Source organism: Tauraco erythrolophus, chromosome 1 (genome assembly GCF_009769465.1).
Source record: "Tauraco erythrolophus isolate bTauEry1 chromosome 1, bTauEry1.pri, whole genome shotgun sequence".
NCBI lineage: Eukaryota > Metazoa > Chordata > Aves > Musophagiformes > Musophagidae > Tauraco > Tauraco erythrolophus.
The window spans coordinates 17,254,095-17,386,403 of record NC_141465.1 but is presented as its reverse complement, the minus strand read 5'-3'; the positions used below and the strand labels follow the sequence as shown (position 1 = coordinate 17,386,403).

At 50.1% G+C, this 132,309-nt stretch overlaps 2 protein-coding genes across 2 annotated transcripts; one reads left to right on the top strand and one right to left on the bottom strand.

Annotated features, from left to right (window-relative positions):
* The first annotated feature begins 18,571 nt into the window (after positions 1-18,571).
* On the top strand, positions 18,572-26,558 carry ADPRH (ADP-ribosylarginine hydrolase). Its single transcript, XM_086631138.1, has 3 exons — positions 18,572-18,911; positions 25,049-25,409; positions 26,171-26,558. Exons 1-3 carry the CDS (start codon positions 18,614-18,616, stop codon positions 26,556-26,558), a joined length of 1,047 nt encoding a protein of 348 aa, XP_086487264.1. The 5' UTR covers positions 18,572-18,613.
* Positions 26,559-30,408: 3,850 nt separating this feature from the next.
* On the bottom strand, positions 30,409-106,611 carry IGSF3 (immunoglobulin superfamily member 3). The gene is made up of 10 exons (XM_086631111.1): positions 106,572-106,611; positions 99,998-100,375; positions 64,045-64,455; positions 62,780-63,169; positions 60,739-61,140; positions 56,687-57,091; positions 37,448-37,858; positions 35,273-35,680; positions 31,435-31,869; positions 30,409-30,659 (listed from the first exon to the last, which is right to left on the bottom strand). The coding sequence occupies exons 1-10, from the start codon at positions 106,609-106,611 to the stop codon at positions 30,409-30,411; spliced, it is 3,531 nt and encodes a 1,176-aa protein (XP_086487237.1).
* Positions 106,612-132,309: the final 25,698 nt, after the last annotated feature.

Genomic DNA, 132,309 nt, shown 5'->3' with positions numbered 1-132,309 from the left:
TGCCAGGCTGCCGAGACTCTGGCTCCCCGCCGGGCGCAGGGGAAAGCCGGGCGGCGGAACGGTGCGCGGCCTCATAAGGCGCCCAACGCCCGCCCACGGCTTCCTCCCGGGGCATGCGCAGGGCTGCGGCGCCCGTCGCCCGGGACGGGGCACAGATGCCGCCCGCGCCCCTCGGTGCTGGTTTGGCTGCACCTGCGGCAAGAGGGCAGGAGGGTTTGGGGCTGGGGAGGCGGAAAAGGGATCTGCCGGTGACCAGCGAGCATCACGTGTAAGTGTCAGGGCACTCGCGGGGCTTCTCGAGTTGGAGTTTAAAACGCAACTAAGTTAAACACCTCGTGCTACTGTGGGAATAATCCTATGAAATTACATCTAGAATTACACCACCATTTCAGGCCCAGCTGGATGTCATCCATCAAGTTCAGTTACATAAAGAAAATTTAAGAAAGACCACTTGAGCTGCACGCGTTGGTCATCACAGGGAGCAACCGCCAGATGCACCACTGGGACCAAACAGGCTCTGCAGAGCATCCACTGGCCCTGGCAGGAGAGATGGAGGGAGCACTTGTCTTCGCAGTGTTGGGTCCTCCTCCTTCAGGAGGTACCCACCGCTCGCCCGTGGCCTGCCACCAGCCCCTTCCTCCCGTTCCCTGGCATTCAGCTCTGGAGTCTCCAACACAAGAAGGATGTGGAGTTGCTGAAGCGAGTCCAGAAGAGGGCCACGAAGACGATCCGAGGGCTGGAGCACCTCTCCTATGAAGACAGGCTGAGAGAGTTGGGGCTGTTCAGCCTGGAGAAGATTCCGGGGTGATCTTATTGCAGCCTTCCAGTACTTAAAGGGGGCCTACGGGAAAGCTGGAGAGGGACTTTTTACAAGGGCATGTAGTGATAGGACAAGGGGCAATGGCTTTAAACTGAAAGAGGGCAGATTTAGATTAGATATAAGGAAGAAATTTCTCACTCTGAGGGTGGCGAGGCACTGGAACAGGTTGCCCAGAGAAGTTGTGGATGCCCCATCCCTGGAAGTGTTCAAGGCCAGGTTGGATGAGGCTTTGAGCAACCTGGTGTAGTGGAGGGTTTCCCTGCCCATGGCAGGAGGGTTGGAACTAGATGATCTTTGAGGTCCCTTCCAACCCTAAGCATTCTATGATTCTATGATTCCCCCAGCTCCGGACAGGGCAGGAGAAAGGCATGGACTGTTCTTTCTCTAAAGCCTGGAAGGGCAGAGCCCTCACAAACCCAAGCAGCCAACCAAAACCAGTCTGAAGCAAATCCTAAGCAGAAAAACAAACCACGTAGCTAATAAGAGCCTGAGGGAGTAAATGTGTTAAGTGATGTAGATAGTGATGTAGATATTGCACACACTCTTGCAAAACAAAACAAACCCTGGTGTAGCGTAAGAGGTTATATTTAGCTGTAGTAATCACAGTGAGAGGGTTACACACCAATGAAAATCTGATTTTCTTCAAGGAAAAAAAATAAAGTGCATATGCAAACTAAGATTAAAATCATTTATTAAATGCAGATTTCTGGCTTGCTGATTTGAATTACTTTAGTTTAAAGTAAATGCACCCTTTTTATCAGAAATGATTTGCCAATATGCTGTTCTAGTTTTTCTTCAGTATAACTGCCTTGAATTAGATGGAGTTGATGTACAGATATAGAAGTGAATTAGGCTTATTGGATTGTAATACAAATCAGCGTTTTATTTGACATAACTAACCAGGTGGTACTCTACAGAGAAATCAAATGTCAGAATAAGAACAGGTTACAATTTTTTCGTAGAGAAAAAAGTTATTCTGTACGAAATGGCAGAGAGGAGTTTGCCATTGATTCAGACTAGGACTCTGTGTCTCTCCATTGCACCGTTTCTAGCACACGTTTGGTGGTTCGGGCTCTGATTTAAATCCTGTGCATTTGTACTCTACCCATGCATTTTCTAACAGGATCACCAGCATGGTTTGCAAATGCAGATGACACTAGGATCATGTGTTTACATATAAGTGTTTTCACAGTACTCAGAGAAGAAAAAAATACCATGATTGTAGTAATCCATCCATTGTTTACCCAAGTCACAGTCCCAGCTCTCAGGCTACCGACCCATCCTCTACTCGCTGCATATCCCATAGAGCTGTGCAGCATTTTGGGCAACAGGGACTGCATCTCTCTGCAAGTCAGGAGGGCCCATGCACTCACTACTCCTAGTCCAATCGTGTACTTGCATCATTACAGAGTTACTGGTAACCCTGTTATAGCTGTGTAGCTTACCCTTTCACTTTCAAGCTTTTTTTTTTTTTTAATATTTCTGCCATTAGCATATTATAACTAGAAAGAAACTCCAGCCTTTTGCATCTGCATTTCTTGCTTGAGGTTTAACCCTGCTCTTAGATGAACAGTCCCAGAGAAAGTGATTGAGTTCATCAGCTGCCAGTCTGTAGCAAGGAAGCATCACACCCCTTCTTATCCACAGAGAAATCCAGAGCAGCTATCGGTTCAGCAAGACTGCCTAGGTTTTAGATAGATGGCTGATCTCACGGATGCTATTCTCAGTCAGAGCTCCTTCTCTTTTTCTAGGTATCATGGCTCTTGGTATCTTCTCCTTCAGAGAGCTTCCTGATTGAAAGGAGGCTGCAATAACAGAGAGCGCGTAGCAGTCAAGTGCTCTGCTTTGATCAGAGGCAGAAGTCATAATTTTGCCATCACTTAAAGCTTCCCTAAGCACATATCCTTGATTCCTGGAAGCCATCTCTTCAAGGGAAGAGGTATTATACATCCTTAGGATGCTAACAAAGTTGAAGGACTCATACATATTGAAGTCACAGTTCAGAAGAGACTCCTTCATATGAGCACTGTAGCAGCTACTATAAGCCCACTAATTCACTGAGAAATTCCCATGGGAATAAGCTTTTTCACATACTTTACTAGGCTTTCAGCATTTCACCTATATGTGCTCCAGAAACAGGTTTAAATGGGTAGAAGCAGCATTGCAGCCTGAAAAGGGAAGCTCCAATTTAATAAGAAGGGAGCTTCAAATTCTGCTAAAAACAATTACTGTGGAAAAGGGGAAGATGTGAGAGCATCACATACCCCACATTTTTCCTTTGCTTTCACACAAAACCATTAGGAAAAAAGCAGAAAAGACAAGTGAAATTTTGCAGCGTATGCGCTATGTAGAGGAAATTAATTTCACTAATCAGCACTTGTGGTAGAAATCCCTCGCACTCAAAGGGAAGGCTGTTAAAATATATCACTGCTAGATTTTTCCTGTAGACCCACTGACGTGACCAAGTTTTTCCAAATGGCAGAGCGACCGCTGCAGAAATGCACTTCCAGTGCAGTCAAATATCACTATTTTGAACATTTAGTGATTGGTAAAAACAAAAAACCAATATTAATCTCTCCCTATTTCTCAGTCGACATCTCAAAGAAACATCAGAAAGGGCAGAACTGGGTAAATACTGAAAATCAAAACACAGCCAGTGTGGATTCATAACCACATTCCCTCCTACAGAACTAGGATCCCTTTTATTGATCTTAATGCAAACAGATGTTCACATCTGCATTAATCTGAACTAAAAGCACATCCACACGCTTTTAATACAAGAATGTCCAGGTCAAAATATACAAGATGTGTTTCCAGAGATGTACATCACCAAAAAATGTCTGTGCAAGTGCCATAAAAACATCTTAGTCTGATAAATGATCCCATTACAAAGCAGAGTATCATTTTCAGGAAGCTTTTTTCATAGAATCATAGAATCATTGGATTGTTTAGGTTGGAAAAGACCTTTAAGATCATGGAGTTCAACCATAAACCTAACACTGCCAAGTCCACCACTAAACCATGTCCCTAAGCACCACATTCACACATCTTTTAAATATGTCCAGGGATGGTGACTCAATCACTTCCCTGGGCAGCCTGTTCCAATTTCTTTCAGTGAAGAAATTTTCCCTAATATCCAATCTAAACTTCCCTTGGCACAACTTGATGCCATTTCTTCTTGTCCTGTCAGCATCTGATGGCTCCAATACAGCATGTGGAATACAATATATATGGAATAATAAACCAAATTCAGCTGACAACAGTTACGTGTTCACCAGTGGAAGTAAATGACACCTTTTTTTTTTTTTTTTTCTCCTGTAAGAGAAAGGCAGCAGGCAGCCTTACCAAAAACATTCGAGCATCCTGAAAAGTTAAGTCGCACACACAAAGATAGACTGTCTCCTATGCAATGTCAATAACAAAGGAAAAAATTTTGCAGGGAAAAAAGAAAATCCAACAGTTTCGGGTTACAGAATATTGCTTTCATCTTACTAAGGAAAATAACAATAACAAAAACCCCATAGCTCAAGAGTCTTTTTGTTCTTTTTTTCCCCCTAGCAGTCCCCAACCTTCAGACTGTAAAGCTGGCAAGATTTGAAGAAGTTAAATGCTTCATCTCAGCACAGATTAGAGCTCAAGTATGGTCTTGTTTACAGAAAAAAAAATAAGAGAAGACTTTCAGGAAACAAGGGCAGGTTTCACTTTTGCAACCTACTTTAAGCGTGGCAGGACAGATGGCACCAACCCCTCAGAGCATGGGAGGGAGACGGCCCCTCTGGTGCCCTAGACCCTTCTCTGAGAGGTCTCAAAACTACTTTATTCCAGAGATGCTACTGGGCGATGGCCCACTTTAAGGGGTTTGGTGCTTGATGTGCACTGGTGCTCAGGCCAACCGAAGGAGGAAACCTGGGGCAGTGTCCCCGTGCTGGTCTCAGTCCTCTCCCCATGTTCAGCAAAGCTTGCACATGTTTGCTGGGGATTCCTCCCCTGGCATCATCCCCTAGGTTCTGTGCTCCTCCACCACGCTGGGCCCAAGGAAGTCCTCACTGGACCTGTAAAAGCCATTTTAAGCCCGGGAGACGGGCTCAGAGCCAGTGTTTGCACCTTCCCCCTGTACAGTGTCCTGGGCTCCGTGCACCGTTGTTCTGCAGCTCATCCAGGGTGATGCATGCTCCAGAGATGGATGGTCCTCTGGCCTTCAAAAGTGGTTTGTATGCTGTGGCAGGCCTTTCAGAGGGCTAAGAGCTTTGCAACCAGGTAACATCCAAGCTAGCAGGCAGACTGCTTCCCATTATCACTCAGATGGTCAAATCCACAGATTCCTTAGCTCAGTAGTCTGAAGGGCCAAACTCCGCCCTCATAAGACCAAGGCAGAGAGTTACCGCTATCAAAGTGTGCTGAGGATGGGACAAGTATCACGAGAACAGTGCCCGGCTGGGACCAGAGTCCAGCAACACCCAGGGCATGTAGCACTGCTTGGCACTGGGCTACTGGACTGGCCGGGCACAGACGTTCAATGTGCTTTGGTGATGTGGTGCATTAGAAAGCACAGGTAGTATATCTGCTGTGCCACGGTAAGTCAGGAGTGACAAAATAGAAAAAAATCTTCTGAACTCAGAAACAGAGAGGGAGAAATGTGGGAAATCAATCCAAGTAAGGTAAATACAAAATGCACCCACACTGTTTGGCAAGTGTAACTTCATCCCAATTACCGCGCAGATATTTGATTTTTACTGCTCAAAGCACCAGGGCTTCTTGCCAAAACCAAAGTTGCCTTAATAATTTGAGATCAGCCTTATTCAGTTGCTCTCACAGCAAACTGCTCTATGGGACCCACTTGATCACTGTACACTGTTGTTGTGAGGCATCACTGTCTGCGTACCCACCATGCGGAAGCCCAGCATGCTCACATGGTCCACACAGGAAAGAGAGTGAGTGGGTCGATGCCCCACAGCATGCAAACTGGCACTCATAGCTGCCCTCACCACAACCCCCAGGCTACGTCCTGCAAGCTCTTCCCTTGCAGCAGAGGTGACTCATCTGCTTGTAAAGGAGAACTCCATCTCCCCCAGTTTCCACCCCAGTATGTGAAGACAAGAGCAGCAGATACACTGGTTCTTCCTCAACAAAGCAGCCTGCCATGGCTGTGCCAGCCCTCCCTGCCAGGAAGTCACAGCCCTCGGCAGCAGCAGCCTGCGAAGAAAACACGGACTGATTTTTTGTTCAACATTTGCGCCAGCTACTTCAGCACATAGGTGGCTCAAACTCTGTCACTGACTGCTGTGCTCTAAGTTGCTACTTGTGCTGGTTGCTTTGTAGGCTTCTGCTGGCTCATGAGGGGCTGAGAGCCTTGGTCCTGTTTTCACAAGCAGCTTAGGCTGCCAGGGCACAGCAGCTCTGCGGGTCGAGCGTGGTCGTGGCTGAGATGGCCTCATCCTGACTACCCTCACTGTGGACCCTGCGACAGAGATCGGGAACAACACGGCACCACATGCAGTAGCACTGGCTGTCCCACCAGGCGAGCGATAGGTAGACACCGCTGAAACACAGCACCGGGTAGTACATGCTAGGCTGTATTTTCCTTTTTTTGTGCTATTACACAGAGGAGATTTAAATGCAGAGATGAGCAAGAATTGAAAAGGGACCTGCCTGACCTCAGAGGGCTCCTGCTGCATGGTATGTATGCGTGTTCACAGCACATTCCCTGCCCTGTTCTCCTGCCTCAGAGGGCTGCTGGAGCCCTGCCTCTCCTGGCAGGGCCAGGCCACCTGTGCTCCCTGCTCTCAGTGTTAGCAGTGCCAGAGTGCAGCTGGGGACAGCCGGGTCCCTGGAAAGCCTGCCTAACCAGGCATTTTGCTATCTGGCACAAGAGACTGCATCCTGGCGAAGATGATTTTCAACCTGGTTCCTATCCAGACAGGACAGTGTTGCCCTGTGTTACCTGGGGAACAGAGCCTGCCCTTCCATTCACTGGGGAAAAAAGTGTAAGGCTCTGAGTCGGCTTCAGAGCAGACCATATGGAGGTGAGATCTGAGCACTCTGGTCCTAGAGGTTTTGCAGAGGTCCACAGGAGTTCAAGCTGTCCTAACCATAAAACCACAGTGACAATGAGAAACTGTCACAGCGCAAATGTAAGCAAGTAAATGTTTAGGCATGTCCGCCAACATGATGACGTGCGGATATGAAAATGTACGTGTAAAATGAATGAATCGAGGTATGAAGTAGCATGTTGGAGAAGTAGCTCTTTAGATCTGTCTTCTGCATGAGGTCTGCTGGGTGTTTGTCCTGCCAACTTGAAAAATTTGTCAATATAACTACAGGCTAACAACCTTTAAGTGGGTTTTTCTCATCAGAATATTGTTTTGATTTTAGTAATCCGCAGCTGATTCACATGGTTCTTGGTTTCTAAGATGCAGGCTTGCAAAAATCCCAAGAATTATTTCCATACAGTTGATCAGAGAGAGGGACAAATCTCACCCTGGAACATTTATCCCTCAGTGACTCCTTGGAACCTAGTTCAATACGCTAACACAGCAAAGAAAATAAATAAAATCAACTTGCTTTTCTTAGCCATCTTTGTGAGTTGCACCAATTTACTGGAATATGAGACAATCCCAAGAACCAGCATCAGCAGCAGTACCTGGCGGGCTGAGAGCAGAGAGAAGAGACAGCTCTTCAATCAGCTCTGACTATTGTATATAATTTCACCCAAACCATTGTGTTCGGATATCTCCCGTCCTTGAGAGTGGAGTAAGGCAAATCACGCTCCGTGCCTACTAAGAACATGTAAATGAGGAGTTAATGAGAATAAATGAGCATGCTGCTACCTCACAGCCCAGCTTCCTACCTGCCATTTCCCTGTGTGGACGAGCACAGTGTTTGCAAGTGCGAATACCATTCTGACACAGATTTGTGTACATATAATGCAACACTGATTTCAATAGGAGTCACGCCTGAAAAGCAGAATTACACCCTCTGTTAAAAGCAGAGCTGAAAGCTCTACCTGTAATCAGCACTGCTAGGCATTGTTATCCTCTGCTTCGGTTGCAGTTAGGCTTCATTTTAAAGGCATTAGCTCTGCTGGGATGAAATTATATACCAGATATGGCTTAGACTAATCTAGTAAAAAAATCCATAAAAAGAAAAGAAAAGAAACATCTATTTCTAAGACTAACAGTAAGAAAATAAGAAGCTTTTTTCCTTTGTGCTGAGGTTGTGCGTGTGTATCCTTACTGGGCTCTGGCTTGTTTCTGCATTGGAGTAAGAAATTAAACGATCAGAAGAGCATTGTCAGGGACCTTGTTTCTTCCGACCCTATGAAAAAATATGCCCATATGTGTGTTAAAAAGCATTAGGTGGTTTCAGTTTACATGTGCTCAGTAGAGGGATCAGTACAGAAAGCCTCCAAAACCTCCATCTGCAGCAAGGTTATGCTGGCAACCTGCGGGTCAGCCACTCCTCATGTTGGAGTAGTTTTCTTGCCAAACACAACATTTTTTGGCAGATTTGCTTATTTAGAGGCATCTATGAATCTGGCCTTGCTGATGCATCCACAGACATCGCTCGCTCTAGTGTATGCACAAATCAGATGGCAACACAGGAAGTGTAAATTCAGGGCTTTCAGGAAGCAAAGCTCAAAAGGACTCAATTCCAGAAACCTGCCAGGTTGACATTTGAAGGTGGGAGGGGGAGTTCAGGCGAAAACAAACAAAAGCAAAAGCCCCCAAAGCCTAAAACAAGAACCAAACCTGAAAACATTTGAACCTCAAACCTAAATGTGGTGTCCAGCTTTGGTTTGTTTCTTTTCCCTTTGAACCTAAAATATAGTGATTTTCTGTAAGCACGAGCCGTGGGACTTCCCCCTTCACAGGGCTATTACACTTTTTTGATGGAAATCCTTGGACCTCTGGGTCACAGGTACTTTCTACTTGGTTGTGTCTTCCTTCAGAGGAACCATCCACGCACTGTGAGCCTCAGGTGAGACCATCTGTTGAATTCAGCTCCTCCACCAATATAACTTGTCTTCCACTTATGGCACTGGGAGAGGACGAAAATCAAGGGGCAACCCAAGACCTAAACATGCTCACGAAAAGCCACGAGAAGAGACAAAGCGATCTCATGGCACAGGTGCTGTGTTTGGCCTGTTTGGCAGGTGTGCTGCCCGCGCCCATACACACACAGGTTCTCTCTCTGGCATCCCACAGCTAAGCCCTGATTTTCACAAGTTTTCAGGTTTCAGAAGAAGGCTTCATCATGGTGAGGACCTCCACAAGAATGTTGCAAGCACCACCAGCAACCCTAAGATTGCCTTTGGAAATAAGCCTGAAGGAAACAGGTCTGGAAGAGCTTTCCTATGCACCCAGCCCCGTCCCTACTACTGCAGGAAAGATCTACTTCAAAGTAAGGTGTCACACCAAGCAGTAGACACCCAGCATTGCCAGCCCCATTGGGTGAGTGAGGCTTTTTAGTGGGCTCGGGAGGAGATGCGGGCTCAGACTCGCTGCCCGATGCCCTGGTGAGATGCTGGCACTGTGCATTTTCCAGCATCAGCACCCTGCTGTCACTGTCATGGAGCTTCTCCCACCAGCAGCCATGCCCCTGCACACCTCTGGGCGCTGGCCATGCTGTTTTGATTTCTCCCCACACAGTGGGCTTTCCACCCAGTCTGGCCCTCTCTGCCCTGTCCTCTGTCAGCCTGCCAGGGCTGTCCAGAGACACGCTGCATGCCCACTGCAGAAGCCCTGCGCCTCCATAGCTACTCAAAGGTGCCTTTACACCAGCTGGAGAGATCTCATCTATGGTCACCTTCTTCTTTTTCTCGGCTACACTATGCTGATGACTCATCATCAATCAATCAGAATTCCCCTTCCTCTGTAATTTCCAAATGGCAGGGCATAAGCTGGGAGCAGAACATTTTACAGCTACTCTCTGCAGGCACAAGCTGGTGCTTTGTACTGCTGACTCTCATCCTCTTTCCCCTATCCCAGTCCTCAGTGCCATCAGCTCTTCTTGTGCTATAGCCTGAGTGATCTCTGCAGTGACTAGCCCTTCAAATCTGACCGAATATGATTAGAGCTTGTTTTCCTGCTGGGTAAACAAGATCACCCCTTTGATGACCATCATTAGTAACTCCTTTCCACCCTGCTTGCTTCCCTTGAGGCACAACCTCCTGACATCCTTTCTTTAGGTAAATCCTTACAATGCTCTTGTTAACCATGTTTCTCCAGTTGAATGGCTTTGCCTGTAGCACTGTAAGGACTGCCTTTCTGAAGTTCTCTGCCTACATAGTCAATTATCTTATCGAAATAAACCTACTACGATGGCTTGGCATGAGATAGCCTTGGTAAACTCATTTTGCACTTTATCTCATTTCCCATTTACCGAGGTTAGGCTAGTTGGCTGCTTGGAGATCCCAGCTCACGTACCTCTCCAGCCTTGGTTTCTCAATGATAGCAATGACCTCTGCTATGCTTCTCTCCACTGGTAGAAATTCTTACCACTGGACCGTGTTTTCACACGCCGGTTCCTGAACTTGGGGATTATGTTGTCCCTCATTTCCCCCTACCATGACACACACATACAACCGTCCCCTCAATCAGCTCTTCTGGTTTGCTTCCTCCTGGCCATGACACCAGGCACCTATGCGTTTCTCATGCCGGCCTCATTTATGGCTGGAGACATTTGTGTCAGTCCAAGTGTGGCCTCACAGGTTTCACTATCGCAGCCAAGACAACTTAAGCCACGCATGGGTAGGTTATATCAAAGCGCCTGGCATGTCAGGGATATTCAGTGGAAAAAACCAGAAGACTCTGGAGACCGAGTTGGGGATAAGCAACATTTCACTTCCCAAGCACCAGTCCCAGTGCAAGCAGATGACTGAACAGCACGCAAAAAGATCTCACACTCCTCTGCCTCTCACAGCCCCCAGCTACTCCAGCGCGACAGCTGCTTTGACAGACCGGAGACCAACATGTTTCCCACACCCAGCAAACCCCCACTCTGACACGAAGCCTGACCCCTGAGCTCATGCTCTTGTCATATCCGTGTCAAACAAGAAGCTGTCCTGAGCTCCCGCTGCTGAGGGTTTGGGGTGGAACACAGCAAAGGGGTCTTCGATACAGAAGGAAAGTGCAAGTGCTGTTTTCTCCTCTGCTCCAAACAGAAGTGACTGCTCGGAGGCGATGCAGAGCCACTATCATTACAGGGGTATAGACCACAGCAATTCCCACACCTCCCTCTGTCTCCTGGAGTTGTGATTTTCTTAATTTTCAACCGACTTTTGACGACACATGGTCTGACATACACCACCAATCAAATATGTTTGTTTTTTTCCCCAAACCAGATGCTCTTACACTGTCTCGCAGCTTTGTGCAGCCACACACCCGGCAGATCAGTGACAGACCATCTTCTCCCAGATCTCAAATGCTATCTCACATGCTATCTCACTTTAAAGAGCAAGAGCTTTCACAGTTAGCAGCTTCCTTTGCCTAGTGATTGCTGTCAAGAACTTGCCCATCCTCTCTGCCAGACCAGGGCCATCGTGGGAACACACTGGAGGGCTAACCACAGCACAGTGGTGTCTTTGGTGGCCTCCTCCCCTGCAAGTTTGGGTATGTGCACGGGTTGAGGGCGAAGCCGGAAGAGAGGACACCAGCAGTCAATCTCCTTGCAACACTTTCCTGCTCATCCTTCCAGGAGGACTTCTCCACGCATCGAGGCAATGTCACCGTTGAACTGCATCACACAAAGTGCGTAAGTACGGAAAGGAAGCAGGCAGATATTTTTAAGCCTTGTTAGACTAATGGATAAAACAGAGCATTCAGTTTATATGTTCCTCTTCTGTCACACACCATCACTTCCCAATTCTCTGAAATCCAATTCATGAAGAATGAAATGCAGAAGTAACCTTTCAAATGTCATGTTCTTCTGCGCCTAAGCCCTTTCCCACTAATTCTCATGCCCTTTGGTTCTTTTGGTATATGGCCAGAAGCACGTGTCATTCCCAGGAATGGCAGTATTTTAGAGGGAGCTAGTAAAGAAACAGCCAGAAGAGAAAGGCAGGAGAGAAGGCTCAGGTCACAACCTAACATCCGAGAAATCCCTGTGGTGGAAAATAACCACCCAAGCAAATAACTCAAAACCACTACAGGGCTTTTCCTAACCTATTATGCTTAGGACTTTGCCTAGTCTCAGTTTAAGTCATTCAAGCCAAGGAAAGTTATCCTTCAGCCTGGCAGGTCCTGGTGCTATACGCACTCCTCGATAAGCTAGCAGGAATTTCTGAGCACCATTCCCATCCGCCTGCTTCCGCAGGCCTCAGCTAACGCCTCCATCTCTTCCTCACTCAAGTTCAGCGCTCATGCCCGTACACAACCTGTGATTTCCTTAGACAACTTGAACATGCTTACTAATGCTGGCAGAAGAAAGAGGAGACCCTACTCCCCAGCCTTGTTCCTTTCCCACCCTTCTTTTTACACTCTCTCTCTCTCACCTTCACCTAACTCCATTTTGGCAGGATGGTGGGCCAAACGGGCTTTACACTGCAAGTGGATGACCCTCATAGCAGGAGGTGGATGCACGCAACTGGGAGGAGGGAAAGCCGGAGGGCAAGAGGAGGAGCAGTAGTTTTCGGAAGGGCACAGTAGTTCATTTGCCTCCGCTGTAGTGTGGAAGCACACGTTGCCTGTGCGAACCACACGTGCTTGGCCACATCTGCTGCCATCAGGACTGTGAGACGCCGCACTGCACGCTCTGTCCCAGAAGGCTGAACTCCCTCTCCTGGGGCTGTTCTTCATAATCCTCACACCTGAAACATCTTTTCCACAGTGTGGCCTGCAATTACGTTCCCCAGACTGTATGTTTTCATGCAGAAAGGAGAAACTTGCTCTCCAAGCGGAAAGCACCACATTTAACACTTTAAACATTGCCGCTTCCGCAATGCAGGAAGAGCATCATATTTCAAAACCTACAGCATGACGAAACCTCCTTCCCTCCCATTGCTAAGCAGCTGGCCATGTTTAACCCACCACATCCCATTAGGGCTTGCCTTCATTAGCAAGTGCCAAGAACCTCCAAATTTAGCTTGCTGGTGGCTGTGAGTTGAGCTGAAGGTGGCTGTAAGGCAGGCTTGATGGGCCGCTCTGCTTGCAGGCACGACACCACTCTGATGGGCTCCCCCTGGTCTCCCCTGATACACTCAGGAAGGAGATGGATTCAACTGCCAGCAGCTCACCGAAAGAAAGTGGCAGAAGGGACAGCAATGCAGGCCAACAGACGCCTTCATCCTGGAGGTGGGGAGCACAGTGCGAGCACTGGCACACAACCGAAAACAAAAATGCCGCTTGATTTACATCAAGGAGCAACTGGCCTGCCAGCTCTGGAGCCTCAAATCCACTGCTCAAGCCAAACTCCAGGTCCACAGGAGCTGGCCGGGATTGCTTCACTGATGTCCCCAGGCTCAAAAGCAGGATTTGCAGCCTGTTGGGGAGCTCCCTGTCCCTACACACTCCTGTTTACCAACAAGCCAACCATAAACCTAATGAGGGGCAGCAAAGATGAGTTTGCTGTTCCTTTTGCTAGATGTGGACATGGAAGAGGTGATCACAGCCCTCAGCCCACCCAGGAGATGTTCCCTGTGTCACTGACCTTGCTGGTTGTCCCAAGCTGACATTGCAGTGCCTCTCTCTCAGTAAAGAAATTATCCTGCTTATCTTCTACCCTGCAGAATTACAGTTATTCAAAACAGTTAGACTAGGTGGGGTTTTTTTATTATTATTTTTTTCTTTTAAAATTTGTGTTAAAGAGAGTTTTTGGAAGCATCCTGAGGAGAGTAGCAGGTGCCACAATGCACAGATCGTACTAATTTTCCACTGTTTCCTTTTTGCCCTGGGCAGTGACCCAGACCCTCTCTTGGACAGTTTGTGGAAGAAGGCAAGACTGGACAGAAAGTGGCAGATATTTCTGCAGCAAAGTCTGGTTTCTCGATTAAGAGGCTGAAGTCCTGTATTCCCTGAAACCAAGTTGGTCACCCAGAGGCAACTTCTCTACTGCCATCTCCAGAACTTGCTTCAGCCAAGACCTTCAAAACGTCTCTCGCCATTCCCCAAATATGCCCAAACATCATCCCATGTTCAGGCAAAAGCATCTTTACAACTGGCTTTCCCCAGGCACAGGCTGTGTTTGCAGCCAAGGCTCTCACCATCATTTTCATATGTGCTTCCCTGGACAGGATGGAGGCAGGCGACGGTCCCCCTTGTCATTACCATGGGAAGTCAGGTAAGAAGTGAGGGTCACCACCCCACTAGGGTTAGCTGGAGAAACCGAGGCAGAAATCGCCCTGCCAACCCGAGGGCAAAGGAAGCGCAGAGCCAGACGGACCCGCTGCTGCTGGGTGCCCGTCCCCTGCTGCAAACCTCCAGTGCAGCAGCCCCCGCACCCCGCAGCACCCACCCTATCCCCAGGTCCCCGGCACACCTCACATGGGGGTTTGCTGCCCCTGTTTTGAATGCTCCTGTTACGGTGTATTATTTACTATTCACCGGCCAGTGACAAAGACAGACACACACCTGGGCACTGAGAATTAGGGTAAGCCCAGAAATATTCCCCACTCAAAAAAACGCCTGCTGGTGTTACAGAGAAAAAAGTGTTACTGGAAGAACGAGAGACTCTTAAGAGGTTGGCGCTGGTCCAAAATGAACGTAGTTGAGGGCCCCAGAAGATCCTGTGGAAAATTACCTTTGAACCTGAGGGGCAAAGAAAAGATGAATAGGATGGGTGAAAAATAAGAATTCCAGATGTTCCCTTGCGGTCTCGTTTTGGTGACAGCTGTCGGGTCTACAACAGCGGCACTCCCTTGTTTAAGAGGGTGCACCATGCATTTTTAATGTTCACCTTCTTCAGCTCTCTGAAGGCCTCTTATGGTTCTGAGGAAACGTCCCACAGTGTCATGAGTACACAGCTCCAGCGCTGTGATGCCACCCTTCACAGCCCCTCCGAATAGGAGCCCTCAACCCTGCGCTCATCTAGAAAGGCAAAGTTTTTTTAGTCAGAAAGAATTACCCTTTTTTTCCAGATGAATATGAAGGAAAATTCTGAGTCTAAGTGAGTGCTAACCACAGTGTCCAACACATGTCAGGGGCATGTCAGCGAGCTGCTCCAAGGTGGTAGGTGGTACTTTCCAGAAGGCATATCCTGGCCATTGGTCCACCGCAGCCTAAAATTTAATTTAAAAAAAAAATACAACAAAAACCCCAGAAAGGTGCAACACGGTGAGTCTTTAACTCTTTGCATGGCTCAGCACCAGAAGGCCGTCCTTGCCAAGGGAGGATGGTGGTGCCTACCTCCCTGCACCATGAGGTGAGTCAGAGCAACGTTGCCCTGCATCATCATCTTGGAGCTGGAAGTGCTCCCTGACAGACAGCACTCTCCTTGCCCACCTCATGAGCATCCCGTGGGACTTGCACAAGGAGATCCCTTTGGGATCAATGTGTGCATTCGAGCCTGAAAACTGCCACCCTCCCCACCCCACGTTTGCAGGGTCCTGCTGATGGTTCCTGCTGCTGGCTCATCATCCGCAGTCTGTCAGGGAGGAGCCCTCGGACATTTTTCTGTGACACTTCTGAGATGTCACTTAACTCCAATGCGAGTCTTGGTTTTGGTTTTTAGGAAGCTGACAGAGTTCGGGAACCAGGAAACAATGACGAGATTCAAAGATCTCAGTGCTGCAGGCTATGGCATCCAATCATTATTAGCCAGCTGGACTGAGTTGAAGATAATGAATATAATGAAACTCATTAACTCAAGGTACAGACCCTGCCTACAAGAGGCAGGCCATTTCCTCCTGGCTGTGGAAGATGCAACTGTGTCCCTGGTGCTGCAGCCCAGGCTGGTGAGCAACAACTGGTGACCCCGATGTGATACATCCGAGACCCTGAGAAGCCCTGACTCCCTTGCTGGAGCCGAGAGCCCGAGCTGAAAGAGCTAGAGCCAGGAGCCCGAGCGAGAGTCCTTTGGTGAAGAAGGTAAAGCCGCAAGCCCCGATGTGGTATTTGCGGGAGGGAAGCGTGCTGGAGTTGGATGAATGGACCGGGTCTCTGCTCACCCTAAAGCCTTTGTGAAAAAACCTTTGAAAACAAAAACTGTAAAACAAAAAGGGGGAATTATGGCATCCAATCATTATTAGCCAGCTGGACTGAGTTGAAGATAATGAATATAATGAAACTAATTAACTCAAGGTACAGACCCTGCCTACAAGAGGCAGGCTGTTTCCTCCTGGATGCGGAAGATGCAACTGCGTCCCTGGTGCCGCAGCCCAGGCTGGTGAGCAACAGCAGGTGTCTTGTGCTGATGCAGAGGCGTTCTCCCATTTTCCTGTCCCTTTGGGGAACCCTGCAACTTTCCTCCCCGCTTCGCTGCCCTTGGGCTGCAGTAGAAGTCCTTCCTTGCAGAAAGCTAGCCAAAAGCGGGAGGGGTTTTCCCTCTCACAGGCCCAAACTTTAGGAGATAAAAATACCACTTTGCTTTTAAGCGCTGCACCAACCTGAGCAAATTCAGAGCCATTCTATATGAAACAGAACGAAGCAGAGAAGCAGAAAAGGTCAGCAGGCACTGCTGGCAGTGCTGAGACACTGGCAGCTTCTCTTCCCGCTTCCTTTTTTGTTAATATTCTCTCTGCCAGATGCTTCTCAAACTCCACGTTTGCAGCGGGGTGCGGAGGACCGGTAGATATGTGAACAGGCACTGCACACTGAACCGCTGCAACTACTGGGATGGATGCTGCCACATAGCCCTGTGCTCTCCGCTACCTGAAATCCCCCAGGGCCCTGCTCCAGCCCCTCGCTCTCACTTGCCCCCAAATTCCCCAGGGACTCTGCTCTGACTACATTCGCAGCACTACATTCGCGATTGCCCTGAAATCCCCCAGGGCTGCAGCTCAAAAACTACCACCGCTTTCTCTTATAGGCACAGGAGGAGGGGGATTTTTTTTTTCCCTTCGTATAACAGGCGCTGGTACCTTCTGGGGTGAACCAGAGCTCTGGACACCTGGTATGTGGCATATCAAGTGACCGCTGGCTGGTAAAAAGGTTTGGCCGCCACAAAACGCAGCCTGAGCCATGTTCAATCCTGTCTTTTGTTGCTGCCTTCTGCTGCTGTCCCTTCCCTGGCCACTCACTAGATGCCCTTAGCCACCGAACCACCACCATCATTAAAAATAAAGGATAAAGCAAGGCAACGGCTTCATCAAGAGCCTGAAGACGTCACGTAAAGCAGCACCACTGGCCACAGCAAAGACTAGCCCTGCTTTGGAGGAGGCTGGGGTCACCCGGGGGCTGAGCTGGGCCATGCTGGGAGCTGCAGGGAGAGCGCTGCCCCGAAACACTGAGGGGCAGGGCAGGCACACAGGCAAAGACTCCTGGGAATGGCTGGAGGCTCTGCTCAGGTTGCACAGAATGAATGCTGAAAAAGCCTGGGGAAAGAGAAACCAAGGCTGCGAAAAGACGGGGACCCCCCCCCCCCCCCAGGGTCTTCCCCCCCGTGCAGCCCCTGAGCGAGGCCTACGCACCAGCCGTGTTCCCGCACAGGAGGTGGCTGCCCCCCGCTGGGACTCAGCCGGGGGGATGGCTGCTCATGACAAGTGCTGAACGGTTTCAGTAGAAAAGGCAGGGGAAATGCTGAAAGTGCTTCTACTTTTTTTTTTTGTTTTTAATAAAATATTTCCTTTCCATGCGATGACTTCATTTCCATGTGGCTGCTCCATTTCCCAGCTGCCTGTTGCGCCTCTGAGGGTGAGAAGACCAGAGCTAACCCCGAGAATGACGGAAAACAGGGAACTCCTTCCCGAGCTCCCGGTCCTACGGCCGGGAACGCAACCCGCCGCCTGCGCAAGGGACGGCGCGACCGTACAAGGCAGTAGCGGGTGGGACAGAGCAAGGGCTTCCTGCGGGAGCGACACCCGGCTGCAGGCGCTCCGCCGGCGCCGGCTGGCGAGGAGGGGCCTCGTCCGCCGCAGGGCCGCGGAGTGGGCCACAACCGAGGCACCGGCCGCCGCGCCGGATGTGTCCGCGGAGCCGCCTGCTGCTGCCCAGGCGGGGCCGGCTCGGACGGCCCCTGCTCGCAGGGCTCGCTGCGTAAGTACCTGGGGAGAGGCGCGGCGCGGAGCCTCGGTCGGCCCCGCCGCCCTTCCCCGCCTCCGCTGCTCCCGAGCGAAAGGGCCGCGCCGTGTGGCGCAGCGAACCCCGAGGAGCGGCGTGTGTGTTTGCGGGGGCTTCGCGGAAAGTGCGCGCTGGGACAGCCGCCCCCGGCCGCTGCGAGCCCCGCTGCTGCCGCCGGGCTGCGGAGCAAGGCCGGGCGTCGCCCGGGCCCTGCGCTCGTCGCCTCTGCCGGGCAGCTCCGCGGGCTGCGCTCGGAAGAGCGGTCAACGTGGGTACGGGCACATCACCCGCGCCCGTTCCTGCAGCCCTGCCCTGGCTTTGAAGTCTCAGAGCCGTGCCGGGCCGCTCCTGCCGCCCCGGGAGGACACGGCCACTGCCCCTGGCCCAGGGCTGGGCTGCCCCGCAGCTGCTATGGGCTTACTGGTGGGTGCGTGTGGCCTGAGGTCCAAGGGGAAGTACATGCTTTGACGAATGTGTCCTCTGCGGGAGACGAAGGTGCTAGGCTGGGTATCCTCCCTCGAGCTTAGCAGTAGAGGCTCATATTGAACTGGGAAAAGTTTTATTTTTAATCTCCCCCCTTTTTTTTTTTAATAGTATTTTTTGCATTGAAGTGGTCCTGGGGCAAAAATTGTGTCCCAAGGCGATGGAAAACTATGTGGCGTCGATGGTGCTGAGCGCGGTTGGCGACGCTCTGGGCTATTACAACGGGAAATGGGAGTTCCTGCAGAGTGGCCCAGCCATTCACAAGGAGCTGGCGGAGATGGGGGGACTCGGCAACCTCAGCATCCAAGGTTGGAAAGTCAGCGATGATACGGTGATGCACTTGGCCACGGCCGAAGCCCTGGTAGCTGCCGGGAAGAACCCAAGTTTAGAGCATCTCTATTCCCTCATTGCAAAGAACTACAAGGAGTGTATGAATGACATGAAGGGCAGAGCTCCAGGTAACCCTTCTGTAATGCTGCCTGGGAAGGGCTGCCCTCTCACTGACATCTCTCCCTTTCCTGCAACTTGGAACTGAGGCTGGCCCTGTCTCTGCTTTTGGCTGTCCGTAGTGTTAATTGTATTTCATGTAAAGGCAAAAGTCTTCCACACTCAGTACATGTTTTAGAATAAGGCAGGCTGAAGTGGTTTGGGCTTTTCTGAACTAGAGGAAAAAGATACTGGTTTGCCCACGTTTACAAAATGTTCTTAGAGGCGTGTTTGAGGCCTGGCCTTGAACTCAGGAGAAGGATGGTGGCTTTTGTGCTCCGGATTTGTGTTTTCCTACGCTCAATGGATGAAAAGTGCAAATTCAACTATATATAACGCACACCCTGAGGTGCTGTGTTAAAGCAATGCATTTAAACAGAGAATTAATACGAAACTTCTCGTAATAAATGCAATAAATTACTCATAGAATATATTCAAAGGCACAAAGATCCTTTCTAGGAATAAGTAAGTTTATTAAACCCAAAGTCTGCTTTTGGCTAGCTCTGCATGTCTGCTTTCTGCGACAGGACAGTCAGGCCACCATCGTCTTTTCTGAACCCTGTACTTCCGTCATCTCTCTTTTCTCGACATAGACACAATAATAGTGCCGAGTTTGGGTCACAGGCAGTGGGGACTGGCAGTGTGTGGCAGTATTTGGGAATGGTGCCTTGACAGGCTGCAGTAGCCAAGCCGTATACAACATATTCCTGTAGTTCCTAGTTCATCCAGGCTCCTGTGGTTTCTCATTCACCCAGGCCTGCTGACCTGACTCTTCCCCAAGGAACCTGTCTGTCTCTGTGCTTATGGCACAGGCTCTTCTCGATGCTTGAATTAAACTTCAGTGAGAGCTACTGAGGCTGGGCCTCTAATTTGACTAGTGCAGGCAGCGTGAAGCATCCAGGAAACACTCAAATTCAGTAATCTTATGCAAACTTTATACATCTAAAAGAAATTGCCTAGATGTGCCTATTTGGAGTGGCCAGAATGTATCAAGAATGTTCTGATTTGACATGAAACCTGGGAAAGGCCAAATCCTGCATTGCTCTTGCAGGGTCACTGAGTGCAGTGTGACAGAGCTGTGCATTTCCAAGGTAAACTAGGTTGGAAACTCAAGCAGGAATTTATTCTGCTTACCGTTCTGCTGTGACCTTCTACTCTCATGTAGAGAGAAACTATCAGTATTCTTTAACACAGATAGTCTCAGTTGTTGGAGTAGCCTAATTAGTGAAATATTTAGGAAGGGGTAACAATGCTTGGCAGGATACCAGGAGTTGGCAGGTTGAACTTCCGAGAGACTATTGTTTTGGTAAAGGAGCATCTTGTAGTTCCCCCAGCTGATGGGGTCTGCCAAGGTGGACTCACCGCAGCTGGCAGTGAGACAGCACCTGGAAGCTATTTTTGCCTCTGCTATCTAAGCTTGGTGACTAAAACCTGAGAAGAAAAGGAGAAGAACCTAAAATTTAAGTGTTAGTAATTAACAGCTAAGGATAATAGCATACCTGCCACAGTCCTTCTGTGAGTAACTGAGCTGCAATATGCTCAAAAGCAGTTCTCATTTGGAAGTGAAGGATTTTAAAGTGAATTTGCTATGGACACTAACTGGAGTGACCAGGAAAGGTCAGGTTACCTAGCTGAACTTTTTTACTGGGTCCATAGACACCCAACCTCATAAAAGTTTGAGGGAGGTCGGGAAAGTAACATGCAAAAATAAGGAACACTCTTCCAACAGCATTCTGGGGTGCTTCTGCTGCAAACATGGGGAAAGGCACTCAGCTTTGAGAGCTTAAATCCTCACACTTAACAGTTTAATGCCCACTGATGTACTACCAGAGGGAACACCTAATCTATATCCCGAAAAGCTGTCTGCAGTCTGGAGTCTCCATGTGTATCGATAAATCCTAATGACAGGAGTTGCATGTCAGTAACTTCTTTCAGCAACTCAGAGTAAATGGGTTTTAACTGAGAACATAACCCAAGGCGATGCTCTTCTGGCCAAAGTAAGCGCTCACCAGGGAATTGCAGCCCTTAAGGCTGAGAATGGAAACTTGCTGCTGTAACTTTCACCCAACAGAGAAGAGATTCCCCCAGAACAGAGGGGGAAAGTCACATTGCTCACCCACACAGGGAGTCCAGACCTGAAAACCAAAACCTGCAGTAACAAAGGGATTCCCATAATGTTATGAGTCACCAGACTGCGAAGGCAGAGTCCCTCAAGAATGCAGCCCCAGGAGAGAACTCGCTCTCTTAATTCAGTGGCAACTTAATCCCTGCATTCGTTATTGCTCTTTGTGATGTGCCACAGCCCCAAATTCGTTGTTCTTCACAGATAACAAAGCGAATGAATTAAGTGGCACAATGAACATGGCTACGTTTTTTTTTTTTTTTTTTTTTTGTACACCTGCCTCCACAGCTCTCCAGGAAACTTTCTGCTTCAAAACAGTTGCCTCTCACTCGGTGTCTTTTGGTCCAAGTCCTCTCTCTGTGGAATTATTTACAACTATGTGGTTGTTTTAACTCACCTTTTTAATGTGTATTGACAGATCCCAAGCAAGTGTTAATGTCTGTGCTCATGAAGAGTCTACATAATTTGAATGGAAGCCTATTCCAGAAATAGCATCCAGTTGTACTTGAAAGTTTTTCAGGTTGACTTTCTTCACACACTGCTTTTTGCTTGTATTTCTTCTTTTTTTTAGAGCAGTACCCTCCTCAGGTTACTTTTTGTTTCCTATTGTTAGTACAAAGGATTCTTAACCAGGATTTGGTGGATTTCCAAAACAGTTTCCTCATTCAGAAACTCCTAGAGTATTTTTTTCTAAACCTGTTTTGAAAAAAAAAGGCCTGACAATGTGATTTCAGCTTAGTCTTCCTAAGTCAGCTTTCAGATGTTTTAATACTTCAACGGTTTAAATGCATGAGGATAATAGTTGTAATACTTCATAAATCACAAGTCTTAGCTGTTGTATACTGCTTTGGTTTACACCATTTTTTTTTAATTTTCAGGTTATCAGTAGTCATCTCCTAAAGTAATACACACAGGTTTAAAGCTGTAAGTAAATTGTTATTGCAAAATAACCAGTCTTTCCTTACAGTTTAAACCTTGTCATCTTCCTCATTTTCTTTTGACTATAAATGCAAGAACCATCAAGGACTGAATTGCTTGCTCTCAACCTGCCCAAACATGTCCTGAAGAAATCTTTCTCACAGTTTCAGCAGGATAACCGAGTTCATTTTGCTTTTGTTATGCAGATTTTGATTTTAAGCCACGCTAGTTCATTTGCTCTCTCCCCTTTCCCTTGTCTTCCCAGCAGAAGGTCTATTTTACCAGGAACATACGAATGAGGTAGTCGGCACAGCTTTCTTGGAACGTGGCTTTTTTTGGCAGGTTCTTTTTAATGTCCTATAATAGGTCGTAAGTGCAATGCTTAGTATAGTTAGATTTTTGAAAAAATGCCTCTATTTTCTGTTAATCATCATAAAGTTGGAAATTATACTGATATCCCTCTTAATGATTTTGATACATAGCAGCCAGCACTGAATTAACAAACTACATGAAAGGCAGATTTGGAGGCCTGAACACATTCCCACTTGGAGGCATCACAAAAACAAACTACCTGGCAGTTCAGTTACAGGTTGGTGGTGATCAGTCCCGGTCCAGCCCGGTGCTGCCCACAACAAATGCTAAATGCCTACCGCTTCTTCCAGCAGAGAAACACAGCCCTGCACTTCTCATTCAGTAAATCATCGGGAAGAAGGATGCATAAGGAACATCTGGACTGATCCAGGGGTTGGCTGGCCATGTGGCGCTGCAAAACCAGCAGGTCTCATCTGCTGGAAGGGTTGTGACGCTGGTGTCACGCGAGAGGCTGGTGTGGCGGCACAGTAGGCATGGATGAGGCTGGTGAAATAGCAGGTCTCGTTCCTGCCTGGGTCAGGCGGTGGGGAATACACAAGAGCTAAAGTGGCCTGATGTGGGCTGCGCTGATTTACGGCCTGTTTTTTCCTCTGGGGGAGACTTGCACAGGCCGTTTCCATTCTCAAAGTTGGTTTCAGTCGATAGGCTTGTGGGGCGAATAGCCTGACAGCCACAAGACTGAGCTGCTTTTTCAGTTTGAGACAACCATTCACGGGGAGCTGGTCCACGCCTTCACGCTGCAGAGGGCTGTAACCTGTGCTGATGTAATAAGCCTATAATGTAACAACAGTGTTGGAAAAGAAATACGCTGAAGACACTTAGACCAGAACTATAAAAGGATCCACGTGACCTTATGCCTGACAGCAGCCAGCCATTATTTACTTTTAGCACATGTCCAGAATCCAGTCTTAAAAGCTGTACTTGGATGTGGAGGTATTTTGGATACAAGGGTGCTGTAAATGCCGTGTGCAAGCAAAACAGGCTGCCATATACCGAATCCTACTGCCAGGCGTATACCATGAAAGTGCAGAAGTGAAGAGCTCTGCAGAGTACTTAGTGCACTACCTGGCTGAGATTAGCAAGCTCCCAGATCATGATGATCAAATTGTACCAAAGATAATTGAATTGTGGAATTCTGTGAAGTTTCTAGACCAGGCTTCTTCCTTGCTACTCTGTTCTACTTAGTTTGACTTTCAAAGTAACAGAGCACCTGCAAGTTTAACAGCTACCTGTCCTGGTTAGGCAGCAAAGTACAGGAGCAATGGTCTGATTTTGGGTGCATGAGCATGTCAACTGCTGCTGTTACCCTGTGTGTCTGAGAAAGGGCTGGGCACAGTGTGGTTAGAAGACTAGTCTTTGGAGTCCATTTTTGTCATTGTCCAACACATTAAAACTTAAATGAAGCTGCTTGAAACCTGCCCTTGATTTACCTTTCTGCTGGAAAAGAAGTATTTAAGATTTGGCCAGAAGAGAAGACTAGGAGAAAAAGGCAATGTAGAAGAGAATGAAAGCTAATTTAATGTTTCAAACCTGTTTCCTCTTCCTTGCACATGAACATTTGGGCTTAGCGCTCAAAACTTGTTTCCTGGTCTTGGCTGGGGCAACTGGCTGGGCTATGAAATTTGGATGTGTTTGTACAGATGGCTTTAACCTATGAATGTGCTGGACTAACAAGTGAGCTTCTGAAGAAGCAGCGCTGGAATAAGCAGAGTCATTTCTTTAAAAAGTGAATAGCAGAACTATGAAAGAGATGGAAGTGGACAAAGAGGAATTATGGTGTGGCTTCCTGCCAGAAGAGAGGCAAAATTGGACTAGGGTGTCAGCTTGGAGCGGGAGAAAACTCTATATGCAGTCTTGAGTAGCATGGAGCATGGAAAGTCGTTATTTCTTGTAAGAATTAGAGGGAAATTGTCAAATGGCAGTTTAAAACAAGGGCATACTTTGCATAACAAAATCGTGGCTCTGGTTACCATGGGATGTTAAAGGAGTCTGAAAGCATGCATGGGTTCAAGCGAAGGAGACCAGTTCATGGTGGCTAGGTCCACTGGGGGTCATTGAACACACCAGTTTGGATCCATCTTCTGACTCAAGTGTGTTGTGCTCCTCTGTCTGCTGCAAGCCAGGTGGGTCTTCTAGAGGAAACATTGTACTTGCCTCATTTTTTATAGTCTTTCCATAGTTATCTGTTAGTGGCTGTGTTTGGAGATGAGCTAGTGGGCTGGACAAGCCTTTGGTCTCACCTAGTACACTTGTTAGGGATCCTCCAAACCTCCTTTCTGTTTCTATTTTTATACATCTAGATATATGTGTAAATAATATACTTAATATATATAGTATATATGTTTTATAGGTAAGTTACTAAATAAATAACATGAAATATAATTACAAATAATGTATGTAAATCAGCAATGGAGTGTTTCTTACCCACCTAGACTTTTAAATTATTTTCACAAACAGGAATTATCAGGTCTGCTTGCAAGTACGCAGGATGCACCAGCAATTTAAGGCAGCACACATGATGTGAGCAGACAACTCATGTTTTTAAAGGGAAGCTCCAATCCCTTACACAGAGTAACACTTCCTTCCCCACTACCTTGCCTGTCTTCCCTCAGTTCCCAAGCTACGTGACCCTGTCTCGTACTGGTGCGTGTTTCTGTTTCTTTCTTTTCTTTCTTGGTCTCTGCTGCTCCCATCCAGGTACCATGTGTAAGGAAAACGCGCTGAAGCTGGATCCGGGGCGGCCGGACGGCTGGAGGATCCCGTTCAGCCCCCGCGCGGGAGGCTGTGGGGCTGCCATGCGCTCCATGTGCATCGGGCTGCGTTTCCGTCACCCTGCTGAACTGGACACCCTGGTGCGAGTCAGCATCGAGAGCGGCCGAATGACCCACCACCATCCTACCGGCTACTTGGGGTCCCTGGCTTCAGCCCTCTTCACGGCTTTCGCGGTGAACGGCGTGCCCCCGCTGGCCTGGGGCAAGGGGCTGCTGGAGGTGCTGCCGCGGGCCAAAGCCTACGTGCAGGACACCGGCTTCTTTGTGAAGGAGAACATGGGCCAATGGTGAGCTGCACTTCCAGCACTGGGTTTTGTTAAAATTAAAATGTCTCACGTACGAGAGGACGAGCTCTGTTTATACTTAAGCTTCAATGATTGCATTATGGTAAACTCCTAAAGCAGCACATCTGCTGTGGGATCAAATCTATTCAGAAAGTCTCTGAAGTCTCCCAGGGGAAAAATACCTCTAACTTATTAAAAAAAAAAGGAAGTCGGATTGTGTTTAGGTCATGTGGTTGTGGCATTTTTTGGATCCAGTATGAAGCAGCTAGACTTGTCATCTCAAGCAACCGTGATCTGATGAAAGATGGAAAGCAAGGCTGGGGAACAGCACCAGGCTTAGGGCTGAGCTCAGTTTGAAAGTTGTAACCAAATCTGGCTGCAGGTTCAGCGTGGCTCTGTGCGCAGGGGCACACGCAGGAGCCAAGGGCAGAGGTACTCTGAATCTGGGAGGATGACTCAGTTCTCGCTCTGAGCCTTTGAATCCTGCGCAGCGCGACAGCAGCAGGTGCTGGGCTGCCTTCTCCCATGTGGCTGGAGGGAGGGGAAATCTAACTCACTGAAACATGTCTTTGTGCTTCTTCCTGTAAATCATGGCCCTAGTTTGACAAACGGGGGGACGCCTACCATTTTGCAGAGCCATCGCTCCGGGCTCTTGACATGACACGTTTTCAGCTGGTGGCCGACAGGCCTGCGGGGAGCTCAGGTACATGCTTGTGCTGTGGGATGTCTCTTACAACCCCTCCATCCCATCTCCTGTTTTGCAGGCACTACTTTGAAGAGCAATGGGAAAAATACCTGGCGGAGAGAGGCATATCAGACGGGGTATCGCCGCCCACCTTCCCCCCCAAGTACGGCGTGGAAGAGAGAGACTTGTTCTACACCTCCCTCAGCTACGACGGCTGGGGGGGCAGCAGCGGGCACGACGCCCCCATGATCGCATACGATGCGCTGCTGGGTGCGGGGGACTCCTGGGCAGAGCTGGCTCACCGGGCTTTCTTCCACGGGGGCGACAGCGATTCCACCGCCGCCATCGCAGCCGGCTGGTGGGGGGCCGTGCATGGCTTCCGGGGGGTCAGCGCTTCCCTCTACACCCACCTGGAGTACAGGGACCGCTTGGAGCAGGTGGCCAAGGACTTGTATCGCATCACCTAGGCAGGAGGGGGTGGCAGGGCCCCCCAGGGGTGCGCTCACCCCACCTGCTGCCCCTCGCTCGCTCGAGGTGTTGCAGACTCGGTTTGCAAACCTGCTGGATTCAAGCACGTGAGCATAAGCCAGAGCCAGCCCTGCTTTTTCAGTGTGTGTGTGTCGGATTCAGTGAGGAGGCCGTTTTGGAGCTAGTGGCTTGGGGCTTGTGGGCAGCGGGTGGGGGAGAACAGTTACAAGGGGGTCTGATGGGAGCATCAACGGTGCGTCTGTCCCTCGAGCAGCCGGGCCCCGAGACATCCCTCCTCCTCCTCAGCATGCCAGCTGCACAGCTGCTAGCTGTGTCTGGGGACAGCAGAGTTTTTCCGTACAATTATTTTAGCAGAGGATAGTTTTTGTTTTAAATGAATGTGGGAAAAAAGCCAAAGCCAACCTTACAGCTGCGTCAGCAGTGCATTTTGCACAAGTTCACAGCGCTTTTGCTATATAGATAAGACTGTTATCATGCTATTTCTCTATTTCAGTTAATGTGGGAGTTCAAGACTACCGACCAAACCCTTATTCAAGGTAGAAGTCAGTAATGAGAAGTCAAAGGTTGCATTTTAAATCAACTTAAGCAACTTCTGTAGTGAATTACATTCTTTTGCTTACATCAAGGTTACTAAAGACTATTTGCTTAATGTTTGCTATGGATAATTCTATTAAAAAATATGTTTTTTTTTCTTCAAATCGAGACTATTACATAGCAAAGTACTTACTATTTTCAGAGCAATTTCAAAAACGGTGTTGCCCACCTAATAAATAGATGTGACATGCCTCTGTTAAATGTTGTATTCTGTTACGGGATGAATTAAGGGATAGGAGGGAGAAATATGAAGAGCTGGAGGGAGCAAGGTGTCTGCGAGCTCCAGCCTGCAAGAGAGGGGAGATGTGCTACCGAGGCAAGAGGACGCTTGGTGCATCAGGGAATAGAGGTGGTAGGAGAGGCTGCCTAAAACGGGGAGTGGGCTTAGCAGTTCAGCACACCTTTATGCAGGGAGTGCGCATAAAGGCATAATGAAAGCCCAAATCTGACAAAAACCAGCAGCAATAGGGATCACAATTTCAACACAGTTTACTACAGCTCTCAGGTGTGTTGTATAAAACATGTTTTAGTGCAACATAGTACAAAGTTTTTGTTGTTGTGGTTTTTTTTTTCTTTTTTTTTTTTTTAAAAAAAATCCCAAACATTTTTCCACATCATGCATGGATAGGGTACCTCTCTTTCATCTCGGGTTCAGTACAGAAAGTTACAGCAGAGAGAGTGGTTTGAAAAGCTTTGTGTTAAAACTCATTACAGGAAGAGTCTGCCTTATAAAAACAGAAGTTTGAGACTGGGCAAGACACTGCCAGAGCAACAGAGAAATGTCACCGGCCAGGTACATTCAGGGACCACTGTGGGAGCTGCTTCCCGGAAAAGCCTGGCCTCAGCGCAGGAACCACTGGGCTGGGAAGGGACCCGTTTCGGCCAGGGGGATGGGGCCACAGGACAGCCCTCCAGGAATGCCCTACTCGGAGGCAGACAGGCTGGCGAGGAGTGTGGCTCGGATGCAGCACGGTGCTCTCCCAGGAAAGAGCAGCTCCCGTCGACTTCATTTTCCTTTTTTCCTTTAAAGCTGAAATGCATTGCAGCTCCTGCCCAGGAGCAGTATGTACAGGAGATACTACATTTACGAAACAAGACCCACTGGCCGCAGTTGCTGCTGTTTTGTGCCTCAGTTCTTCATTTCCACTCACTTCTCATCCTGCTCCTCTCTATGCAGATGCCTCATCCGGAAAGGGAAGACAAGTGTGTGGGTGTTATGATACATATATATATATAGAGAGAGAGAGGAGTGGGATATGTATACGCTGGGGCCAGTAAGCAGTTATGTCTCAAGGAGGCAGACTTCACAGAGGGGTAAGTGAAATTCAGGCTTCCCAGCTGAAAAAGAAACCAATGCCATTCTGGTGGAGCAGCAGAGGTGGCTGACTTCGAATGCGCTGGCACAGGACAGTCCGAGGCCACGTGGGTCTTCTCCCAGCTGGGAGAGGGGATGCCCAGTGCAGGTCTCCCACCCGAGGCTTTGCCACCTCTGCAACATCAAGGCATCAGGGTCTAACCGGCTAGTGCTACAGAGCATCTGCTGAGGTCCCCTTCTCTTCACAGAGAGCAGTCCAACCCTCCTGAAGAGGACAGTGGCTGTGGGTATGGCACCTCTCGCACATGAGGCGGGGGTGGTCTTGTGGCTGCAGCCATCGGCCCCGGTTGGCTTCAGCCACGCTGAAAAAAACAAAATGGCCGGATTTGCCAGGAAGACATCAAGGAAGACAACAAAAGGCCATTTTTGGCAAACATTTTCTTCCGCCAGACGTAACGCTTTGGGCGTGGGGGGAGGAGGCAGTTTCCTCCACAGGATGGGACAGGGGTACTTGGCATTATGGGGTACGGGAGCTCAGGTGCCCCACGTGGCGAGAGCCCTGGTTTGGTTCGTGAGAGCCACATCTTTCACAGAAAGAACAGCATTTCCTGCCACGGTGACTGCCTACACCAAGAGCAGGTGACTTTGCCAGGAGGGGGGACTTACGGAGGAATGGTTTCTCCTCCTAAAGCCCCAGGAGCAAAAAACGGCAGATGCGCGCACACACGCAGGGGAACTTTTCTCTTGGCCCAAGGGGACAGGGAAGCCCCCAGGGTGCCGCTGCAGTGCAGGCTCCTTGCCTTGTCCAAGCTCACGCCGGGAAGTAGTGCAAGCTGTGGGGAAGTTCGTGGCACATGGTGGTTAATTGCATGTCCCTGCTGTGTGGCGTGGCTGCAAACTGGGCTGGGCTGCTTGGCTGAACCATCCAGGGGCCGTGAACCCAACTTGTGGAGCTTCCCCTTACCCCTTTTCTAGAGTCATTACTTTGGTCATGTTGAAGTCTTCAGAGACTGGATTCAGCCACCAGGCAACTGGGGCATGAGGGGACCCACCTTGTCAGAGGTGGCAGCACGGACACCAGGCAGGAGCACGACTCTGGTAAGCTGAACCATACGAGGACCATCTTTGCTACTGACAAAGTCAGGGCTTTCAGGTGTCCTCCTTCTATCCCCTCCTTCAGTTCCTGGAGACAAACCAAATTGCTTCTGTCTTGACTGCAAGTACGCTGAATATTCAGTCTCTCCAAGATGGAGCAACGCTCCCAAAAGGTGAACCGCCCCCTCCTGAGAAAACAGTAAGATGGAGGCAAGGAGATGCTGAGGCTATAGCCAGTCTTTGAGTTGGGCCTCCCAACAGCCCAGCTAACCCCTCCGGAGGTGGACCTGGCTTTGTCTGCTTTGGAAGAGGGAGGAGCTAGCTCAGCGCACCTTGGGAAAAGACCTTCACCGTGGCACCGTGTCTGAGGAGGAAAACCACAGTCTGTTTTGGAAAACATATACATTTACTTCCAAAGAGATTGTCCCACGACAAAAAGCCCCCTGGGAACTCGTCCCTGTGTGGAGGGCAGAGGAAGCCTATGGTACTTTGAGTGACTGAAAAAGAAATGACAACAAAAAAGTAATGGCCCAAAAGACAGCAACTGATGGAAGCAAAAGAAGTCCGAGAGGAACATCCACTATGTACAGAAAGCGCAGGGACCCTCCATCCATCGGAGTGATGAGGTGCATTCCCACAGGCGCTGGAGAAAGCCTTGAACCTTCCCGTCCCCGCTGGCTGGGTGCTCTGCAGAGCTCAGCCACCACGCCGGAGCAAGACACTGAAACAAATGAAACAAGAACGACAAAACCCACTCCGTTCCTTAGCGTTCCTGGTGTGTCTCTGCTTTCTCTCTGTGTGTCCTCCCGGGCGCCTTTGCTTCTTTAGTCTATGGTTCCCGGGTGGATGCTGAGGACTGGCGGCTCTAGGCAAGTGGGAGAGTAGTTGAGGTGAGGCTCTTTGATCCACAGTAAGGGGACCCCATTCTTGCCCTCCGAGTTCTTGCTGGAGTTTCGGCTCTTGAACCGCACCAGGAGGATGGTGATGATCAAGATGCCGAAGATAGGGAAGGGGTAGAAGAACACGAAGTAGAAGAGGGCGTCGTTGGAGCAGATGACAGACTGCAGGGTGGAGCCTGGAAAGAGACATAGGACGGTCATATTCCACAGCTTCTCTGCAACGCATGGCCTACAAACGTCTTCAGAAACATAAAAACCAGACGCTCATTAATCTGTGTCAATCCAGGAAGTGAGGCTCTATGAAAACCACCAATACTAGTAAACAGAGCAGCAGAAAAAAGCTATTGCAGGGTATGTTTTGGCTTTATTTCCCCCAAGAGTTTCTTGAATACTAGAGAGTCCTCCCTGGTGTGGATTTTCTTTATCTTATAAGGCAGGGAGACTTGCAAAGCATTGTTTCCCTCAGTGGTGGTACATAGAGGCAGCACCCCAGGGTATCTCCCTTAAGGGCCCCCAAAACGGTCATGACCTCAGCTGTCTGGGAAGTCTCTAGACCATCTGATGGCTTCAAGAGTTACTGGGAGAAGACCCTTGTGTCACAGCACGTAGCCTTGTGCAGAGCTACGCCAACTTCCAGGGTGTTTCCCAAAGGGAAAGGCTACACCCCAGTGGAGTCAATGTCTGCCCCCACTGGCCTGGGACACACCAGGCAGTGAGCACTGTGGGATGGGCAGCCCTAGCACAGAGCTAAGCGCAGCGCACATGTGCAAGCCCAGCCAAGAGCTGGGCTACAAGCCACCGAGCTGACTGGAAATGCACCGGCACTGCACACTTGGCTCGGTGCAGGCAAGACCCAGTCCCACTCACTCCTTGGCCTTTTTACCTTGGTTGAACCAAAGACGCAGGGGATGCCAGGGTCATGCCCCCAAGAGAGTCATCACCTCTTCTCACCTGCATCCTGCACATGAACGGCGACCGTCCCCGACTCCTCCTCTGCCAGCCGGTACCACACGCCATTGGGGTCTGCCAGCCACTCCTCCACACGGCACGAGTAGTTGCCTGTGTCGGCACCACCGGCTTGCAGCACCGTCAGCCGGAAGAGCACTGCCGAGAGCCTCTGGAAGCGCAGGCGGCCCTCCCAGCGACCGGCCTCGGCGCTGAAGACAGCGTCGGGGCCCACACTCAGCACTGCCTCCCTCTCTTCCTCCTCCTCCTCCTCCTCCTCCTCCGCGTGGCCACCTGCCTCTTTGGCCCGCAGGTTGTACCATGTCACCGCAAAGTGGGACTCCGGGCTGGAGCGGGACAGGATGCTGCAGTCCAGCGGGAAGGACTCCTTCTCCTGCACCGTGAGGTTGGCTGTGGCTGTGTCCACCTGCAAGGTGGGATCTGAGATGACAAAAGGGGAGAAATGAGCGCTGAGCAAAATGCTGTCGTCGAAGCCACCCTGCCCTGGCACAAACTGACTGTCGTGACGCTGGCGCTGGGCGCGATCCAAGCAAAACCCAAAGGTACCTCTGTGGTCAACCCCACAGGCGCAGCATCCTCGCCTCACCGCACGCTGCCTGGCACAGCGACAAACGGGAGCTTGGCTGAGAGCACCATGCTACCACCCTGCCCGCGTAGACCCTCGCACCAACTAATGGGTGGGTGCGCAAGAGGAGAAAGCTGTTGCAGCTCATCCAGACACACCGCAAGAACGCGTCAGGAAATACTGAGGTTTGGTGCGTTTGCTGAGGAGCAATGTACTACTACTCTCCAGCTACCAGTGCAAAGAGCATTGCGCTCCATGCTTTTTTTTTGTTTTCTTTGAGAGCATTCAAAGGACTTGAAAATCAGTATGACAGATGAGGAGAGGATTTTTTCCAGCAATTTGGAAAGTTACTTAGGTAAGAGGTTCCTCCACGGAGATGTCCTCAGCATAGGCACAGCAAGGACACTTAAGAAATCCTCCCTCGTTCTTTTTCTCTAGTGTTTTCTGCAAGGCTAAAGAGATGTTTTTACCCAACTGAGACACAGCAGCCAGAACCCAAGATGAGTTGATTAAAGGCCGACTTCAAGAGCAATTAACGTTTGGTTTAGTCATCTTGCCAGGGAACTCATACTCCAGGGATCACAATCAGCCCGGATCTAAGCCTTCATTTTAAGATTAAAAAGCCCTTTCGGATGCGGGAGCTGAGCAGGAAGGGCAAGCCGATAGCTCACGGAAGAGAGAGGTGCTTTCTCCCCCAGGGAAGACAGCTGGGCAAGCCCTCCCTGGCGCAGAGCCCGAGGCTGCTGCCCCCCAGCTCCCATCATCCGTGGGGCTGCTGTGCCCAGCGGGGCTTCTCATTACAGCACCTGCCCTACACTTTTTAAAATGGTCCCATAAGGAAAATCTTCATTAAGGCCAGAGCTCTTCAGGCTATAGGCAACACGACTGTTCTCAGTTCACATCCTCCCTGGGAAGACTCCTGAGCAGAAACAGCAATGAGGTTAAGTCCTGAGATTTCGAGGACTACCGAGGTAAAAAGGAGGAAGGGGAGGAAATGGCTTGTCAAAACCAACACAAAGCCTCAGCAGGCTAAGCAGAAAGAGGAGAACTGCTGTCTGAAGGTTCTGAGAGGGTTTTTTTCTTCCTTTGTTCATGATTATAGTCTTGAAAGATGAGGAGATTCTCACTAACCAGACATGAGTCACAAGCAAGTTTAGTCATTTTGTTAAGTACTGGCTGCTACGAAAAAGAAAAACAAACAACAACAAAGCTCTTTTAGAAAAAAATTATCTTGAATTAGTGCAGCCTCAACTCCCCCTCTTCTTCCCACTCTACATCCTTCCACAATTCAAAATAAGCCTCAAGAACTTCCCTGCCGTTTCTTCCCCCTCCATCAGGGCTGGCAATTCTTGGCCTGGATGAAGAGCTGCACTTAGAACCCTGTGGGTGTGCAGGGTACAGGCACTGCTTGGGGGTGGGGTGGTCTTTGCTCAAGCCATCTTGGCCAGTAAAGTTTGTCACGCAAGGATCTGGTGGATAAGGGCTGTGCTATCCCCCAAGAGAGTTCCTCCTTCGCAGCACAAATCTCCTCTGCCAGGAACGACCACTAAAACCTCTCCCAAATCGTACCCTTTCGCCAGCTCCGTTGCAGGGTTACGAGGCTAACACCTCGCTGGAATGGGCAGGCATAAAGCACTGCAGCAGCACTCGTGGAGCAGTTGCTTTACAGACTGGAAAGTACCCAGCAAATGAGGACCACAACTGTTATTTGATTTACAGCCTTTAAGACAGACATTTAATAATCTTGAGTCATATGCCTCAAAACTAGGGAATCTGTATTTTCCAAGGTAAATTGTCCTTATCTGTTGTTAAAATAGACGGAACTTTGAAGCGTACCCTGGGAATCTGCTTCTGAGGACTTAGCAGGACAGCAGGCTCCATGTGAGTCAACTGACGTGATTATCCTACTGTACTCAGCATTGGTACAGTCTCACCTGGAGTACTGTGTGCCATTCTGGGCCCCACAACTTAAGAAGGATATGAAGGTCCTTGAATGTGTCCAAAGGAGGGCAACAAAGCTGGTGAAAGCACTGGAAGGAATGTCCTGTGAGGAGTGCCTGAGGACTTTGGGCTTGTCTAGTTTGGAGAAAAGGAGGCTGAGGGGTGACCTTGTTGCTCTCTGCAACTTCCTGAGGAGTGGAAGTGGAGAGGGAGGAGCTGATCTCTTCTCCCTGGTATCCAGTGACAGGACACGTGGGAATGGTTCAAAGCTGCACCAGGGGAGGTTCAGACTGGACATTAGGAAGCATTTCTTTACCAAGAGGGTGGGCAAATACTGGAACAGGCTTCCTAGAGAGGTGGTCGATGCCTCAAGCATGTCAGTGTTAAAGAGGCATTTGAACAATGTTCTTAACATGCTTCAGCTTTTGGTCAGCCCTGAATTTGCCAGGCAGTTGGACTAGGTCCCTTCCAACTGAAACATTCCATTCCATTCCATTCCATTCCATTCCATTCCATTCCATTCCATTCCATTCCATTCCATTCTCAACCCTTTGAAACTGGAGTTTCCTCCCCGGTTTGAACTTCTGTAGCATTTTTTTTTTCCTACTAGATCCTGGAAAGCACAAGAAGCACCTGCGGCAATCCCTAATGCCTGCCCCTCTGTGTCTGGGCACAGCCAAAACAGTGGTGTTAGGCTGCAGGATCTGTCTGAACCACTATCACTGGCAAGAGGGTGGCCAGGAAACCTGTAAGTACCCTGTTGTCCATACAGAGGCAGGCTCCTCCTGCCCCATCAACGAGCCCGAGCTCTCATCCCAGACGACGGATGAACCCTTGAAGCTGCGCACCCCACATCTGCTTCTTCACCCACAGAATGGGGAGCAGCAGTGTGAGAAACTGCCTGGACACCAGCAAGGGTCTCGAATTCCTCTGCTGCCTTCTTTTCACGCAAGGACCCTGCCCCTGGGGCACACGCCTGGGGAGCACCGATAGCTTCTCCTGTCTAATTTTTAATCAAAATGTGAATAAAATCCGAAGCCTATCCTATTGAATCTGCCAAAAGCACTGCAAAAAAAAAAAACCTGCAAATATAGTGGTGACAAAATCCCAAGCCCATCTAGCTGCGTTTGCCGGGCTTGCTCCACGCTCCTTCCAGAAAAGCAAGAAGACATGCCAGAAAGCATCAGCATGGTCTGTAGCACAGCAGTCCTGCCCTCTGCCTGGACCCGCTGTCAATGACAGACAGACGGTGACTCACGCGTTTGGTCCAAAAGGGCAGATCACTGCTCGAAGCTGTTGGCATGAGATCTTCCTCACCTGGCTGCTTGACAGTGAGGGTGATGAGTCCAGAGAGGTCCTCTGCCCGCTTGTACCAGCGGTCGCTGGGGTCGAGGAGCCACTCCTCCACGCGGCAATTGTAGGCTCCGCTGTCCCGCACAGTGGCGTTTTGGATGGAGAGGAGGTAAAGACCTGGGGATGGGCTCTCCAGGTGCAGCCGGCTCCGCAGGTCGCCCAGTGCCGCCAGGTCCCCATAGCGCAGGGTGCTCTGCCGGCTCAGCCGGGCCACCACCTCCTTCTCTGGGTGGCCCGGCCGCCAGACATACCACTCCACTGAGAGCTGGGACGAGGGGCTGGTCCGGCTGCTGACCAGGCACTCCATGGTCACCCACTGGTTCTCCAGCACCGTGATGTTCTTGTGGGTCTGGTTCACCTGCAGGCGGTTATCTAGAAGAAAAGTCATCAGAAACGCAAGGTGATCGAGGGCTGCAAGGGTCCTTTGTCTCCCCACAAGCCCTTCCCGCATGGCCACAATCCATGATGTGATGAAAGAAATGGGGAAGGAGAGAGAAAAAAAGATGGGGGGGGGGGGGGGGGGGGCGGGAAGAAGAGGAGGTAAAGGAAATAGGACTTGTGGGGTTTTTTTGGGGTCTTCTGAAAAATCTCAGACTAGCCACCAACAATGCCCCATTCAGCATGGGGAACTGGAAACCCATAATCTCCCAGTAGGACCTGGTGGGTCCTAAGTACACAGACATCGTTGTGAAGGATGTCACACCTCAATCTTTTCTCATCCTACTCCTGGGGCAGGGCAGTAGGCCCACTCACACCCTGACCAGTAAGCCCTCCTGCAGCGGGAAAAGGAAAAAATCAAGGCAGAGATCGGACAGCTGATTATAGGGAACCACCACTGCAAAACGAGAAGTGTCACAAGGGCAGAGACACACATGGTGTTTTGCTGCCTTGGGAATGTCCCTAGTTTTTGCTCCACGACTTCATTGATACACAGCGAGGAGACTGCAATCAGCTCTTTTATGTGAAATGACGTGTCACGCACTCCTAACTCCTTCACGACTTCTTTCCAGGGGCACAGTCTGGACTTCCCTGGAGCGGCCGCTGCAGCAAGTGACAGGCACTGTACTTCCCAGAGAGAGGCGGGAGATGCAAAGGAGGGGGCAGATCACAGTTTCCCCCCTCCCTGATCATCCTACAGCCATCTCAGGACTTTGCAGACAGAAACGAGGAGCTGGGACAGGCAGTGAGCAGCATGCTCTGACCTGCTGCCCTCCCTGCATGATCAGGCAAAGCTGCACTGGGGACACCAGCTGGAGACCATACTCAATATCTCTCGCATACCCCCGTCCACAGAACCTGTGTCCAGCCAGCCAAATTCAGACAGAGAAAATGCATTAAGCATCCTCGTCCAGCCCTGCTATGCAGGTGTGTCCCTCCTGCCTGAGGGATTTTATCCTCCAGAAACAGGCATGCGGAGCGAGCAGGGACAAGGCAGGCCTCCTCGTGAAGTACCGATGCTCTGCCTCAGCAGCACACGTGAGGTCCAGGCTGCTCTCAGAGACGGTGCCTGCCTCCCCACTTTGCACAAAATGAAGGCTCTGTCCCCAGCTTGTGCAGGTCATCTTTAGCTCTTCCATCAGCTCATCTTCACCAGTGATGTCCACTGCTATGGAAACCAGCAACGGAGCAGACTTCTTTCCTGGCAGCCAGCTCCCTACCTCATTAAACTCATTACTTGCATCTCACGTGCACAGCACAGAGGGACAAGAGACAAGGCTCCCCGTGCCTGCCAGGATACAGGCACAGAGTAAAATTAAACTGTGTGCAAAACATAAAAAGTGCTTTCCCAGGCAGGCACACACCAGTTCTCTCTCAGTAGGTCGCTAGTTGACACTCTTGCTACATGATGCTCTTGAGGATAAAGAAATCTGGCTGGACATAGTAACCCTCTAGTTCTTGGGACAGACAACTTTCATGTGGGGACACTGAAACATAACCCAGTCTAAATGGGGGAGGGTCTCATCAAAGGTAGAAGACGTTCCTCTTCATGCAGGGACATGCAGGTATGAGGATGCGAGGAGGGGGTGACAAGGCTGTAGAGGAAAGAAGAGCAGAGGATCCCTGTTGCCCCAGAAAACCTCGTGGAGCTCACAAGCCATGCAGGAGAGCCAGCACTGAGAGGACTCTGGTACGTGGTACCTGGCTGCTTGACGGTCACCTCCGTCCGCCCTGACACCTCCTCTGCCAGCTTGTACCAGGCGTGGTTGGGGCTGAGCAGCCACTCCTCCACATGGCAGTAGTAGCTGCCGCTGTCTCGGACCTCTGCCCGCTGGACGGTCAGGCTGAAGAGCCCCCCTGACGCTGAGCGTTCAAACTGCAGCCGGCCCCGCAGCCCCTCCTCCTCCGCATAGGTGCCATACTCGAAGGCTGAGCTGTGGGTGGTCTTCAGGATGAGCTTGCCGTCGGCGTCGGAGGGCTTGTGGACGTACCACAGGACGGCGAAGTGCGAGTCGGGGCTGGTCTGGGATTTCACCGAGCAGTTGAGGGGGATGGGCCGGTTCTCCACCAGAGTGATGCTCCGCTTCGACTTGCTCACCTGCAGCTTGGTCACTGCGAGGGAGGAACGGAGAAGCATGAGAGGTGGGTCATTAACACAGAAAAGAAACTCACCCGGTTTAAGGAGGACCACAGAGTCCTCCCCCAACGGCAGGCATGGCTGTGCTTGCCTGGGTCCCACTTGCACTGAACCTTTAAGACAAAGGCATTTAGATGTTCTTCTACCAGATTTTCTCTCTTCTTTTACTCCCTGCTCTACTCCTAGATCCTCCCACCACGTCCCTCAGCAAGAGGCTGCTTTTTCACAGTTTGCCCTTTGAAAGCTTCCCTTTCTTAATTCACCGTGGTCTAAGGCACCAAACTTAGCAAGAAGGCTACACCCAAACTCAGTGGGTTTTTTAATGATGAAATCATACTGTTTGCACCTTAGGGCAATGAACTGTTGACCAGTTCCAGAAAAACCATTTCCAGGAAGAATGATTTAAATGAGATTCTACTGCTGTCACATGCCAGCCATCTCAGTGACACGTAACCCACAGACACGCAATAGCTAGGGGACCAAACATGGGCACGACTAGAAAAGAAAAAGAGCACCAGACTGGAAAGGATCAGCGGGAGCAAGCTCTGCTCCAGCATCCACGAGATCTGACTCCATGTCCATCACGGATTGCACAGCCTGGAGAAGCCACAGGCATGTCACCTCCCTCGGTTTCCCAAGCATGACCACAGCTCCCATGCGGGTAGCCAAGTGGTTACACAGCGCCAAGGGTGACATGGCAGCGTCATTAGCTCTTGTCCCAGCAGGGAGAGGCACACATGGATTTCCGATTCCTCTCTCCCTGCAGGAACAGGAGATAAAGCCTCCCCTGCCCGTGCTGAGGCTGAGCCTTCACCCAGGGCATTCCATCTGCAGGGGAGGACACCAAGCGCCCTCCTGTGACACTTGTGCTGGCTGTGCCCCGGAGCCCTGACACCTACGGAGCCCAGGAGAGGAGTGGCTCCCAGCCAGACACAGCACCGCAACCAGCAGCTCTGCCACCACATCCCCTCCTTCACCTCTCCTTGCCTGGCAGCTTCCCTCACAAAGGGGGCAGTGCCGTCTTGTCGCCAGGTGAAGGGATTCTGCTGACAACTGGTGTATCTCTTAAGAAAACTTAGTGAGTGTCCCGGGCACGGGTGGCACGACAGAAGTGTGGCACCACGGGCATGAACGACTGAGGGCTGCTGGGGAGCCATACCCATCCATGCCCTGGAAACCCGTCTCATGTAGCCCATGTTTGCGAGGAAGCGATGTTGTCTTCCCTCTCTCTCCGAGGCACGGACTCCTCGCTTTGCATCACGCTTTGCTTCCAGCCTCCCTTGGGCCCCAGGGCCTCGGATGGCTGTCGGCGCAAGCGATGATCCAGGGGCCAAGGGAGAGGATGGGCACAGGCCAACAACATCAAATGGGAGGGTGGAAGGGAGGGACCCCCACCACAGCGATGCTTCCTGCTCTAACACAGCATCTGAGAAAGGCATCCTGGTAACACATGAGACGTTTCCCTGGAGCCTGGATTGCTGTGGTTTTAATCAGTATGCTAATAAAGACTCCATGGCTGTGTTATGGGTATGACATGAAGGCAGGGAAGGGGGGAAATAGTCCCTTGTTTTTCCTCCCTGGGGACTTCAACCTAATGGAGAGATTTAGCATCACCCTGTTGTATTTCTGCCGTACCCCAGACACACTCCTTCCCCTTTGTTTCACTTCAGGATGGCAGCCTTAGCCACCCCACCCACGCTCGTCCCACCTTTTTGGCTCACCGTTGGTTAAGAAAGGTTATTTCAAGCATTAATCAATCTTTCGAGTCCCTGGGAGATGAACCAATAAAGGGGAAGGTGATTCTCAGCAGTTTCCTTTCTCCCCCAGCCCCCTTTCCAAACAGTTTATTTTTAATTGGGGCTGGATTATTTTCTGCAACCGTTACTAAGGAAACCTCTGTTACTATAGCAACCGTGTATGTTAAGTCAGTAGCTCTATATCTATTAAAATGCAGTTTATACACATGCTGCATGTGGCAGGGTTGCTCAACATCAACACACACACAGGGCAAGCCAGGGTATGCACAGAAAGGAGCTGCTGAGATCCACGCATCCCTCCTGGTGCTCTTCCCACATCCTGGCACCTCCAGGAGATGAAAATGAGGAGGACGGGCGTGGAGTAATTTTAAGCCTGGTGTTTGAGGCAACCGACCCGCACCTCGTACATGACAGATTTATCTCACTGAAGCAGTGTGGGCTTGTTCCTGGACCAAAATCACTCAGTTCTCACTGTGTACAAGCAGCACAGACCCCTGAGGTCATCCAAGGGGTGACCTCGCAGCACGACCTCTCAGACGGCCTCCGTGCAGCTCTCCCTGCTTCCACTTGACACTTGGGAAGACGTCTTCTTTTGTGGGGGTGAGGGTGATGGGGAAGAAATCTTATTAACTCTGGTAAAAATGAGATCTTAAATTCCAGCCACACCCCCCAGCGCTCGAAGCCCTCTTTGGCAGCCACCACAGCCAGCGTTCAGGAACTTGCCCATGCATGCACAGAGTCGCCCAAATCTTGATAAGATGATCGCTTCTACCGTTGCTACCAGTGGGAGCAGCATGCCCCAGCAGGGAATTACAGGTCTTTCCTTTGCTAGGCTGCAGGCGCTTGCACAGGTTCGTAACATCCTGCACAAAGTTTCACCTAGATTAGAGGTATCGGTGATATATAATGACACCCCTGCCAGTGCACTTCTCATCTAACACGACTTATTTTCCTAACAGAGACACACCACGGAAGATACAAGTGCAGGTTTTGTTTCCCTCCCACAGAATTAGAGAGGATATTCTCAGTCTTTGCCAATCTGCGAACACCAAATGCTTCCCCATCCAGGTGCTGGCTCCTGCATAGTAAATGTGCACCTACCTCTTCTTCGTTACCTTTTGCAGATCCTATAGAAATAATTTACGGCTTTTGCAGACCACAGGCTGAAAACTGCTGAGTTGGGAACTCTGTGGCACACAGGTTACCTTGGGGCAGCTTCACCTTTGGGCTGCAGGCTGGTTTGATCGCTCACGCAGGGGAGAGATCCTCTGCCCACAGTCTGGTTAAGACACAGGTAGCTTAGTGGGGTGGCTTGCACTTCTGCTCTCCCACAGGGATGGCCATCAGACACTGTTCACAGATAGGCAAACTAATCCAAAAGGCTCATTTTGCATTTGGGAAAAACAATTTAAAAGAGGGGGGTAAAAAAATAATCCTGAAGTTAGTGGTCCAGGGTGATGATGGTGATGGTACAATACAACACCAGGGAGTCCGTTTCTTTCCATCCAGGTGGCAAGTCTATTCCAGCGCAAAGTGAGTCTCTCTCTACACCCCGTGCAGCTTGCCAGGTCATGTTTAAAGATGCCTGCCATGACACAGAAATGATTGTAGCTGCTGGTGCACAAGTGAGACTGCAAGAAGACTGACACCCCAGGCACTGAGCCAGCCAAACCTCATCCTTCTGACATGAGGGAAACTCCCTTTCCTGGCTTGGGGATTTGCCTGGGCAGAGAGCCAGGGAAAGGGCTCAGCCTTCAAACACTGAGTTGATCGGATCTGCCCCAGGGGCTGGGGTTTCCGTGTGCCAGGGCAGGGCTGCTCCAGCCCTCTGTCAAGCAGCGGAGGCGGTGGGTGCAGCGGCGCGAACAGGCACGGTTACGTGGCATTTTCTGCTGCGCTGTCAAGAGGCTGATGTTCTCTTAACAGCCTCCCAAACATCTGCTTAGTGAGGGAAACAGGTGTGTGTGTCTAGGTGAAGTTATCATGCATATCATCTGCAAACCATAATCCTGTTGCCACAGTGTCTCCTGGCTCCCTGGGGGGTGCCAGTAAGGAGGATATCATACCTTGATGTACTGTAATTGGCCCTACATACACTATTAAGACTTTCAATTTACACTGGCAACAAGTCTCGGTTACGACCCTCATATTTTTTAAGCCAGCCTGGTCTCCCAGCCCCTATGAAGCCATGCAACCTGCGTGAAGAACATGTGCACGCGTTGAGCTCTGCGGTGGTGTTCGGGAAAGGGCCTTGCAGGCAGTGGCAGGACAGAAGACACCAGCTCTCCAACAGCACAGAGACACCAGCTCTCCCACACCACTGAGGGCATCCCGATGCACCTGCTGGAGGAGCTCTGGGAGGTTAAATGGGTGATGGCTCATGCTGGAGCCTGCCCAGGACACAGCGACATTACGTGCCTGTTAGGGCGGGGAGGCTGCCAAAGACACGAGGTGTCCAGAGCAAACCCATTATGCTTACTAGACACCTCGCTTCACAGACTGTCCTCCAGCATCACAGTCCTGTTGTGCTAATTCCCAGGCAGACGAAAATGTCCCCACTCATCTGCAGGGACATGCATCGTCTCAGGATACCTGTTGCAGCCTCTGGCCCCCAAAGCTTGTACCTCTGGGCTGGAGGATCAGGTCAGACACACCTTACAACCTCAGGAGGCTACGACATGGCTAGATGTTCTACAAGCTGATATAGATGGTAAGGGTTTTCTACACACCATCAAGCAAGCAATCAGTATCCTCAAGCTGGGCATGTGGTAAGCACAGTTATATAAATATTTTGGGGAAGGGAAAGCAGTTATCAGAGGAGGAGGACCGAGGTACTGATGTTATTCACAGCATTTCTGCTGACTTGCTGCCACAGTGAAGCCACTTGTCTCTCTCTCCTCTGTTTCCTAATCACCACACAGGGGTTACAACACTTATCTTTACCAATGCACTTTCCAATCTGTACCTAAAAATGCTGTGATAAAAAGATGCTCTGTCTCAGACTCCTTACATCATCTTCCCTTGTAGGCAGCAAGAAAATAGAACAGCAGGAGTTCACTTCCCACCTGGGAGCCACTATTACCAAGTCCCGGGAACGGTGATGTTTCATTGCAGCTGAAGATACCCTCTCCCCAAAAAAGCCCCATACATAACCCCAGCATGCTGCCCTGCAGCGATGGAGGAGGGGGCTGCTGACCAGGGAAGGAGCCAGCTCCGCACAAGCCAGCAGCCACAGCGCAGAGAGAGTGGGCAGGAGGACGGCCACCAGGAGCCCACAGAGTCCCCGTGGAGCCCTGTCACTGGAGCGGGGAGGCGGTGTTCCACTTTGGAGGCTGCTGCCCTCTGGGGAGAGCTCCTCTAGAATAGAGAGGAGTTCAGTTCTCTTGCCTGGAGAACTGATGAAGTGTTGCAAGAAGTTTTGCTGGGGAGTGTCCTACTTTGAAAAGCCTCTGTTGGGATTTCACTGTGCTGAGGTGTGTGTGTATGTGTGGGAGCAGAAACGAGGCCAGCCCGACCTGCACCCAGATGTGGTTTAACACCACACATGGGGTTTAACAGGCTGATCAGGAGAGACTCATTTCCAGGAGCATGGTCCCAAGGCAACCCTTCCTGCGAGGAACTCATCCCTCCCCGCACCCTTAGTGTACAACCCCGAAGGCTGAGCTTTTGGTGCAAACTCAGCTGACCTCTCAGGCCACGGTCACAACGTGCCTCATCGTTTCCCTTGCTAGGGCCCAAAAAGCACTCAGCCCCCAAATTCCTGCCTGGGGATGTTCGCCTGGGATTCAAGGGACTTGTGTGCAGGTCACTGCCCTGCCACAGGCTTAGACATGCACTAACGCTCAGCCCTCTGCCAGCCCTTCTCTATTCCACAAAGCAGGGCTGAAGAGCCTCCTCCACCTCCGCACGTGTTGCAAGGACACCCGTGTTAATGACTCTGGGAAAATGGGGCGACGGGAGTCAAGTAAGTACACGCCAGCCTTCTGTCTCGGCATGGTGAGTGGGGGTGACTCACATTTACTAGGTTAGCTGAAAGCAAACCAACGTTCAAAATGGAAAGATGCGCGAGCTCTTTCAGAGCAGAGGCATCAGAAGAGAGACATTTGCAGAAGGGAAGAAGATGAGATGCTCCTAGGAGGACCTTGCTCATTGGGCTTAACCGTGGCACAGAAATCACAGCAAAGTAAAGACAAAGACTTCCAGTGCTGGGGCAGCCTCCCCAGAGACGGCAGCAACACGGCAGCACAGCTCCCAACTCCTGTTATTCTTTTTTCACAGTACACAATTCCTCTTGAAACTGGATTAGCGAGGTTGCAAACTGCATTAGCCAACATGGGAGGCTGCTGGTGCAACAGGAGCAGGAGAATGGGAAATAGCATTAGACTTTGCCTGCCATTATTACTGCCATTATTAACTTGTCACTTTACAGTAGTGTTCCTATAACAATGAATTATTGCCTGCAAACAGGCTGACATGATTGAATTACTGGGAGAGCAGCTCCATAGGAAGGAGAGACAACGTTAACCCTTTCCTGTGGAAGGCTCTGCTGCTGTCCACTCCCAAGTGGGCAGATAAAAGAGACAAGACTTTGACTTTGACTACCAACCTGCCATCTTGACCTTCAGCAGTGCTGGTTTCAGAGCAATGCCAAAAATTCCTATGGTCCCCAAACCGCTCAGGTCCTGGTCGCAGGTGGGCAGCTCTGGGTTGGACGTGCAAACAAAAGCAGAACATATGTCTGTCTGCAGCAGTGATAAAGAGCCACAGCTGGAGCTCTCCCATCTTTGCAGGTCCTCCTGTAACCTCTCTAGCCTACTAATTTCATAAAATTAAGTCCTCGCTTTTGCATACTGCTTCTTCCTCATATAGACAAGACCAGGCCCCGGCCAAGCCACCAAGCTGACTGACTGCTAGTCTAGATGGATGTGGGTCACCTTTTTTCCCTCCTCCCCCCTCGCAGGGTCATACTGTCTGCTTGCAATCAGACAGGCTGTTAATCCGAGTCTGCTCTGTCCTGCCCGACTGCCCTGAGAGACGGTGGGATGGCTCTTCCACAGACGGCTGTGCCAGGGCGGAGCTCCTGCGCGGCGTGGGAAGGAGCGGCCATATGCCTTCACCCACCCAGGCTGTGCCCTGTGACATCACCCCAGGTGCCACCCAAATGCCAACCCCAACTGCCCTGGGGTTCGAGAGGCTTGAGTCTGCCTGCCTTTGGTCTCTTCCTCCCTACATGGACTGCTTCTGTTTTGCTAAAACATGACATTTCTCTCCCAAATTTACAGTTCCTTATACGAATGCTGCAAATAATGCCTCACACAGCATGGACTGATGGGTGCTCCCAGCCCCAGGAGCAGCCTAGGAGCTGGCTGTGACCCACCTTTGCTTGGGGACAGAAAGAGGTCAGAAATAAACCACCAAGCGATGCGCATTTCAACATGTTCACCAAGTTGCCGCAAAGTCCATGGCCCAGCAGGCGTAGACGTTCCCCGCCTCACAGCCTGCTGCTGCAGCAAGACAAGCTGGATTCTCAAGCAGCTGTGTACATTCACGCTGACCATCACCCGTTCCACCAGCCCCAGCCCAAACCTGGATCCCGAGCACAGGCACGTGCCCCAAAGCACACTGTCCCCTGTGACTTGGGGAAACGCAGCTCGACGCGCTCAAAATGCTGCTGGCAGGTGCAGTGGCAAAGCAGAACGGGCATCTCCCCTTGTACTGTGGTGGACCTGCCTGCATCAGGTGCTCTGCTCTATCCACACCAGCTTCATAGAATCATAGAACCAGAAAATGGTTAGAGCTGGAAGGGACCTCACAGATCATCTCGTTCCAACCCCCCTGCCATGGGCAGGGAAACCCTCCACCACACCAGGTTGCTCAAAGTCTCATCCAATCTGGCCTTGAACACTTCCAGGGGTGGGGCATCTACAACTTCTCTGGGCAACCTGTTCCAGTGCCTCACCACCCTCTGAGCGAAAAATTTCTTCCTTATATCTAATCTAAATCTGCCCTCTTTCAGTTTAAAGCCATTGCCCCTTGTCCTATCACTACACGCCCTTGGAAAAAGTCCCTCTCCAGCTTTCCCGTAGATCCCCTTTAAGTACTGGAAAGCTGCAATAAGATCACCCTGGAGCCTTCTCTTCTCCGGGCTGAACAGCCCCAACACTCTCAGCCTGTCTTCATAGCAGAGGTGCTCCAGCCCTCGGATCATCTTCATGGCCCTCCTCTGGACCCGCTCCAGTAGCTCCATGTCCTTCTTGTGCTGGGGACTCCAGAGCTGAATGCAGTATTCCAGGTGGGGTCTCACAGAGCAGAGTAGAGGGGCAGAATCACTTCCCTTGACCTGCTGGCCAAGCTCCTTTTGATGCAGCCCAGGACACGACGGTTGGCTTTCTGGGCTGCCAGTGCACATTGCCGGCTCATGTTGAGCTTCTCATCCACCAGCACTCCCAAGTCCTTTTCCTCAGGGCTGCTCTCAATCCATTCTCCGCCCAGCCTGTACTTGTGCTTGGGATTGCCCCGACCCACGTGCAGGACCTTGCACTTGGCCTTGTTGAACTTCACGAGGTTCTCACAGGCCCACCTCTCCAGCCTGTCAAGGTCCCTCTGGATGGCATCCCTTCCCTCCAGCGTGTCCACAACACCACACAACTTGGTGTCATCTGCAAACTTGCTGAGGGTGCACTCGATCCCACTGTCCATGTCACCAACAAAGATGTTAAATAGCACTGGTCGCAGTACTGACCCCTGAGGAACACCACTTGTCACTGGCCTCCACTTGGACATTGAACCATTGACCACAACTCTTTGAGTGCGACCATCCAGCCAATTCCTTATCCACCGAGTGGTCCATCCATCAAAACCATGTCTTTCCAGTTTAGAGACAAGGATGTCGTGTGGGACAGTATCAAATGCTTTGGATAAGTCCAGGTAGACAATGTCAGTTGCTCTTCCCCTATCCATCAATGCTGTAACCTCATCATAGAAGGCCACCAAATTAATCAGGCAGGATTTGCCCTTAGTGAAGTCATGCTGGTTGTCACCAATCACCTCCTTATTTTCTAAGTGCCTTAGCATAGTTGCCAGGAGGATCTGCTCCATGATCTTGCTGGGCACAGAGGTGAGACTGACTGGCCTGTAGTTCCCTGGATCTTCTTTTTTTCCCTTTTTAAAGATGGGGGCTATGTTTCCCCTATGTTTCAGCCTCACAGAAGGCGAGCACCGCACCAGCCAAACCCACTGATAAGTGGCCTGATGCTCCTCCCCACTCCCCCTCCAAAAGCAGTGCGGTCAGACTGCTGACCTACCCAACACATGGGTAACAGGTCAAGTCCATCACTGCACGCCTCATGCTGTGGCGTGAAGACTGCAGGAGGTGATGAGGACATCTGCTCAGCTAAGGGGCAGCCTGGAATTACCAGCCATGCCACACTGGAGCCTGGGGAGCAGCTAACAGACTAGCAGGTAACCAAGCACAGGCTTGGGGAAGCATGCATATGTGACCCAGAAAGTATCTTCAAAGCCCAGAAGCCATACATCTGTGAGCATATATGGAAGAGGCCATGTGTGTAGCTGCAGGGATGGAGAAAGCTGGGAAGCCCACAGCCTCCAAGGTCTGGTCATGGCAAAGCCAGAGACCACCGGCTGGGACATGCTGCTGGCCTGGGAAAAGCAAGAGCTTCCCCAAGAAGCAGAACCGCGTCTCTCTGAAGGACAGCAAAGACTCAAGGCCGATTTAAGAAATAAACGAAACTACCCCAAAGCAAAATGCCCCACAAACCTAAAACCAGAAACCTTCTTGCCAAACCCTGAAATGAATGTAAAAGTTCTGCAGGAGAGAGAGGAGGGGAGGGAGGAACAAAAGATTCCCAGCATGAGTTGTGCCTGCTGTCAGAAAACAATATACGGCTCACTGATCACTCGTAAATTAAAATATGGAGATAGGATCATTGGAAGATAAATTCAGTACCAAGCTACAGCCACCGAGGACAAAGAAAGAAAAAAATAACATACTGAGATATTTAATCAACCCCTCATCAGAAAGCTTTCAAACAAAGGAGCGCTCTGTCAGTTAGGGAAAAAAAGTAATTAAAGGTACCCGAAGAGCAAGTTATAACACATAGAGCAGCACCACACATAAACTCCCATGCTGTTCTGGAAGCTGGCCATTAACGGATGAATTTTCTAACAGGGTGTCAGAAAAATACTCGAGGAGTTTGTGTAGGTGCACGCTAAGACTACAACTGCACCCCGTACAGCATGGATGACTTTTGCACGCCCTATGTTTGACTTGAGCGCTTTCAGCAGCTACCGCTGAAAAGCTGGCTGCTACGCAGAGAGAGATGAGATGCTGAGGGTGGTATGAAATGCCATTTTCTTGCCATCCAGAGAGCAAGCTCTCCAGACAGACCTCAGACAGGATCACAAGGTCTTTTCGACGCTGCCCGCACCAGCCCTGCCAGCCCCAGGTTGTCAGTGCTGCTCTCCACGCAAAGATAAAGTCCCCTGAGATGGACCAAACTGAATCCATCCAAGTGCTAGTTCACTCCACTCACTTTTGACTATTCCTCTCCACTGGGTTACTTTTCTGCAGGTTTAGTAAACTGAGCTGGTGCACAGCTGGATCAATGCTGGCACATGGAACGGGACAGGACCATGCAGTCAGCAGCACACATCAGGGATGAGGATCACCTCCTTCTGTGCAACCAAGTACTAGATCGGCTCCACCCACACCCTAAATGCTCAGAATACTGCTGCCTTCATAAATTAACTGGCGAATCCATCTACTGTGTGAAAGAACAACCAAGTGAAATGAGCCATCCGTCGTTTCTCAAGACATTGTCTTACTGAACTTCTTAAGGATAGAGGAAGTATTACAGAAGGATGGGCTACAGATCCATCATTATCCAGACTCCCTGCTTCTCTATTATATGGGACACGGAAAAGTGTAGGAATTTTATTTTAACAGCATCTCAAAGTCCTATTTAAGCAAGTAAGATGGCCTTGTGAGCCAACTGTTATGTATGCACGCTAAAATAAAAGACCCTGAGCCATAGGTTCAGCATGTCCGGAGCCTGCTGTGTTGCTGTAAGGAAGCAGATTGCAGGTTCAGTGAACCTAGGAATTTAGTCTTTGACCAATGTGAGAACAGGTAGAAACCCCAAAACAGTCAGCCCCTAATGAACCAAGTCTGGAAAAGCATTCGGATAAAAATTGTCTTTGTTTATTCTGCTGACACAAAGGTATTAATCTCACAAGGTAAAATCACCATGGGAAGAAACGGCTGGGTTTATTTTACTGAAGTTGCTTCCTTTACGTGAGCATTGCTGCACCACCTGGCTACACAGGTCACTGCCACACTGAAGAGCAAAGCCATTGTGTCCAGCCAGTTGTGTCCCACCAAACAGAAGACACGTTCAGACCACCAGCTGAACCAATGCTTGTGAAGGCAAGAGGCAGGGGATTCACTGCAATTGGGGCTGGGCCATTTCTCTGCCTGGCTCATCTCAAAACAGGACACAGCCTGCCTGTGCAAAGGGCTGATGGGGAATATGTAGTTTCTCATTCCAGGAGAAGCATCCCACGTGATACAGAAGCAAGAAAAATGGTACTGGTCCCATGCACAAGGATGGACAGCCAAAGCTGCTGCTTGGGCATGTTGGGAGGGACACCTGGGCTGAGTACCACTCTGACTGGAGGGCTAAGAATGCAGCAAGAGAAAAATTATGCTGCTGCAGCACTGAGCCTGAGGGGCTGGGACTCCATGCCTGGACTGGGGAAGGATAACGCTGGTCAACACCTGGCTGGAAACCTGCTCATCACCAGTGCTCCCTCTCCCCCTCAGGTTGCTCCTGCTTTTGAAGGCTTCAAGGACATGAGGGATGCAGAAAGCTTTAAAGCTGGACAACGCCTAAGTACTGTTCACTGCAGAGTATTTTAGTCCAAGGAAAGCAAACAGGGAATCGATGAGACGCTAAAGTGTGCGGAGAGAAGACGTTCAAGACAACATCAAAGAGGTTGCATGTGCACAGACTGCAAACAGGCTGACACTGTGGTTCTGTATATGCATGCTGCAAATGGGAGTGCAAAACCACTCAGGAGATATCAAAGAGAGAAGCAGAAAGTGCTTTGAAATTGAAGTGAAAAAATTGCTCCTAAAAAAGTAACCGTGAAGAGAGTTAATTTGAACAGAGCAACATATTCCGAATACAGCCCAGGTGAGTGCCTGCAGTAAGATCAATGGGCACACACGGGGCAGGCTGAGCTGGGTCACGGTCCCAGTAGATGCACGGATGCATTCTTGCCCCCTTCACCCTTGTGAAATGCATCCGAGGTGCTTTATACATTTAAAATCTAACTTCTCAGGTTATGCCCTTGGGTGTGTTTTCCAGGCTGAAGCCCCAAGGGAAACCCTGAACATAACTGCAGTCAGCTGAGCACGCTTGGCTCCCACAGAAACATTTCATGGGCAAAATTCCAGAGGAGCCAAGTATCACTGCTGCCAGATGGGAAACCAAAAGCTGGGGGAGGCAAAACACAGCTTGGACCCCGCAAGGCCAGTATCAGCACCCCCAGCATGGGGTGAGGAACTCTGCAGCACATGCAGCATGAGCTCCCTTCCCTGCTGCTCATGCCGATAGGCTCTTTTCCACGTAGCAACGTTTTTATGGGATCAAGATGGCATTAGCTCTGGGAGCTTTGGCTCTGCTGACACTGACGTAACCCCACACCCCTGTGTGACCTGCATTAGGCCAGATTTGTCCAGCTGAGTGATGTGGCAGAGCACATCTCTGATACCCGTGAGCACAAAACCACAGTTGGCTTGACACGGTCAGCCAGAAAGTGCCCCACTGGGAGTGGGGCAGGAAAAGCATCCTCATGTGGATGCATGTCCACCTCTAATTTGTATCTACAAACCAATGCTCAGACAGTAGAGGGTATGCTATGCACCACAGCAGCAGCAAGAAGAGGGGGCTCTCGGGTGTGTGTGCCTGTGAGAGTACAGAGAGAAGATGGGGATAGGGATGCTGGGAGCAGGATTTGATTGCTAAGTACAGAGAAAAAGCACCCCAGGGTGCCAGCTGGGGATCAATAACTGTGCCAAGGAGGTGGCAGCAAGTTTAAGCGGGGAAGCTGTCCCAGGGGACCTGTAAAATATGGGCACAGAGCTCCCCAGGGCAAATGTGCATGGGTAGGACACTACCGGTGGTATGAGGTGGAGGAAGCAAACCCACCTGTGCCACCTGGAAAAGAGAAAGGGCTCCAGCTGGGTCACTAATGCAAGTCTATGCAAGGGGACAGCCCAGAGTCATGCAATGCTGAACCCCTTTGTTTTGACTGTTCAGCGTGCTGGACGCTGATAGGAAAGAGCAGCAGCTCTGAGGCAGGACACCAGGTCTTACCCTGGTAGCGCTGAAGGGAAAGGAGCAAATCCCTGTGCACCCAGGGGAGAGGAGTCTGCTCTGCGCCGCAGTCAACGGGTGCTGATGAGCAGCCTCCTGTCTCTTCTGAGCACTTCTTGAACTCCTTCATCACTTAAGCAAGAGTAACTATTTGCCAGATGGAGCAGGCAGCTGTAAAGCAGGGAAGCAGAGCTATTCTACAGAGCAAAACCACTCTGGGATCAAGCAAGCAGCAAACTTTGGCTTCCAGACTTCACTTCTGTAAGGAAGTTTCCAGCTCATTAGCCTTCCCTGTTTAACTTTATTGCTGGATGCTGCCAGCAGCAAAAAGTGTCAGGTTTTTATGTAGGCACTTTACGGCCCTTGAAAACCCTTGTTTGAGCCTCCATTCAAGAACCTGGGAGAGGTCAGTACACCACTGGACACCCATGGTAGAAAAGGCATCTTTTGCATCCATCCATGACAGGATTCCTTCCATGTAGATGTTACTAAGAAATGAGATGGAAGAAAGGCATTAAGAGTAATATCTGATTTTCATTTGTTAAGGAATGTCTCTCCTTATCCTATGCAAGCATCTTGGCGATTGTTTGAAAATCAGTCCTTCTTTCCTGCCGTTAACCGCGCCATAAAGCAGCCTGTTTTTCTGATTCTCCTCTGCCTCATCCCGTCCTCATCCTCCCAGTGTCCCCAGCCTGTGCAGTTACAGCCATCACAGAATCTTCAGAAGGAAGGAGCGGGATACTGAGCAGACTCTCTGCGGTTGCCAGGGGTGGGCTTGGACCAAGAGGTAAGGGTCCTCTGCTCCTCTCCTCTCCTTCTCCAGCCACTGCTATCCCAACGCTGCCAGCCTGCTGTCAGTGGTGGTTTCTCGTGGAGAGCGGCAGAGCGCTCTGCACCCACCCTGCTCCCAAAGTAAGGTTCAAGCATAAGCCTCCCCCTTCTCCAAGGCCAGCTGAGGAGCTTCCACTTCCCCCCTCCACGACAGTTTCAACTTGACAGCTCCTAATAAACCAAACTTTAGGAAGCAGCCCCTGGAGAGCCCCTGGAAGCTAATTAATGCTCTAATGAAGAGCCTGACTGCCTTGTTTGCTCGACGGCTCCCAGGTCAATCAATCTCTCATAGCCCGGCTTGCAAAAAAGCAGCCCAGCACCCCTGGCGACTGCTCGGTTATCATCCCCCGCCACCCCTCCCCGTCCCTCCTCCCACGTTCATTACTGTCAAAAACCCGGCAGCAAGAGGGCAGATTTATAGAGGTGATTGCAGCTTCTCCCTGTGTGCCTGCTCCAGGATTAGTCACGAAGGAACCAGCCGAGGGACGACGCAAGGATGGAGGGGTGGGAAGAGTGCAGAGGCACGGGGAGGTGGGTGCTCTGCAGATCAGGATGGGCAGGTCTGTGCCTGAGTATGAAAGGGGTAAGGGGGTGCTTGTGGGGGGTTTGCCACAACCTCCTGCTTGTGTGATAGCCCTGCTTTTTAATTCTGCTGTTGCCAGAAAGACTTCCCAGCACTCAGACCCCAGGCCCTCTCAGAGCTCTGCCGAATCACCCTCTCACTTGTGCTGCAGGGGAAAGATAAGTGAGGTAATGCATACGAGGACAATGACAATTTAATACACCAGCACAAATCTGCTCAAGCCTCCTTGCCAAAGGAGTCCTATCCAGACATCCTAGCCTGCCGAGATCACAGCAGAGTCCTCACCATGTGCAGGGCCGCCAGAGACTGTCTGCTGCCCTTGTCGGAGTCCCACAGATCGCACGGACACACACTGCTCCCAGACAGCACCTCCCATCTCAGCCACTCCATCCCTGAAAACCTGGCAGGGAGAAGCAAGATCCAACGAGGAGCCAGGAACAGAGCCCGCCTGGCCGTCCTCGGGTCTCCCTTTGACCCACATGCATCTATCTACCATCTTCCACTCTCAGGCAGGACCCAGAGCCTGGGCATGGCTCTCCCTCCATGCTCACTTGAGCAGCGAGGGGGTACTGCTCAGCCAGCATCCTCATGCTGAGAGCTCAGCCCAAATCCCAATGCTTTCAGAGTCACCTGGGTTCAAAAGGAACCACCTGCATTCTGCCTCCCCTAAACCTGGAGAGATTAGCAAGTGCTGGGGAGCCACCACACCTGTCCCCTCCAAGGACAGGACACATCTGTCCTGACTGATCTCTTGCAGGTCAGTCCAGTGAGGCTAGCATGGGGGACACTCTTCTACACCTGGAAAGGGGCAAGTGTGCAAAGGGAAAGGCAATGTCTCTAGAAGGGAAAGAGGCGGTGAGCCGTCAGGGCAAGCCCCAGCTTTTGGGGATGAAAGAACTGGGGTTTCAGAGGCAGGCCAGATACTGCAGCAGAAGGGGAGCCCCAAACACAAGGATGTGGGTGAGAAGAAATCTCCATCCCTGCACTTTGGGCTCACTCCAAGCTCAGCCCGCGGTCCTGTGCATGGTCTCCTGCCAGCTTTGGCTTCAGAGAAGTATCTGGCGTGAACCAAGCCGCACCTTTATTGTTCCTCCCCCTCTGCTGCAACATGAGCTCACCAAGAAAGAAAGAACAGGCAGCTTGAGAGATAGAAGTAAAAAGGAGAGCGCTGTGTCGTAAAGACACAAAATGGTCACAGGTGATTTAGCCAGTCTGGTCCACAACCCTGTCTGATGGACCCCACACCACCCTGGATTTCTGCCCCAGCCTTCAGAAGTTAAAACCCAGGACTCACCCTACAGTACTGCAGGTCCCTCTCCCTGCAAAGCACACACCATGCCCTCTTGATACCTACATTCTCTATAAGCTCTCACATATACAGCCAGCACCCTTTATAGGACTTTTCCTCACACTGGCAGTCCTTGTAACTGCTTCATGCCCAAGGGGCCAGGAATGTCACACTCAAAGGCCAAATCTGGCTCCAGATGCCATGCAGGACACTTGTGCCATCCCACCTACAGGGCTTGTATTCAGAACTGGGTTAATGCTGCCACTGCCTGCCTAATTCTCTCCCTCCTCTAGGAGCTACGCGTTTCATTTCTCAAACATGGTTCGCTTCTTCCCAGGAGTAGGAAGGGACCGGAGCATTTCAAGCTGCTGGTGTTTCCTCAACTTTACCTGTTGGTCACAAGACAGCAGCAGGTGAAATTACGTTGCAGTCACATTAATACATGCAATTCAGAACCAGTGCTGCCATGCCTGCAGCTACCACCGCAAGAGTGCCAAGGAGACAGCTTGAGCACTGAAAGAGCGAACGGACACACCAGGAGAAGCTCCAGCACTCTGTCTCTTGAGGATGTGGGATTTCACAAAACAAAGAGATTAATGGAGCAATCAGGCAGCCACTACTTCACCCTTCTCACCTGAACACACTTTAAAGGCTGACATATATCGATTGCCATGTCTGCACCTGGAATCTGTCAAATAGAAAGGTCATTCTGACAAACAGGGAGCAGGGGTTTAAGAGGAAACGAGAATCCCAGCAGTAACTTACAATCCAGAAACACATGCTAGCTCAATTTGCCAAAAGACCTCCAGACAAGCCTTCTTTACAATGTCCCTTAGTGGATCAGTAGTGGAGATAGCTCACCGCAAATTCACTCGCATATGGGTCAAGGCAGGAACCTGTGGCTAGTGGCAAGTGAAAGGAGAAAGCTAGGACTAAAACACCCAATAGCAACCTGAAGTTATCTCAGATCAAAGTGACTACAGAGACACAGAATTAGACTGACAGCGCTCTTAGATGTTCAATCATCCAGGGGTCCTGAAGGACCCCTTTCGGAGAAGCCCTGGCTATTAATCTGAAAACCAGCACCTGCTTCATCAGCACAGGTCTGAGGTGTCCAAGGACAGTGCCTCCTACATCATCCCGTATCCTCTCTGAAGACCCAGCAATGACACAACACAATCCTCTGCAGCCTGAAAAAACAGAGAGAACCACAGCAGTCACTGGTATGACTGCTGGCATTGCATTCATGGAGAACATCAACCATCTGCTCTCAGAGTTTGCCTGGGACATGGAAACAAAACACAGAGAGGGTGCGACCATGGTGCTGGGGATGCTCTGAGGAGTCCCTCTCTTCTCTTCCATTCTCCATTGTGACCCATAAACGCGCAAACATTATGCAAGGCTCATTGGACTGACAGCTAAGATTTGTGTAGTAGTTTGCTGAGCAGCAGAGACAGGGAGAAGTAAAAACCATGGAGACCTAGATGACTTGTTTTGTTAGGGCATCACTCGACGGTTACTACCTTGGTGAAGAAGAATCAGCTGCCAGAACATGGTTTGAATGTCCTTTAAATGTCCTCATTGCCACCCTGAGCTATGACACAGAGGCTCTGTTCTGGAAGCTGTTATCAAGGATTTCTCTTTCTCTCTCTGTCTCACACACATATGCGTGCACAGAGATGTGCCATGAAGAAGCATATTACTCCAGGGACCGTATCCAGTCAAAGCTGTTTCCTAGGGAAATAAGCTAAAATGATGAACATCACCAACCTGACCTTGTGAGCAGTAAAACACGTATTACAAGCCAGGATAATAAAGATAAATGGAGAAGATTAACCTGGAGATGAGGGCAAGGAAGGAGAGAGGGAAGAAAGATGGTGGAGAGCTCATGAGGCACCTGGAGCTCACAGCATCCCCTGACTTTTCTAAAGAGATGCTAAGAGTTGAGGAAGGAGAGTATGAAAAGGACACTGAGGGGAAAACCACAAAGCCCAAGCCAGAAGATAGACCGCAGAAAGGAGTCTCTCTGCACAGGAACACAAAAAGAGGACTACCATGTCGCAAGGACCTGAGCCGAGAGTCCTGAAGGTGCTAAAAGCCTCACTCCAAACATCAACTCCAGCCCTAAGGCTAACACAGCAATAAACTGTTCAGCTCAGCGATGGCCCAGAGCTGCCCTGGCCACACATCTTTGCACCCTTCATGGACAATAGAAGGCCCCACCAAAATATCAGTGCCAAGGCCTACAAAAGGCACCTAACTCTCCACTGGCTGTACAGGGAGTTTAAGCACCATATGGGTTTCCTGACTCTCTCTGCCAAGCCAGGTGTCTGTTGCCTAGCTATTGCACACTCTGTGTGGGCACCCATGGCCTTGGTGACTTCCAGCTGGAAAGGGCTCAGTTTCTGGTGGGGATGAAAGTCAGGCTCTTTGATCACTAGCTGCTTTTGAAGTTGCCTCCAGCAGCATGAGAGATGCAGCCAGTTACTAGTCAAGAGCTGCAGAACCTCATCTATGGCGCATGTGCACATGTAGGCTTTGGTGGGAGCACGTCTTTCTTCTTTGATCCTGTTTGCCCCATCCCTCTCCTCTCTTCTTCAGGTTAGTCTGTTCTGTTGAATGGAAGTAGCAATCTGAAAGCCACCTCCGTCTCAAAAGAACAGAGACCGGACCGAGCTTTGGTCACCTCGCTTCCCGGAAGAAAACCCCATTAACAGCATAAGAGGAGCAAAGAAAGGACCCAGTTCCCCAGAGGTGGATAACAAAGCTCCAACATATCCATGGCTGAAGAGCCGAGCAGTTCCACCTGAGCCACGAACAAGTGTGAGAGGTCAGTCGGAGCCGCGAGAGCAGTCCTCACTCTGGAGAGCGCTGCACCACAGCACTGGTACATACCCCATCCCCGCGACTCACCCCCCAGCCCCTCTCGCACTCTTGGCACTCACCCGGCCGCAGGACCCTGATTTCCAGCAGGTTGGAGGTCCTGTCTGCCAGCCGCGTCCAGCTGCTGTTGTAGTTCTTCCTCCAGAGCTCGGCCACGCATTGGTACTTGCCGGCCTCCGTGTCGCTCGCCCTGCTGATGCTCAGGCGCACGTTGTTGCTGGACTCTGCCTTCTCAATGGCAGTGCGGGTCCGGAAACCTGTGTACCTGTCGCCCCACTGGACCCCACCGTCGCGCGTGAAGGTGACCAGGTCGTGAAACTCGGTGCTGCCTGCTGGCTGGAAACGCCACGTCACCGACACCGGTACCCACGACGGGTAGTGGGGCTTGATGATGCACTGGAGGTCGAAGGACTCGTTGTAGGTCACCCCGGGGGTGCGGGAGATAGCTGTGACAGCAAAGCCGGCCTCTGCAGAAAGAGAGAAAAGGGCTTTGAGAGACACGTGCCTAACAAGGCCCTGCTGTTAGCATGCAAAAGCTAGAGCGTGGTCATCCAGTTGTGGGCCTGGAACAATCAGCTGCTCAGGTTGTGTCAGCTCCTTGCTTGCAATTGCAAGCAAAGTGGCACGAAAAGCAGCAGCAAAGACATGCTTAAGTGCCTGCGTAGCGGTGACTGCCTGTGTGAGCACTGGCTGCTGCAGCAGCAAGACTGTGCTCGATTTCTGCCCAGAGGAGCGAGATTCCTGAGACCCAGAGGGCGAGCAGCCAACTTCTGCAGGCTGACAAAGCCCCAGAGGGAGACGCAGCAGCACGGCAGCAAGGGAGCAGCACCAGGCAGAGAAGCTGCCCAGCACCAGCCCAACCACTTGCAGACCTCACCATTCACATCCACCTCTCGGGCAGGGGGTCCTCATCCTGTTACCCCCCCAGGTCTGTGGCTGCCGGTGAAGGGAAGATGAGGAAAGTGAGAGGTAGCAGCCTTTGTTCATGCATTGGAGAGGTGGCAGCAGTTACAAAACCCCAAGATGGAGGCAACAGAAAGAGAAGCTGGTTGCTCCTGTTCTTCACACAGCATGGCTTTTGTTCCCCAGATCACAGCTCCATGACGGCTTTATGCAGTTATCCTCGCACGTCCACCACTCTGCAAGCCAGTCAATACGTTTTGACTTGTCTACCCCCAGCACTTCGTTTAGGGGAGTTTAAAACCAGCAGTCTATTAATAATTTGAAGATAACATATTCCCAGTTGACTGGCTTACATTTTGAATCAGAGTATTTCCATTGCTCTTTTGTTCTGAGCTGCAGAGGGAAATATTTTCTTATCTTTCAATCACTTCAGTGTGGCCAGCAGATTTAGCAGGGACCTTGTCTTCTACTGGCAACATCCCCAAGAAGTGTTCCCTTCCCAGGAGGCTCCGTGGGGCATCCCACACCAGCTGGCAGCTCTTCTCCCTCCTGCAGTGCTAACCATCCTGGCATCTGGCACAGCCACCACTGCGGAGGGAGACCCCAGCCAGTGCCCAGTGGAAACAGGAACGTCTTCTGGATCAGCACGGAGCTTCAGCTCATCACCAGCTTGAAATTACAGTTCAGGAGATGAGCTGGGAGCTCACCGCGACCTGCAGAGCTGCTGCCGCGGGCCAGAGCGACCACAGCACGGACACCGCCGTATCTGCACACTTCCAGCAAGTGCCTCTGCAGCCCCACGGCGTCACCGTGCCAGAGCTCTGGGACGTGTAATTACTGAGAAAACAGGTCAATCTTTAGGATTAAAGCCTCTTGCAACATGTTCACTGATTACCCAGGAGGGGAGAGCAAGACCCAGGCTATCTGCCCTGCAGGACTGCTGCATCTCATCCCCATGTAAGCCTTCACCTTCAGGCCCTGCAGCAGCCCTCCTGTCCCAGCACGTGTGTTACTGGGCCCAGCTCAGAGCACTGCTGAGCCAGCGAGGGCCCCTAGAAAGCTAACTTAATTTCCGCAAGACCAGCTGACTTTGTAAAGTTTAATCTCCAGCTGCCTTGGGCAAGGAAGCTTCATGAAGAGACTTCTCTCGTCTGCTGTGAGAAAGCCAGGTGTGTTTCTGAGGTCCTCAACTCAACCAACACGCTCATGGCACTCTGATTAACACACAAAGGCCCTTCTTCCTTCGGGACTTGGTACAAAAGGAGAGAAGCCCCGTATAAAAGTGGGCAGGTTTTCTGCAAGACCTCCTTACAAGAATACAGTAGTACCCCCCCTTACCCTGCCTGCCCCCTCAGTCCCCAGCCAGCCAGGGACTGAAGTCCCTGCCAGGCACTCGAGATCCTAAGAAGTTCAGGGACATCTGGTCTCATCTGACAGCACATCTCTCTTCCGGCTATTGCTTCTGAAGCACCCTGTAGATAGATTTATGGGTTTGCACGTCATCTGTGCTGGTTCAGCTAAAGAGTTCCTTACCCTGGCAGACTGGCAAACGATTAGACCTTAACTTGAAATGTGAGTGTCACTAAATTCACCGCATTTTTTTTTTACTAGCAATTTCTGTAGCCATAAACCTCTCCTGCTCTTTCTTAGCACCTTCCATTTGAGTTTCTCAGGACACTTCAAAAACATGCTGAACAAAAAAATATCAGATTCAGCAGCAACGAAACAATACTCAATATTTTCTCCACTAAATTTTCATGATCTGCTTCAGCTTTGCTAGTTATAGGAAGAGGACCTAGGAATTTCTTAGGACTTGACAGAATGTGCTCAATAGCTGGTGATTTCTCTGGGACAAGGAGCAGAGGAGGAGGTCTAACTACCTTTCCATCACAGCTTCTGGAAATGCTGGGCAATTCTGAGCATCTTAAATTTTAACAAGAGAAAAAGTGATACATTTTAAAATCTCAACACTCCATCTCAACACTTCTACAAGTGGCAGAGCAAAGAGTAGGGCTGAAATGTGGACTTACAGCAGGCCAAATGCTGCTGACCTCCTGAGGAAGATGCCGTTGAGACCAGATGAGAATCTGCCTTTACTTCTTCACAAACTAATGTCCCTACCTGCTTCTGGAAGCCATATAGCAAAGATTTCTAGCTCCAGATAGAACAGCCTCTGAAAGAAGGTCAAAAGTGAAAGGGAGGAAAGGAGGAAAAAAGCAAGATTTTAATCAGAATATGATATGATTTTGAAGTCTGGTCTCTCACACATCTTGCCAAAGCTTAAGATTAACACTGCAGAGAACTAAAAAAACCCCAAAAATGGTTCCTATCTCGACCTTTCAATACAGCTCTCTGATTGTTTATCACCCTGGCATTCTGCAAATAAGTGGCCTCACAGTAGCAGTCATCCCTTCTTCAGTCTCCTGCAGAGCACTTTGGGAACTAGTCCAGGACTCAATATAGCAAGGCCTGAGTGGGACCAAAGTAATTCACAATCCATGCAAAATCCCAACGCCCAACCTGCCCTCTCCTAAACTGATGTGGTTTCACTGTGTTTGAAATGGAGGAGCTCTTTAGTAGAGCAGAGTACCAGCTGCAACGGTAACAGCTCCTAGTTCGGCTTGGTCATGTACAACATTGTGGTTCCAGGCCAGCAGCTCAGTGCCTCCTTGCAGAGGCAGTGAGGACCATTCCTGATCCACATCTTCTGCAGGGTTCTGATGCCGTCAGAGGTGCTCGCCATTCCTGGTGGCTGGGCCAACAGATGCCCAGCAGTTTGCTCTCCTGGTCTGGTGAGTGGAGGTAAGGTTTACTCAAGGCAGATAAGGAGGCTTCGGTGCCCGTGGGCTGCTGCTGGAGTACCACCACTGCACTGCCCATAGCCCGGCTCCAATGCTGGGGAACATGTCATGGGACTGGCAGCATCTCTCCTTGGAAGGGCACTGGAAGTGCTGCCCCTCTCCTTAGCCAGTCCCTGCTTTGCTCCTGCTGCAGCCACCCCTCAGACTTTGCCCCCACACACAACAGGGCACACAGGTGTTTTGCACCAACCCACTGGAAGCTGTGGGTGGGCTGCCGGGTACCTCTGTTTTGCCGGCAAGCAAGGGCGGGAGTGCCAAAAGCAGCCCCAGTCATTCGCGGGTGACCTCCTGGGGAGGACGGGGCACATGGGGAGCATGGCCCCATAGCCCCCCGTGCCTCGAATACTCACCCAGAGCAGTGATGGCCACCGGGGTGCCCGCATGCCGCTCCCCAACCATCTGCCACTCCCCATCCAAAGTCCGCGTCCACTCGGCCACCCGGCACTCGTAGTGGCCCTCGTCCGCCTTGACGCTGTTGAAGATCTCCAGGGTGAAGGAGCCGGGCCGGACCTGCTCCACCTGGATGCCCCCATAGCTGCTGCGCTCGGCGTACGAGGGGCCTGGCTGCAGAGTGCCCTCCCGATCCAGACGCACAATTTCGCTGCGCCGGTTCAGCTTGTCCACCAGCTGCCAGGCGATGGAGAGGCGGCTTTGGGGCCCGAAGCCTGAGCGCACGTTGCAGCCAAAGCGCAGGCTCTCCCCCTCCAAGACACTGCTGGCGTTGTTGATAATCTCCAAGGAGATGCTGGTCTCTAAGGAGAGAAACGCATACACACAGGGGAGATGACACACTCTCGCCACTTCTCGCTCTGCAAGACGGACGCTGCTGGCCAGAGAGGCTTTCTACCAGGTGCAGGAAACTGCCCACGCATTTGGGTCCAGGCATGTCTTAACCTCATGCGTGACCACATCCAAAAACAGCTTGTGGGCAGCGAGCTGCTCCTGGTGACTTGCTCACTCAAAGCAGGCGTAGGCCAAAGCTGGGAGAAATCTCTCTGCCTACGGCTCAGGAGACATTGCCGCGTCTTCTGGTCGCAGGTCTGGGATGGGATCTCAGCAAAACTTGAGGGAATTTGTGTAGTTACAACATGTACTGCATGCAACCAGCTCTGCCAAAAAAAGCTTCCAGCTCCCTGGGATTTTCAATTCACATCATCCTGATCACCGTCTTGCCACATCCATTCGTACACCTCCTTTTGGGAGAAGCTCTCCCAAACTCCCATCGCTAGCGAAACCATAACATCACAAAAACCTGGTATCCTGAGCTTCCCAGAGATGTAAGATTTTACAGCTGGTCTTTCTGAGATACTAAGTGCTGGTTACTCCTGCTGTCTTCCATCGGAGTTAGGGACACTTAGCACCCTTGCAAAATCATCACATTCGTTCCTAGAGCTGGTGATTTATCAAATGGCAAGAATGAAATCTGTCTGAAAGGTGGCTGTGCCTAGAAGTACTACATTTTAGACATTTGTATAGCACAATATTTCTAGCTAGAGTAATTTTCAAAGCCAAACAAATGAGACCAAATATTGGTAGGAGAGAAAAGAAATAGCGTTTCTTTTGAAGAAATGAGGAGGGGAAAAAAAGCTAGAGGAAAAGGCTGCATTGCCCTACAAACCTAAGAGATGGGAGACAAACATCACACAAAATCCTCTTGCAGCTACGGTCTGCTGGGTTAAAGCCCACTGCCAGGGTAGTGTGGGCAACACGTGCATGGTTCATCATGCCGCAGCTACCAGAGTTCCAGAAAGAAAAACCAGGAATGATCCAGTGGACCCTCTCCTCTCACCCTACCATTTCTGTATTTATCACGTTTGTCTGACAAACATAGAAGGCATTCAGGCAAGCCTCTGGCAGGCTTGTTTCCACCAGCGTTGGCAGATGCACAGTGACCATGACAGCTCCATGCTGAAGAGCAAACTGGTGCTCGAGGATCACATGAACCCTGGTTTCTCCCAGCACAGCCATCTTGCAAGACGGCTGAACAACGGGCACTGAGCAGCCTGCGGGAACCTTTGGATAAACCAGGGCCAAGCCAGTCTCCTCGTTACGCCTGCTGGGTACTTTAGAGCACCCAACTCCCTGCAGAGGAAGGCGAGGAGAGAGGTGTGAGGAGCAAGTGAGAGGCTGTCACATGCACCTTCAGCTCAAGGAGAAAACTGTCAAACTGGGGTCATCACCAAGGTGGGGGCACGTTTCCCCACCTACGGACCTGACACGTATCTCTCCTTCTCTATCATCCCCTTCCCATAAAACAGTTGGGATTTCAAGGCTCCGTAGCATGCAAACTCTTATCCTCCCTTTTCCCCACCACTGGAATCTGGGCACATCGTGGCCTCAGCAGCTGGCTGCCCAGCAGAGGCAGGAAGGGATAGGCAGGTCTCTACTTACTGAGTGGCAGGACAGTGATGGGGATGTTCTTTGGCCGCTTGCTCTCCTTGTCAATGAAGTCCCCGGTCACAGTCTTCTCCCGCTCAGTCACCCGGCAGTTGTATTTGCCACTGTCCTCGAGGCGGAGGCGGTAGATCTTGAGCACAAAAACGTTGTCACTTTCTTTGGCTACCTTGAGCTGGCCCAGGGCCTCGCGCTGGGCAAACTCATTGTTGAGCACTGGCACGGCGTTGGGTCCCAGGCTGGCGATGAGGGAGCTGTTGAAGGCCCAGGAGATGGAGAAGTAGCGGTCAGGGACGTTCTGCGCCTCCAGGATGCACCGAAACTCCACTGGCTCACCCACGATGTACATCCTCTTCTCCGTCTCCAGTCGGACGCTGAACTCTTTATCTGGGAAGAGACAGACCAACTCGCGTCAGCACGGCAAAGCCCACTGGGACAGCCAGCACACCTCGTGTGAAGTATTTACAGCTCATCACTCTGTGTAGTCAATGTCCCTCAGAGATGTGCATCCACAGGTGGAGGGGTTAGGGGCTTGCTTTTGCTGTGAGAGCCCTGATTGGCCGTGCTGCAGGAGAGGCAGCTTGCTGTCCAGCAGGCAAGAGCTGCAAGGCCTCCCCAGCCATAACCCTCCTCCCCAGCTGTTATTCCTGGCAGCAGCTCTGCTTTGACTCCAGCATCCAGTTGCACTGCAGGATGCAAGATGGACCCTAGTCCTACTCGCATCCTGCTCAACTGAGGTCAAGAGGCAGGGCCTTTGCGGACACTGGAGAGGAAGAAAGAGCTCAGTTGGGTCTTCAGAGCCTTAGCAGGAACCTGTGCTGTGAGCTGGCAGAAGGATTTTGACTTACAAATGGACCTTTTGCTTGTGCAACACAGAAGAGTTGCCGAAAGTTTTAATTTCATTTTCTGCTGTGTCACTCTTATCCCCTCGCTTACCAAAGTTTTCACTGCTTGTGGCTAGCACCAAGTGCTTAATATGTACATTTGAGCTCCTGTGCAAGCCCCCGATCACTGGCCACGTCAGGAGACAGGGGCTGTCACCCGAGCCCCCTTGCTGCCCTGGTGTCCCTCAGTTGCTATGTGCTGGCACATGCCCTGCCCGCAGGCAGTGCTCGGGCCCTCATTCACCCTACCAGCAGCCTCCTGAGTGGAACACATGGAAAAGGAGGGAGCCAAGCCCCAGCCACCAAACAAAGCACAGCCCCATTTTCCACCTCCTCCCACCACCCAGCTGAGCAAGAAAAGACAGATGAGACACTGACCGGTGGCTTGCACGTTGACGATGGCACCCTGGGAACGCTTGCGGGTCATGGCATACCAAGATTTGTCTGGGTCCTGGATCCACTCTGCAGCCTCACAGTAAAACTCGCCCTGATCCGATGGGTGGAGGTTGTAGATGGTGAGCTTTGAGGTGGTCTCCCCAACTTTGTCCAAGCGAATGTCCCCTGTGGCTTGTCGCTGGGCGTAGGCATTGCCGGCCCTTAGGACGAAGTCACGGCTGAGGGAGATGACCTCCACGGGCACCTCGCTGCCTCGCTGCCGGTACCAGGCGATGGAGACGTGGCTGTGCTGGGCTGTGCTCTTGGACACCTCGCACTTCAGCTCCAGGGAGTCGCGCTCCACTTTGTTCAGTGTCTGCGGGACCGCCGTCACTCGCAGCGAGTCGGGGATCACTGCACCAAAAGGGGACAGGGAAACACAGCCTGAGAGTTAGCACTCAGGCTCCGCCGAAACGCGGAGTCGCAAGCCCAGGCGTGTCAAAGGAGAGCTGAGGGAGTGGTTTCTTTTTATGGTTGCAATTAATTGCTAAGTATTAGCTAAGCCCTGTTAGCTCACATCTAGCCCCCAAAAAGAGGAGAATCGCCCTCAAAGCCAACGGACGGCAGCACATACTCCAGCGCTGTGCTTAAATTCCCACTCAATGGCACAGGGTTTTCCATCACGCTGCAGGGCAGCACAGCTTAATACACCCACTTCCCATCAAGGCATTTCATGACAGGTGGCCTCTCCTTCACCCTGTGCCCCCCAGCATGCTTTGTGACATCCCTCCTGCCCACATCCTTCAGCCACTCCTTAGCCCTGCACCATAGTCTTTGCCCCTCAGTCACTCGTGTGGCCAAGCTAAACATATTTAGTTCCTTTAATCTTCCCTCATAAAAAAGTCAGGAGATCCAATTCCCGTCTCCTTTGTTTATATCGTTTCATGTTTTAATGACCCCCTCAGGCCAAACGAAGGGGTTTCTCCATTTGGAGGGAAGTGGTTCCTGGGAGGGCAGCAATGCAATTGCAGCCTGCCCAGCGCCTGCTCCCGGGACACAGACGTGCCAAGGTGCTTGGGAATAAAACTGCTGGCTACTTTTCCAGTTGATTAACTAGAGGAAAGGAAGTACAGCCACTAAAATTAGGATGAAAAAAAACCTGCAGCTCCTCAACCTTTGTTTGACTTTAGCAAGCATCTAAATTTTAGCAAGAGGTTCTACCACCAGAAGGTAGACTTTCTTAAAAACACACCTTTACAGACTCTGTTGTCTCAAGAAAGCTCACGTGGAAAGAAGAATGCAAACCTTCTCCCCGGCTCTGCAGACAAGGCAGCGTTAGCAAGCCTGTTAATGCCCATGGTTTCGCCATGTATCGGTGGAATATAATTAACATATCTCAGTTCGGTTTCATTGACAGCACTGGAAGATTTGACGAAATTAGCTGAGCTGCCAAAAGCTGCATCTGTTTCATTCAAGCACAGCTACAGAAAGCAATGAGCTGCAGTGGAGACAACCGCTGGCGTTATTTATGGCAGAAAAGTCAAAAGCAGAAGAGGGGAAAGAAAACAGCCACGAGATGGAGTAAACGAGAGGGAAATCCTCCCGTGTCCAGCCCGGATGGGAGCATTTGCTTTTACCACACATCGTCTACCCAGGGAATTTCCTGCCCCTGACAGGGAAATCACCCGGTAAGGCCATTTACATTGCAGTCCATTGCCCCTGTCCCTGTAGGCACATCTCCAACTCCCTCCCTTCCCCTCATCTCCTTCGCCAGGGCTCCCATCCTCTGCTCACCAGCAATAGCCTCTGGCAGACCACGGCCAGGATCCCGCCTCACTTTGCCTTTCCCCCTAACCTCCAGCTCCCAAACCCGCAGTGACAGCAGCAACTAACCTTGCTGGTTCATGCCGCCTGCACGATAAGATTTAAATCTCTCATTTCAAACCTTTCTGAATAATTTCCAGAGCTGCGCAGCTCCTTTCTCTTTGCCCTGCAGCCACAGGCTCTTACAACTTTCCTTACGTTATTTGAATAAATTAAACCCGATTGCCATCTTGCTGGAGTTACTTTCCCGCGGAGCTGCTTCAAAGGCAGAGCTCCCTGCCCCACCACAGCCTCCGCAGAACAGCTTATGGGGAGAAAGCGGGTACCTGCGAAGAAAGCATGCCCGTCCTCCTTCCCCCAATTTGAGAGCCTGGCACACCCCACCAGCTGCCTGTGTGCCCCCCACCCCAGTCCTGCTCAGAAGCACAGCCACTCTCTGGCTAAGCACAAGGCAGAGCGCTACTTACTCGGGAGCCTATCCAGCTCCGTGGGACAAGCCAGCTCACACTTGAGCAGAGGGCAGGCGTTTGGCTTGCCAGACGCGGAGCTGCCCGATCTCCAAGCAGGTTAGAGGCTGGCACAGGCACCATTTTGCCACCTGGAACTGTGACTTTGTACTTCCAGGTCATAACCTGGCTGGAGGGTCAGTATCTTTTACACCATGTGGGCAAGCTATTGCAAAATGGGTTCCTGGAGAAAAATCAGGAGGCGGTGGTGGTGGTGGCGTGCTGTTGAAAGCTGTAATTTAACGGTGGTAACACCTGACATGCTGTGCTGCATTCCTCCTGCTCTTTTGGTTAAAAAAGTCAATGAGATCTTCCCAGTTAGAGGAACTGGTGGGACCTTTTGGGTTGCATGCAGCATTGAGGCCATCATCTTGAATCAGCCTGGCACAGGGATACGTTCAGTTGGTGCCACCTTCCTAACCAGGAGGACCAGAGACCCATTCACTAAACGAAAGCCCAGTTTTCAAAGGATCAGATGTCAGGGGGTCAGACAAGAACCCTGAGCTGGCCAGGCCAGGAGGAAGACTCTGTGCTTCGCACCACTGCTCTCGCGCTTGGCCAGCGAGGCATGAACGACTGTTTTAGTTATACGGTGAGATGCACCTCGGGTACCAGGTTTGGGGATGGGGGAAGCGGGTAGGAGAAAGGGGAAAACGCCGTTCTCAAGAGGCTGCTCAACGTGGCAGCAGGTCACAGCTCATTTCAGAAGCCCGATGAGCATTTCGTTCTGAGTACTGTGGGGCACCGGGGACTCCCACAGCGAGGCTGCAGGTCTGTCAGGGCTCACGCACCACCCCAAGGCACAGATCCCACCGGCCTGCGACAACAAGTGGGGATGGTTTAGCCCATCAGGCTGGAGCAGATCAGGCCTGGAAGTCATGGAGCGAAAAGTAAGCAGGGAACACCGCAAAGGCTCTCACCAGGGCACGACATCGCACATGCGGAGGTGTGTTATCAGAAGACCATGGCAGCGGGATTGGAACTAGATGATCTTTAAGGTCTCTTCCAACCCAAATCATTCTTTGATTCTGTGATTCTAAGAGAAGCTCCTCCCAAGCCAGTTGCCCTGCTCAGGCTTCAAGGACACCAGTTTGCATACCAGGACGCGAGTAACTCTTTGCATGGTGTTGACCAAGGAGCCCTGGCTCCGCTGCCAGCATCATGCTGCCAAGCTGCCCGCACTCATCCTGCAGCCACCCACCATGGGAAGCACCAGCGTTTCTGGGGGCACTCTGCAAGCTGAGCCTCACTTGAAAGCAAGGGTAAGCTTAGACGAGAGTCCTTGCTGTGCGAAGGGGAGCAGGGCCACATCTAAATTAGAGCTGAGATGGATGCTGCAGGACACATCCTGTTGCCCGCTCTTTCTCATCTCCTGCCTCCTTCTCCCCTCTTTTCAACGTGCTGCCCAGGCAGCCTGCCTTGCACTTCCCCCAGCATCCAGCCTTGCCTCCTCCTTGTCCCCCAACACAAGTGCACCCCTACGGCTGTCATGACCCTCTGGAGGTGTCAGCACAGCTTCCCCCTTTCCAGCATCAAGGCTAGGTTTGGCAGTGAGCAACTGGACAGGGAGATAAGCAGCTGAAAAGCACTTGCTGGGAGCAAACCTATTGCGCTACCGCCATCCCTGAGCCAGTCCGCTGAACGTGGTCACAGCTGACAGGACTGAGCTTCTACTTACAGCACCGAAAAAAAGAGCAAGAAATCCAGCATTTCCTACCTGTCCCCAAGCCACAGGTTACTGCAGAGAGAAGGCACTGGGACAGGTACTTGGCGGTGGGTGGGCTGCTAAGCACAGGGTGCTCAAGACCCCCACCAAGTTTTTAAAGCTCCTGAAATATTAAATGTAAATATTGCCACTAGAGGGTGTCAGGGACCCAGCGAGAGGGTCCCAGGGCCCGCTGCCTGGACGAGGAGGAGGAGAGAGCCTGGAGATGCTCCCCTCTCCCCAGGGTGGTGCCCACAGGCATCCCTCCTCCGGAAGCCTGCACACACCACTCCACTCAAATCCACCTCAAACGCATGCATCTCAACAACATGCAATCAGTGAGCACTCGGTGAGCTAATCAAGGTTAACTTTAGAAGAGGAACTGGCTTACAGTCTCCTAGAAAACGAGAGGGGAGCAGAGACTGGAATTCCTGGGTCTGGACTTGGTCCACACCTCAACACGCTTTCCTCTGAGCTCCTGGTGCCATGCTGAACTCTGTCTCACACAAAGACCATTCACCGTCTCCCTTTTCCCTAAGGTTGCTCTGGTTCATTCTTGGTTATCCAAAATCCCAACCACCTCCAAGGGGTAGGCTATCAAAGCTTTTACGGGCTGGGCACAAACCAGAGAGCTACCAAAATCTCATCTACTTGCAGGCAAGGCAGCAAACCTGCCTGAGATGCTGTTTCCTTGTTAAGTGATGCAGCAGGAGCGACAGGCTGGGAGCCAGAGGCTCCCTAGCTTGAGCTGGTAAAACAACACTGTGAAAATCATTTAGCACCATGGCAGCCTTACACTGGAGGCTCTTCAGGAGTAAAGCAAGTTACGCAGGCTGCCCAGCACTGTGGCACTATCTCAGGGCCACTGTAGGACAAGTGAAATCCAGCAGCCTCTTCTTCCCTTGGATTTCATATAGCTTTTACCACTTTAGAGGCACTGTATGGTGCTATCTTTTGTCGCCAGCTGCCCACTTCATACTATCTGGACAGAGCTAAGCTTGCCAAGTGTCAAGTGTGAACTATTTAGGAAGAACAAATAAGCGTACTCCCTACTCCTAGGAAGCTGCTTCTGGCTGAGAAATACTGCTTTGGATTTTACAGGGAATTAGTGCGAGAGTTATGTTTCCATCTGCCCCGCGACATCTTGTTGCCCCGCAGCGATCCCAGCTCAGCACCACGAACCTCCTTCCCCAACCCCTCTGGTTGTGCGTGCAAGACAGAAGCAAGCTGCTCAAGAGGAACTGCAGTGCCAGTGCCACCAGTCCAGAGGTGAGCGCCAGCAGGCACTGAATGGCACCACGAACGGCAACGCGGGTGGGAGCGCAACGTTTCATTATTACCCTCTGCAATCTGCTAACCCTCCTGCAGCCACTTGTGTCATCCCAGGGAAGGAGGGAGTGTCTGCCACCAGAGCCACCCTGATGCCACAAAAACAGCTGGAAGGGACACTGTTCCCTCCCAGCCGCTGCAAGCTCTCAGGGAGCCACACTCCTTACATCCCTCCCCCACACCGCTATTGATTTCCATTCCTCACAGGATCCAAATATGTGTGCGTGCGTGTGGCAGGAGGAAGGGGGTGGTGATACGGCAGGAAAGATATCTAGATTAGCAATGTAATCCTCTCAAGCCCTCATGCCTGGCAATTAGGCATGTACGTGCCGATCCATACCTGCTGCAGCACACCAGGCACCGCTCTTCCTCATCAATCAAAAGCTCACGTAAAGCCTTCAGCACGGAGGAAAACACATGCTGTGTGATGCTGCAAAACTGATGAAGACCCTCAGATGTCACCTTTGCAAGTGGACAAAATGGAGCAGATCATGCTGCTGGTAGCATCCTTTGCTTGCCTTATTTTTAAGTCCCAACTAGAAAACTCACAGGTGGCCTGGGGCGGGCAGAGGAAAACTTTGCTCCTACTGTTGCTGCTTATAAGTTTCCCTCGCTGCCCAAGGTCCGATCTGAGACCAGAATTTGAGGAGGCAAATCTACCATCCCAAGATGTACTTTCGCTCTGACTGAGGGTGTGAGGTCTCCATGCCAAAACTTTCCCTCTTTTCTTCCTCGCCTACCAACATATAGCAACAGGCTCCTGGTACCACAGGGAAAATGTAAAGCAAGTGTTAATAATCTGGTTGGTTTGGGGATTACTTTCCTTCAGTAAAGCCCCACCTGCACTGAGAAATAAGGACGATTAAAGACAGGTTTAATGAAAGTCAGCTAAAAGACTACTGTTTAACAAAATTAAAAAAGAAGTCATACACTTTTCTGAATTAGTCACTGAATTCACTTCAAGCTCCTGAAGGGTTGAGCTGAACTTGTGCTTTCGTCTAAAGAAAAGCAGTCAGAATATACTTTTAATCCTTCTGCAAATATTTAAGCCTTATTTAAATGAGAAGTTGAACTATGAAGTTACTTTTGGTTGCTGCACAATCAAGAAACACAGGGTGAAGCACTGCAGTCGCCTGCAACTATATCACTGCAACATTCTGCCTTAAGAGCAGGAAAATAAAATAAAATAAAATAAAATAAAATAAAATAAAATAAAATAAAATAAAATAAAATAAAATAAAATAACACATCCCCAGTTTGCACACTTGCAGCTTTTTAAAAGGACGGTTCACTACCGATTCAGCTGCTGGCAGAAGGCAAGAGGGGAGCCGAAGAGTTAAGTAAGACAGGATGATGGTTGTTTCACAGCAGTAGTAATAAATCCTCCGATTACAATAGTATCCTGGTTGGTACATTAACAACTGGCTGGAACAATTATGCTGATAGAAATGCATCTCCTGAAGCAACTAGATGAGTTCAAGCAGCCAGTGGGAAAGGGTGCAGGAGAAAAATAAAAGTAACTAATGTAGGAGAAAGGCGAAATGAGAACCAGACAGAAGACACAAAAAATGGAAATCAGGAGAGCTTTCAGACTCAGGACCTGAACTTCTCCTTGCTTGCTGCAGGCTCCGTTAGTTGCACACACAGCCCGCCTCACACAACCATTCAAGGCTGTCACTGTTGCACAACCTGCTCCTGCTCCGCAATGTGCCTTGCAAGAGGAGCTTCCTGGCCAAAGGCACACATCCAAGCCACGCAGGACCCCCCGGCCAGATGGTGCGGTCGCAGGCCAGTGCACCCACCCCACGCACATGGGTCAGTGATGCTCTCCCGCAGCTTGCCGAGCCCCATGAGAACCTACAGGGGTTGGCAGCAGGTGCCCCATGGCCCCACCGGCAACCCCTTCCCTGTGTGCCCAGGGCAGGTGTGCAAGGGGAGCAGGCATGCTCAGCCCCAGCTCTGTCTCATCCTTGATGAACCCAGGGGAGCTACAGCTTTCCCAGAGGCTCAGGAGTGCTTCAGGTCCAGAAGAAATGATGTTCACCCTCCCCTCTCCCCCTGGGCTTTACTCTGGGGCTCCAGTCCCGCCAGCACAATGCTGTTCAGAGCAGTTCTCTGAGCCTCCTCCTGGTGGTAAATTGCAGATATTCCTCCAAAATTGCTGGTCCCCTTCCTTCCACTGCTTCGGATGCAGTGCAGCAGGTGTTGGGAGTACATTCACGCCTGCTGCCCCTATCACCCCTCTGCCCTCAGCTAAAGCCTCTTTGGTGAGCAGGGGAAGGCAGGCTTCCGCTAATGAGCTCCTTCTTCTCTCTCCACCCACCCCGTCCCAAAGCACCCCGAGGAGCATGTGGTTATGAGGACAGCTAATTTAGATGAAGAGGTTCAAGAGACCTCATTAAAAGGAAAAAAAAAAAAAGAGAAGAAACCAGAGAGGGGTGGTAAAAGGACAAGGCAGCATCCAGTAGTGAGAGTCATCATTTCTTCATTAAGTAAAAATTAGCCAGAGCATTGGTGGAGCGAACCCTGACGAGAGGCAGCCCGAGAGGCAGAGGCACCCCAAGAGCACAGTGAGCTGGATGCGTGGTGGGGTAGAGAGCACAGGTCTCACGTCTGCCTCCATCTCCCAGATGTGGCAGGGTGGAAAACCTCTGCTCCCTTGCACATGCACGTGTTCTTCACAATCCTGCTCTGCCACGCAGATGCTCGCTGTAGGGAGGAGCGTGCAAACCAGACTGCCAGTAAAAAAAGGCACGAGGTGGTGGCAGAGAGGACATCCAAAGGGACAGGGGTTTTCCCTTTCCTGCAATGGGGAAATTCATGCTTTGTGACACCTTGGATGTCCCTGCTCTGCTACCCAACACCTGACAAGACACAGCTCCTCGGTGGGCTCTGTATTTGGGCTCTGCGCTCACAGCACACTCCATTCAGCAGGTGGGCACTCTGGGCAGACCCAGATGAGATTCGGGCACAGGGGCACTGCCTGCTCCTGCAGTTCTGCTGAGGGTGACGGTTGCACGCTGGCCTCTGCCTGGAGTGTCCCCAGCCGTAGGACCTCTCCGTGCCCCAGCTGCACTGCTCGGCGACAGCTGGCGGGGCTGCCAGTCCAGCCCAGCGCTGTTGAGCAGCCCACCGACCCTCTCCAAAACAGAGCCTGAGGGAGACATCCAGGGAGGGCAGCAGTGGGCTGCAGACCACTATGCACCAAACCAACTGCTCACCTGCGGAGGCAATAACCTCTGGCAGTAAGGAAGGCAAGGCGAGTCAGCTCAGAAACCCTTCCTTCTCCATCTCCCTTCTGCAATCTCACCTTTGGGAGGGTTTAGCTCTCCCGCTGATCCCCAGCACCACCAGCAAGCTACTGCAGCTTAAGGTAAGCCTAAGCCACCACAAACACAAGGGCACGGCCCATCAGCACGCAACTCTTCCACCGAGGGTTAAGCTGATGCGTTTTACTTAACAGCACTTGCGGGCTAAGAGCAAGGACACGGGAATTTGCCGTGGCTTAAACCAGCACAGGGCAACCTGCTAAGCCACAGCCTCCTGGAGCCTGCAGGACAGCCAGGGAAAGCAAAAAAATCCCAAAACAACCACCCCAGCACACATGGAGCTGAGGAGCTGACGCAGGCTGGGCTCCTCTGAAGCTGTGCATGCAATGCTGTCTTAATGTTTTACACCTCTGAAGCTGAAGTTAAGAAATGCTAGAAATAGGAAGCTTAGAAAATCCTCTTTTCTGCAATTTTTTAAAGCCTTATTTCATTCAACCTGGCGCGCTTAGGCAGACAGGCAGGCAATACAAACAGCTGAACAGGGAGAGTCGTGTAGTATCGTTTCAAAACAATCAAAACGCATCTCAGGCCATATTCCCCCTGGACTATAATAATGTTTGTGGTGCTTTAGAGTCAGGTGACTCGCTCTTCTCAAAAATCAATTTGCAAGGAGGATTCTCTTCTACTTCAACTATACAAGCAGACCAGGAGCAACACTGGAGATAAGAGCGCAAGAGCTGCTTTCAGAGATTAGCGCCCCTGCGCCAACAGCTCGGCGGAGATCACACAGGAGGTCAAGGCGTGCACGTGAGAGCTGTTTTTCCTTCCTTTATGCAATAATGAAGGTTTTGAAACCTTGTCAGCGCCTTTCTCCCACGTGCCTTTGGAGACCTGACCTGTCCAGAGAGCTGCAAAGCCCAGGACCAGTTTCCAACGACTGAAGTGGTTGGCCACTCACTCCTCAAGTTCAGCAGTAACAATTTATTTTTGCCTCTGGGGCAAGATGACACAGACCAAGACACATCTGGGAGAGGATTTTTGCGAGCAGCAGTTTTCAAACCAAGGACTCTAAAGGCTCCCAAACCCGAGAATCTGAGTCCATCCCCTCTAAAACCCATCTTCCTGCTGGACACACAAGAACAGAGCATTTCAGCCCTCACAAGCAAAGCACCGAAGGAAGCACAGGGTTAGGCTTTATTCTCTATTACAGCCCAAATTTCTGTTCAGCCCAGGTCTGGATCTTAAGTTCTTATGGAAAGACAAAGTGAAAATACTGGCATTCTGATGTACAGAGAGAAGAGAGATCAGAAACGCGTCTTCTTCACATGCAGATTACTGAGGACACAGGGTGGCTAATAAGAAGATGAGAAAAAGTTTTGAAATACAAGATCAAAAAGATCCCTCATACAAACTAAGATGGTGCAAATCTTTTCTTTCTCTAACAGTCTTGTTTAAAGCATGGAAATTGTTCATAACATATTATACAAGCATACAGCTTCACCAGATAACAACCATCTACTGAGCCACAAAGTCAGCATGAGCTGGAGGGACTTCTGGGAGCTAAAATGAAGGATACTGGTTCTTTTGGCTATTTCCAAGCTACTTTCCTCCAACAAGGTTTTGGCAGCTCAGAGCCATTATTCTAAAGCTGGCACTCCTGTGATGAATGAAAGGCACGGTCTGGCTCTTGAAGGATGGAGTCCAAGTTCTCCAACCATGAGGACCACCTGCTCTCCTCCAGCCCTAGAGACTGTGGAAGGCAGAATTAACAAGAGTAGTGCAAATTCAGCCAAACAGTTGACAGACTTTTGCCATCTGATCAAGGTATCATAGATAAAACCAGGTAACGTCACTTCTGCAAATCTATTTTCCTAATGAAGTGCTTTTTCTACTGTACTCCTGTAATTTTGCCTCTTATGCACATGGCTATGGTCATCTCTCCTCTTTAAGCTCTTCCTGCTCCACGCTTCTTCTAGTTCAGGTGGTGGTCATTTGAGGGACAGAGGATAAGAAGAGGGGAGGTGAAATGCTGTGCTTGGAAGGGCTTTTGAGACTGTGCAAAAAACGTGTTTGCTTGCTCCAGTGTAGCAATCAACTAGCCTGGAAAAGCTAGTCTGGCACACACAACCAGTTGACCTTCTGCATGAGAGTGCTTGGCATCTTTATATTGAAATCTTTTAATAAATGTATGTATTTTTATATTCATCGATTTGGGCATTTCGAAGCACACAGTGCCCTTCCTTTCTCCCTCTTCTCCCATTCCACGTTCTCAGATTTCTGTGAACCTCTCTGGTTATCACCCCAATGACAGATGGCCACCATCGAGATGCTCTCCCTGCAAAAGGGCACTGTCTGCAAGGCTTGGGTAGCATCCCCACACCCAGCTACAGAAGGGGACACGCTTTTCCCTACAAACTGTGTTATATTTGAAGGAGATGAGGAAGATGACAGCACATGTCAAGGCAGTGGGAAGAGCTGTGAACGATGATCAGTTGATGGAAATAACGACAGCTCTCCATCACGAAAGTGCTGCCTTGGCAAAGTGTGTGAAGGAAACCGTTTGTGCACCACCTCTAAGGCAGCAGCTCCTAAACCAGACAGACAAGCAGAAAGGATTCACTCAATAGTTAGTTCCTGCCATACAAATTGTATTCAAAATGGTTTTGGAATGGCCTTTGGACCCTTCTTGTGTGGAGGGGTGCAAGGACTATCCAGGGGAAGACTTGCTCTTTCCCAGCAGTGAGTGCTTCAAGCAGCCTCAATGAACTGACAGGAGAGTTAGCCACAGAGAAACTACCAGGTGGTCTTCCATGACACATGCTAAATGCTGAATGGGAGCATCATTTCAGAAAAAGATGGACACTTTCTCCAGCTTTGCAGCCACTGGTTGCTTGTCCAGCTTACCAAGTGACCCCCACAAGGTGAGCAGCCCCACAGGAAGATGGTTCGCTCAGAGCCAGCAGCACAGATGCACACCACTGACGGTTACAGTCAGAAGGGAAAGGTCTGAGTCTTGCAAAATACAGGTAGGTCTTCTAGGGCACAGTACTCCAAGTTTTCCAGAATACCCCAAATCCTTTGCAGAAGCCAAGTCAGCATTTAAACATAAGCATTCAGGAAATAAATTTCACATTAAAATAAGGAGAAGATGCTTCTCGTGTACCTATCATTAACCCAAAGGCACGCACTGCATCAAAGTAGTGCATTAAAAAACCCACTCAAGACAGTAAAGAAAATAAGTCACGAAATAAACTAGTAAATAGGAAGCTTCCATGATGTCTCCAGTGCAGGATCAATATCACCGACTCCAGCAGTACCCAGGATTTTATTTATAGCACTTCCAGGCTTCTACTGGTGAAGCCTCTGAGTGAGCCAAACACAGCTGACGCACTGCTGTCCCCAGGTCTCCAGGCAGCTCCAGTTTTCCCAGTTTCGCTGTTGCATCCAAGTGCAAAAGGCTCTGCAAGCTGTCAACTTCCCAGCTGCTATTCACTGCCCTGTAGGGTAAATGGCAAAATGACCAGACTGAAACGTTTCACTGGCGCTGGTGCTTCTCAGGGATGCCCTCAGCGGAGGTAGCCTCTGGAGTTTAACTGGCTGAGACACCAAGAGAGGCATGCCCAGGAACAGCAGCAGATACTCTGCTGGTTGCTGTCTGCTCAGTAGATTGAGGAAAGCACAGTGCAATGGAAATATCACCAACTCATATCAGCCTGAAGAGACTCTTAGGTAGAAGGAGAGGCAGAGGGAAGCTCTTCTCAGTAGTTAACAAGAACAGGGGATGTCTACATGTCCTGGACTCCTGTGAAAGAAAAATAAGAGCTCAAGACCCAAAGATAACACTTTTAGACTGTTGAAAGAGGAGATCGCAGGATGGGCTTCTCACCACAGCAGTGTTTTTGGACAGTATTTTCTTGCATCTCTACCTTTTCTATCAGCCTCTGGCCAGCAGGCATCCTCAGGTTAACCTCTTCCTACAGATACTTAAGGCTTCAAGAGGAGGCAACAATAGGAAAAGACTCTCCTTTAAAGCTTCAGCCACAAATGTTTCACATCCAGAAGTGCCACCAGCTCTGCCTGATCTATGCCTCAGGCTGAATCTCCTCAGCGCCTGTTTCACCTTCTCTTGCACAAAGACAAGGGCTTGTCTCACAAGCACCTGTAAAGTTTGAACGCACGAGATCTCGCAGGCAGATGAGCGATGGTATGCAAATAAAGAACATAAAGATACTTATTCTTGTCACTCTCGCTTGGTACCGTCTGTGTGGGGAACAAACTTCTGACCAAAGGGGCTTTTTTACAAGCAAGTAGAACTGGAAATAAAGACTGGTCAATCTGCAGAATTATGACCAATTAATCGACGTGAGTGATCATCACATTACCAAAAGTAGAGCACACCGATGGCAAATGGTCAGAGCAGATTAATTATTTAACTCACAGTAGGTGCATGGACCCGCAACCCATTTAGTAGCTTTTCTCCTGCCACACGAAAGCAGCCTGTGTGGGAGCCTGGCTGATCCCCTCGTAGCACCAACCGTGGGGACTGGGAGTCTGCTGAAACAGTCCCTGGGCACAGCCCACTATGCAGGCGATGAGGCTCACTGTTGATGCTGCACGCTCTGCAGAAGCACGACCCTTCTGCCTTAGCTGAAAGAAGAGCTGGATATGTTGCGTGTCCCCTCTGATGAAACCAGACTATGCAACTACAGTGCAAGTGTGCCTGCCTGTCTCTCACCCAACTTTAGCAAGTGGCTACTGCTTCGAGACTGGCTAAAGCTCTCACACAAATACTGAGAGATGGATAGCAGTCTCAGACTAAGTTTCACAGGTTTCATGAATTGCTGGAGGAGTTACCCACCATGTATTAATATCTGTCTGCGGAGAACAAGGCAATGTCTGGTCAACCCTTAGACACTGAAGAAGTCCTCTGAAGACAACCATGGGGATACCTCAATCAAGGAAAAGCAATGATTGCACTTTATTAGATAACTTGGAATTCAACCGTGAAGCAAAACCCACAGGAAACCAAGCTTCATTAGTTCTTCTGCTCACATTTATTCTTCCTTCTAAGAGAATTCTCATAACTCGGCACTGGTATCAGCACGCTATCCTGTCTAAAATGGGGAATCCACTCACACAAAAATTCCACCAAAGGTAGACTCAGGAGCCTTGTTTTGTGGCATACCTAGGACATGCCCTCCCTCCTTGCCTATCAGTGTTTTGTTCTCTGTAACCGAGACATAGAAAGCAGGACAGATAGTTTTAAAGGCTATCATATTTCAGATCACAGCTAAATTCCTGTAAACATGACCTTCAAAAAGGAAGAAGAAAAGAGCTTTGGCCTGTTCCTTTTTCTATTACATTCAAATAACAAGAAAGATTTTTTTCCCTTAATTATTCTGGGTTTTTTCCAAAACCCTTGCTCGAGCACATTAGGTATTCAGGTCTCCTGTGCCCTGGCAGACTCAAAGGTGACTAAAGAACTAGTGGAATCACGACAGCACAGAAGGGAGAGTGGGGAAATCAATAAGTGAAGGGAACTTCAGTTGAACTCTTAACAGCTCCCAGGTCCTGGCTTGTACCTATTAATAGGCACTCTCGGGAGAAAACCTCCTTGGGAAAGACTCGCTACCTGTGGCCCATTGGCAGAGATGGGGCAAGACTCTCTGCTCACACCTGAGACTCCAACAGCTCTTCTAGGCAGGTTCTTCCAAATGCCACCACTCTACAGCAAAATGAAGTACACAGCAACACTGCACACTACTCCTCCAAAATAAATAAGCAGGGAAGTGATTTAAAAAAGAAAAATCCAGACACCCTTGTTTAAGAAAAATGTTCATTCTTTTAGCCATCACTGAAAAAAAACCAACATAAAAGAGACAGAAAGCTATTTCCCCTTAAAATTCATTGCAAGTTTATTTGAGTACTCGATCATCCTCAGACATTCTGGATCTATTAAGGACTGGTTTACGCCAGAAAAATCCATGCAAAGTGATTTCAGTTAAACTAATGCAGCCTCTTATACTTGTCTGTTAAAATAGTTTTGCAGCAGATTTTAATCAATGCAGTTTACTTTGATAATTTAAGGAACTTAAGGATGTCCACATAGTGGGGGGTAATAAGATTGTGGAAAAGACACATAAGCCAAATGCAAAACTCACTACCTCACACGCTGCAAGTGAAAAGCCAACTCCTTTCATGCCACCAGTGCAAATTCAACCTCCAAGAGTACCAAAAAACAATATGAGAAAAATGTGAAGATTAAATTTCTAGGAGGCTGACAAATGCTCCTCCTTTACCCATAGAGCTTCTGAGGTGCACACCGCCACGTTGAGAACATTGAGAGCATGGCCCCCCATCAGCTTCAGTGCATTCTGACACAGGAGCTGTTTCCCATGGCCCAGGAGACAATCGCACCCTGGAAACACCGGCTGAGAGCAGGGAAGAGGCAGCCATGTCTCTTGTACATGTACCACGTTCACTCTAAGCACAGCAGTGGAGCTGGGGCAGATGGATGCACAGCCCAAGAGGAGTTAACAGCGATGACTGTTATCCCTGGCAGTGTTCAAGGCCAGGTTGGACGAGGCTTTGGGCTACCTGGTGTAGTGGAGGGTTTCCCTGCCCATGGCAGGGGGGTTGGAACTAGATGATCTTTAAGGTCCCTTCCAACCCTAACCATTCTATGATTCTATGATTGGCTTGCTGAGTTTCACCTCCACCAGCCTCCTACTTCCTTTTTTTTATTTTCAGCTGTGGTCAATTAAGTCCCTGTGATTTAACCTTTTTCCTTTAAGGAAGAGAGTCGTATATCTGCTTTCCACCTCTAGAGTTCATGGCGACTGCTGTGGTCCTACCCCAGGTGTTGACTCATACACTGTTCAGATCGGTTTTGAGACAGGACTTTCCACTAAACTATGCAGCACCGGCTCCCTCCTGAAAATGTCACCTCCGTGAAGGAACTGACACACACAGCCCCATTCATGCATGCATAGCGTGGGTCGCAGCGAGACCGTCCTTGCTGGGAGTCAGGCACACCATAAAGAAACTTCTTCATCGAGAGAGAAGGAATGACTAGGTCAGTGATCTCAGTCTTTCCCTATTGTTCTGTGCACAGCTACTCACAGAGTCAGTCAGTGCTGAAGAGCTTGGAGCAACCATACTCTTCTACCTGCCTGCCGATGGGTTAGACCCGACCACCCACAAACACCAGCAACGTCACACCTCCCCAGAGCAAACTCCGACATCTTCGTCTATCAGAGCCGTGTCCCACCAAGCCAAGTAACTCCCCACAGTGCTGAGGAACTAACCAGGGATAAAAGAGGTGACTGTTTTATAGATCCTTCCAGTAGCCCAGCAGGATGTCGGCTCCTTCTCAGCAAGCAGGGCACCACATTCCCTCTTTCCCCAAAACCCCAGCCACTTCCATTGGGACACAGCAAAACAGACCAAACCACGACAAAACCCCCCCCTGCAGCTCAACACTTTTGGGAGGAGAATGGCAGCGTTTTCCCAAGGTAAGACCAAGGTCCCTTTCCTTCGCTGCCTGGCGGGGAGCGCCTTGCTGGCTGTGAGATCCCAGGCAAGCGCTGAACCGCCGCCTCTCTGGCCTCCTCGCATCTGGAGCAAAAGCCGGCGGTGCCCCAGGAGAGGCTGTGCTTATTATCGGCAGCAGCAGCTCCTGGCATATAGTCCCCCGGGAAGGAAAGGCTGGATCGTAACCCGCAGCCGGGGAGACCTGCAAAAGGAGGACACCGTCAGCTTTACACACTCAGGAAACTTCACCTCACTGAAAAATAATTGCAAGGCTTGGGCTTTGTTTGTTTTTACAAAGCCCCCAGTACCTGTCACGTTATTAGAGGAGATTACGGTGCATCTCTGCTGACACGCTCAACAGCATACACCTGCAAAAACCTCTCATTTTCCTTTTAAATATTTCCCTTCTTCTTGTCTTCCACTTTTTTTTTTCATTTATTATTTTCATTGTTTCTTTGCAGGCTCCTCATTTATCTTTCGACTCAGCCATTTAAATTTTAATAAGAGGCTTCACTGTCTATCCCCTTTTTCTTCAAAGGCCCTGCTTTATTTTTCTGCCTCTTCTCAGTCCCCCCAGCCTAATTGTTGTTATTATTTTTAACCTTCAGTAGTTTCCTTTGCTTTCTTCTCCATTCTAATCTCTCCCTGCTCCCATTCTCCCCCTTCATCCTAAGTCCCTTTCATCCCTCACCTCCCTCTCGCCCCCGGCCAAGCATCCAAATACACGCAGAGCAAGCGTGACCAAGCATAAAAATGAAAGGGATCATCCAATTTCAGCAAAACGCTTGCCCCTACCTATTCAAATATTTGACTTGTAATGATTAAGTCCAAAAAGATCATAATTTTTTTTTTACAGAGCTCTGCAGGTCTTTAATAAACCTCAGCCTCCACCTTGATGGCAGCCAGGACTGCAGTTGCTGAGCTGTTTCCTATGCATTACAGCAGATTTGCTCCAAGGTAAGCGAGAGGAACGCCTGAGCCGGGAGCCTGAATTATAAGCGAGGAGATTTCATTCCCCAGTTGCTGGTTTATTGAAATTCAATGCCTCCCTCTCACCTACCGCTTTGTTATGCTAACCTCTTCTGGCTGGCCTAAAATTTTCAGTCCATGATGCAGGCAAGCAGCCGCGCTGCCATCCAAGCCGAGGAACTGCACCCTGCAGCAAGATCTGCTGGAGGAGGCATCTGCACAGCTTCTTGTGGGGCACATCTCTGTCCCATCGCCGAGCAGGGGGTAGACAAAGGGGTGACGCTAAAGTCTGGCCTCAGTGCCAGGGGACACCAGATGACAGTCACATCGCTCACCAGCTGATGAGAAGGGCTGTGGGGGGCTTCTCTTGCCTTATGGAGGGACGCACTTGGGTTTCAAATCCCTTGCACAGAGCGCTCACCAAGGTCTTGGTTATTGAGGCTATCCGCCAAACAGCATGAGCAACCGTTTCACCCCTGAGGGCAGGCAGGACGAGAGGAACCCGTCTCCTGCTGGCAAGGTACAGCTCCCACCAAACTTCCACCTCCTGAAACAGAGCATGGGCTTGCGAGTTGCACCTGAGAGCCTGCAGAGCGGCTGAGCTGGACGAGTTCAGGGCAGAGCAGCCAGGGATACCAGCTCTTCCTGGCCCCTCCCCAGGGCTCCGTGTTGCACGCTGACACCCAAGAAGAAAGGTTAAACCTGCACAAAGCTCATGGTGCCGTGGGATAAGCACGTGCAGGAGCCGCCAGCCCCTTTTGCTGCTCCTCCTGGCCAAAAATGCAGCGGTACAAGGAGGGCACGGCAAGGATGCAGAGAAGGAAACCACGGTTGGCATATAACAGAGCCCTTGCTGATGGAGAGTCATACTGCACTTTGCAAACCTTTCATTAAAAGTAAGCCCTCCTGAAGGGAAGAAAATAGCACCTTCCTTTTCCAAAACAGGGGAAAACACACAAAAACTGAATCGTATGTGCTCCTGGGTGAGGCAGTAAGACCGAGCCCATCCTATAAATGCTCATCAAAGAGTATGACAGTTTTGACATAGCACTGCCATGGTATTGGCAAAAATCCCGTATTTGCAGAGTGGAATAGGACTGGAGTACGAAGTAATCCCCTAATTCTCCATGCTATCTCCCCGTTTCTAGAAGAGACGGAAGGCTGCTGCACCTGAATAGTGAAGATTTCATTTCTTGCAAACCCCGGTGCACAAACCTGGCAGAAAAAGAAAACAGAATATATCTATTTTTGTTTCAACAAGACTGGCTGCTTACACCTGCCCTCAGCCACGGGGATGCCCTCAGTAACTCAGAAAGCCTTGGGTGAAGATCTGCTAGAGCAAGCCTACCACACCCTTCCAGATGCTGCTGCCCCGTGCCAGCGCTGGAAGGGGCCCTCACCTCGCCTGCCCAGCGCGCATCATGCACGAAGGTGCTCACATTTAGTGCCCTGCAGGAAAAGCAGGTCTCGCCGGCACAACCAGCCCCGCAGCAGCCCACTGTAAGCTCCACAGAGGGAAAGTTTCTGAGAACACCCCAAATTCCCCAGGATCCCCCCGGCTGCCTTCCCACAGGGCAGACCTCAAACCGGTCTCTTGCCAGGAGGAAATAAATAAATAAAATAAAATACACCCGTGTGTGGGCTCATGCAATTTTAATCAAACTAATGTCTGCAAAAAGGGGGGCACAGGGGCGGGGGCAGGGAGGGATTATGGTGCCGCTTGTTCAAAGCGCTCCCGTTTATTCCACATCTGCGATCCCTCCTGAGCTCCCAACAGCAGCGAGGAGCACGAGAGGTACAAAGCGAGCGTGTGGCGCGCGCTGAGCTGTCTCTTTGTTTTAGTCACTGTCTGCTGCTAATGTCAGCGAGGGAGCACTCCGGGGATCGACGCCTCGGTGCCGCGCCAGCTAATTACACACCAACAAAAGCACCCGGAGGGGAGAAAATGAAAAAGAGAGGAAAGTGAGCATCCTAAAAAACAATGGATAACTTACCAGGGAGCCAGGAGCTAGGGAGCCCAGACTTGCTTCCCACGGGGCTGGGGGAGAATGGGTAATGCATGGCAGGGACAAAGAACACCTTGAGCTCCACTGGGAAGGGTCTTGCCCTGTAGAGGCATGAGGGCGCTGGAAGAGGGGAAGGGGACAGTGTGACAGCCCTGCCCGGGCAGCAGTGCAATGGGGTGGCAGAGGAACTCCGAAAAGGCAATTGCAGGCATCTCCAGGGGTCTCAGCAGAAGGCGGTAGCACCATGGTGAACTGGCCTGAAAAGTTTTGGGGACCATTTGCTGCAGAAGCACTGGCAAAGAGCTGGAGCTGCAGGACGGGGAGAGGAGCCGAGGGCTTGCAGGGGTACAGCGATGTTTGTGTCAACCATGTCAACGCCTGGTGTGTTTTCGAGGCAGAAGAGCGGAGCTCACAGCAGGAGCAGAAGGAAGGGAGCTCTGTCCCTCGCCTGACCGCACAGCCCTGCAAGCCCCCGTCCCTGTCTCTCAGCTGCCCTGCTGCTAAGCCAGTGATTCTGATGCTCATCAGCCTCGCAGGGAACACAAAACACTTAATAACCATTTGGGAAGTGGTCCGTTCACTACAATACCTCCCTTGGAGCTACCTGAGAGCCACCAGCCCTGGGGAGAGGCAGAGGTGGCAGAGCGGCTCAGGAGTGGGTTCCTAGGGGGGTCTGGTATTAACCCACCCGGGGACCTGACCACAGCTCCCAGATGGGGATTAAAGCCAGCAAAATGAGAATTGCAAACACGCATCCGGCAAACCCATGTGCATTCCCTGCAGCAGCAAATAATCAGGTGCCAAGAAGGAGATTAACCCTGCGGGACTGAAGGAAACAAAGGCGTAAGAGCTCGTCTGTTTAAGAAGCTGCTGCTTCTCCCAGACGAACACAAATCTGACCAGCAGGAACGAGGGCAGCGCCTGTGTGAGAAATACTGATTGCTAGGAAATATAAGTCTCTGATTTTATGCAGCTCCACAACAAGCAGCACGAAGATCCCCGCAACAGCTATTACGGCAGAGGTGGTGAGCCAGGTAGGCTCCTACCCAGGTCACAGGACGTGATGCATTGCTTTGGAGTTGATTTTAGCTAGTGGTGAGTGGGCCACAGGGCCCCCTGCCACAGCCCCTGCTCCACCGACTGTCAGAGCTCCAGCAGGCAGCACGCTGAGCCCTCAGGCATCGGCTGCCGTGCCCCAACAAACAGGCAATGGCTCCTCGCTTGGGGTCACAGGCTACTAATGGAGCACAGGGGCTATGGAGAGGTCCTTCGCAGGTGGCAGAGCCTGATTATTTTGAGGATACACACCCACTAGCCAATCTGGAGAGGTCACAGTACCTGCAGAGGTGGAGGAGCTGCATCCTGGCCAGTGTTTGCTTGTTCAGAGGACCACACATTCAAAGCTGAGATGGGGCATCATCAAGTGCAGGATGAGAGGCTGCTCCTTGTTTGCAGGCAGATGCAGCCAGTGCCTCTTTTGGGAGGAGGTTCTTCCTGCTCTGCCACTGCTGGCAGGCTAATAACTGCAAAAGACTTTCACAGGCTCCCTACTCAATGGCTAGATTTGTGTCATGACAGGCTTCGAGTGACACAACCCTAACGCTCGTGCTGCTGCAGCAGAAACACGGTTCCCAGTGAAGCAGCCTCCAGCAATACCACCTTGGGCTGTGATCTTGTCAGGTTTCATAAGCTGAACCAGGCTCTGCTCCAGCTGGCATACAGGGGTTTCACCGGCAGGCTGGCTCTCCTGCCACTCCAGACAGCGGCTCTGAATGCTCGACAGCAGCGCTGTGTCCTGGCAGTCAACTAGAGGATCTGCATTTCAGTCTCGACAACTTCAACCAGCAGAAAATAAGGGACAGGACGGGTGGCCCTTCGGGCAACAGCTCAGCAGACCAGGAATAGGCCAGAGTCTGTGGTGGCTTGCTCAAACCCATTACACTTTAGCAGTGATGGAAAGCACCTTCTAGCTTTCTGGGGAGGGGTTCAAGGAGCAGAGGGTTCTGGGGAACACGTCATCTAAAATATCTTATTAGTGCAAACTGTCCACAGTCATCCAGCTGGACTTAACCCTGTCAGAACAGGCTGTGACCTGAACATGCCATAGACGACAAGTCCATCTGCCTGTACCAATGGTCTGTGTCAGGGCTGCCTGCAGAAACTCATCCCACTGCTGCCACGGGGCTGCTCAGCACGCATGCAGCACCCTGAACCAGCACTGTACCTCGCTACAGCAACACGCCCTGGCCAAGCGCAACCCCATGGACCCGATTTAAAGCCACTGCACTGCCACCCAGCTCATCCCACCTCTGATGTCCTGATTCCTCCTCTCCCCTTCCCTCCATCAACATCAGACGCTCAGCAGGAGCCTCTTGAAACAGATGAGATCTGAGGAGCCTGGCGTCTCTGAAGATGGCACGCAGCACCCACTGCTCTGGCCACAGACACAAGGGAGCTGAAACGATCCGAGAGAGCCGGGCGCCAGCATCTCACTCCCCACCGCTCACCAGCCCCTGTGACTTACAAAATCACTTCAAAAGGAGCTCCTCAAAGCATGCTGTCGCTGCCTCCGACTTCCCAGTCTCAAGGGGAGAGGAAGAAAGGGTAGGAAGCAGCAGCACAAAAGTAATTACTGCATCCCAACAACCCTGATGGAAGACAGCACCGAAACCCCCATTGTGGGTTCTGGGGTCAAGAGCCTGAAATGACATCTAGGGCACTTGAAGGACGCATGGAAAGGGTGGGGGAAGAGCCCTCGCAATGTCCCTGTAGAAGGAGGCCAGCTGGAGAGGCTAAGACCTGTGTGTCCGGCAGCTTTGAGGTCTCCTCTCATTGCAGGACAGAGCAGGCATGCTCTTCCCACCCCAGCCATGGTCCCTCACCAGTCACCCCCACGTACAGCTCTCCCTGCTCCAGCACTTCTGGGAAACCACTCTCCTACACACTCTGCAGCTCTTCATGGCACAAAAACTCCTGTCCAAAGTCTTCCCACCTGCCACATGACCCCTCCTCTTGCCTTCCCACTGCCGCTGTCCCTGCTTCCCTTCCTGCTCCCTTTTCAGCTCTCTTTTTCCCCACCTTTTGCTTGTTTTTAACATCCTCACCTTTGGTCTCCCCTCAGCCCTCTCACTCTCTACTTTGCACGCTTCCCCATTCACTCCCCTTCACGTTGCCCAGTCCAGCACTGGGATGACCACAACCCTCCCTTTCCCCAGCAAGGGCAGGAGCCCCCTCGATTCCCCCCGACCACAACACAGCCAAAGGGCTCCATCCTTGGCTCAGCTTACCCTGCAACCCTAGACCCAAGCTTGGAGGCAGAAGCCCCTCATGCAAAGGGATGCTTATCCCCCAGGGCCACCCGTGCCAGCCACTGCATCCTCCAGATATGCTCACATGTGGCTTCAGCTGCTGCACAGCTTGAGTGGAGCTTTTTGGATGATGGGCAGCGCTCCTAACCTTACTCATTAGATAAGCTCTGCAGTGCCAACACACAGGCGTGGCCTGAGCAGCATTACCTGTTGGTGACACATTGGCCCACGATATCACTGCAGAAGGTGAGAGGTTGGAAGCTCTCCTGTGGCCGTAACAAGTCTCCGTGCTGTCCCAAAGCCTCTGCCCCTCTCAGGGTGGCATTTCTGGCCACCATTCGCAGCCAGGGAGCTCTTCCGAAGCCCAGAGCCTCTTCAAATGAACAGCTCGTGCCCCTGGCAACCCCACCTGTCCACCAGCTTCCCCTTCCCTGTAGGTCACCAGCATTGCTGCACCAGCGCTCCCACCTTAGAACCATAGAATGGTTAGGGTTGGAAGGGACCTCAAAGATCATCTAGTTCCAACCCCAGTGCCATGTGCAGGGACACCCTCCACTACACCAGGTTGCTCAAAGCCCCACCTTCCAGCCACAGTGCCAGGTGGGCAGGTCATCGTGCACGACCGTCACCTGCAGATTTTGCAAGGAGTCCTATCTGCGGACAGGTGGCATCAGCACACCTGAGAGAGCTCAAAAGGTGACAACAGACTGCCAGAGCGCCTATGGTCATCCGTGGCATGCTGATGCAATTCTTCAGCTGACAAGGCTCAAGAGCCTCTCATTAACCCTCTCATAAGTAACCTGCTGCTTTGGGGTCTTCTCTTGGTTTCTATGCAGCAGCATGAAGCCATAGAAAAATTGGTCTCTCTAAATCTCCTCACCCTTACTTGGGCATTACAAGTAACAATCATGAAACCTGTTTGGTAAGGAATGGTTTTATAAAATTCTTGCTCTCTCAAATAGGCAGCTAAAAAATGAAGAATGACAGGGTCTGAGAAAGTTAAGCGCTCAGAGCACACCATGCCTTGGACAGAGGCATCCCCGTCCGGAAAACCCTGCCCATGGTGACACACTTCCCCAAGTCAGGCATCCCCAGCTACAACATTACTTTGCAGAGCCCTACGTTATTATTTTAACTAGTATGCAGTAAGGAATAAAGCCCTAAAGGGCGCAGTATGTTGAAACACAGTGTCAGGGAACCGGAGCAGGACAGAGCAGGGACACTGAAGGGCATCCATCCCATTAGTACCAAGTCAGCAAACGAAGATCCCTTAAGGCAGAGGCTCATTCAGATTTTAAACGGGGGGCAGAGCAGCCCCACCTCTTGCCTCTGTAAGGCCAGAGGGTAAAATTGTGCTTCTCTCTGTATTCAAAAGCACCTTTGTTCAAGTTCGCCTATTAGCTCTGGCTTTGCTCCTCTTTGTAGGCTCTCTAGAAACGTCTGTTGTCAATGGCAAGGGCAAGTGGGGCGGCTAATCCCATCCCATTAGCATCCTCTGAAATACTCCAAGGACTGCGGAGGCTGCCCGGGTGCGGGCAGCCAGAAGGCGGCTCTCACTAAACCAGCACGACTTCTGGATGCCTGTGCACAGCGCCAGAGCTGTCTGCCATCCATACAGCTTGCTGGAGGGAGGGAGAGGATAAAGAAATAGCCTGCACATGGTTTTAAAGGAGACTTTCCTCTTACAGGCACAGCTTTCCCAATGCCAAGGGTCACCACTTCTCTTCTTTTCTGAAGGTGGCATGAAAACCTTAAATTGGAGGGAACACATTAGTGTACAGCCAACTGAATGCCATCCCACAAGGGCTGGGGAGGGTGCATGGGGCACCACGAATGCAGCGGCCTCTGGTACCCACCTCAGGCAGATATGTGATTGATAGAAGCCACCCTCTCCTCAAATGATGAGCCAGTGCTGTCTGCAGTGCTCTCGCGTTCCCTGCAGCTCTCCTTCCCATTACATCTCCTATTTATAAACAGCTGTTTGGCAGTATTACTAATCAGTGCTGTGCGGAATAATGTTACATTTCCCCCAACATTACTATTTTATCTTCATTCCTCCCAACCTCCAGCTGCTGCTTTCCTTCCACCACCCCTAGCCTGGAAAGCAATACTACATTCCTTCATTTTATCCAGGCTCTACTTCTCTGATAATGTAAACAATTTACTTATTATCCATGCAAAAAAAAAAAAAATTAAAAATTAAATACTGTTAAACCCACTTAAAATAAATACTTGCCGAAGGAATATCAGCTGGAGACTGCTCTCTGACTTATAATAATCCCACTGCGCCCAGGGAAATCCTCTTAAACCTATATCAGATAAAGATTGTAAAACTGTTATAGGACTAAACTGACAGGGCAGTCACAGAATTAAGATGGAAAATTTCTCCTCCCAGCTTTTCCCTACCAAGGGGCAGCTCCGTTCCAGTGCAGGTCAGGCTTCCTTCTAAGTACATGAAGCAAAATTGCCTGGCAGGAGCTGGAGGGAGGGGGAAAGGCCAGTCCTGCCAGGGCTTCAGGCTGGAGGAGCAGGGGAGATAGGCTGGCTTGGGACCCAAAGCTCTGGAGCACCAAAGCATGGCTCTCTCTTTCCTGCACACCCACCGTCCCCCCACCCCCACTCCCACCCAGCAGGGAGCAGAAACAGAGCAGAGATCCTCTGATGCTTTAGACCAGAAGAAATCTCCCCCCTAGGACGCTCAATAGCAACTTTTCTAAATTAGAAGACAAGAAGCCCAAACCAGAGGGGACCCACTTATGCTCCCGAGCCCTCCCGAGGGTGGGATGGAAGCAGTAGGCTTTCAACTTCTATGCTATCCTATCTGGTAGGAAAAAAAAGATCCAATGTACGATCGGTAACGCTGTTAGGGGCTTTTGGGTTTGTTGCTGCTCTGCAGTTTGCCTGAGTGCTAGCCCTCAGTTTGACTTAATTCTGTTGGTTTTGTAATTCTTCAACAAAAAGATGTGCATCCACGCCACAATGAGCGCACAGCTTTGTGGCACAGCAGCAGACTGGCTCAGCACCAGGCACTGCGCTTTCCCTCCATTACACGGGGACTTGATCGTTCGCCACCAGACCTACTCGTTCTCCAAGATGACCCAAGAAAAGCATCAGCATCAATGGCAGAAACAGCTGCCCCTGCCTCAGACAGGGCAGCAGATCGACAGAAATGGTGAATGACCAAGTCTAAGGGGCTGGAACTATAGAACAAATACAGCAAATCCTCCAGGGGAAACAAATTTAAAAAAAAAAAAAAAAGAAAAAGAAAAAGAGGAGTGGGAAGAAGGAGTAAGCACAGCAAAAATCTCCCCAGGGAGGCAGCAGGAAAAATAGGCAACGTGGAATGTGAAATTTTCACTAGTAATCGAATAAGGGGCTGCTCCATTGTGGGATTTCTCAGTGCTGCAGCTGGCTGGAGCCACGGGGACCATATTCCACTTTCAGAGTTCACTGAGCAATTGCTAAGGCAGGGGACGGGTGCCATATGTTACCAGCTGCGCTCACAGTTATCGCTTTCCCTGTTTAACACTGAGTGACTATTTGGAGGCACAGAAGCAGAGAAACCTGCACGCTTCGTGCCTCTCCCCCATCACCCGGTATTCCGGCAAAGCTGCCACAAATGCCGACAGGCTCTGCTGGCGAGCCCGGGAGCAGGTCCCTGTGCCAGGGAATGGCCAGGCTGTGCTGGCCACTCAGCCCCACCGGGACCCATTGCAAGTGGGGAGGCCCAGGCAGAAGAGATGGGTGCCCCTCAGCTGTCCTCCAGCAAGGGTCTATATGGCCAGCCCCTGGAAAGCCGCCGAGCTCACAGCAGGCAGGTGCAGGCAGCTCGAGGCAGGTACCAGGCTCTGCCCATTGCACGTGACAGCCCGCTGGCTCCACCACCTGCTCGCCTGACCCAGCCCGTCTCCTCCTAGTTCTCCTTTTGTGCTCTTTATTTTTTTTTTCATCTTCCAGAGCTTCTCTCAGTTGTGCATGTAGTGAAAAAGTAATCTTTTTGGAGCAAAAAATAAAAAGAGGTTGGGGTCTGCCCAGAGCACGCTGGGAGGAAACGTTAAATTCAGGATGGGAGGTGGCACCAGACTGTTTCTAACACCAGATGACCTTTTTCTTCCCATGATTATCAAGCAGAGCCTGACCTGAAAGAGCTCCCTCACGTGTCGAGTTCACTTTCTTGGAAAGGACGGAGAGCCCAAGGTTTAAACCAGGGTCTTAAGTAATCCACCTGTGATAGAGCTGGCCTTCAAATGCACCAGGATCTCTGGCTAAAGATTTTTCTATCTTAGTTAAAAACCTTTGCATCCTTTCCTCCTGTCAGCACTTAACACCCAGACATTATGGCAATCTACACAAACAGCCCATACCACCCCTCGCTCTTCTCAGAGGAACAGACTGAGAGGCATCCTATAAATAAATAGGACATTTAGGACTATCCAATACCTTACTTCACTGGAAGCTAGCAAAGCTTACGAGAGAAGAGCCAGCAGGACAAGCAAAGGGGTGCATGGGCTGAGCAGAGCATTGCTTTCGCAGCAACTCTTTTCAGGGCAGGGCAGGACCCCAAATCTTGCAGCCTCCAGCCTCGCTGACACCGAAGAGGCAAAGGGCTCAGGAGGAGAGTGAGCGCCACGGTCCCATCAACCCGAGAGATGCCTGAGTGGAGCCAAGCATGGCTGCAGATGGCAAGAGAGCAGAGTAGACTCTGAGCCTTCAGAAAAGAGGCTTTTGCAGGAAAGACTGCTTTAGTTTTCAAAGATCGTTTTAACTGACTGGTCTGATTTTACTACTCAGGCTCAGCGCTGCACAGAAATCTACCCAAGCAAAACACTGCAGCTTTTTACAGTCTGAAGGCAAGTCAGTAGCTGGGCTTCTGCACCTCCCTTCCTGACAAGTAAGAGACAGCCTAAGTCTGGAAGCAAGAGGGCTCGTTTTAAAGACCAGCCTAGATTTATGAGCAGCGGGCTGTGCAATTGCCTGAGGCTGTATTCATTTACATTTTTAGAAATGCGTTTTAGAATACATTTTTTCTTACAATGCATAGCTACAAGTATACAGATATGCATAATAAAAGGACACGTATTCTTATTGTAAGCTTCTCCACACGCTAGCTAAATTTTAAAAAGCACCTCTACCTCAAAAGGGACAGTGCAGGAAAAAACATATGGAATACAGTGATGTGCCCCAAATGTGTCCAATGTCAGGTTTTTGAGAAACGGGTAGGTGGACAAGGGGGGAAAAAAAAAATTAAAAAAAAATTAATTCCACAATTGAGAGCTCTCCCTGACAAGCATGTCATGCCACCAAGTTGCCCAGTTTTGAGGGACAGGGCAGCGAGGTGAGAGAAGAAAAACACCAACAGCTAAGAAAGGAGAGAGTGGATACAATGGATCATCCAATTTTTTTATTTTTTTTTTTAGGTACGGTCTGTCTAAAATTTATTCCATTTCCACAGATAGAGGTGGAAAAGGGATGTCACATAATACAGCAATAAGAAAGTAAAAATCAGGCAAGCAACTCCAATGGGAAAGAATAGGAGACGGCATACTGCAACGAAACAGGAGCAATTGGAAGTGTTTACCAGGAAAATTTAATAACAGGGGACGAGATAAAGATACACAAAATAATGAGGGAGTCTTGTCTAGCAATGCGAGGAGACGTACAGAGATTTCTGTTACAAGCTTTCAGTTATAATCTGAATGGTACCTGAATGGTAAAGAAGCGTTTTAAAAAGCAGAAGGAAGAAGTAGCCCATGCAATTCATTGCCAGATTGTACACAACTAAAGTCAAAAAAGACTGGAAATTTAAACAGGTCTTCACGCCTTTCTCTTACCGGCAAGAGTTTTAGAACTGGAAGGGGCATAGAGCCTCTGGACTGGCTTCACGCATGCCCATGCTGCAGCTGGCTGGTAAGGAAGCTGCCCCTCCTGCCAGCTCCAGGGCTGCCAGCTGAGAGGTTGCCTCTGCCAGGCTCCCACTCACCTGCCCGTGGCACCACAGACCACCAGCTCCCTCAGTCCAGCAGTGCCTATTAGCCTCAAGGCTTCTGCAAGGCGAAAACTGGGTATTTTCAAGACTTCAGAAATGACTAAGCAGGACTGGAGATGAATCCTATTCAGCACCATTACCAGGCTGAGCTGAAATATAAGCCTTTGTTTCTAACTCCCGCTATCTAAGGAGCTCAAAGCACTTCACAATTATTTAGCTTAGACTTTGTGAAAGGCTTGTGTGCTATTATCCCTAATTTTACCAGCTGGAAAACGGTGAGGGAGATGGAGAGTGCTATACCCAGGGACATGCAGTGAGTCGGCAGCATTATAGGACCTGACGCTCGCAGCCCCCCAACTGCTCCGCAGCATCAGAAACCGGGTTACTCTGGTTTGCTGGTGCAAGTCCCCAGGCTGTGCCCACAGCAACTGCCAGAAGTAAATATGTTTACCCCTCCTTATTCCTCCCATTAACAGACAAACACTCCCTTTTCATTCATAGCAGAAACAGAAAGAAAAAGCAGAGCAGTATAGGTCAAATTTTTTTTCAAGGCTACTACGGAGAGATTTAGGCATGCAAAGGAGGACAGTAAGAATCAAATACCCTGTGTATAGCTGCAAAGGACCACCCAGGAGAAGGTTTTGGGTTGGTTGGGGTTTTTTTGGTCTGGGTTGTTTTGGTTTTTTTTAATGTCAGCTAAAGGGTAATTTGAAAGTGAAGGACATTCTACTCCTCTGGGGAGCTAATTACTGCAACAAGCACAGCCCAAACCGGCAAAGATGAATGTAACTCACAAGGCAGGAATTTCAACAACACCAATCCTAGAAACGACTTTGGTTAACTGACAGCTTTGCCAAATAAAGTGTACACATCCTTCATGGAGGTAGCAAAACCACTGAGATGGCCTCAGAGAGATTAGGACATCTGAGCTTAGGAGCTCCAAATTCTACCTTCGTACACCAGGGCAGAGCAATAGACAAACTCCTGCAACCTCTCTAAAGAAATAAGAAACATATGAAATACAAAAAATGCACCAAAAAAAAAGATTCGGGGATGTATAATAAGTCCTTGCTGTTCTCACTTGGTTGAGATCACCACTGTTATGCCACTACTTAGCACTGTTACCACCACAATATACATTTTACACCTTTCCTTAAACACTCTCCCCTCCAGACCACTGCCCAACAGTGGTTCCTACTGCACAGGAGCCTACAGCACAGCGGTTCATCATGGGATCACAGGGCAATTCAGGGTGGAAGGGACCTCAGGGGGTCTGTATTGCAACTACAGGGTCAAGCAGGGTCAGCTATAAGGTCAGATCAGGCTGCTCAGAGCTTGATCCTGTCAGGTCTTGAAACCCTCCAGAGATGGAGCCTGTGACTGCTCTTGTTTCAATTTTTGCCTGTTGTTGATCAGCTGCAAAAAGCCTGGCCTCCCCAGGACACAAGCTGCTTGCTCATGCACAGTGACAAACACCTTCCTTTGTCTCTCAGGAGAAGAAGAAGAAAAAGGCAGTATAGAAAGAAGAGCCCTCAAAGACTTCTATCAACACTGGTAGATCCTCGTCTGCAAGATTGCCATCTCTCTCTTCGACATCTCCCTCAAGCAAAGCCACCTTCAGCCCAGTTGACGGCTGGAATAAACTAGCAGCCACCGAGGTCCACATGAGTAGAAGTGACTGCCGTCGCCCCGAGTCCTCCAGGGTTAGGATCCGACGGTGCTCTCCCAAACACGGCAAACCTGTGACATGACACTCTCCCTCTGTGCGCAGACAGATCACGTATGGCGGCACTTGACAAAGAAGAGAGGAAGCTGCTGGCAACAAGCAGCAGCAGCTGGTACAGGCTAGTAAAAGTTCATTTTTTTTTCTTTTTTGCCTGCTACATCTCTCCACAGAGAGATTCTGGAGATTTTTGGTTGCAAGTTGAACAAGAGACCTGCTTTCTTCTCTTGAACGCTTGTCTGAGACACATGCAGCTCCTTCCCTTCCAGTGCTAAGCATCTGGCCTGTGTAAATCTTTCTTCCACCTCCTGTGCCACCAAAGCCTCTCTGACACACCTTACAGCTATCCTTCTCATTCCAGCCATGGGCTTGCAGCTGGCCACACAGTTACATGCCACAGTTCAAGGGCACAGAGAATTCCTACAAGCTACACTCCTAAAGCCATGGTCAAAGCACCCATGGACTGAGCTCTGGTCTGCGGAGACCTGCAAGTGACTCGGGCAGCTCAGCTTTTGGAGACGAGACCCCACCAAGCATAGCCACAGCTAGCATTGACCTCGCGCAGAGAGGTGGCTGGCTCTTCATCTCACCAGTGCCCTTGCCCATCACCACTCCCAAGCCTGGCACGATGCTGAAACTTCACCACAATGGGGCTGCCAGCCAAAAAAACACACCTGGCCCCTGGGAGCCGTCACAGCCAGGCAGGACCCAGGGGAACAGCGCAGAGATCAAGGCACCAGCCTGCCCAAGCAGGGCGAGACCAGTGAGAAACAGCAGAGAGCAGAAGTGTGGCTGAGGGGGTGGACAGGGGAGCTACTGAATAGCACCTAGCTAGCACAAATCCTCTCTGCCACCCTTTCACCTAAGCCTGGCAGGAGGGAGACGCCGGTAACCATCCCTGCAAGCACTACCAGCTCCACAGAAGCTCCTGCCCACTGCTGAGACAGCTGTGTCTGAGTGCCGCTTGTTTCTCAAGTCTGCACTAAAATCACTCCTTCTCACTCTGCGGTACCGTGGAGGTTGTGGTCTCTTCCCCCGTCCAAAACCCTTTCATTTTTCTGCTTTAACTCAGGATTGATGCTGTACAGCTGCTTCCCCCAAAATAAAGAGTACGAGAGTTGCCACCTCCTCAAGTGCTTTGAAACCCTTTCTCCTGCTCTGTCATTACCTGTGTAAGAAAAACCTCAAAGCTTGATTTCTTCCCTCAAATCACTTAACTCTGAAAAAGCTCAACGTTTTTGGGAGCACAGATGAAAAAACCACTGAGATAAAAGTCTGAAGCTTCTGAAGAGGTTAGACCTGGGCCTCTTCGCTGTTATCTAAGTAAGGGTACAGGCACACAAACAACTCGTTGCAGAGATATAGTGGAGTACAAATTTGCAGTGACTCACGCACTCTGAAGTAACTGCCATGTGCTCGCTTCTACCCCGCAGCAAAACACAAGTTTATTTACCCATCAACACAAGATGAGAAGCACAAAGCAGCATCTCGGATGCGCAGCACCCCTGGAGCTTTACCACCTAAATTATTGCACAGAAACCTACTCCTCCTGCCCATATTTCAAGAGTTATTAACATAAGGGATAATTCAAACGACAATCTGGAAAATACTGCTGTCCTGCCGGCGGTGCCACTTTTACAGGGATGCTGCTTTCTTTCACCTGCAAATTCTTTGCTGTCCTTAACTTCTTCAAAAAGCAAAGGAGGAGCCCATGTACTTCTCAGAGTCAGTAACAAGCAAGCCAGGACCCTGACACGATTGCCAGTTAGGTGTGTATGGTCCCCATATCCCTCATTTAATTGATCCAGTTTTCTAACTCCCCTCTTCAGTATGTCCAAGTGTCCTCCCAGTTCAACCATAAAGTCAAAATTTCCATCAGTTGCTTAGGGACTCCATGGGGGAAGTTTCCAAAAGCAGTCACGTCTTCAGCTACTCCTGGAAGAATTCATTTCACTCAACACCGGCTGCCTAACCCAAGTCTAACATCTAGGCTCTTTCTTTAGTGAACTTAGAGAAGGATGCATTTAATTTAAACAAAGATGGGCTGGTCTCCAGATTTGTCCCTCTCTGTCCTCTGAGCGCAGATATTGCCTCAACATCTACCTTAGGCAACGTGCCAGGTGTTAGATGAGCGGGAGGCCACTTGTGTGATCATCTAAAAATCTTTTCCCCCCACTTGAGTAAAAGAGCATGAACTAGTCTCCGCAATTCCGTGTCAGCCTCAGGGAACTGAACTCTGAAGGCAAACAATGGAGTTGCAGACTTTGTACGTGAGCTAATCCTTTCTCATAAATCAATCGCAAGGCCACGGTTCCACAACATCTTGAAGAGCTGCACCCATTTTTTTCTTTTTCACCACCTCCCTCAGCCCCTGCAACTCAGTCTGAGATGCCCTAAATTCTTTGTGCTAACACATCTCACAGTCGAGGTATAACTCCTTCTTCTCAACAATGTAGCTCAGGAGGAGGTGAGAAGAGGGGTAGCATGATACAGAAAGACTTATTTTTGAAGCAGGTGCAGTACACTGACAACTGGTGAAAAAGGTTAAGCCTTGATACACGTTTCCCCATGGCAGAAGGCCCTTGAACCACAGTACTGGCCTCATTCCTAGCTTCAGTGAGATTAGCACTTGAACCGCATGCCTAAATTCAGATAAGAGTCCCACACAGTGCCTGTGGAGCACTTCTTACTCCAGGCCATCAGAGACTTCAGGTCCTCTGAGTGGTACTACATCCTGGCCAAGGTCTCCATGAATGAAAGGAACCTCAAGTGGAGACACCAAAAATGGGAGAGGGACAAGCAACCATGTTTGCTGTGCATGAGGCGGACAGAAGTGCACTTTCAAGCCCAACCCGCACATCTTTGAAGCTGACAAGACTATTTTTTTAGCAGCTGCAGAGCCCTGGATACACAGCCCTCAATGCTGCTCAGATGGCAGGAGCAAAGATACATCCCAGCTGCTCTGCTGCAAGCTAAGATGTCCTGGTGCAGACAGCAGCCTCATATGCTGCTGCACCAGTGTCCCATCCAGCTGCCCCAAAACTCCCAGCTCCTCCATTACAGGGCTGTACTGCCTGGGTGACTCTTCCTGCAGCTCTTCCCTCAAATCACAGAACACAACAAGTCAAAGCTCCCAAAGCAGCAAGTCTAAAATCAACACTGCTCCAAACGCACCTATTTCATACAAAAATGGAGAGAATAGAAACGCTAACAAATCTGTCTCCCTCCAGGCTTTGCTGCTGCCAAAAAACGAGCCGCTCAATCTAATGAGTCAATTAAAAATTCATAACCAGATGAAAGTTTGGTTCTGTTTCTGAGAAAATGAGAACAATAACTCTCATTTAGCTCTCGTGTACCTCTTCTTGCATATCATCTGCAGCAACAGAGCTGGCCGGAAAACCCATGACCTGTAGCGGAGAGCTAAAATGACAGGAGAAAATAAGGGTGTGTGTTGTGTCCAGCCCTGCAGAGAGGAGTCCATTTCCCTGGCAGGTCCTCAGGGTCCAACAGGGCTGAAGTCAGCACCGGTTCACATGAACAGAAGCCAGAGGGGAGGATCTCCGTAAGGGCTTGTTGTCTACAGGTCATCACACTCCTGGGGGCACTCTGGAAAATTCAGTTTTTGTCAGAGTTTGGTTAAACCACAGAAAACACCACATTCAAAGAGCAAGTGACCCCAAGTCAGTTCTGAAGTGAATTTTCAGAAATGAATTAAGCTAAACCGTATTAGGGCCCAAAATTCTGAGCACAACCATCCATGAAGGGGCATAATGTGATTTAACTAATCCACTAAAAGTTAATTTAGATCAATTTTCTTGAGCATCTCAGACACACACGTAAGCCCCAAAGCCAATGTCCTCAAAACACTATTCACGGGTGTCTACGGAGTCCCAAATCTTATGTGCCTTGTACTAGTGGCAAGGGTGGGACAGAGCAAAAGCATCTCACCCAGCAAGTCCCAGGCTGGCCATCGAAGAAGCTGCTGAGCTACAGTTAAAACCTGGAGGGCACTGGATCTCCAGGGAAGAGCAGCAGAGGAGCTCCCCACTGCCCAGCCATCGGACGCACTGGCTGTGCTTATCCACATCCCTATCCCGTGCCGTGCTCCACGCCAGCAGCCAGCGCAGGTACTCTCACTTGCACTAACAGCTCTGCCCTAAGGACCCTCGCTCACGGGCTAATTCCCACCGGGTGCAGCTCCCCGGCAGGGGAACCCAGCTGCAAACCCGGACTACCCCAACCCCACCCTGCTCCCAGGCAGGTTTTTTTTTCTCACTGGGTGTTGGTTTTCAATGGGTTTCACTCCCTGACATGACTTTACAGCAGCAGCACTGACTCAGCCTTGTTTAAACTAAACAGAGAACCGCAAACCTGGACACCTGAAGAAAATCACGGAACGAAGAAAAATCAGAATAGATTATTCAGGTGTCTATGTCTCAATTGCTCACAGACATCAGACGGGAAAGCAGGCAACTAACAAAGCACTTGTACCCAGGCCGTGGGACGTGGCCTGGGCTGGCACCTCTGAAGGGAAGGAGCCACGGTGCACAGGAGCTGAAGGAAGGCCAGGAGCACAGCACCTAGGAGGGCTATTGTGATTTAGAATCACACCTCAGCTCCTTTCGCAAGGGGCATTGCACACAGGAAACCCAGACTGGCTAGCACAGTCTGGATAACGCCAAAATGGTTTCCAAACCAGGCTCACAAACATCTAGAAAACTAAGCATGCTGTCTGCTAGAGGGGTGTCTCTGCTGCGAAGGAGCTCTTTTAGAAGTCCTTCAGCCAACGAGTTTGATGGAAGCTATTTGACCGCTGTTAGCCGAGTTAGAGACTTCAAATCCAATCCCATTTTGAGATACAGAAAGCAAGCTGAAGCTTGAAAAGGTCAAATGAGCTAGTTAGAGAGGTGCTGTGGAAATACTCCAGATTTTAAAGAACCTGTTTTTTATTTTTCTAACACAGACAAAAAAAAACCCAAACCCAAACCAACTCCCCCGCATTAATCTACAGACAGCTCAATCTGAGCAGTGTGCTGGTTTCAGGACACGTTCAGCACTGCCCTCTGTTAAGAGCCTGAAGACGACCCTCTCTCCTGTTCCCTTTACGTGCTTCTCGTTATTGCTCCTCTCCTCCTCGTTCCGCTATTTTGCCACCTTTGGCACACAGCTCTCTCCTCTGCAGCTTGTGCCATCTGGAGCAGCCTCCGTACCCCTCTCTTTCTGTGTGAATCAGTTCATAGAATCATAGAATGGTTAGGGTTGGAAGAGACCTCAAAGATCATCTAGTTCCAACCACCCTGCCATGGGCAGGGACACCCTCCACTACACCAGGTTGCTCAAAGCCTCATCCAACCTGGCCTTGAACACTTCCAGGGATGGAGCATCCACAACTTCTCTAGGCAACCCGTTCCAGTGCCTCACCACCCTGAGTGAAGAATTTCTTCCTTATATCTAATCTAAATCTACCTTCTTCCAGTTTAAAGCCATTACCCCTTGTCTTATCACTACATGCTCTTGTAAAAAGTTCACGTCCCTCTTGCTTTCAGCAACAGCTTCACACGTTCCCCTCCTCAGCTATGCTGCCTGGTGAGTCTTCTTTATAAGGGCCTTAATACTAGAGAAAGCTTGGTGTCTCCTACATCTCTATACGGTGATTTCCTACAATTCACTGTGCCACATGCTCTCTGCTCCTGTTCTCCCTCACCCGTGTTTCTTCTGGCAGCTTATGAGGATTACATTTCACATGGAGGGTTCACGGGCCTCGTTGCCCCAGCCACGCCGTTAGCAAGACAGCTTACCCACAAGGTTCATCTTGGCGCTGTAACTCCCAAAGTACCTCTCGTCGGTGTTGGGCGTGTGGCACTCATACTCCCCGGCGTCCCGGTCCTGCAGCTCGGTGATGTGCAGCAGGACGGCGTCCCCCTGCACCCGCTCCACGTAGATGCCCCGGCTGCGCACACGCTGGGTGTAGATGGCGTAGGGGAAGGAGGGGTCGACGGTGCTGACGATCTGCACCTCTCGCTCAGGAGCCGAGGGCAGGTAGATGGACCACTGGAAGTTCTGCTCCGCCGGGCCCTGGTAGCCGCTCACCTTGCACCACAGTGTGACGTGGGAGCCCTCCGTGCGGTAGAGGGGTCCCTCCTGCACCGCCACTTGCCGCTGGGCCAAGGCCATGCCTGCAGGACGAGAGGAGCTCAGCATTACTTCCCAACAGGCAGCCCTGGAGCCTCCCTCCAACACGCACCCGTCCTACCCCTTCCATGGCCATGCTTGGCAAGACAAAAGCCCCAGCCACATTGCAGCTTTCTTGCTGACTCAAGGGAAGTGTTTTTTAAAGCACCCCATGAAAAAAGCAATGCTGAGATAATGTAAAATCCTTCTTTGGTAGCGATAAGAATCCAGGCACAAAAATGTACTGCACCGCACAGCAACAAAGCAGAAACTCAAGCTGACAGGGCTTTGTTTTCAGCACTACCCTTATTTTCCAACCCCATCACCCGCAATCCCAGGCACAAGTTGCTGCCAGAGAGCACTAGGAGGTGGCACGCAGCCGCTCTGCAGAACTCCAGCGCACACAGGCAGCCAAGGAGCCACTGCTGGGGCTCGCCAGTTCAGCAGCTACTCCCTTTTCTCCTGGTACAGCCCAACCGGGACTGTCTTTCACCAGGAGAGAGGCCCATGTGCAAGCCAAGAGGCTACACTCCCTCTAGTTGAGTTTCCAGGCCACCCAACTGCAATGACACAAGCACTTGTCCTCCATCAGCAAACCCTCCGGAGCCTTCAGCTGGTACAAAATCCCATCCTTTTTCCCGCCAAACCCAGCACGCCTTCTCCGGTCTCTCCGTTACACCTGTAAAGGCATAGGGGGAAATACCATGTTTCTGGCACTGCCTTCCCAAGTCTGTTCAAAAGGAGTATATTTAGTACATAACAAAAACAATTGAAGTTAATGGAGGGAGTGGGCATATTACACCTAGACTTACAGCCCCTGGCTGCTGGAAATCAAGACCCAGTACCGTGTGCTGTACACACCAAACTCTTGCAGCACAGAACAAAGACAATCCTGCAGCACGGTGACTGCGACCTGCTGTATTTTTACACAGATTACGGACGGCTGGCCCTTGGGCTCATGGCACATTACCAGCACAGCCCTCCAGGGACCAGATAAATTACAGCAATCTATCTTGTTTGTTGCTACATCAAAGGCTCGAGGTCTGGAGACCACGGTGGGTGTTCGTCGGTTATTGAGTTACCAGCAGCATGTGCACATGGTGAGGCCAATCACCCCGGCTTCTGTGACTGCTCGCTTGCCATCATAAAACGGCAATAAGCCGATTTAAAGCAGGTCCTGCATAATCACGTTTGCAAATTTCATCCTCTGTGTACGAGTGCATGTTGGAGTTTCCCCCCTCCCCTTCAATTTTTGACAACAATGTTCAAGTCCAGAGAAGAATTTAACCTTTCAAAAACTAGCAACTTGCAGGTGGAAGAGGTACCCTGGCATTCAGGGATGACTGACTCAATCCCGTCCTCCGGACATGGATGTCCCGATACAAAGTTTTTCTCCGCAGCCAGCCTGGACCGTAGCCAGGAGAGATGGTTCTTACCAGCTTAAAACAAATTGTGAAAAATGGGTTCAGCATATCCATCAGGCCACGCAGCTGAACAGATGGAACGCAATTCAAACTATTAACTTGGGCTCAGCTCGCTGCTGCTCCAAATCATGTTTCTTTTTACTCTTTATGAATTAATGTGATTTAAGGGGAGGACAGGGAAAGCTAGCATGTTTGAAACAAACAGGGAGAAAAAACATGTTTGAAACAACAGAGGAAAACACCCCCCCACCGTTTGCTGCACTGATCTCTTCATCCTGGGGAAAGATACTGCTAGAGACAACTAAGATCTAAGGTGCAGACAGACTCTACTCTCACCCCATAAAGGCCAAAGGACAAAGCAAATACTACAGCCTTTGAAGTGAAGAACTGTTTTTAAAGCAGCAGGAAGGACGAGATCTTTATTGCACAGCTAAAGGCAGCTCGTAACACAATTTCTGTAAGCACGTGCAGCCTCACTACAGCTTACAGCTAGCCCGCACGCAACGACACAACTGACATTGCGCCACAAGGCGAACGTGCAGCGGCAGGAATTAGAAGTTGCACACATAACGCTCATTCAGGTATCTCTCCGCTGAGTGCAGAGCCCTGTTTTGCAGACTTTTAACGCAGTGCTCTTGTTTTTACGTAGGAACTCTTTGAGGAGTTTTCCCAACTATCCAGTTAAAAAACACTGTTTCATCAGAGACATGTATTGGTCCTTCCAAAGCGCATTGGCAAGATCACGACCCCGGGGACCCACAGCACAGATCTCTGCACCCTGATACTTGCAGCCTTTTGTTAGATGTCAAAGCCCACTGCCCTCATGGCCAGCGCTAACGTGGGCTTCCTTTTTCCCTTGCCATTGGATTTTGGAGCCATGCCTATAACCCTGCAACCTGGAGTCCTAACCCAGGTTCGGAAAAGACCTGCTTTCTACATTCCTCCTCTCTTACTCCCTCTTGCACTGGATTGCTGCACCTTCCTGACCCAGCCAAAAGCGAGAGGAGTAAGAGCCAAAGAGCTCCCTGCTTCCCGTTCTGGCTCCAGGAGCCTAAGCAGCTGAAGGATAGGAGAAGCCGGTGCAGGAAAAGCTGGTGCAGGAAAAACCCTGCCCAGCTCCAGCGTGGAAGGAAGACAAAAGAGTCGAGGTTTTGCCACAACTTGCAGCACATTGCCGTTCAGCCTCGGAGAGGTGAGACACAAAGGCTCAGCAGTTGGTTCAACGGGGTGGATCTCCAGAGGGGCCAGGAGCGGCACATCTGCAGTGCTGTTCCTCCTGCCTAGCCCCAAACTCCTGCTCCAACACAAACGGGTGCAAATGCTTTTCAACACTTAGGAAAAAAACCCACACAGCAGAAGCAAAGATACTTCTCCAATAAATCATTTTAACTGAGAAAAGGAAGGAGAAAAACAATTAGCCTGAGACAGACATCCACAACTACAAGTCTGCTCCTCAAACAGTTAACTTTTGCACGGTGAAGAGTGTTTGGCAGCTTTCATGCTCTGGGAATTGCTGTATCCACGAATATGCAGCATCAAGAAAAGAACTGCATTTCTTAGTGAGCAAGTGTTCTGATTAACAAAAACAATGCGCCTGAGATCCCATTTTAAACTCTTATCTTTCCCTCTTGAAGTGAGAGAAGAGCTCACCGGAGGAGGAGCTGTGTGCTCCACACCTCCCCTAGGACACCCAAGAGACGGTTAGGGCGGCATTTGGCTGGTACTTCACTGGCACAGCTGGCTTTTAATTGCAGATCCAATATAATTTACTGACAATGCAAGGGCTGATACGAAGGAGGTAGCGAGCCAAGAGCTACTTTAAAATTAATAAGAAATGATAGGTTTGTGCATCTGTTTTTTTCTTCCAAAAGGCAGCAAATCCCCTGCGATAAGGAGGAAGTGTTCCTTGATCCTTATCCCCTACAGATGAGGGCTATTGTCACTGGCCTTTTGAGCTAAGAGCAAGGCAAACAACAGCCAGGCAGCTCTCCACGCTTCCACTGGCTTACCCATCTCCCAGGCCGTGTTTGGGAGACAGGAGGTGCGTGGGGGAAAGAGAAGGAGGCAAGGGCAAGATGGAATGGTGCAGTCGGGCCATTAGACTCAAGGTCATGTAGCAAAGGGACCGTGCGGGACCCAGGCAGCTGCAGATGCCCAGTTCCTGCACCTCCCTTACATCAGCCCACCCAGCAGGCTCCAGGGCCACAGCTGGTGACACGTAAAGTGGCTCTGAACATCAGGTGAAGGCAAGTGAGAAACGCTATGTCAGAGTCACCCGGCCATTTGCATCTCCCTCATCATATCACAGCCAGGACTTTAATGCCTCTCCATTCGATTTACCAGCAAGAAAGGAACGTTGAGCATCCCCGCCAGCCAGGCATCTCACCCAAAAGAACCATAGCTCACTTTGTCTTTGCAAAATCTGCACCCTCCCAGCAATGTCAGCTGACTATGGCAAGATCTGACCTTTCCATGGGGAGACAGGAAGAGCTCAGAGCTTGGGTTTTCCAGACACGACTGGTCATTTCAGGTGCCTCCTTTGAAATACTTTGAAGATGCCTCATTTCAGAAAGTGCCAAACTCTTACTCTTTGGGAAGGAGATGGACTTCACATCTCTTTCAGAAGAACAGGAGCACAGAATTGTATCTGAGAACATTGATTCAAGGCTCATTGCAAGGGATATGTACACATAATGAAAGAAGGGATGGCTGTGCACACAGAAACTCTGTCATAGCATTGACACACCAAAAGAATAAATAAAAATTAGGGGCAGGATGATGAGGAACCTCTTGCACAAACACTCTCCTCATCCCTGAGAACATGGATTATGCCTGCGCCACACCCAAAGGCACCACAGCAAGTTGCATCAAGGTATCTTAGATACCAATAATCACTGCCAGTAGACCTTTAATATAAAAGAGAAACTTGAGCTCTTAGAAGGAGTATTATCCTGGGTCTCTAATCATTAGAGAGCAATTAAAAAAGAAAAAAGTCTTTATATTTCCCATACCTTCCAGAAGCGTAGGGCTGACAGTGCTGAACACCAAATGGATTACGTAGCTTGAGGGGATATTTCTACCCCTGCAGCTTTACAGCAGTTTTCCTTCACTTAAAAGCTCTAAAGCAGTATTTGTCAATAACTGATAATGCTAATCCTAAATTTCCTTTAAAAATTACTTTCTGCTTTTGACCACAATTATTAGACAGAAAATATTTCCTCTATCCTCCTCTCCCCGTCCCTCGCGCAAATACACAGTGCACGTTTGGGGTTTTCTGTTGTCACTATTATTTGTTCGATTCATAAGTGCTCCTGAAAAGGTGCTAGAGAAGAGCAACAACAACGATAAACACTAGGGAATAGCTTCTACATAAGAAATAATGGAGCAGGCAAGGACTCTGGCCTGGAAGAAAGATGACTTTAAGATGGTCTGGTAAATGTCTATACAAATATGCATGCCATGGAGAGGACAGTCAAGAATTGAGCATTTACGATCTCTTCCAGTTTAAAACCAAGGGCTGTCAACCGAAACTGGTCAGATCCAGTTTTATAACAAGCAAAGCAGTTCTTGCAGCTGCATGTAGCAGATCTAGGGACACCCTTGCCGAAGGATGCTGTGGATATGGAAAGTTTACATGGGTCAAAACACGGGTGAGACAAGTACTTGAAAGAGGACTACTAAATAAGTAGATCTCATCAGGTATGGGAGGCTCCCAAAACAAGCTACAATTGCACAGCTGTCTGCCTACAGCTTTTTGAGACATGACACTGAGCTAGGTGGAGGACCCTTAGTCTGAACTGGTACAGCTGTCCTCATGCCCCTTCACAATCTATGTCATTGCAGCCTATACTCTTCAGCCATATGGGTCACATCTGGTCTGCAGACTATGCATTGGCTATACTACAGCTGAAGCTTAAAAAGGCACCATTTCAGCTTTTTTCTCTAGAACCGTGGCTATCTCTGCTCTGAATGTGGCCAACTGAACTGGTTCCCTCAGAACACCCTCAGAACTGAAGCAGGAGTCTGTGCCCATGTGCGGGGAAGGGAAGGGGAGCGTGCATAAATCCTATTTGGCTATGACAAACCAGCATCTGCAGCAGACCACAGGCCCTGGCAGAAAGTCCCCGGTAATGAAGACAGTTCAGACACAAGTGCTAAAGACCAGTTAGGCTAAAGCGTCTATTTCCCAGCTTGAGTGATGCTCTGGGCACGCACAATCGAAGAGCAGGTGCAAGCGCCAAGTGCATGGCAGTCACGGCAACTGCTGCCCTCCTGCCGGTCCGGGGCTCACTCAGGCCAGCGCGGCGCAGGAGCCCAGGCTCGCCACCCGGCCGGCCCTGGCTCTCCAACACGCACGGCACGCTGTGGTGTGAGGTGAGGCGAGCGCCAGCAGACTCTTCCTCCGGCTGTGCTCAGCGCCTTCAGCCCTGGCCCAATGCCACAGGAGGCAGCAGGCATACCTGCATCCCGCTCCGACCACAGGGCCAGGAGAGATGTCATGCCCACAACAAGGAGATGGTGTTTTCATCCAGTCCAAGGGCACCGTCACCTTATTAGCAGCATTGCTAATTTGTTGCTTGCCCCCCTGCCACAGCCTGCAGCTCACGGGTAGCACGGCACGGAGAACAGCAGGGTGGGCAGAAGCAGCCCTTTGTCTGCAGCAGTTTGTGCGTCGGCCGCTTTCACAAAGTAACGGGGTGCACACGGTTAACTGCAGCCCAGCAAGCAGGGCTCCCCTGCGACTTGCTCCTCCTCCTCAGTGTCTCCATTCCTCTACCCCAAACCAGGAGCATTGTGCCCTGCACAGGCCTTTGCATCCAGTGAGTTGCTCAGGGAGAGTTAACATCCTCCAATCTCATGTTCCGTCTTAATTCAAATTAATTTTTCAGGCTCCCTTAGGCATGATGCTTCCCAGGAGATGGCCCTTACTCTCTCCTTCTGTCCCCAAGGGAGGACACAGATGGCTCTTGCCAAGACCAGCCTCTTACTTAGCCCTGCTGCGGAGTCCAGAGAAAAACCAGGGAGTGACATCCACAAAACGGCGTTCCATTTCAAGAAGGCTCTTACGAGCCACGGAGAACACTTCCCCAAGCATCCGTCTTATTTTTCATCAGCTGAAGACTAACGTAATCTCTGTGGGAGACCCTGCCCCAACAGGCAACACCAAAACAGAGACAATCTTCTAGCAACATGTACCTGCTATTCTGTGAAGTCTCCTGTTAACGTGCACAAATAAAAATGAGGTTCAAGCTTAATTTTTGCATAAATGAGTCACAGCAGGGACAATCTCTGTAGGCTGCAACCTGCTGCCAGATGGAGAAAAAACACAATGCTATCAGAAGAAAACATGTGGTAACCCTCCCCTTATTACAGTAAATCCCCATTCTGGGAAAATACAGTATTTTGTTTGATGTATTTTTTGTCACGCCAAGAGAGTTCACTGTGTTGAAGGCTGGCTGGAGCCACCTGCAGAACAACTCTGTCCCCACCCTCCACCCTTTTGCTTTGATGTTTAAATCGTGCTACCAAGGGTGCCTGATCCCCAATCCTCTTCCACTCCTGCCACCATGCCACCACTCCCAGCACATGGATCGTCCTTCCTGAACTGACTCAAAAGCTATTCATTCCTCATTCAAATTCCTCCCACTGCTGAGCCAACTAAGGATGGCTAAGTAGAGAGGTCAGCCAGGAACAATTTATACAATAATTGGTATGGAAATATCACAATCAGTGGGGAAATATCAAAGCACGGGCAAACGAGACAGGAGCCGCCAATGAAGCTCTTTGTTCTTCCAACACAACTGCTTTCACTCATCTCTGCTACTGCTCCGTCTCGCAGCCGCTCACTTCCACAGCAGATGTTTACTGTCTTTTAAGAAAAATGTTTTCAATAAATATGAAAGAGGTGACATTTCTTTTAATCACCATAGATTGTTCTGGCCTGTGACTAGCTTCCCAAGCTCTGACTGCAAAAGAGGTCTTGTACCTCTGTTATAATTATGCATCCAGTCAGACATCCAACCCCCTCGCCAAGATCAGAGCCATTTTTCATCCTTCGTTTCTTCTCAGATCTGGTCCTTATATTGACAGATGACTTCCTTAACTTTCCCCAGTACAGCATTGGTATTCTACAGCTGCACAGTGTTAAATGTGATGGGCCCTTGTGATTCTTTTCCTTTTTTTTTTTTTTTAGCAAACCTCATACTATATGGATGTCACAGGATTCCTCTCACTGCTCCTTCTCCCGGTCTACAATTACGCATGTTAAAATACACTAGTTTTAACACCGCCTTAGAATGGCATATTCTTGAGACACAGATCACCTCTATTACTACAACCTTTAAACTTCTCAAAAAACTGGAAGGAGGAAGGAATAATTCGTTATCTACGTTGGACACCAGAAGACAAGAAACAATAGGCTTGGACTTGAACAGCAGAGATTCAGGTTGGACGTGGGGGCTAGGTATATTTTTAACTTCCCAGCAGCAAGGAAAGTGAGGCACCAGAGAGACTACTTTGTGAGACTGAAGTCTCTCACGCTACAGCTCCCTCTGACAGACATTTACCTTCTTCAGAGATACCACAGGTGGAGATGAACCTGCCCCAGGGGATGCACGACACGAGATCTCCCTGCTCTTACAGTAAGTTCTATCATTCTCGCTCATCCCAACAGAAAGTAGCCTTAAAGTTACTTGACTGCACTAAATTCTGAAACTACTCTTTAATCTAGTATAGCTTTACTTGGAAAATTCACAGAGCCAAGTGTCCAGAAGCCAACCAGTCATGCTTATGGTCGGAGAAGAGAGCAATACCCCATAGTAACAAAAGGAAGGAGGATGGCAGGGCAACTGTTCTGCACACCAGTCCCTAAGCTCAGCAGCTCACGATGCTCAGCCTCCTTACTTCACATGGGCTTTGAAGCCGGTGGATCAAGGTGTACCTGATGTAAAAGGTGAGTAACAACACGTGCCGTCGTACGAGGGAAAGACTGAGCTGACTGTCCTGCTGGTTCAGATTCATAATGGTAAATGACTGTTGGGGATTCAAATATCTTTGTGCAACACACTCACTGCTTATTATAGTTTGACTATTTTCCGGCAAAGATACTGAGAAAGAGAGTCCCTTATAATCTGCAATCCTTGCACTCCCCAAAGGAGATACCAGTTTTGACTAAACTCACAGAACGGCAGAGAGCTCCAGCATATAGGCTCTTTTCTGTACTTAACGTAGAGCCTGTCCTGTGAATCTATTTAATCAACTATTTCTCTTCCTCCAAGGTCAGAACAGAACCTTCCCAGCCTCTTTCCAACTCTCAGATCAGCATGTTCTTCACATACTATACCACCACTACCCTTATCATTATAGGAAAAATACGCAAGCAGAAGTTCTCTGGCAGATTATACTTATATTTGGAATATGCAGGCAGGAAGCGTTGGTTTGCCCACGCACTGCTTCTAACTTGCACTGCTCCTTGTGTCTTATCCTCAGGAGTTTCTTCTTTCCTACAGTCTACTGAATACATGGCCTAGTGACTTATATCACTACTGCTGGTTCTAGGTCTGGTTAAGCACTACAATACACAGCAACATTTACAGTGGCCTGCTGGAATGCCCAAGGCAATGCCTACTTTTATATTTTCCAATGAAAGGCAGTGATGGCTTTATTACTGCCTTCCCAGCCTGAGCTTTGAAGCTGTAACCACAGGTACTCCACTGTAAGATTTAGCGTAGACCTACACAAAAAGTGAAGTCTCCCAAGATTCCTATGTGTGTTTTTTTCTTCTGTTCTTTTAGCTCTTACAATACATGTAAGGACACACCATTTACCCTGGCGTCTCTAGCACTGCTCCCAGACCTCTAAAAGATTCAGCATTGTCGTGCTAGTACCAAAGCTATGAAGCGTCAACACACATTTCAGACCGCTGAACTCTTAGCTGGTATGTGTTCCCAACCTATCAAGAGGAGGGGGGAAATGAAATTGTTCGAGTGACAAAGCTAGGCAGGAAATTTCTGACATAGTTCATTATGCCCTGCAGCCTCTGTATTTCTTTTTATTATCGTTCTTTAGTCTTCAGGTCCTACATGTTCAACAGCCAGGGTCACTCTTAGAATTGTCAAACGTTATTCCCTGCGCGATCACTCACTCTCAGACAATAAGAAACTTCATTTTGTTTCACAGTCTATAACGTTTTAATGTCACTTCTTTTTTCATTTTCCTGCATGCTCTGCAATCCCTCCCAATATTGAACAACTGAATGCCCCTATTATTGCTGTAATTCACCTCATAACATCCCAGATGCTTAAAAAACTCTCCCAGAAGAGAAGAGTGTGGAGTCCCAAATCTCACCTTCATATTATCCTTGCTAAAAGGAAAAAGCATTTACTACCCGGTATTTCATTAAAGGAATTCTCTCTCTTTCATGACGAGATCTCTCAAAAGAATTCTCATCCATGGAGAGCTTTGTTCTTTACCTTCCTTCAAATTTGCTTTTCCAGAAGAAAAGCAAAGCTTCTTGCTCTCTTCATTTGAAACAAATGCAGGAAGGGAGCACACACAAGTGCCTCCCTGTATATCCAAAAAGAAACTCTAGTGTTTTGGCCCATCTTTCCATACTCCTGTAAGTTGCTTATTTGGCTTCCCTCCCCTCTCCTTGCTCTGACTGACTCTAGGTTTTCCCTTACTTTGGTAAGGATGACATTTAGGAGTTCAGCACCCTGACTTTCTTAAAGATCTTCACTTGCATGCTTGTTTTTCTGGGCTAGGGCGAAAGCATCTCCTTTCCAAATTCCTAATCAGCTCTCTCAATTAGCCATTTATGAATTGCTCAACCCCAAATCATTCACTTTCTAAGAAGACAGACTTAACAATAATCTGTTAGATATGGACAAGTTTGAAGAGTTGATGACAAACCGCACTGCTGCACACTCCTCCCTCCCTCAGCAAACTGCTCCTCCAGCACTCTAGCTGTGTCCTGAGGCATGGGCTTTACACCTGCTCCCCATCTCCTTTTGAGCACACAGTTCTGTAGAAGTGGCACTGCAAAAAGTTATGAAGTGTAATGTCTAGAAATGAATGCAGCCATAAGCAATCTCTTCCGCTTCCTCCTGGCATGCGAAAGAAACATTTGTGCCCCTCAGCCATGGCCATTAGCATGTGAGAACATCCAATTTGCAAGGCAAAGCTGTCATCTTGTACATCATCTTCAGCAGAAAGAGCTTTCAGGTAAACAGCAAAATTAAGTTATCCCCAAAGTCAAATGTATTGGCTAAAAGCTTGCATTTCTCTCAAACAGTCTTCCCACCCCACCACAAAGGATCACAAGAATACAAAGCATGGCTGTACAACAGCAGACAGTTTCCATTTCGCACTCCCTCCTCCCGAAATTCTTCTGATTTCTTCTCTGTTCATTAAGCACCAGCAAGATGCTGCCTCTCAAAATCTCTGCCATTTAGTTAGACACTGTCCCTGAAAGAGAGACACAGATTCGGGGAGATTCTTCAGCTACTTGCTTATTGCTAATTAAGATGACAGAATTCTTCATCTTCTTATGCTGTAATTTATTAGTTTGACATGCTACAGAGACTACCGGCAGTTGTCACCAAATTACCAAAACTCCCATTTCACATGGGAGGACAGGTGCTTTCTCGTATTTGGAAAGCAGGGTGGAAAGAAAGAGAGAGAGATGCAGAAGTATTTAAGTTATTATTGTTTCCAGTCTGGGAAGGAGAAAGGTACAATCATTCCCTCTGTGTACATTCATAACACAATACTACTACCAATGAATAAGAAGGACAATTAGATGCGATTCCTCCTCCATGGGGAGGAATGATCCCGTGCACCAAGGGGGACTGATCAGCTGGAAAGCACAAGAAAATATTTTTTTTATTTTTTTTTTTTAAAGAAAAACTGGGAGGGGTGACTGAGCACTGGCACAGGTTGCCCAGAGAGGCTGTAGAGCCTCCACCCCTGGAAATATTCAAAAGTCATCTGGACATATCCTGGGCAATCTGCTTTAGATGGCCCTGCTTGAGCAGGGGGCTTGGATCAGATGATCTCCAGAGCTCCCTTTCAACCTCAACCATTCTGTGAAGAATACTCCAACAGGATTCTGTTTGCCTCTGCTATAGGCTCTTATTTGCCTCAACTCAGCACCAAACACGTTCTCAGAGCAGTCTCACTGTGCCAGCTCCCCTATGGAGAAAACAGCAGCAGAAACACTCTCATCCCAGGAAATTCAGTTCAGAAATGTGCTTTCACAATGCAGTTAAACCGATCTAGGTACCAGCTACATGGAAAAAAAGCAGTCTTGCTCTCTCACTCACGTTATGCCTAGCAGCATACACACTCCTCTCCCCACGCTTGACCCCCATAGCAAACTGAAAGAAGAATGACCCAAGGAAAGAGTAATTTGTTTCCACTAAGCAAGAACATTTTTATCTTTGGGGTTCAAGGATGGGGGCAAACAACCCTTTTCGCTGGGATATTCCACCAGCTCAGCCATAGTGTGAAACAGCACCTCCAGACAGACGTGGCAGATGGGTCAGGAGAGGCCAGGGAGCAGGAGAGAGGGAGGCAGCGTCTGAGTGCTGTGGTCTCTCTCCACTGGCAGACCCTGATGGTTGGTCTCTAACAAGCCTTGTGGCAAAGCATCAGGTGAAGCAGTGCTGCAGGTGCTTGCTGCAGGATACTCCCAAGTGCACAGAAGAAAATAAAAGGGCTCCAAGCCACTGTTTTTAGCACACAGCCCTAGGAGGACGGGACTTAATGAAGCCTAGCTTCCTACACCATCGGGAGGGAGGCTGTCTCTGAGACTAATGATCTGACTGCAAGCTTCAGCTGGAGCTTTTCTTACGGCTGGCAGAGTCATTTGGAGGCACTGCTAGAGCCCTTGAAGAAAAGGGTCTCCTTCAGTCTCCTACCACCTCCTCCCCGACTCGGCAACCTACTCTTCACAAGACTTGCAGGAACTCGTTTATCTCCAAACTCTCTACTCCCGTCAAATTTGCGTGAAATTGGCCAAAGGGCTGCCAGGTTATCCAGGAAGGGGTGGCAGACAAGGCAGCACGATCAGATAAGCCATCTTTCTCTGAGAACTCAGCCTGAGGAAAACCAAGGAGAGGCAGAGGCTGGGAATCAAAAACCACACAGAGGGGAAGAAGAAGCACTAGAAAAGACAAGGTAGAACAAGGTTAAGAAGGGCTTTTAAAGGGAAGACAAGCATCTTGCATTTGGCAGGGCAGAGGAGGAGAAGCTAATCTCAGAGTTCAGGGGAACCAGCAGACAACAACAAAACTGAACAAATTTCAGAGGCAAAGATGAATAGGAAGCGCTGCAGCTTACACTTAGAAAAACTCAGATGCATGCACACACATGTAAATATGCACCAGAGACAGAGGTTAAGATTTTAATTTGAACAGAAATATGAACTTGTAACATCAGCAGAGAGAGACCAGTCCATTTTTTATTAGTGGATAAAATTACCAAAAGGCAGGGACTGTAAGAAGAGGTAGGCAGAGTCACAGATTAGGTCCCTTATAGCCACAAAAAAACAAACCGTGAAGCTGGGCAGAGTATACTCATGAGCACATAAGAAAAGCTCTGTCAGAAAGGCAGGAAAATGCAAAGACAACAGGACTTGGAGGAAACCATTTCAGAAAGTGATCAAAATTGGGTATCGCAAGGGCAATCGCTAAGTCAAGGAAGCTAATGCTGGATCACGACCGAGATGCAGAGCAGCGGGGCTATTACGAAAACCCTTGCAAAGTAAATCATGGAGACAGACTGAACTGGCAGAGAGCTGGGAGGCAAGAGCTCCAGACAGAGCATCCCGTGGGGCTTGCAGAGGACAGAGCAGCTGCTGAAGGAGGAGGGGATAAAGCAGCTTTGCACTGAGGGAGCGGGGTTACGAGTAGCAAAGCAAACGACAGACAAGGGAAAATGAGCTGGGACACTTAAGGCAAGTAAAAGGGTTTAAAAAAAAATCCACCTTTGTGAATAGCATGGAGAAGGAGAGGGGTACAGCACAAACCACCAGGTAAAGGCAGGCCCTTATTTGTATGACAGTCCTCTTCGTAAAGTCACTAAGGTTTGAGAAGCAAATCTGAAGGTGGAGAAGGGGAAGAATCCAGGCTGGAAAGGGAAGTAGTAAAGCAGGAAAAGTTAAAAGTGTTTATGAGGAACAAGGTAGAGGGAAGGAGACGAGCGCTCTCTGAGACGGGGAGGTCAATACGGTCATGGGATTCATGCCGGCGGCATGCCACTGCACGACAGCAGGAGCAGAGGCAGCAGATGGTGGGGCCGGGAGATGGGAGAGAGGGCGGAAAAAGAGTCCCAGGGGGTGGGGGCAGATGCCACTGCGTCGGTGGCATAAACAGCTATGGGACATAAATACTGACAAAAGAAGAGAGGTGGAGGGAAATCCACGCCCAGGGTGCAAGTAGAAAGGTGTCACCAGGAGTGCCAGGGGAGAGAGAAAGCAGAAAGACTCTAAAGGGGGAGGATGGTGTTGGCTGAAAACCAAGACAAGCAAAAGCCTGGCTGGCAAGCCAGGTAACTCATTACAGCACAGGTGATCTAGGCACAGGGAGGAAGGACCTTGGACTAACCAACAGCATTTGCGGAACGAAAGGCGCCTAATCCTTCAGCACCATGACAAGAGCTACACATGAGAGATGCAATAGAGAAAGGGACATGCCCTTAATGACAGCAAGTCTCACTTGATGTATGAAGCCTGGAAAAAGTTTCAAGTTGGATTTTTTCAGGATTACAACATCAGCTCAGTAACATCACACCTCGGGCACAAGTCCAAACGCCCTCCTGCCTCCCAGAGCAATGCGTCTTGGCACTCACGTGACGAGACGGGGCAGCGCGGCCTGAGAGATGCTCCAAAGGCAATACACCCCAACTTCAGCAAGAGCAGACTTGCCCCTTCGTAGGGCTACAGGTTTATCTGAAGGTCTAGAAGAAAGTATAGTCCCAGTTTCTAGACATAGAATACATGTCTGAAGGTGACTAAACATTTGCCACTAAATAAAAAAAAAAATCTTTCCCATCAACTGAAAAAACGGGAGTAGGGAAGAGGCACTCCTCCTCTGCTGATACACCACACTGAACGTCCTCCTGTCTATACTCCCCGATGAGGAGATCTATGCAGAAGTTTTGATCTTCAGCTACTTAGCAGAGCCTAGTATCCTCTGATCGCAGAGTTAAGGAAAGGCTTACATAGCTACCAGGGAGGGAGGTTTTTTATTTATCTGATTTCAACATGCCCAAGTTATCAGACTCTAGAGGAATTCAATTAATGAGAATAAAACTCTTGTTTGATGCAAGTCTGGAAGGGTGGTTGTTTTTTTTTTCTGTAAATAGCTGCACCCCAGAGATTTTTACACTGATTATAAGCCTTAACAGCAACTGACTGATGCAAGTTGAACAGATACAGCAACGACACCAGAACGCCATGCACGCTCCAGACCTGTCAGGGACTGACAGAGCTGGAGGAGACCAGCGAAAAGATGGGGAGAAGGGAGGGGAGGAGAAGGGAGGGAGGGAGGGAGAGGGATGCAGGGCCAGGAAACAGACCAGAGCAAGCCCAAAGGAGCTGCTGATGCCATCTTCCTTCCTCAATTTACTGCAGCGGACCGCAAGCAGTGAGGGTTGACACTGGTTGCATTTAGACACCCACAGGCACAGCTTCGTAAGTGCCTGCCCAGGGCAGCTATGACATACCAGCTCCAGACACGGAGGCAAAATTAAATGCCCTGCACAAGCTCGCAAGGCAAGGCCACAGCACAGCAGGCACATAGCTGCTCCTGCTAAGCATCCTAAAGCATGGGAAAGCCGCCCCTGGTGCCCAAAGCCATGGCCATCCCAGGCTGTGGAGGTGCTCCCAGGCACCAGAGTCACCGAGACCACCGCTGCCACAGAGATGGGGGCTGGGCACTAGGTTTGTTGTTCTGTTTTTAAAAACGAAAATTTCCCATACCTCTAAAACGTACACAAAGCATCCCTCCCCAAGCACTTCACAGGAGCCAAACAGGAGAAAATGTCAACAGTGACCACCCGAAGTGACGACTGCACAGAGGCAGCCAGGCAGAGCCTGCGTGCCGACTGCCACTCCACGGAGTGGTATGAACTGGGCACAAACTGTCTCCTGCAGCAGGACCGAGGGGCTCCTGCAAGCCCTGGGGACAGCCCCAGCACATTAGTGCAGCAGCCCGTTATGCCCAGGCCCGGGCTAGCCACCCGTACCATGCAAGTGGAAGAAAGGAGGAACTCTGATGGCAATATAGGCTTTGGAAAATTTTACTCATAATCCTCTCCCAAGGTTGGCTGGCTGTCTTTAAAGAGAACAGAAGGAGGAATGCTATAAATCACTGATTCAATGGGAACCAAACACAGGGTGCAAAACTCTTCTTGCATAAACGTTTTTGTTTTTTTTAAGTCCTGCCATGGAGATAAGCACGGCTCCGACACTGGCTTCTAGGCAGCGCTCATCCTAGGAGATTTACCCAATGTTTATTCAATGCACATTTCACTAAAACTCGCATCCTTATATCCAGCCAAGAGACCAAACAAACATCCATAATTTCCTCTGACACCTCCTATCTACACTGCTCTGACAAAAGCAACCAGAGGCATCCAGTACCATTACACGTCAAAGAGAAAAGAAACTCCCACTCCCCTACTAAACCTTTTCAACACAACAAGTGAGTGGGAGGGAGGAACTGCAGGCTGAACTAGCCAGAATTCATCAGCTGGTTAGGACAGCACCAAGAATACCTCCTGGCTGTATACTTGGGAAAGACACATAGGTATTTCTATAGTCTACTTGTGCAGAAACCTCCAGAACTCTTCCTCCTCTTCCCTAAGGGAGATCCGAGACATTTGAGGTTTAACAGCTGCAACAAACAGTCTCCTCTTACAAGAGAAAATATTCAGGAACAAGATAACAAGAGACACAGTTACTGAAACAGGATGAAAACACAGAAAAAGCCTCTGGGGTCTAAGCACTGCCCTAATGACTGCAGACTGCTACTCAGAAAATCTGAATTGGAACATACAGCTCTCGTCACCACTTGCAGATCAAATAGGAACAGCAAAATGCAAATCTTGCTGCCTGCAAGAGAGGTAATCTAAGCTACCATTTGTGAGCAACCTGCTAGCAAAGCCACAGTCCCCGCAAACACACAGAAATAAAAACCTGCCAATGCCCTTGATCTTGCATTCATTCCCCAGTGGATTACCGTGCTTAACCCAAACATTACTACTTTTCTGTTTTGGGGAGCTGAGGGCACAGTCTTTATCACACTTCAAACAGCAAGGGAATATATTCTCTATTCAAATTTGATTGCAGATATGGGATATGGGTTAAAAAAGTGAGTTAGAAGGGAAATAATGTCAGCTATGATCCTTTAAAATAGTTTTAAGAAGAGTATTTTATTTATTTCACAGCCAAGAGGTATAGTAATTCTACAAAGCCAACTCCAAATTAGCAAATACATTTTGCCTGTGCACTGCAAAAGAATGCAGACATTAAACCCATTATATAGAATGGTTAGGGTTGGAAGGGACCTCAAAGATCATCTAGTTCCAACCCCCCTGCCATGGGCAGGGAAACCTTCCACTACAGGTTGCCCAAAGCCTCATCCAACCTGGCCTTGAACACTTCCAGGGATGGGGCACCTACAACTTCTCTGGGCAACCTGTTCCAGTGCCCCGCCACGCTCGGAGTGAAAATTTTCTTCCTTATATCTAATCTAAATCTGCCCTCTTTCAGTTTAAAGCAAAATGTCATCAGAGCAAAGAAGGTAAAAATAGCAAAGTTATCTGTAACATTACTAAGCAAATGGATTTTCAAAAATATGCTTTCAGATGCGACATCCTTTTCTTAGAGTTGCATACATCTGTTTAGCTTTGTTAATTTCTCAGTTCTTTCTTTTGACGATTTATTTTTGGCCTCCCGATAGCATACTTCCCCAGAAGCCTTGCTTCACCCCTACCCACACTCAAGACTCGCCTCCATGTACAGAGAATGATTTAGAAATTGATGCTCATCACCCCAGTAACTACAGAGAACCTCTACCGCGGCACTTCTAGCATCACGTATTGGAAAACTGGATTCCTGCTGTCTCTGACCCTCATTTTTACTAATCCTTCCTCATCATCGCCACCCCTCTCAGCAGTCTTCACAGCTCCACTGGCAACTTCCCAGCATGGATGAACCCTCCATTCTCACGTGACCCTTGCTTGCAGCACTTTTGCAGGCGAGAAACAGCCCACCTCTTTTCCAGGTCACTGTTAGTGCCTGGAGGAGGAGGGGAGATGTTGCCACCTCAGGACCAGCAGTGGTTAGAAGCAGCAGAAGCAGCAGAGCCAGGCATGGCTCCTGCAGCTGGAGCAGGAGTTGCGTCCCCAGCACCTCTCCCTCCCACATGTGCTGCCAGCGGCCAGGCTTACAAGCAGCTGGCCTTGGCTATGGCCGTGCTGCTCTGCACATCCCCCTCTCTTCCACCAACACCCAGATGTCTCCATAAAGAAAATTACCCTGTCCTCAGATTAAATCTCTTTAGGTACTTGGCCTCCACACAGCTGCAATCACTGGTAATTCACATCTCTGAGGTAACAGCAGTAGTTGGTGCTTGGCCAAGCCTCCCAAGTCATTCCTCTGCCATGCCAAAGCCCTGCATATGGCTCCCAGTTGGCTCCTTCTCACAGAGGGACAGGTACCTGCTGGCACCCCAAAAAGCCAGCTCCTGCTGCTTGCCTTGAACTCTGCCAGGAGTCCAGCACTCCTTCAGGAGCCAATAACAAAGTCCTGGGCTGCCCTTCCCAGAAAGTGGGTTTCCAAGGCTCAAACCCATTACGCCGAGATCATTAGGATGCTTTTAGTAACGTATCCCAGTGGATCTGCTAGAGCAGCTATTAGGTATTTGACGCACAGTAAATCTTCCCTCACACTCGCTCCTCTCATCCCTACATACTCCCCCAAAACAAGCCAGCCAAAAGACATGGACAGTCTGAACTACAGTTTTGCAATCCAGATGAGAGCCAGGAGAAGCAGGGTGGCACCAGCTCAGCATGGGTAGGGCTCTGAGAAAAGGCAACAGACCTCTCCAAGGCACAGCTCCCTGACCCCTTGCCTGCCCTACACAACCTCATGCAGCTCAAGGCAGCCTCAGATGGCATGGTCACACGATAACTCTCCACCTCAGGAGTAAACCAACCTCCTTCCCATCGCACATTCAGTGTCACCTTCTCCCTGCAAAAGTTGAAAAAAAAAGTCAGCCCCAGCACCAGGGCCAGGCACAAATCCAAACAATTGCTGCAGTAAGCGCTGCCCTTCCTTCGCATGGTGGTTGCAGGGCAGCAAAGGTCCTCTGTCAAGCTCCCTGGGAGCACCCAAGCCAAAGCAAACCGACAGCAGACTCTTGTGTCTGCATGGCAGTCTCCCATGACTTGCCCCACAAAGGCAGAGGAAGCTGCAGTGGAAGCAAGTTTTTAGCCTCGCCTCTCCCACCTCCAGAAGCAGAAAAGAGGTGTACTTCCAAGCACATCATGAGAGAGCTCGTGCTATGGAGAGGACGGGGATTAACATGGGGCTGCAGAGGGACCCTGTAAGCACAAGTGGAAAATTCAAGAGGAGTGGATGGCGTGTAAGGGCAGCAGAAATGAGGAAAGAACAAAACAAAACTAGGCATCTCAGGCAAGACTTAAATGCATGCAAGAATGCAAACAGAGTCCCTCTATACTCTAAGGATGATGGCAGTACGTGAGAGGCCACCTCTGAAAACACCTCTCCTCACATCTAGGCAAGGGAGAAAGAGTGATGCGAGATGAGAAAAAGGAAGGTGTTTTGATATCTACATATGAAAGCGGCAGGTAGATCTACACCCATCTTGCAGCCCTTTTGACTCTAGGCAACCTCTGCCCTTCTACAGCACCGGCACCCAAGGCTGAACTCTGATCCCTGCCTGCAGACAGGGCGTCTGAAGCTGATCTTGTTCAAGTCTGCCTTATTTACAGTAGAAAGGAGCAAGTGCTTGGCGACTTAAAGCATTTGGCAGCTACACACTCTGGATTAGATTTAACTGCCGACTAGCTCATGGCATGGGACTGATTAGACATAACAGCTCCTTACATGCCAGTGACCCATAGATTAACTGTGCTGCTGTAACACTGATGGCTGGAATGAATCACAGCAGCTCCAAGTTACAGTCACGTGGGTTATGCCCCACGAGCGTAATGAGGTGGCAAAGAGAGGCTGGTCCCATTCATGTAGCATAAGCGAAAGAGCTTGTGCAGGTAAGTAACACCATAGAGCTTAAAGTAAAAATCAATTTTCTTCTTTTCCTAACAACAAGAGTGAAATCAATCAGGGCATAGCAATCTCTTCCATGCTACGCTCTCAATATGTATAAGAAAAGAGCAACCTGCTTGCTTAACGGCAGCAAGCAAAACCTCAGCCCTAACACTGCACTTTTCCTCAAAAAAAATCCCATGACACCTTTTAATCCACTCTCTCTACTTTAAGGAGTCGAGAGCAGAGACAGAGTGACTTGCCTACAATTAGATCACAAGTCAGAAGAAAGAACTGGAATTTGCATGCTGTGACTCCTGCTGTAGGCGCCGGATAACACTGCAGGCATAAAGGTCAAACCCTTCAGCAGGAGCTCTTAAGATATTGTCTGCAGGCCACAAGCAGTCAGCAGAAAGCTGGGAGATGGCATGACGCCAGCCCAGTTTCTCTTGGTATCCATTGCCCTTCATCGCAAAGTGCCTTAGCACCTGGTAGAGTGGTTAAACAATCATCCCCTGCAAGACAGAGCAAACATCCCTCCTCCATAACAGGATTAGACAGCACAGTAGGAAAAAGGTAGGAAGCTCCAAGAGAGGAAAGCAAAGCTTGACAGTGTATTCGGGAGGTGGAGGAAGCTGAGGACCAAGGATTGCATGAGAAGGGAGGGAGCAGAAAGCACTGAGCTGGGGAGATGAAATGATATGGTGAAGAGGGGGCAGAGTATTTTGAAAGCACACCGGAGATAAACGCACTCAGATAACTGCTTAGAAAGGAATAAATATTAGTAAGTACTATAATTACCTTGAACACTTTACAAAGCTGTAAGAAGAAACATGACTAGAAGAAGGGCTGGCATCACACACTCGTTGGGAGCTCCTATTTCAAGCTAGCAAGAAGGAACCAACAAGGCCTGACACCCAGGTTGGTAATTTCAGCCTGGCAGCCAGCCACAGCCCTTTGGCTAGATCCTAGGTACTGGGTAACCTGAGTTAATAAGTGCCAGATTCCAGCAGTGCTGTCTTCTGGAGTAAAGAGCTTCTGGATGACTTCTGGCAACAAGCACCTGCTTCTCCTGTGGCTCTTACTCAAGGTCCAGCTCCACTTTCAGAGAGATTTGGAGGAACCTGGGCAGGTTCCTGTGTCCCTGGTGGTGGTGCTGAATGGAGACAGATTCATCCAAGAAGTCAAAACTTCCATTTATCTAAGCAGCCAAATCTTGATACCCACGGCCTAATGAGAGACCAGAGCTTTTCCTTCCCTGAGAGGCGAACAGAGACCTTTTTCCTTTTTTTTGGGCTCAGTATCTCATCTTCAAGCTGCCATTTCTCTAAGAGCTTCAGAAACCATCCGTTTCACACAGCAGCCTGGGTCAGTGCCAAGCTCTCTCAAACGCAAGACAGACATTTAGTGCTACAGAGTCCATTGAAAAATCCATCTACCTCACCCTGTGCTCCCAGCTCCCTTTAACAAGCTTATCAACTTCCATACAAAGCCCAAAAGGCATAAAGTGACAGTGTGCCTCAGGCAGAGAGATCAGGGACACAGCAGTGGGGGAAAAACAATAACAAGGAAGCAAACAAAAAATAAATCCCCCCAAAACCCTGATGGATCACCCATTCCCTGCTATTCCCCTGTAATCATGACAACTCCAGAGGGGAACGCATTTGCTGGGAAGGGAAACTATCTGCTTTCGTGTGCAGAGTAGGGAACACCGCTTCCAGACTTGTGCCACTAGTTAAAACAAAACTTAGCAGCACCACAACAGCTGTACATCAAAATCACCTCCAGCCATGTCAGACCCTGATGAGCTGTTTTGCACAGGCTAGAAAAACAAAACCCAGAACACCAAACCAAAGAACCGGCATTAGAGTAACGCTCGATGGTGCTAATGGCCATGCAGCTGCTTTGCGGCATATGCTCTGGATCCAGATGGTTTCTACTGTCCCGATGGGGCCAACTTTGCTGCCAGAAGATGCACAGGAATCTCCTGTTCCTGCACTTCAGCAGCAGCCTCAGCCCTTCCTGACTGGCAAAGTGTTATGGCTGCGAAGACCAGAAGAGACAGGAGAAGCGGTAGATGATTTTTTGAGTCCCACATGGAATCAATAGCTTGGTAGGAAAAGAAAATTCAGCCAAGAGCAGTGGTAAGCACACTGTTCAGGAACAATAGAATAAATATGGATGGATCCTCACTATCTCTGTTTCTTTTGTACTCGGGATTCTTTGATGCTTTAAAAGCTATGTGTGTGGTGGAAGGCCCAGCATTTGGTAAGATCCATCCTCCAGAGCCTGTTTTCATCTATCTTTCTTATCAGCTGGATTCTCCACCTTTCTCCTCCTCCTAGTGCTTTCCCTTGGCTCATCTTTTCCCCACTCCTCCTCTTAACAGTGGGCTACCTTTCTTCCCTGTGGACCATTTCCCAACAAGAGCAGGAAATGGACCTGGGAACACCAAGGAACCACCAGCAGTGGAGCAAAAACAGAAAGAAGGAGCCATAGGAGGGTACAGGCAGTGGCTTCAGCCAGAAACTGCAAATTAAACACTACGTGGAGCAGAGTAGGCAGCCTCTGTCAGGAGCCAGTAACAAGAGAGCGGCTGCAGTCAAACACTGGACTTATCTCACCCGTTCAGAAGGGCTGAACAACTGGTCGTATGCCCTGGACCCATGGTGCCAAGGCCCTGGTGAATGAACAGCAAACTGGGGTAATCCGGCCATAGGAATTCACTGTGCTCTCCAGTCACCTGCCTCTCCAGCACCCTCCCTTCTCTTGGGTCCCCGTTAACGTCTGCAGGACGGATCTACTTTGAAGTCAGAGAAGTCCTCCAATCCCTCTACGCATTTACTGGTTTTGCCAAGTTAGTTTCCCGACCAAGCAAGTCCCTTCAACCAGTTCCTCATGTGAGCACCCTGGCCTCCCCACACCAGGCAGGAACCAGCCTGGGACAACTCTTTTCAGGAGCAGTGCTGCTTTTTAGTGTTTGTGCAAGTACTGTGCAGCAACAGTACAAGTCCTGAGTGTCAAAGCCTCTCCCTTTTCGAGGAAAGCTTCCCATCACTTAGCTGAGATGGTCTGGTTTTGTGCTCGTGTTCAATTATGTACTGCAATGTGACTTTAGCAGCAGCGAGAAAGGCAAGATTTCCTCGTCTCATCGCCATTTGCTAATTAAACCTCCTAATAACAAAAAGCTTACTAAGGTACATCATCAGAAACATGTTCTTCGTATGCTGATGGAGACAGGGTGAGTAACAGGTTAGTGCTGGAAATGACATGTACGCATGCAGACATCCTAGACCCACTGAAGGCAGCTGCAGACCCAATTTCTTTGCCTCGAAATTTGATCAAACCCCACTCTGTCAGGAAAGGCTCCATTTTAGCGTCTCCTTCGCTGATAAGAAACAGATGCAAAACGTCTCCTAACATTTAACCAGAGAACTATTCCTTAAGAGGATTTTATACGACTAGGAAAGAGATGCCAATACAAAAATGGAGTCAAAACCAATTTAGAAGGTTATCATTAAGGAGTATTTAGAAACTTAAAAGCCAGAGGCAAATCACAATACTGCAGTTTTCCAGACATTGGCTGGAGGGCCTAAACGTCCTTGATACCAGTAGACAAGTTAAATCACGAGCAGAGGAACCCTAGCAACAAGAAGAAAACCCAGTTGTGCTTGAAAAGCTTCCCCCTTCCTTTCAGGCAATTTTCCTGGTGCTGTAAGTTTCTGGGCAGGATTTGAAGATCACTAACTACCAGACAGTGAGGAATGCTCTTTCAGGTTGTAACACTGATTCATGATTCATCTGAGTTAAATCAACTAAAATACTTCTGGTTTCATACTAGACTTTATAGACCTTTAGGTCAATGGTTGAATCCATGACTGATTTTGTAGGGGTAAGAAAGAAGTCAAGACCAAAAGGAAGAACATTAAAAGAAGTGTTTTTTTTTAAAAAAAGGCAGTTTCCTGGTCCAAGAAATTCAATGAGCCTCCCAATACAGAAACGATGCTCTCCCTATGACCCTCTCTCTCCCACCCTTCTCTGTGGTCTGCAGTGCTGTTTATTCTGCCTTTCACTTTATATAATGGGTCTGGTAAAAGTGTTCCAAGTACACATTCGATCTACAATAAAAACTGCTTTAATAAAGACATCTAACTTGACGGAAGGTCAACTAAAAGACGACAATTCGCATAAACCAAAACCTCCTGTGTAAATAAAAAGGATTTGCAGGAGCCTCAGGATGTTGGGCAGTCTGGCCAAGACTGCAGGGAGGGAGTCTCCTCGTGAAGAATTACATTTGGGGCTGTGCAAGAGTGGAGTCTGCCAGCCCGGCACCGACGGCCGCAGCAGCCTGCCACGCCACACTCGGGAAACCCAGAGAGCCGGCTGAACCGCATGCAGAAATGAGGCAACAGCCAGGGTCACCTGCAGAGCCTCCATCCAACACGTTCCCCAAAAGAAGCAGAGCCACAGCCCACCCCAGCACACTCGGGATCGGTTCAGGTCCGGCACTGCACACCACGGTGGTCTAGAGGCAGCAAACACAAGGGCGAGGGCGGCACAGTCGGCTTGTAAAACGAAGCTCACGGCGGAGGACTTTGGGCAGACGCAGCTGGAGAAGGCGCAATCTTGGCCACTGTTGCTAACAATGCGTCGAGGAGCAGATGAGGTGCCAGCAACATTCCTGGGCTGCTAGCTTTGGTAAACAAAAACAACCCCAAACCCTGTGTGTGCAAACACCCACTCTGCTGCTTTCTCTGTCTGTTCCCCTTCAGCCAAGCCGCCTTCAGCTCCATCACATCTAGCCTTGTGTCTCAGCCACTGACCCGCTCAAGCCCTGTGCCCAGGCAGGCAGCAGAAGAGCAGGAGGGTGCGACAGTGGAGCACTCCAGTGGCATTCAACTGCACACTGCTGTTCCCCAGCCAGCACCCCTTCCCCTCTGGGAGACAGGCCTTCGAGATCATGTCTTCTTTCTCCGAGAGTCCCCTCTGTATCGTTATTTCACTCCAAGATGCCATTTACAAGCGAGCTGTAGTTTCAAGACCTTACTCAGGCTCTACTCCCCTCTAGGAATCGCACATAAATCACCAATTACTATGCATGAATAGAGAGAAGGAGAGGGTAATGAGTCTATGTACATATATACATATGCAATGTTTGAACACAAAGAGTTGTAAATTGCATTCACAGGTGGTATTCTGGAGACTGCAGGAGACTCAAAAGCAGAACTATTCATAAACCAGTCACTGACATGAATGACTTCAGCATTCCCCAGAAGCCTATTGTGTTTCCTATATATTACACTATAAATATGAGGAGTATCAGACTTTGCATCCCTGCAAAAAAGAAGGTAAATCTTGCAACTACACATAGGATTAGCACTGGCTGGCACAAGTATTAATGGTCTCATCGCTGCATGAGGATTATTTACAGCACTTGCTCTATTTTCCCATTTTGTACTTGCTGTGATGAAGTGCCACTTGTTTAAAGAACCCTGTAACAAACACTGCAGCAAGAGGGGAAAAAACAGCAGAGATCTACAAACGTTACACCCACGTGCCAGATGTGGGTTTTCAAACCCTGGGTTTGCAGTTACTTGCATTCTAGTAGCTGGTTAACGCTTGATATATTGTATTAAACCATCCACTGGCTCTTTTCGTAACCACAATTCCTCCTTCAGCAATTCTAATGAGTTTGCAAAAGCATAACGAAATTTGAGTTGTATTTCTTTTTTTCAAACCATAGTACCTTATCCATATATTCTAGCACTAACATTACTCATTTTGGAAAGCAACAGTCCCTTCCCATCCAGTCAGAGATTTATGTTACCGAATAAGGCTTTTTACTCCAGACTCTTCTCCACTAAGGGAAACGATGTTTTGGTTTTACAGAGAGCAACCTAGAGCACCTCTGTGCAACTCGAGGCTTTGAGACATGGTCACACATCCCTGGCTTTCTTAAAATCAGCAGCTGGGAAAACACAGAACAACTGTCTAAAGCAATCCAGGTGAAAAACACCGAAAGAAAACTAACTCCACGCATGTGGTACACTCCCTACCATTAAAAACAGCCTCGCGTTTAACGCAAGGAGCCCAGCACGATGTTCTTACAAACTAGGTACACCCATGGGATTCAGGGACCACCAACAAGCAACCCATTCTCCAGGTGACAGAAGACAACTGGCAGCTCATTTCCCAGGGAGGGTGAAGGCACCTTAGAGCCAGTTTCAGGTCAAACCCAGAAAGCCAGTTCCTGCCAGTAGAGAGTTGGAGCGGGCCAGGTGCCGGGTTAGCCCCGACACGGGGTGTACAGCGCAGGCCTGGCTAGTCCCACTTCTGTACCACCGCGGGAAGCCTTCGGCAAGACGATGCCCTCTGCTGCTACGCCGTCACATCAGCCGAGCACGCTTTGGAGCGAAGCGCGGGCAACCGACCGCTCGCTTGCTTGCTCGCTCCATATTAGGAAGACTTAATCCAGAATGGTGTTATTGTTCTTCAACCGGAGAGATTCAAGCCTGCGAAGCCGAGGCAGCAAACAATCGCCGTTTGTCTACACCCGTCTTGCGGACTACGACAGACACCTGTACTCGAGAAGCAAAGTCACCCTGGGTAAACTTAGCTTTAAGACGGCTTTTTTCAGGGAACCCAAGGCAGAAAGCTACTGGTTAAGGGAAGTTTGAACTCTCTCCGAAGCCATTTCAAAGAGTCATCTCTCTTTCCTAAAGACAGACAGCCAGCACGATAAACCACACACACACGCGCACTGGAGACATGGAAGTATGACTGCTACTCAAGTAAAGATGTCGTTTCCAAATTGGCAGAGCAGGTATGTGACAATTCTCAAGACAGTAAAATTGCCACTTCTTCCCTCAATAGCATTAACACCAGCAGAAAATCCTACCCATGAAAAGGCAAAATCAAAACAACTCTGAGGTTGCTCTGTACGTACACAGGCAGAGAGCAGCGTGAGGGTGACATACTGTATTTTCCACAAACGTTCCCTTTGACTCCTCAGTACTAAGCCAGGCACATGGGCTGCCGCAAAAAATGTAAGGCATTTTAATTATCTTGCATTCTTCTTTTCCCAAATTTGTAAGAAGGGATCTTGCCTTGCTACAGCATCTCTCACCCAGCAGTGGGATCCCAGAGGACTTTACAGAGCTGTGTAGTCATCCCCTGGGCAGGCGCTCGTGGGATGGGACAAAAACCACACGTTTAACGGTTCACAGGGTACAAAACGCAGGCAGAGAGAAAAGAGGGACTACAGGAGGAGTTTGGAGAGACAGCACAAAGCAATCAAATCGCATCTTACGAGAGCAGGGACTGCCTCTCCTCCACATTTCAACGTACTCTTTGAGAGCCAAGAAAAGGACTTTGTTTCTGCAGCCTACCTTACCCTAGGCATTTCCTCTGCTTTCACTGTGCAAGCTCCACACCGACCCGTAACTCCCTACCCTCCGAGACGTCCCCCGAGCCGAGCACGGAGCACTCCCCGGCCGCCCGCTCGCAATCCCAAGTTGCCGCCGGAGCCCGGCGCGGAGATGCCCGTCTCCTCCGCTCCTACCGCTCCCACGCCCCGGCAGCGCGCTCCGGCCGGACTCCGCGCCGCGCCCCGGGGCTCTGCGACGATGATCACCGGGGTATTGCAGGTGGACACGAAACCTCGATTTATTTTTTAAACATAATTTTTTTTTTGTCATTCTTTCCCCCTCCTCCCTCCGACCGCAGGAACAGCGCGGGCAGTGAGAACTCCTGGGCGAAGGCGCTGGGTGTTTTCGGCAGGAGTGACCCTCCCGGCAGTCCTGCGAGGCAGAGCACCCGCCGCTGGTCCCGTCCCTCCCCGCCCCGCCCGGAGGATCCCCGTCCCGTCCAGCCCCCGCCGCCGGCCGGCACTTACCGAGGAGGAGCAGGGAGGCCAGCTGCGGCCGCAGGGTCCGCATGGCTGCCGGGGCGCGGGGCGGCGGCCGCCCTTACCTCCCGCCGCGGAGAGCCGCGGGGCGCCGGCTCCCGGGGCAGGCGGAGCGCCGGGCCCGGCGGCACAAAAGGAAGGCGGCGGGGCCGGCACGGGGAGGCGCCAAGGCGGGCGGGGGCATCGCCCCCGCAGCGGGGCGGCCGCCGCGCCTCCCCTTCCCTCCTCCCCTCCCCGCCGCTCCGCTCCCCGCCGCTGCTCTGCGCCGACGGCTCCTGGGCGAGAGGCAGCAGGCAAGGGAGGAATCGCCTCGTCCAAGGCGCGGAAAAAAAAATACAGGGAAGCGGGGGGCGCGAAGCAACAACAAAAAGACCCAACCCCGAAAAGTTACAAAAATAAGCGGGGCACCGCGGCCCCCGGCTTGCCCCGGCCCAGCCCGCCGCCCTCACCTGCCCGCCCGCCCGCTCGGCGCTACCGCCGCCGCCGCGGGGTGCCCGGCGCTTCCTCCGCGCCGCCAAACCCCTCCCCCGGCCCGCCCCGGCCCGCCCTGCCGCCGCCGCCCGCTCCCCCCGGCGGCGGGCTCGGGAGGTGGGCAGCCCGCGGCCGGCGGGCAGGGCGCGCTGCGCGGCCGCGGAGCGGGGCAGGCGCCGGGGATGTCCCCGGCGTGTGGGGGCTGCTGGCAGGGCGGGTCGGGGAGGGCGCCCGTGGCTTGTGGGGGGTTGTGGCGTGGGGCTGCGAGGCTGGGGGTGAAGCCGAGGTCGTAAAAGAGCGCAGGGAGAAAGCGGGTTCCTTTGTTTTAAGGGAAAACGAGGGTCCTCGGGCGCTCCGCAGAAACCCGGCTTTTTGGGAAATGGCATAAACGATCCCTTTTGTTCCCCTGCAAACCAAAAATAACAGCCGGGCTTTCCAAGTTTCTACCAACTCGTGGCTGTCCCGCTGCGATACGCCTTTACCGAGACCCGAATCCAGGCTGGAATTAATGCCAGGTTGCCAGATGTGAGTCCTCCCCGTGTGCAGGCACTGCTGCACTTGGGATGCTGCCCAGGCAATCAACACTACAATGTGTTAACGCCAGAAACGCATCAAAAGTACATCCAGGAAACACTGAAATGCACAAATATGGCAACACTGGGGACTGGGTTTTGTGTTGTTTGTAAATAAAAGATGAATGAGAAAGCCCTTCTGAAGGGCGCAGATGTTCAAATGTCCTTGCAAACACAACCCCCAGTTGCTTGTTTGCTCACAAAAATCAGAAAATATGCCAAGAGGAGTGACAGCAACAGCAGAGTGAGATACCTTCCTAGTGCTCCTTGCTCTAGAACCCCTTGCTCCGTGCTCCAAGAACCCCTTGCAGGAGACCCTTCTACCTACACACAGAGTCCCTGATGAAGTCTTGGTGATGCAAATGCAGGAACTCAACCCTTCTGTGCCACAGAAAGGCAGACACCAGCACAATCACAAGCCGTCTAATAAAAGATGCCAAGCCCAGCAGAAGTCAGAAGCTGGCTGTATCACCCCATGGACTTGCTTCCCAACGGGGCTGTCATGGCAGATGTGTTGGTAGCCAGCTCCTGGTGACCCAGCAAATTCTGTTTCTGCAGGCTAGTAATATTAAGCCATGCCATTTTCAGAGTGGGAGGTTTAATTTGCAGCCTTGTCGTGCTCTCTGAACGGAGGAGCCAAAGAACACAATAATCAGAGACACACGGGAGAGAAAGGGTTAGCGTTGTATTTGCACTGAAAATGAAACTCACGCTTTGGCCCTCAAGCTTTAATTACATCCAGACTGCCTTCAAGTGAGACTTGGAAAAGGAACAGAGGTGATGATAAGAGTTGATAGAAAATACCGGTCTATTTGCCTTTTCTGTTAGGTGATTTGAGGGCTGAAACGTCATGGAGTGTAATATCGCTCAGCTTGCTCAATATTTTTCATGTGCAGTCTTCCACTCCTATTAGAAGTCCTCACGGACAAGCTCAGGAGTATTTAGAGGAAGCACTGTGGGGCTACTTTGAAGTAAAGCTCCAGCGTCTTTAAATGGATGCAGGATAAAGATCTTTTAAGATCTATAATTCTTCAAAAGATGTATAACTAGAGAAATAATAGCAAAAGGGGAAAAAAAGGCAAATTAAGAAATAGAGGGCACAGGCAGGAAAAAGCAATTTTTCAGGATAAACTTAATAAAAAGGGAGCATTAAAGGTTGGTGATAGAAGAAAGCTTTTTTAGATGGCAAGAAATATAGACCACAGACCCACTGCATTCCTGTATGGAAAAATTATTCCATCTCCGGCTAAAGAGAGGGGGAGGACAACACTGGTATGGTTCGTGTGAGCTCCCAGCACAGGTCAGGGACAAGCCAGGAGCAGACTTCTGGTTTCTTGGCTCTGACTGCGTCGCTTTCACCGGTGGAGTCTATCGCAAGATAATTCAAGGTGAATTTGGGTGGATTCTTGCAATTTGCAGGCACTGGGTGACTTTACAGCATACGACCCTAACAGGAGCATAAAAATGCCCTGCAAAAATGTTATCAGAGATTCACTAAACATTCACATCTTCTCAGAGCTTTTTCAGGATATTGCATTAATGCGTAGTAACAATAAAAATATAAAAAGACCATGGAAATGACATTATAGCATTATAAGATTAATCCAATTCCAGTCAAATTAGATTAAAATAAGAACTGTGTGTGCTGAAGACTATTAATGGGAACCTGTGTTTCAAAAGCTTCATCACCTTTGCTTGCGTCCTCCTCCCTGACCCCAATAATAAAAATAGCCTGGTGTTCACGAGAGCGCCCTTCTTCAGGGGACTTCACAAGCACTCGCTGGTCTTTTCAGGAAAACATTGGCCTCGCTCCTGCATCAGTGGGGAAACTGAGGCTCAGTCAGGGCAGCTTTCTCAGACCCAGGGAGGCAGCCAGCCCTCGGGCTCAGCTCTGGCATTTTGAGCTCCTATGGTGGGCTCCGACTCCCTGTGGACATCCCTCTGTCCATCCGTGATTTATTCATGCAGCTGAACAGGACCAAACAGCACAGTCGCCTCAAAGACAAAGCCTTTTTAAGCACAAAGTTACTGTGAAGCAGCTTTCCAGGAAGACAGATCTGGGCTGCCTTGTACTCCCAGCACAACTGAGTCATTCAGAAGCGCCGTCCTCAGCAGCAGCCGGATCATTTTGGTCGGGCCATGCGGTTGCTCTTTGGCAGTGGGATTGCTGTAATAGCTGGAGGCAGACGGGCGTGACTCAAGTGATGCTGATGATGTACACGTTGGGTCGCAACCCACACCGCCGTCTTTCTTGTTGCTTGGTCACTGCCAGCAGTCTGCTCAGGCTTGCTTCCCCATGGCTCGCCTCGGCAGGCAGGCGTAGAGGCTGGACAGCGGGAGCTCGCTCTCGGGGTGAAGGGGAAATGATCCCACGTGCTGCCGTTTGCTGGGCTGCTCCGTGCTCATAGCAAGTCACAGGCGCTTCCCGTTGGCCCCTGCCTTTTCGAGCAGGAGAAGCACAACCAAGGAGGTGCCTACAGCCCGGGTGAGAGGTGAGGGCTGGGCGGCTGCTGTGTGGCCGAGGGCCATCGGGGTAAATGTCTCCCAAACCTCTGGGCTGCCAGAGGCTGCTGTAATGAAACAGCTGTGAGTGGGAGCTGCATCCTTTGCCTGAGGGATGCAAAGTGACGTCAACATCCAGACTCCAAACACACTGCTCACCCCATGTGCACAGGCTTCCCGGCACCCACAGACGAAGAGTGAAGTTAGACTATTGTCCGGTCCTCAGAGAAAAGGATTTTGGCAGAAACGCAAGATATTTACATTATGAAACAAGAATGCCGGTCTTTTCTTCGGGACAAAACACTGCACGTCCCTGAGTTCTGGACCCCCTGGGTATTTACCCCATTCCTCTGGTCAGCAGGGGGCGGGGGGGAACAAGGCACAGGACAGATTTGCAACCTTTAGAATTTGGAGCAGACGGTAACCTACATGGCTAGTGGTAACAGAGTATAGCAGAAAGGGGATCGGGCTCAACCAAGGCAGGCAGGTCCCTGTCTCATTTTCAGCAAGGCAGGAGACTCCTGACTCCGCCGCAAGTCAGGAGAAGTGATGTCCTTCCTGTACGGGAGGAAAATAGAAGGAGAAAGAGGAGGAAGGGGAGATTTAGCTGCAGTTGCAGGAGTGACTCCCTCCCCGAGGGCAGCAACTCCGGCCAGAGCTGGGGCACGGTTTAAGAGACTGTATCGCTCGGAGAGGGCTGTGTGGGCACCCACATCCCCCTTCTCTCAGAGGCCACCTAAGTGTTTTAAGTTGAGCAATCAGAAATCAA

What these genes read in the sequence shown, in the direction of transcription:
- ADPRH (XM_086631138.1), top strand. Translation starts at nt 18,614, where the DNA reads ATGGAAAACTATGTGGCGTCGATGGTGCTGAGCGCGGTTGGCGACGCT. An exon ending in CATGAAGGGCAGAGCTCCAG is followed by an intron (nt 18,912 to 25,048) that starts GTAACCCTTCTG and finishes GCTCCCATCCAG; the next exon opens with GTACCATGTGTAAGGAAAAC. An exon ending in AAGGAGAACATGGGCCAATG is followed by an intron (nt 25,410 to 26,170) that starts GTGAGCTGCACT and finishes CCTGTTTTGCAG; the next exon opens with GCACTACTTTGAAGAGCAAT.
- IGSF3 (XM_086631111.1), bottom strand. Translation starts at nt 106,611, where the DNA reads ATGCAAAGGCCTGTGCAGGGCACAATGCTCCTGGTTTGGG. An exon ending in CACAATGCTCCTGGTTTGGG is followed by an intron (nt 100,376 to 106,571) that starts GTAGAGGAATGG and finishes CTCGTCCTGCAG; the next exon opens with GCATGGCCTTGGCCCAGCGG. An exon ending in CCTCACTGTCAAGCAGCCAG is followed by an intron (nt 31,870 to 35,272) that starts GTGAGGAAGATC and finishes TTGTCATCTCAG; the next exon opens with ATCCCACCTTGCAGGTGGAC.